Source organism: Lutra lutra, chromosome 1, assembly GCF_902655055.1.
Source record: "Lutra lutra chromosome 1, mLutLut1.2, whole genome shotgun sequence".
Classification (NCBI taxonomy): Eukaryota; Metazoa; Chordata; class Mammalia; order Carnivora; family Mustelidae; genus Lutra; species Lutra lutra.
In genome coordinates this window covers 139,985,134-140,129,312 of record NC_062278.1, presented here as the reverse complement: position 1 = coordinate 140,129,312, position 144,179 = coordinate 139,985,134, and the positions used below count along the sequence as shown (strand labels likewise).

The following is a 144,179-nucleotide window of genomic DNA, read 5'->3' as shown; positions in this document are numbered from 1 at the left end:
AAGAGTTGCAAAAAATAATACAGAGTATTTCATTTTGACTTTCCTAATCTTATTATCTTATATAACTGTATCATAATTATCAAAGCTAAGATCCCAATGTTACAATGCCAGTAACTAAACCATACAGCTTCTTTATATTTCACCCAGTTCCAGGATCTAATCTGGGACTGCACACCGCATTTAGCCTTCATGTCACCTTAAGTGTCTTCCAGTCATGAGAATTCCTCAATTTTTCTTTGTCTTTCATGACCTTGAGAATTTTGAAGATTATTGGGTGGTTATTCTATAGAATACCACTTGTAGGATTGTCTGTTTTCTTATGACTACATTAGAGTTATGCATTATTGGGAAGAGAACTAGAGATGATGTGCTTTTTTTTTTTTTTCAGTGTATTGAATCAAGGGTACATGAGGTCAAATGATGTCAAAATGTCTTATTTCTGGTGAAATTAATCTTTTTTCTTAGTAAAAGTGGTGTCTGCCAGAGTTTCTCACTGTAAAGTTACTGGTTTTCCCCTTATCATAAGAAGTATGTAGAGTAGATGCCTTGAGACTATGCAAATATCCTGTTCCCTTAAACTTTGTCCCCCAGTTTCAGCATCTATTAGCAGTTCATGCCTGCAGCTACTATTAAACTATTATGTTACAATGAGAACTTTCTATCTCCCCCATCACTTCTACCTTTATTTATTTGTTTGGTTGTTTTTATCAGTTGGACTCAAGGATATTTTATGGTTAGGATTATAATCCTATACCATAATTATTTATTTTGTTGTTAAAATTGTTCCAGTTTAAACATACTAGGTACTTTGTTTTTTGTTCTTTTAAATGTATTTTATGAATAGTTTAGATTTATGACAAAATTAAGAAAATAGAACATGAATTTCCCATATACCACTGGTTTCCCCTATTAGTAACATCCAAATTAGTATAGTATGTTTGTTACAACTAATGAATCAATACTGATACATTATTATTAGCTAAGACATATGTTTATTCAGATGTCTTTAATTTTTTTAAAGATTTTATTTATTTATTTGACAGAGATTACAAGTAGGCAGAGAGGCAGTCAGAGAGAGGAGGAAGCAGGCTCCTTGCTGAGAAGAGAGCCCGATGTGGGGCTCGATTCCAGGACCCTGGGATCATGACCTGAGCCGAAGGCAGAGGCTTTAACACACTGAGCCACCCAGGCACCCCAGATTTCTTTAATTTTTAATCTAATGGCCTTTTTCTGTTATAGGATCCCATTAAGGATACCATCTTACATTAATTTGTTGTGTCTTCTTAGGCTTCTCTTAGAAGATAGAAAATAGCCTGATAGTTTTTCAGGCTTTCCTTAGTTTTGATGGCCCAAGTAGTTTTTGAGGAATACTTGTCAGGCATTTTATAAGATGCCCTTCTTTGGAATTTGCCTGATGTGTTTTTCATAATTAAAGTGTAGTTATGAGATTTGGGGAGATGTAAAGTACCATTTCATCACATCATATCAAAAATACATATCATTAGCATGATTTATCACTGTTGATGTTAATCTTGATAACCTGGCTGAGGTAGTATTTGTCAGATTTCTCCACTGTAAATTCACTGTTTTTTGTTTTTGTTTTTGTTTGTTTAATCCCTTTCTGTCTTTCAGTTCCTGGAAGAAACTCATTATGCACACTACACATTTAAGGAGAAGAGAGTTAAGCTTCTTCTTGAGGGCAGAATAATTACGTAAGTTATTTGGAAGTCTGTGTGGGAGATTTCTCTGTTCTTCACCATTTATTTATTTGATCAAGTATTTGTGTCATTGTAGAATCATAGATATTTATTTTATATATTAGGTTATATTTCAATACTATCTTACTGTCCTCTAATTTGTATGACTTTGGCTATTGGGAGCTCAGAAAGAAGTGAAGCTAAAAGACGGCCTGTTGACATAATCCCTCTATGTTGTTTGTTTTTTATTTTAGAACTTCCTAACTTGTGACACTGTAACATGCTCTGTAATCACCTTATGTATTTCTTGCCCCAGTTCTAGAATCAGTCTTTTCCCCAAGGGGCAGTACTTGTTCCTTTTAGAAGGAATTATGATCTGAGTTGTATGCTCATTGATGTGCTCATTGCTACTGGGATTTTATTTAATTCATTTAATTAATTTTATTTACTCTTATTTGTTTTAGTTTTTATTTAAAAATTTAGTGATTCATGACTTCCATACAACACCCAGTGCTCATCACAAGTGCATTCCTTAATTCCCATCACCTATTTTACCCCCCACCCCCCACCCACTTCCCCTCTGGTAACCATCAGTTTATTCTTTACAGTTAAGTGTCCGTTTCTTGGTTTGTGTCTCTTTCTCTCTGCCTATGCTCACTTCTTTTGTTTCTTAAATTCCACATTTTGGTGAAGTCAAATGTATCTATCTTTCTCTGATGGACTTATTTTACTTAGCATAATACTCTGTGCCTCCATCCTTGTCTTGCAAATGGCAAGCTTTCATTCTTTTTTATAGATGAGTAATATTCTCTTGTATATGTATGATTTCTTCTTTATCCATTCATCAGTCGATGGACACTTGGGCTGTTTCCATAATATTACTATTGGAGATAGTGCTGCTATAAACATCAGGGTGCATGTATTCCTTTGATTAGTTTTTTCGTATTCTTTAGGTAAATGCCTAGTAGTAAAATTGCTGGATTATAGGGTCTCTCCATTTTTAACTTTTGAGGAAACTCCATACTGTTTTCCAGACTGGCTGCACCAGTTTGCATTCCCACCAAGATTGCAAAAGGCTTCCCTTTTCTCCATATGCTCAACAACACCTATTATTTCCTGTGTTGTTGACTTTAGCCAGTCAGACCTGTGTGAGGTGATAGCTCATTGCAGTTTCAATTTGTATTTCCCTGATGATCAGTGATGTTGAGCATACTTTCATCTGTCTGTTGGCTATCTGTAGGTCTTGCTTTCTGCCCATTTTTTAATTAGATAATTCATTTTTGGGGTGTTGAGTTTGATAAGTTCTTTATAGATTTTGGATACTAACCCTTTATCAGATATGTCCTTTGCAAATATCTTTTGCCATTCTGTAGGTTGCCTTTTCTTTTCTTGATTATTTCCTTTGCTTGGCAGAAGCTTTTTATTTTGATGAAGTCCCAGTGGTTGATATTTGCTTTTGTTTCCTTTGCCTCAGGAGACATACCTAAAAGAAGTTGCTATGGCCAATGTTGAAGAGGTTACTTCTTGTGTTCTTCTCTAGGATTTTGGTAGCTTCCTGTCTCACATTTAGGTCCTTCATTCATTTTGAATTTACTTTTGTGTGTGGTGTAAGAAAGTGGTCCAGCTTCATTCTTCTGCATGTTGCTGTCCTGTTTTCCCAACACCATTGTTAAAGAGACTATCTTTTGCCCATTCTTTCCCACTTTGTCAAAGATTAATTGAGCATATAACTGTGGGTTCATTTTTGGGTTTCTGTTCTATTCCATTGATCTACTTGTCTATTTTGTTGCCAGAACCATATAGTTGTGATCACTACAGCTTTGTAATATAAATTGAAGTCTGGAATTGTGATGCGTCCAGCTTTGCTTTTCTTTTTCAACATTTCTTTGGTTATTTGGGGTCTTTTGTAGGATTGTTTGTTGTTATTCTGCAAAAGATGCTATTGGTATAATTGATAGAAATTGCATAAATGTGTAGATTCCTTTGGGTAGGATAGATATTTAATGATATTTGTTCTTCCAGTCCATGAGCATGGAATGTTTTTCCATTTCTTTGTGTTATTTTCAATTTCTTTCACCAGTGTTTTATAGTTTTCAAAGTACAGGTCTTTCATCTTTCATATCTTTGTTTAGGTTTATTCCTAGGTATCTTATTGTTTTTGAGGTGTCGTAAAAAGAATCAATTCCTTGATTTCTCTGCTGATTCATTATTGGTGTATAAAAATGCAAAGGAAAAAAAAGCAAAAGATTTCTATATGTTGACTTTGTATCCTGCAACTTGACTGAATTCATGTATCAGTTCAAGCAAGTTTTTGGTGGAGTCTTTTGTGTTTTCTATATAGAGTATCATGTCATCTGCAAAAATTTTTACTTGTTGCCAATGTGGATGTTTTTTATTTCTTTTTGTTGCCTGAGTGCCTTGGCTAGGACTTTCAGTACTAAATTAAATAATAGTGGTGAGAGTGGACATCCTTGTCTTTTTCCTGATCACAGAGGAGAAGCTCTCACTTTTTGCCCATGGAGGATGAGATTGGCTGTGAGTTTCTGTATATGGCCTTTATGTTGTTGAGGTATATTCCCTCTATCCCTACTTTGTTGAGAGGTTTTATCAAGAATGGATGCTGTACTTTGTCAAATGCTTTTTCTATATCTATAGAGAGGATCATATGGTTCTTTTCTTTTATTAATATGAGGTATCATGGTGATTGATTTGCAAATACTGAACTAACTTTGCAACCAGGAATAAATCCTATTGGATTGTGGTGAATGATTCTTTAATGTAATGTTGGATTTGATTTGCATCCATGTTCATCAGGAATGTTGGCTTCCAGTTCTCTTTTTCACTGGAGTCTTTGTCTGGTTTTGGAATAAGGGTAATGCTGGTTTTGAAGAATGAGTGAAGTTTTCCTTCCATTTCTATTTTTTGGAATAGTTTGAGAAGAATAGGTATTATCTCTTTAACTGTTTATTAGAATTTGCCTGTGATGCCATTTGGCCCTGGATGTTTGTTTGTTAGGACATTTTTTTTTTTTTTTAGATTTTATTTATTTATTTGACAGAGAGAGATCTCAAGTAGGCAGAGAGGCAGGCAGAGAGAGAGGAGGAAGCAGGCTCCCTGCTGAGCAGAGAGCCCAATGCGGGGCTCGCTCCCAGGACCCTGGGATCATGACCCGAGAGCCAAAGGCAGAGGCTTTACCCACTGAGCCACCTAGGCGCCCCTGTTAGGACATTTTTGATTCCTGATTCAATTTCTTTGCTGATCAAGTTTTCTATTTCTTCCTGTTTCAGTTTTGGCAGTTCATATATTTCTAGGAATTATCCATTTCTTCCAGATTGTCCAGTTTTTTGGCATACATTTTTTCATAATATTCTCTTAAAATTGTTTGTATTTTTGTGGTGATGGTTGCTTTCTTTTCTCTCGTTTGTGATTTTATTTATTTGGATCTTTTCTCTTTTCTTTTTGATAACTCTGGCTGGGAGGTTATCGATTTTATTCTTTCAAAGAACCAGCTCTTTGTTCATTGATCGTCCTATTGTGTTTTTTTGGTTTGTTTCTATGTCACTCATTTGTGCTCTAATCTTTATTATTTCCTTTCTTCTGCTGACTTTGGGATTCATTTGTTGTTCATTTATTTTCTTGCTTCTTTAGAGGTAAGGTTAGGTTGTATATTTGAGATTTTTTTTGCTTTTGAGGTAGGCTTGTATTGCTATATACTTCCCTCTTATGCCCATTTTTGCTGCATCCCAAAGGTTTTGGACCACGTTTTCATTTTCACTTATTTCCATGTATTTTTAAATTTCTTCCTTAATTTCCTGGTTGACCCATTCATTCTTTAGTAGGATGCTCTTTAGCCTCCATGTATTTGTGGGCTTTCCAATTTTGTGTGTGTGTGTGTGTGTGTGTGTGTGTGTGTGTGTTTCACTTCAAGTTTCATATTGTTGTGGTTGGAAAATATGCATAGTTTTTCTCAATCTTTTTGTACTTGTTGAGACCTGATTTGTGACCTAGTATGTGATCTATTCTGGAGAATGGCCCATGTACACTTGAAAAGAATGTTTATTCTGCTGCTTTAGGATGGAATGTTCTGAATATGTCTGTTAAGTCTATCTGGTCCTATGTGTGATGCAAAGCCATTGTTTCCTTGTTGACTTTCTGCCTTGATGATTTGTCCACTGCTATAAGTAGGATGTTAAAGTCCCCTGCTATTATTGCATTATTATCTATGAGTTCCTTTATGTTTGCTATTAAATGTTTTATATTTTTGGGTGCCCCTGAGTTGGGGACATAAATATTTATAATTAGATGATCTTGTTGGATAGACTCCTTTATTATGATGTAGTGCCTTTCTTCAACTCGTAATACAGTCTTTGGTTTAAAATCTAGTTTGTCTGATATACTTATAGCTACTCCAGCTTTCTTTTGATGTCCCCTAGCATGATAAATGGTTCTTTGTTCCCTCACTTTCAATCTGTAGTGTCTTTGTCTAAAATGAGTCTCTTATAGGTGCCTATAGAAGGGTCTTATTTTATATCCATTTTGACACCCTATGTCCCTTGACTGGAACATTTTGTCGATTTACATTCAGAATAATTACTGATAAATATGAATTTAACACCACTTTATTACTTGTTTTGTCATTATTTCTGGAGATTTTCTCTGTTCCTTTCTAGTCTTTGTCACTTTTGGTCTTTCTTCCTCAAAGAGTCGCCTTTAATATTTCTTGCAGAGCTGGTTTAGTGGTCATGAACTCCTTTGGGTTTTGTTTGTCTGGGCAACGCTATATGTCTCCTTCGAATCTGAACGACAGCCTTATTGGATAGAGTATCCTTGGCTGCTTTTTTTTCCCATTAGCATGTTGAATAGACCATGCCACTTGCTTTTGGCCTGCCAACTCTCTGTGGGGAGATCTGCTGCTAACCTTATCTGTCTTCCCTTGTAAGTTAGGAAACTTCTTTTGTCTTGCTGCTTTTAGGAATTTTTCTTTATCACTGTATTTTGCAAATTTAACAATATATGCCTTGGTGTTGGCCTGCTTTTGTTGATTTTGATGGGAGTCCTTTATGCCTCTTAGATTTGCAAGTCTTTTTCCTTCCCCATATTAGGGACATTTTCAGCTGTAATTTCCTCAAGTAAACCTTCTGCCCCCTTTTCTTTCTTCTTCTGGTTACCTGTGATTTGAATGTTATTTTGTTTGAAGGAGTCACTGAGTTGCCTGTGTCTACTTTTGTGATCCAAGATTTTTTTTCTCTCTTTTGATCAGCTTCATTATTTTCCATAATGCTGTCTTCTGTATTACATACAAGTTCCTCTGCTTTTTCCATCTTTGTGGTCATTGCATCCAGTCAGTTTTGAATCTCGGTTGTCGCATTTTTCATTTAGGCCTAATTGATTTTAAGCTCTTTTGTCTCTGCAGTAAAGGCCTCCCAGGTATCTTCTATGCTTTTCTAAAGCCCATCTAGTATCCTTATGATAGTTGCTTTAAATTCTGGATCAGGCACGTTACTTATATCTGTTTCAGTTAGATCCCTGGCTATTACTTTTCTTGTTCTTTCTTTTAGGATGAATTCCTCCATCTTGGCATTTTGTCTAGGCCTCTGTCATGTTCTCTCTGTGTTATGAAAGCCTGTTGGGTTTCCTGTTCCTAAAAGTAATGGTTTTATGAAGAAGAGGTCATAAAATGTCCAGGGCCTGGCACTTCAGGAAGTGTCTTTGGTGAATATGTGAACTCTGCTGCTGTGTTATGGCCGCTCTATCCCTCAGGTCAGTTCCTCTGCAGTTTCTCCTTGCCTGCAGTGGGGAGTGTTTGGACTTTGTCCAGAGTGAGGCGAGTTTTTACTAGGTATGTTTTGATATTTTTGTTAAAAGAGACCTGCCGCTCTTTCCACTAGAGCTGAAGCTTTTTGGAACCCTGAAGTCGGGAGACATGGTAAGGCAGGGGTTAGTGCTGATCTTCTGGGACAGAGGTCTGATGAGCTGACTCAGACATACTTACACAAGGAAATGCAGTTGCAGCAGAGTGCAGGGGGGCAGTGCTTGGCATAAGAAATTTAGGCACCCAGTACTGGCACTGTTCTGTTTAATTTTGTTAGTTTATGTTGAGGGTTAGGGGAGGGAAATGGTGCCAGCCAGATCCTTTATCCCTGGAGAGGGGAGTCTATGCTTGCTGCTATCAGAGAAGTCCTCCCAGAAAAGTGAATAATTTCCTCTCCTGCATCATAGGTGTTTTTCAGATCACTGTTTTCACCGTGTCTAGGTTGCTTGCCTGCCTGGACCAGGGCAATGTATTTTGGGTTCTATCCCAGCCAAGCTGGCTGCTTTCAAACTCCAAACTTTAGGGACCTGGTGTGGCGGGGACCTGCTCTGGTCTTCTGGGGGAGGGTCTTGCCATGCTGGGCTTGATGCAGGTTTAACCCAGAAGGGTGGTAATACCAGAGCACAAGAGTGTGGGGTTTGGAACAAAGTTCACTAAAGAGCCAGTGTCCAGCCAATGTCCCTCAGCATATGTCTCCACACCTATGCTGAGAGGCAGGGAGGGAAAAGGTGCTTGCCAACTCCTTTGTTATATAGTTATATAGAGGCAATGCCACCTCTCTCAGATGTGCTCCAAGAAGGGGAAATTGTCTCTCCCAGTGTGCGTCTCAGGTGATCTAAAGATCATACCCTCTGCCCCACAGTTACCTGCCTGTCTTCTCTATAGAAGTGCTGTAGTGTCCTCAAGGCTGTATACCAGCCATGCCACATACTTCTAAAACTCTAGTTTTTGAGCCTCTCTGGTTCCAAAAACTTATGAAAATTAGCCCCTCTCATTTTCCCATTTAATACTTTGGGGAAGCGTTTTCCTTGTGGATGATCTGTGTGCTCCCCCCCCCCCTCTCTCTCTCATCTATCTCCACAACAAGGGCTCCTTCCCCTCTGCAGCACTTGGCAATCTATTTCTCCCCCAAACCACATCTCTGCACCTCCCACCTTCCATGATGTGGCCTCTCTCCCACTTGTTGTGCAGTTTTTTATATCAGTCCTCAGATTGATTTCTTGGGGATTCAGAATGATTTTATATTTATCTAGATGTGTTTGAGGGACAAGGCAAGAATGGGATCCTCCTATAACTCTGGTATTTTAGTTCCTCATTTCACCATTGGCCCCTCTTTTGAGTGCTAGATATCTATTGGATAGTGCTTGTATGTTTCACATTTACTTCATACTTAATATATCCAAATTTTAACTCCAATTTCTCTCTAAACCTGCCACACCTTGATGCATATCCTCTCACAGTTAAAGGCAAAGCTCTTCAGCCAGGTGTCTCATACAATTCTTAGAGTCATATCTCTTTTTAATCTTTGCACTCAATAATTCATACAGCTACTGTGTTTACCACATCCATCACCTCCAATTCCCAATGGTTCATCACCTCTTGCCTTGGCCATGAATGATTTTAAAAAGTTTCCTAATTTACTTCAATGTTACTATCTCCTCACTACTATTAACCTTATGCTTATTTTAAGACACAACTGCTATGCATATAACTCATATAAAAATTGCCACACTTCACAAACACCATTTACACAGCAGACATTATAAATTTTTACATTTATTATGGTAAATTTCCAGCAAATGACAAAATGCTTTGTTCTAACAAAATCAGTATATTAAAAACAATTTTTTAATGTTTGAGAGAAAAGTGACTTGAGAAAGGAATGTCTTTACTAATCTACTCATAGTTCCATATGGAATGATTAGCCCTGAATAAAGTTAGCTTTCTAGAACACTGATTGAGTTGTGCCATTTCTCCAGTTAGTCCTTCAATTCCTCTTGTAAGACAGACTCTAAACTTATTAGCAAGTGGTACAAAGTCCCAGATACTGGTCTAAATTTGCCCAAGTATATTTTTCATGTTTACCTTGTAGTTCAGCCCCAAGGTGAGAATTTGTTGTCATACCTCTATTTTACCTACTTGAATTTTCTTCATCTCCTCCCCTCACTTCTCTGTTTATCAAAGTGTCAATCAGACAATGAAAGCAAAAATAAACAAGTGGGGCTACACCAAACTAAAAGGCTTCTGCACAGCAAAAGAAATCATCAACAAAATGAAAAGACATCCTACTGAATGGGAGAAATTACTTGCAACTTATATATTAGAGGTTCATATCAAACTATATAAATGACTTATACAACTTAATAGCAGAAAGGCAATATGATTATAAATTGGACAGAGGATTTGAATAGACTTTTACTTTTCCAAAAAATAAATAGAGATGACCAACAGGTACAGGAAAAGATGCTTAATATCACTAATCATCAGAGTAATGCAAGTCAAAACCACAGTGACATATCACCTCACCTGTTAGAACGGCGAATATCAAAAAGACAAGAAATAACAAGCACTGGGAAAGGATGTGGGAAAAAGGGGACCCTGAGCACTGTTAACTATGTAAACAGGTATAGCCACTATGAAATTGCCACTATGGAGATTTCGCAAAAAATTTTAAAAAAGAAGTTAATACGATCCACAAATTATACTTCTGAGTACTTATCTAATGAAAACAAACACACTAACTTGAAAAGATATATTTACTCCCATGTTCATTATAGCATTATTTACTATAGCCAAGACATAGAAACAACTTGAGTGACAAATAAGTGGGTAAATGAATATATATGTACATTTGCACACACACACAACTGGAATATTATTTTCCAAAAGAATGAAATTTTTCCATTTACACAAACATGGATGGAGCTTAGCAGATTATGCTAAATCAATTAAACCATAAAAAGAAAGCAAAACACCATATGATGTCACTTACATGTGAAAACCAAAAAACGAAAGGATGAAAGAACAAAAGGAAAAAATCAGAAAATAAACTCATAGACACAGAAAACTGATGGATGGTTGCCAGAGGCAGACAGTGTGAGGAGAGTGGGTAAGACAGTCAAAAGTTATAAAATAATCCTGAGGAGGTAATATACAGTAGGGTGACTATAGTTAATAATACTGCATCATACATTTGAAAGTAAAAGAGTAGATCTTATAGGTTTTCATCACAAGGAAAAAAAATTGTGACTACATTTGGGAATGGATATTAACTAGACTTACTGTAGTGATAATCTCATAATTTTTACAAATATCAAATCATTACATCATGTACTTAAAACTAATATGTTATACATTAATTATACCACAATAAGAAAAGTTAAAAAAATTTAAACCAAAATTCATCTTTCTGATTAGATATTACCTGGTGGCATTGATTTAATTTCTTCACTTAAGCATTTATATATAATATTATAACAAGTATATACAACTATTCAGAACTTACTTATGTGGTAGGTTGGACTGAATACATAGGTTGAATCACATGAAATTGCCATTAAAATAAGTCAGCTATTGGCACTTCCATATAGCCCAATGTATTATTTTTCTATTTTAAATGAAACCATCTTTTATAGATTATTTAATCATTAAACCAGGGATCTGTTATTGTATAATTTGTGAATCCTAGAATGGTTTTGACACTTTAAATGGTAGTAAGACAATAAGAAAGAACATGTGGTAGAGACTATATATTGCCCAGAAATCCTAAATTATTTATAGCTGGGCCATCTGCAGAAAACTTGCAGACTCTTATACTAAACCATTACCATTTGGGGGAGATCTTTGTGTTACCACCATAGCACAGTGCTTGGGACTCCCCATGTGCTCAATTAATGCTTTTCAAACTTAAGAAAGAGACTGATATTTATGAATTTTGGAACACTGAAAAAATTTAAATTAAAAAAAGAGACAGGAATTTCATAAGAAAAAACATAAGATGAAAATGTTCAAATTTTTTTTGTTTTCTCAATGAAACCTGTTTGAAAAAGAGGAATTACAAATATTACTAATTAGAGCACACTTTGCAGCACACCCAAACCCAAGAATCTTTGACCGAAAGTATTATAGTCAAATGATCTAAAGCAAGGGTTTTCTTATGCTGCCAGCAATAAGGCCACTGGGTCAGAGTTATCTGTCTGCAATCCAAATAAATCCTGAGAGCAATTAGAGGTAGTGGTGGGAGAGAATGTGTGTGACATAATGCTGCTATAAGCTTTAAATTTGTTGACATTGGAAGTCCTAAAAAAAATTCTCTTCCTGAACTGCATCATTGCAAACTGCTTAAAAGCTTGGTCCAAGAGCCCAGGCACTTCATCACTGGCCACATTCCCACTGAAGAAATGACCTAGAGAAGATGCTCATAAATCAAAAAATGCAAAATTGTACTTGGCAACCACAACGCATGGAAGAAAAATTCTGCTTGGAACAACAGCCTTTTCCTCTAGTTTGTACACTCTTTTCTCTTTTTTTCCTCTCGCTTTTTACCATTATGTTTGAGACAAGACATCTTTTTCAGAATCTTTTTGAAAATGGGGTCTTCTGAAACGCTTTGGTAAGTTAAATTCATCCCTTCACAGTTAATCTTAAAAGGTATTGTTGTTGGTTTTTCCACCAAGACATTTAAAAAAAGTGCTTTGGAAATGTAGAATTATTGAAACACTCATTTCCTGTTTTAGTTCTGTGTCATATCACAGCTGTGTTCAATTATGGCTTTTTGAAAAGCAGCAGACAGAAAACAATGCCTTTTCCCCTCTATTCTTTGTAATTCTTCGAAATAAATAAATAAACAAATACAGAAACCCAACACTTTCCATTGGAGCCCTTCCTCTAATCCTTTTAGAATTATAGGCAGATTAAAGTATCATTTCTAAGCAATAGGAAAAAATAGCACATTTCTAACTAAACAACATAGTGTAGGGAACCCCGTTATTTCCAGGTATGTCCCAGAATTGCTAGGATTTTATTGAACATAACTGCTGAACTAAGTCATTTTAAAATCACCATGAAAAGCTTTTTCACATTGCAAATACTAGTGTTTTAAGGACTAGGTATACAAGGTACAATCTTCCTCAAGAAAGTAAACAGTATGAGAAGTTCTGAATAACTATACCTCTGTCTAGATTTAAGAGTTTATCCAAAATACTGGACAATCTAGATCTCTTACCTATTGTTTGGCCTTTATTCTTGACGCGTAAAACTCAATCACTGGACCATAGCACAAGAGCAAACCTTTAAGCATGACATATAAAACTTTGCACAGTTGGGTTCATTATGTTTCAAGCACAATGAGTGCATTTTAGGACTGATCTTCCTTGGGTTCTGAACAGAATTTGATAGGATTAACTACTCCTTATAACTTAGAATATCCAGTTTTTTTGCATCCTAATACAGACAGTATTTCTCTCGAGCCCTTTCTTTTAAAAATCTCTTTTGTATAATTTTTTTCTTTTTCTTTCAATCTCTGAAATACTGGTGATTGTGGAAAGACCTAGGCCCTCTCTGAGGCTGCTTCTATCATCACTACATCTTCCCTGGGTCATATATTAATCTTCCTACGGCTTCAGTTACCTTAGTGGTTAAGTGTGCTGATACTGGGCCAAGTTGTTTGGATTCAGTCCTGGCTCTGTCCCTTACTAACCTCTCCTTGCCTTTGCTTCTTATCTATAAAATGGGAATAATATTAGCATCTACACTAAAGGGTTATTTTGAGAATTAAGGATTTAAGAGTAAAGCATTTAAAATAGTAACTGCAACATAGTAAGTCCTAAATGGGCACTTTGTATCCTTCTCATTATTGTGTTTACGTTGGTGACTCTCTAATTTATTCCTTCCTCTTAAAACTCTCTCCTGAATCCTAAAACTCATGTCCAACTGCTTACTTGACATTTCCTCTCAGAGGTCTCACAAACTCTAAAAACTAACCACTTCTAAAACTGAATCCCTGTTCTCCTCTATCAGTCCCAGTTTGCTCCTTTCTTTGAGATCAATAGCACACATTAACTACCACCAACCCAGTGCTTAAGATGAGGAATTGTGCATCCAACCTGCCAACTTTTTATTTCTCTATACATCAAATCTATCACCAAATCCTGTTAACTCTAGGTCTTCTTAGCATTTAAAATCTTTTACTTCTTCTGAATACCACTTGTTACAGTCCTGTATCGAACCACCACAACTCAGTATATCCCTATCTTTTCAATGATGTTGCCTGTGACTCTTTCAAGTATTATCCGATTTCCATTCTATAATTTATACTCAGCCACAGTCAACAATCTAAATGATGTCAATGTCCATTTATGTCCAATGGCTTCTCATTGCCTTCAGAATGAAATTAAGTGTCCATATCATGGATAGCTATATCTTTCAGGGTATTCCTTGTTGACATCTCTAACCTAATTCTCTATAACTATCCCTTCACTGTAGTCTACACTCAGCTTAGGCTGAAATTTATCCAGTTCTCTATCCTATCCCTGGCTTTTGGACTTTTGTATGATTTCTTCTCTGCCCCAAACACTGTATTATGTACCAGTTTGGCTAAGTTAAGATGTAACTTTTCCAGGCAGCCTTCTTAACATACCAGGTCCCAATTAGATATTATCTCTCTAGGTATCTCATAAAACCTGTTTTATGATTTTGTAGTTTTTCTTCTTGAAATATTACTACTGTGAAGCCAGGACCTTAATTACCTCTCTATTCATAGTAGTTAACACACTGCTTGGCATGTAGTAAGCATTCAAAAATTTTATGATGAATAAAGGAATAAATATGTGAATACATGTATTGTTTATCATACACCTTATGTTTCATGTATGTCAAAACTTGGTTCTATCCACACCTATATTAAGACCTCTTATGATTTTTTTCCTAGTATATGTAAATATAAATAAATTCTAACCTTCTAAAACAAGTAACATCTTTTTCATACTTTATTTGATACAAATGCAGAGTGTTAACATTCTTTAATATAACAGATTTATTATGGAAAATTTATTTGGAATAATGGCAAGGATTCCAAATCCTAAAAGTCCTGGTCCCTTGGGTGTTCATCCAAAATCTTCCCTGATTGTGGGCAACCATATCATCTGACATTAATCTGAACTTTTTTTTTTTTAAGATTTTATTTTTTAAAGATTTTATTTATTTATTTGACAAAGAGAGATCACAAGTAGGCAGAGAGGCAGGCAGAGAGAGAGGAGGGGAAACAGGCTCCCCTCTGAGCAGAGAGCCCGATGTGGGGCTCGATCCCAACACCCTGGGATCATGACCTGAGCCGAAGGCAGAGGTTTAACCCACTGAGCCACCCAGGCTCCCCTAATCTGAACTTCTTGTGAGATTTTTGGTTCTTTCTGATCCTGGGTTTCTGGCCCAATTACCCTGTGATATCTAGATTTTTGTTGATTCTAATACCAATAAAACAAGTACCTTATATTAAAGGGAAAAATGAATCAAATACATGAAACGAACATATGGGAAAGGTATTAGATGTCCAAGGAGTGCCAATGCTTATAAAATGTGTAAGAGCTGGGAGAGATTTTTAAATATAAAGTCCAACCCATTTATTCTATAGATGAAGAGAGCTACTACTTGGCCAGATATGTTAAATGGCCACAAACTACTAAGCTACTTATTAGCAGAACTAGGTTTGAATTTGTTCAGTCCTGCCTGAGCACTTTCTGCTCACTTACATAACTTCAGAGAACTTTAACATAAAGTTTTAGGGGAATATAACTTTATTTTCACCAAGGATAATCACAGATTACTAAAAAAGATTCACAGGTAACAATGGCCGTGAGTGTGTGGAAGAAAATATCATTGTAATCCTTCATACCTCCTGTCTACTTTTTTAAAGAACTTTTCAGACTTGATGTCAATATGTACTGTCTTGGCTCAGGTGGGATTGAAGTAGACAGCTTAATGGATTAGGCTAGAGAAAGGAACAAAAAAGTGGCAAGGGTAAGGAAAAGTAACAAGCAATAATGAAAATCAATAGTATTTTGGAGAAATTATAAGATACTTTATATAAAATATATTGTTTCGTTTTAACTAGTTGTCTTTACAGCCCTGATTCCCTATACTTCTAAGGGCTAGAAAAGGGGACACATTTGGTTACTAAAGGTCAAAAGAAACACATTCCTATTATTGTTTTCCTCATCTCATAAGATTCTCTGAGGATTATGGTTGTAAATCGAGGTATAGAATTTTTACATAGATTCCTGTCTATACCACATATGTCTTTTAGTTGACCTCTTATTTTCAGATCTCTCTCTTATCCAGTACATATTCTATCCTGCCACCAGACATTTCCCCCCCCCCCCCCAACCAAAGGACTGCTCATAATGGTAGACTTTCATGGTTCAATAAATCACATCTCTCCATTGTTAACAGTTGCTGTTTAAAACCACTGCATTTTTTTCCTTTTTTTTTTCCATTTTATTTTATTTTATTTCTTTTCAGTATTCCAGCATTCATTGTTTATGCACCACACCCAGGGCTCCATGCAATACATGCCCTCCATAATACCCACCACCAGGCTTACCCACCCCCCTACCCCCTTCCCCTCCAAAACCCTCAGTTTGTTTCTCAGAGTCCACATTCTCTCACGGTTTGTCTCCCCCTCCAATTTCCCCCCAACTCACTTCTCCTCTCCATCACCCAGTGTCCTCTGAGTTACTCCTAATGCTCCACAAGTAAGTGAAACCGTATGATCATTGACTCTCTATGCTTGACTTATTTCACTCAGCATAGTCTCTTCTAGTCCCATCCATGTTGATACAAAAGTTGGGTATTCATCCTTTCTGATGGAGGCATAATACTCCATTGTATATATGGACCATATCTTCTGTATCCATTACTCCGCTGAAGGGCATCTTGGTTCTTTACACAGTTTGGTGACTGTGGCCATTGCTGCTATGAACATTGGGGTACAAATGGCTCTTCTTTTCACTACATCTGTGTCTTTGGGGTAAATATCCAGTAGTGCAATTGCAGGGTCTAGGGAAGCTCTATTTTTAATTTCTCAAGGAATCTCCATACTATTTTCTGTAATATGGCAGGATACAAAATCAATGCACAGAAATTAGTTGCTTTCTTATACACTAACAATAAAAATATAAAAAGGGAAATTAGAGAATCGATTCCATTTACTATAGCACCAAGAACCATAAGATACCTGGGAATAAACCTAACTAAAGAGGTAAAGGATCTGTATTTGAGGAACTACAGAACACTTATGAAAGAAATTGAAGAAGACACAAAAAGATGGAAAACCATTCCATGTTCATGGGTCAGAAGATTAAACATTGTTAAAATGTCTATACTGCCTAAAGCAATCTATACTTTCAATACCATCCCGATCAAAATTCCACTGGCATTTTTCAAAGAGCTGGAACAAACAATCCTAAAACTTGTATGGAACCAGAAGAGACCCTGAATTGTTAAGGCAATGTTGAAAAAGAAAAAACTGGGGGCATCCTGTTGCCCGATTTCAAGCTTTACGACAAAGCTGTGATCACCAAGACAGCATGATACTGGCACAAAAACAGACATATAAACCATTGGAACAGAGTAGAGAGCCCAGATATGGACCTTCAACTCTATGGTCAAATAATCTTTGACAAAGCAGGAAAAAATATCCAATGGAAAAAAAGACATTCAATAAATGGTGCTGAGAAAATTAGACAGCTACATGTAGAATAATGAAACTCAACCATTCTCTTATACCATACACAAAGATAAACTTGAAATGGATAAAAGACCTCAACGCGAGGCAGGAATCTATCAAAATCTATCTAGAGGAGGGGTGCCTGGGTGGCTTAGTGGGTTAAGCCTCTGCCTTCAGCTCAGGTCATGGTCTCAGGGTCCTGGGATCGAGCCCTACATTGGGCTCTCTGCTCAGCGGGGAGCCTGCTCCATGCCCCTGCCTGCCTCTATGCCTACTTGTGATCTCTGTCTGTCAGATAAATTAATTAAACCTTTTAAAGAAAGCTATTTAAAAAAAAAATCCTAGAGGAGAACATAGGCAGTAATCTCTTTGACATCAGCCACAGCAACTTCTTTCAAGATATATTTCCAAAGGCAAAGGAAATAAAAGTGAAAATGAATTTTTGGGACATCATCAAGATCAAAAGCTTCTGCATAGCAAAGGAAACAGTCAACAAAACAAAGAGGCAACCCACAGAATGGGGTAAGATATTCTCAAATGACACTACAGACAAAGGCCTGATATCCAAGATCTATAAAGAACTCCTCAAACTCAACACACACAAAACAGATAATCACGTAAAAAAAATGGGCAGAAGACATGAACAGACACTTCTCCAAAGAAGACATACAAATGGCTAACAGACACATGAAAAAATATTCATCATCATTAGCCATAAGGGAGATTCAAATCAAAACCACATTGAGATACCACCTTACACCAGTTAGAATGGCCAAACTTAACAAGACAGTAAACAAGTGTTAGAGGATGTGGAGAAAGGGGAACACTCTTACACTGTTGGTGGGAATGCAAGTTGGTACAGCCACTTTGGGAAACCATTGCATTTTAATGCTGTTGTTATCCAGTAATATATAACAAACATTGGTTGTATAATTTCTCAGCATAAACTGCCCTGAAAAAAGCTCTCTATTGCTTATAATCCTTAACAAACATTGGTTGTATCATTTCCCAACATCAGTTGCTCTGAGAAAGCTCTCTATTGCTTATAATCCTTTACCTGACCTACATTTATTCTCTGGCCCCATAATACTGTTCTAGTCTCCATTTCTCTCAAAATTTCATTCCCCCACTCCTTCTTCCCTATTTTTCATCAGTCCATTTAAACTCTCATACTATTTTCTCCAGTCATATCAGTGCCCCCTGAACATGTTTCACACTGTTCATCAATTCTAACTGAAAAGCATTGCCTCCTGGGCTCAGCACTTCAAGAAAATAATCTGAGTCCTCAAAGAATAGCTTTAATTTAATGAGGTTTTATAAAAAGTAACTAATCTTTGAGAGCTTAAAATCCTCATCTCTTGACATTCTAACACCATTTCCATCTATCTTAACAGAATCATAATTAAACAGCTCATGATAGTAATGAATAAACTTTGAATGCAAAATCTTTTTTCCCCTTTGAAGGAATTTTCCAATTCAGTTCCCCAATTCAGCACATGTCATTCTTGTAAGTAGAATCCTTGGGGAGCCAGTTTATAATCAGAAAGTGGTCTAGATAGTATGAGATTAGAACAGGGTGTTAGGATATTGGTGAGTCTAATTTCCCCATGTCAACTCAGTCAGATTTCATCCTTCTCCATAAAGAGAAGTCAGAGGTGAAACTGTGGTCTTTAATACCTCTCCTTGAGCAGAGTTTTCAGGGACTCTGCCAATATCCTCTCTGAATTCTCATGTCCTTCACTTCCATAGGTGCCCAACACGTTCTTTCTTTATCAATATTTTACCTTTACTTTTATTTTAGTGTGACTCACCCAGTGATAATCTCAAGGTGATTTTATGGATGAATATATGCTCTATAATATATATATAATATATATAATGCACTTATTTTCAAGATCAAAGAGGACCATTTTGTTTTCCTATGTTTCAGTATATCTATGAAAATTACTTTGCCCCATATACTGACCTCATCACTTTAGGATATATTTATCAAACTCTATTATAGTTATTTCTCTATATGTTTTCAGAGTAATATGACCTTATTTTTGGTAAAAATATATTTTTATACTAAAGATACACATATCTGTTAGAGTAAATTAGTCAGTGATGAGACTTCCTTAGAAAGTCTAAGATTCTATTGCCATAGAATCATAGTCTATTGCCATAAAATCTAAAATTCCATCATGGGGCACCTGGGAGGCTCAGTTGGTTAAGTGTCTACCTTCAGCTCAGGTCATGATCCCAGAGTCCTAGGATGGAGCCCCATGGTGGGCTCCCTGATCAGTGGGAAGCCTGCTTTTCCCTCTCCCCACTGCTTGTGCTCTCTCACTCACCATCTCTCTCTCTCTCTCTCTCAAAGTCTTTAAAATAAAATTTCCATCATTATACTTCTTGGTGATTAAATTTAGACAGATTATACTGTTATTTAAAGGCAAAAACTCATATTTACTGAAAAGCCTAAGTCTCAGATATTTTACATCAGTTTTGCCTTTTGTATCCAAAGTAGAAGTAGATAAAAAGAGAATAAGACAGAAAGAGAATATGCATACCCTAGGAAACTTTATATCAGAAAGAATAAATAGTACATGTTTTGTAGCTAGTAAGTGTTATAACAGATTTTAAAACCAGGTTTTTGTACAAAGTTCCACTATTTTGAGGTCTTAAGAGAAATGGAGGGAAGAAACATATATTTAAGGAGCATGATGCCAAAATATGACTGGATTTGTGTTTTATATAAGGGTTTTGGAGTTTACAAAGAATGAAGAATCTAAAAAAGAGCCTTAAGCAAACTGAAGAACAAACCTGTCTGTAACTGATGTTATTCAGATCTAATAGAAACTAGAGGGGCTATAAACTAGTCAACCTATCATTTCATAAAGAGCTTTATGAGGAAAGAGGGCAGTGAGTGAGGTTTTAAGAGAGAAATATTTTTTGAGCTTTTTACTTCTCCTAAAATGGAGTGACTTTCCACTAATGTTCTGAGAAATTTCCTATAGTTGTTTATTTTCAGGGATGATACTTTACCCATCATTTTATTTAAAAAAAAATCAAGATGATCAAATGAACAAATCCACTAAACACCTAAAGAAGAATTTCCTCAACTTGATTAAGAACATCTGTTTTAAAAAAATCCTAGAGCTAACATTATACTTAAGGCTGAGAACAAAATTATTTTCCCTTAAAATTGGGATCAAGGTAGTAAGCATACCTCTACTATTCAGCACCATGAAGTTTTAGCTAGTGCAATAAGACAAAGTAGAAAGTAAACAGATTGGGGAAAAAGAAAGAAAACTTGTTTTTCTTCACAGTATATATGATTGTCTATATAGAAAAGCACAAAGAATCAACAAATGTGTTCCTGGAACCAATAAGCAGTTATAGCAAGATTGTAGGATGTGAGATTAATATGCAAAAGTCAACTTCTTTTCTATATGCCAGCAACTAATAATTGGAATGTGAAATTAGAAACACATTACTATTCACAGTAGCATTAAAAATAAAGTAGGTGTAAACCTGAAAATATATGTACCAGATCATCCTGGAAAAAGCTGCAAAACTCTGATGAAAGAAATCAAATATTATCTAAATAAGTAGAAACCCAGTGTACATTGATTGGAGGGCTTAATAATTTTAAGATGTCAGTTTTTCCCACCTTGATCTGTAAATGTAATATAATCCTATTCAAAATCTCAGAAAGCTTTTTTTTGTAGATGTCAACAAAGTGATTCTAAAGTATATATGGAAATTAAAGACTCAGAATAATCAATGTAATACTAAGAAGAATAAACTTGGAGAGCTAATACTAATTGACTTCAAGAATCTTATGACAAAGAGTAATCAAGACAATGTACTGTTGATAAAAATATAGATACATAGTTCTATGGAGCAAAATAGCCCAGACAAATATAGTTAACTGGTCTTTCAAAAAGGAGCAAAGTCAATTCAGTAGAGACAGTATAGTCTTTTTCAGCAAGTGGTGCTAGAATAATTGTATCTCCATTTGCAAAATATGAATTAAGACAGAGACCTTATGTCTTTCACAAAAATTAACTCAAAATGAATTATAAACATAAATAGAAAATTAAAAAGAATAAAATTCTAGGAGGAAAAAATGAGAGAAAATCTCCATGACTTTATGTTTGACAATGAGTTTTTAGATACAATACCTAATGCACAATACATGACAGAAAAATTAAGTTGGGCTTCATTAAAATTAAAAACTTATATCCTAAGAAAGATACAACTAAAAGAATAAAAAGACAAACCACAGACTTGGGAGAAAACATTTATATGATACATATCTGATAAAAAGCCTTGTGGCCAAAACCTACAAAGAAATCTTAAGATGAAATAATTAAACAGAATCCTGTTTAAAAATGGGCAAAAGATCTGAACAGAAAATCAACACGTGGAAAAAATTCATGTGGAAAGATGTTCTTATAATTTGTCATTAGGAAACTGCAAATTGAAACAACCACCAGACTCTTCTGCACACCTACTAGAAAAGTTAAAATTTAAAACAAATAAAAAAACCCGACAATACCAAATATTGGTGAGAATGTAGTATAGCAGAAATACCCATTTCTTGCTAGTAATAATGCAAAATGTGATGGAGATTGCTACTTTGGAAGACAATTTGGCAGTTTCTTACAGGGTTAACATAGTCTTACTCAGGAATGCATCTATCCAACTCCAGGTATTTACTCAAATAATTGTAGACTGTACATCAACACAAAAATCTGCATGTGAATGTTTATGTCAGTTTTACTAATAATCACCAAAACGAAGCAACCCAAATGTCTTTCAGCAGGTTAATGATAATAAACTGTAGTGTATCTATACTAAGGATTATTATTCAGTGATAAAAAGAAATGACCTGTCGAGAAATAAAAAGATACAAAACTTAAATAGATATTGTTTAAAAAAAAGCCTGATTAAAAAAAAAAGCTACATTTTCTATGATTTCAATTAATGACATTCTGGGAAAGGCAAAATTATAAAGTTGGTATAAAGATCACCAATTTCCAGGAGTTGGGGAAAGAGATGAAGAATGAAATGTGTGAATCACAGGAAAATTTTCAGGCTGTGGAACTATTCTGTATGAAAATGTGATGATGGATATAGGACATTTTGCATTTGTTAAAGCTCAGAGAACTCTATAGCTTAATAGTAAGCCTTAATGTATTCAAATTTAAAAAAAAATATGTAGGTGTTCAGGGGATCCAGAAAGGAATAAAGACTGTGGCAAAGAAACTGCATTAGAAATATATATCAGAATCTTACTGAAGGATGTTGACAAACGATGCTGGCCTAAGTACTTTGGGAAATTAGCAAAGTCTATAAAATTAAAATCAATAAGTAACATACATAAGCAGTATACTCTTGTTGATATAGTTGTTTCCATGGATATTAATTAACAACTCTAGTATATTCTCAATTAAATAGGTAAGGTAAGTGAAGGAGGGATGGAAGGAGCAAGATTTCTCCCTACACGAGTGTGTGATTACAGATAAGTAAATGGTGAAGGCTAAAATGACTTATGCAGTAATGGATGAGTGTTCAAGACATCAGTATGAATTCCTGTTTAGCTTAAAGTAAATACAGATGGCTACACATAGAAATATTTATAGATGTGTGAATATATACAGTTTACTACACAGATACATGTTTCTGCTCCATTCATTCCTAAAAGCAATGAAAACCTCTCAGCAAAGTAAGTTTAAAAGGAACATACCTCAACATATATGAAAAACCTACAGCTAATATTATCCTCAATGGGAAAAACCTGACAACTTTTCCTTTACAATTGGAACAAGACAAGGATGTCTACTCTCACCACTATTATTTAATATAGTACTGAAAGTCCTAGCCAAGGCAATCAGACAACAAATAGAAATAAAAGGCAATCAGACAACAAATAGAAATAAAAGGCATCCATGTTGGCAAGGAAGAAGTAAAACTTTTTGCAGATGACATAATACTCTATATAGAAAACATGAAAGACTCCACCAAAAACTTGCTTTAACTGATACATGAATTCAGTCAAGTTGCATGATACAAAGTCAATGGACAGAAATCTGTTGCATTTATATACACCAATAATGAAGAAGCAGAAAGAGAAATTAAGAAAACAATCCCATTTATGACTTCACCAAAAACAATAAGATACCTAGGAGTAAACCTAAGCAAAGACATGAAAGATGAAAGACCTGTACTTTGAAAACTATAAAACAATGGTGAAAGAAATTCAAAATAACGCAAAAAAAAAAAAAAAAACAACATTCCACACTCATGGACTGGAAGAACAAATATTAAATATCTATACTACCCAAAGGAAGCTACACATTTATGCAATTTCTATCAATATACCAACAGCATTTTTCACAGAACTATAACAATCCTATAATTTGTATGGAACAAAAAAAGACCCAAATAACCAAAGCAATGTTGAAAAAGAAAAGCAAAGCTGGATGCATCACAATTCCCGACTTCAATTTATATAACAAAGTTGTAGTGATCAATATGGTTCTGACAACAAAATAGACAAGTAGATCAATGGAATAGAACAGAAATCCAGAAATGAACCCACAGTTATATGCTCAATTAATCTTCAACAAAGTGGGAAAGAATGGAAAAAAGACAGTTTCTTCAACAATGGTGTTGGGAAAACTGGTCAGCAACATGCAGAAGAATGAAACTGGACTACTTTCTTACACCACACACAAAAGTAATGGATGAAAAATGGATGAAGAACCTAAATGTAAGACAGGAAAGCATCAATATCCTAGAGAAGAACACAAGAAGTAACCTCTTCGATATTGGCCATAGCAAATTCTTTCTAGATATGTCTCCGGTGGCAAAGGAAACAAAAGCAAAAATCAATCGTTGTGACTTCATCAAAATAAAAAGCTTCTGCCAAGCAAAGGAAATAATCAAGGAAAGAAAAGAAAAAGCAACCTACAGAATGGCAAAAGATATCTGCAAAGGACATATCTGATAAAGAATTAGCATCCAAAATCTATAAAGAACTTATCAAACTCAACACCCCAAAAATGAATTATCCAATTAAAAAATGGGCAGAAAAGAAAAATAGACAATTTTCCAGAGAAGACCTAGAGATAGCCAACAGACAGATGAAAGTATGCTCAACATCACTGATCATCAGGGAAATACAAATCAAAAATACAAATCAAAACTGCAATGAGCTATCACCTCACACATGTCTGATTGGCTTGACTTCAGAGATGAAAAGTAAAGATTAGAAGACAGTGAATATCAAATACTCTTGTCACTATCATTTCCAAAATTCTGACTGTATAGTAAAGGAGGAAAAAATAAGAGTCCTTGTGAAAGGAAAGGTTGGGTGTGTGTATATATGTGTGTGTGTTTGTAAGGACTAGAGGGAAACGATAAATATGGAATATGCAGTAAGCAATTACATGCATGTATAACGTATGAACAGTGAGTGAGAAGGAAAAAAGAAAGTGAACTTTCCTTAAAATTAACTTCAAAGATCAAAAGAAGAATGTGAAGGTATGTAACAGTCAGTTGTTAAATGGGCAGCCTGGACAAGAAGTATTATGAATACGTGTGTAGAATTTGCTTCAGCCTCTGCATCTGAGCATCTCTTGCTTCCTTCCCAGAAAGATTACATTTTCCATACAATTTGGAATATTTGGAAGGGGTTGAACTGATGACTTTCTGCAGTTTGACCTTTGTGAGCTACTTTCATAAGAAAGGAAAAAATACCTGTGCTTTTCAATTAGCTTACCTTGGGTCTGAGAATTAAAGCCAAACCTGGAAATAAAATCAGTCATCCTAAATGTAGAAGCTCTTTTCCACACATGAATTCTGGAACTCAGACAGTTTATTGAAAATTTAATGTCTTTAAAAAATTTGTTGTTGGTTTTCCTCTCCTCTCCTCCCTCCCCCTGAAGTCCCCATTAACGTAGCAGTCCTCAGGATCAATTGGTATGTTTAGATTTTCCAAGGCAGTGGATTTGTTCTGGGGACAGGTGTGTAAGCACATTTCTTCCTATGATTAAATAGAACCAGTATACCTTCTGACACCCAAGAACACAAGCCTTTTTTTTTTTTTTTCTGAGATGGATCGATTAGAATAATCTTCTGTATTGAGTGTCACTCCTAGGCAACTCCTCAGTTGTGCACAGACAACAGTCTCCCTCTGAATGTCAAAGTGGATTACTTATATTATTCCTTGTAAATAGAGCTGACTCATTTAGAGTTCACTTGGGCTCTGATAGACAGAATGATCCATCCAGGAGAACACAGCAGAGACCAGATAGCATATATCATCACAGACCTATTAAGTGTACCTTTAGAATTCAATGGTATAATCTCCAAATGTTACTAGACGAGTGAAATGTTCTTTGCTCTTTCTTGTTGGTAAAAAGCTTGGCAGGAATATAGAAAGGTCAAGGTATCCAGGGTGGATGTTCCTAAGATTTAATTAGGCATGTCGGGTGAGAGAAGTTCAATTGTTTTATTTTGGTGAAGTGATATGAAGGGTTGGAACTACATCTTGAAATTTCTAAAATCTATCTACCTGATTGAAGTTTGGAGCTGAGATTCACCGTTGTTTAGATTATCTAGTCTCAAGGTCATGTATAAGAGAACTAGGAAATTCACCAATGCATAATGATAAAGTGATCTCAAAAAAACCATTAAATATATAAAGTGAGTAGTGTAATGAATTAAATTGTAACATGCTCAAGATGCTTGAGGGAGCAAAGATGATGGAGTTGTAGATTTCAATCAATACAGAGTTTTTGTCTTAGAAATTCTTAAAACTTCAAATTTTTCAGAAAGGTAAATATCTTGTAGCTTTCTTATTCCCAACAAGTTGGAAGTATTTGATATTTTGAGAAAGTATCTGCATGTCTGTCTGTCTAGAAGGAATTGAAGTTGCTACCTTTAGTCTGCAAAAGTTTTTCATGCTCTTGAGAGTAAGTTGGTGAAATCTGAATTTGGATAACTTCTCTGCTCTTATTTTTTCTTTAAGCTATTGAAAATACTTCTATCTCTAGAACTAGATTAATAATTTTTTTTAATTGTGGGTTCAGATACCCCAAATATACTAAAACTTTTTTAACCACCTTCTTCTGGTAACCACAAATCTGATCTCATTTTCTATCAGTTGTGTGTGTGTGTATGTGTGTGTGTGTGTGTTTGACTCCATGTTTAAGTGAGGGAATACTGAATTTGTCTTTCTCAGTCTGAATTATTTAATTTAGCATAATGCCTTCAGTGTCTGTGTCCTCCCAAGTGGTAGGATTTCCTTGATTTTTATGGCTGAATGATATTCCTGTATGTGTGTGTGTGTGCACATGTGTGTGTGTAATGCATATAAATATAACTTCTTTATTCATTCATCCATTAATGGACACTTAGGTTGTTTCTATGTCTTGGATATTGTAAATAATGTTGCTGTGAATGTGGGAGTATAGATATCTTTTTGAGTTAGCAATTCCATTTCCTTTGTGTATACTTACAGAAGTGAAATTGCTGGATCATATACAAGTTCTATTTTTCATATTTTGAGGAACATCCATACTGTTTTCTATGGGGACTGTAACAATTTACATTCCCACCAAAAACGCACTAAAGTTCCTTTTTTCCCACATCTTTGACAACACTTGTTTCTTGTCTTCTGGATTTTATCCATTCTAACAAATGTGAGAAGATATCCCATTGTGGATTTGATTTGTATTTCTCTGATGATGAGTGACATTGAGCATCTTTTCTTGTATCTGTTGGCCATCTATATGTTTCATTTGGAAAATGTATTGAGGTCCTCTGCCCATTTGTAATCAGATTATTTGGGATTTTGTTTGTTTCCTTCATGTTGAGTTGTAGAAGTTCTTTATGTATTTTGGGAACTAATCCCTCAGGGGATATATCATTTGTAAATATCTTCTCCCATTCATCAGTTTGATGGGTTCCTTGGTTATGCAAAAGCTATTTATTTTGATGTAGTTCCAATAGTTTATTTTTGTTTTTGTTTCCCTTGTCTTAGGAGACCTATCTAGAAAAATATTGCTATGGCTGAGAATACAGTACTTGGGTTCTTTTCCAGGACTTGTATGGTTTCAGGTTTCACATTTAGGCATTTAATTCATTTTGAGTTTATTTTTATATATGGTGTGAGATAGCGGTCCATTTTCATTCTTTTATATGTAGTTGCCCAGGTTTCCTAGCACCATTTACTGAAAAAACTGTCTTTTCCCTGTTGTATATTCTTACCTCCTTTGTCATAGAGTAATTGACCGTGTAAGTGTGTATTTATTTCTGGGGTCTCTCTTCTGCCCCATTGATCTGTTTGTTTTGGTACCAGTACCATACTGTTTTGATTACAATAGCTTTGTAATATAACTTGAAGCCTGGAATTGTAATACCTCCAGTTTTGTTTTGTTTTGTTTTTAAGATTTTATTCACTTGACAGAGAGAGTGAGAGAGCATAAGCATGGGGAGCAGCAGAGGGAGAAGGAGAAGCAGGCTCTCTGTTAAGTAGGGAACCTGGCACAGGGCTTGTTCCCAGGACCTTGCAATCAAGACCTGGGCTAAAAGCAGATGCTTAACAACTGAGCACCCAGGTGCCCCAGTGTTTTGTTTTTCTTTCTCAGGATTGCTTTGGCTATGCACGGTCTTCTGTGGTTCCATACAAATATTAGGATTATTTGCTCTAGTTTTGCAAAAAATGCTTTGGTATTTTGATGGGGATTCCATTGAAACTATAGATTGTTTTGGATAATACAGAAATTTGACAATATTTTTTTCTTCAATCCATGAGCATGGAATATCTTTGTTTATTGTGTCATCTTTAATTTCTTTCACCAGTGTGTTATAGTTTTTAGAATATTGGTCTCTGGTTAAATTTATTCTGGGTACTTTTGTTTTTCTTTTTGGTACAACTCTAAATGGTGTTTTTTTCTTAATATATCTTTCTGCAACTTCATTATTAGTATACAGAACACTGCGAATTTCTGGGTATTAATATTGTATCCTGCAATTTTACTGAACTTACTTATTACTTCTAGAAGTTTTTCTGGTGGAATTTTTAGGATTTTCTATGTACAGTGTCATCTATAAATATTGGCCATTTAATTTCTTCTTTACCAGTATGAATGTCTCTTATTTTCTTCTCTGATTGCTGTGGCTAGAACCTTTAATATTATGTTGAATAAAAGTGGTGAGAGTGGAAATCATTGTTTTCTTCCTGACCTTAGTGGGAATGCTCTCAGTTTTTCCCCATAGAGGATGATGTTAGCTGTAGGTTTTTCATATGCAGCAGAGTTTTTATCATGAATGGATGTTGTTGAATCTTGTCAATGCCTTTTTTTTGTATCTATTGAAATTTTTATACTTTGTTTTTTTGATGTGGTGTATGATATTGGTTGATTTGTAAAATACTGAATGGTTGATTTGTGAAATACTGAACCATCCTTGTATCCTGGGTGTAAATCCCAACTGATCTTGCTGAGTGACCTTTTTAATTTATTATTGTATATGGTTTGCTAATATTTCACTGAGATTTTTGCATTTTTTTATCAGGGATATTGGCCCGTAGCTTGTGTGTGTGTGTGTGTGTGTGTTTATCTGTCTTTTTCTGGTTTTGGTATTCAGGGTAATTCTGGCCTTGTAGAATATATTTGGAAGCTTCTTTTCCTCTTCTATTTTTTTGGAATAGTTTGGGGAGAAGGCATTAATTCTTTAAGTTTCTGGTAGAATTTACTTTTGAATCCATCTGGCTATGGACTTTTATTTTTGGTAGTTTTTGATTACCAATTCAATTTCATTACTTGTAATTTGTTTGTCCAAATTTTCTATTTCTTCCTGGCTTAATTTTGGGATTGTATGTTTCTAGGAATTTATCCATTTCTTGTAGGTTGTCCAGTTTGTTGGCATATAATTTATCATAGTTTTTTCTTATAATCCTTTGTATTTCTGTAGTGTCAGTTGTTACTTCTCTCTCATTTCTGATTTTATTCATTTGTGTCATTTCTCCTCTTTTCTTGATGAGTTTGGCTAAGCGCTTGTCCATTTTGTTATCTTTTCAAAGAACCAGCTCTTGGTCTTACTGGATATAGATATCTATATCTATCTATATATATATGTCCACCTCATTTATTTCTGTTCCAATCTTTATTATTTCCTTTCTTATATTCCCTTTGGGCTTTGTTCTTTTTCTAATTTACTTTGAGTGTATGGTTGGACTATTTTTTTTTTTTTAGATAGTCCTGTGTTGTCATATACTTGCCTTTTAGAACTGTTTTCACTATTTCTCAGAAATTTTGGACCATTTTGTTTTCATTTTCATTTGTCTCCATGTGTTTTTTCAGTTTCTCCTTTGATTGCTTTATTGACCCATTGGCTTAGTATCATGCTGTTAAGTCTTCATGTTTGTGTTTTTCCGAGTTTTTTTTTTTTTCTTGTGATTTATGTTTACTTTCATACTACTCTGGTTGGAAATTATGCTTGGTATGATTCCAGTCTTCTTAAATTTATTGAGGCTTGTCTTATAGCTTAATATGTGATCTATTCTGGAGAATGTTCTGTGTATACTTGAAAAGAATGTATATTCTGTTGTGTGAGGATGGAATGTTCTGTATATCTGTTATGTTTCTCTGGTCCAATGTGTCATTTAAAGACATCGTTTACTTACTGATTTTCTTTCTGGAAGATGTATTCATTGATGTAAGTGGAGTGTTAGTCCCCTACTATTATTGCATTACCATCAGTTTGTCTCCTAATATTTGCTTTATGTATTTAGGTGCTCCAGTGTTGGGTGCATAGATAATTATAATTGTTATGATCTTTTTGTTGGACTGATCCTTTTATCTTTATGTAAGTCTTTCTCTGCCTCTCGTTAAAATCTTTATTTTAAAACCTTACTTTGTCTGATCAAAGTATTGCTACTCTGGTTTTTTTTCTTCTTTTTGTTTTTTTTTGTTTTGTTTCCATTTGCATGATGAATGTTTTTCCACTTTTACTTTCAGTCTCTATGAGTTTTTAGGTATGAGGTCTGTCTCTTGTTAGGCAGTATATAGATGGGTCTTGCTTTTTTGGGAGAGGGAGTGCTTTTTTATCCATTCTACCACTCTATGTATTTTGATTGGGACATTTAAGTAATTTATATTTGAAGTAATTATTAATATATACATAATTATTGCCATTTTAAAAATTTGTTTTCTTGTTTGTAGTTCTTCTTTGTTCCTTCTTTCTTTGTGATTTATGAATGTCTAATTTTTTGTTTTATTTTGTTTTCTTTCTCTTTTTTTGTGTGTATTCTATGTTTTGGGTTTGTGGTTACCATGAGGCTTATATGTAAAACCTGAAATAAATAGTAGTCAATGTTAATTTGATGGTCATTTAATTTCAAACATATTCTAGAAAAAGAAGGAAAGAAAAGGAAAAAAAGAAAGAAAAAGAAAAAAAATGTCTTCTTTTTATTATTTTTCTTATGTCCAGCTTTGGCAATTTCTTTTCCACTTAAAGAAAGATCTTTAACATTTTTATAAGGCTGGTTTAGTGGTGATAAACTCCTTTATCTTTTGACTGGGAAACTCTTTACCTATCCTTCAAATCTGAATGATAACCTCCATACTTCAAGGATAGTGTATTTTTAGTTGTAGGTTTTTCCTTTCAGTACTTTGAATATATCATGCCATTTTCTTCTGGCCTGCAAACTTTCAGTTGCAAAATCAGCTGATAGTCTTGTAGGTTTTCCCTTGTAGGTAAGTAACTTTTTGTTTCTTGCTGCTGTTAAGATTCTCTTTTATCTTTAACATTTGACATTTTAGTTATTATGTGCCATGATGTGGATCTCCCTGGGTTCATCTTATTTGGAACTCTTTTAGGATTCCTAGACTTGGATGTCTGTTTCCCCCCCAAGTTAGGGAAGTTTGCAGTCACTATTTCTTCAAATAAATTCTACACATTTTTCTCTTCTTCATCTTGGATTCCTATAATGTGAATGTTTTTTTCTTTGAGGTTGTCCCAAAGATCTTTTAGTTTATCTTCATTTTTAATTTTTTTCTCTTTTTATCATTCAGTTTGTCTGCTTTCCATTGCTCAGTCTTCCAGATTACTGATATATTCCTCTGCATCCTCTAATCCACTGTTGATTTCTTCTAGTATGTTTTTTATTTTAGTTATTCTTCAACTCTGATTAGTTCTTTTTAATATTTTATACATCTTATTGAAGGTCTCACTGAGTTTCCTCCATTCTTTTCTCTAGCTGAGTGAGTGTCTTTATGATCATTACTTTAAATTCTTTGTTAGGCATATTGCTTATCTCTGTTTTATTTAGTTGGGGTTTTTTAAATGTTTTTCTTGTTCTTTCTTTTGGAGTACATCTTCTGTCTCCCCATTTTGCTCAACTTTCTGTTTGTTCTTATGGATTAGGAAAAATGACTACTTCTACTAAAGTCAAAGAAGTGATCTTGTGTATCGTGTCCCCTATGCAGATTATATGTACTTGGTGACTTGCTGGTTGAGTGGGGCTCTGACTACATATACTAGTTACTCTTTTAAACCATGGATTTTTACAGAAAGAATAAAGAGAATAATAATAAAAAAAGAAATAAAAGAAAACATTTTTAAAAAGAAAAAAAGATTAAAAAACAGAATTAAAAAAGAGAACAAGAAAGAAAAGAACAAATCCAAAAAGGAAAAAAAATAAAAACAAGACAAAAATTTAAAAGCAAAAAAAAATTATTATGTCAAAAAACTCTACAAAACCACATCTTGTTTCCTATGCCCCAGTACCACAAGGCAGCTGGTGTGGGCTTGGAGAGCCTGGGCTTGCTGAGGCCACAAGCTCACCATGAGCCAGACTCTGCTCCAGTTTGTGCTTTTATGGTGGAGGAGGAGAGAATGTTCCCATACTTTCCTGGCCCTTTTAAACCATAGTTGTTTTTCTGTGCCCCAGCACAACCAGGATTGGTATGTGCTTGAAGACCATGAGCTTGTTGAGGTTTAAAGCTTTCTGTGATAATCTGACCTACCAATTTTGTCTTGGAGATCTATAATTATGGTATCTGAACCCATCCCTTGTGGTGGCCAGACCCTGCTCCAGTCTGGGCTTTAGGGGGCAGAGAAAGTGTTCCCACAGTCCCTCAACCCTTTTAAACTATGGCTTCTTTGTGACCTGGCATGACTAAGGTTGGTGTAGGCTGCTGGATGCTGGGGTATCTGGTCTCAAGTTCACTAAGATGATTGGACCCACCCATTATGGTGTCCAGACCCTGCTCTGGTCTAGGTTTTTAAGGTGAGGTGGGAACATAAACTGACATTCTCTAGTCCCTCTGACCTGGAGAGCTTTCCCACAGATCCACCATTGCTTAGAAGAGCTCTAGGGTTGTCTCTTTAATATGCTAGTTGCTCTTTTTAAAATGTTTTATTATTTTATTTTAATTTAATTTAATTCCAGTATAATAGTTAAATATAGTATTACATTAATTTCAGGTATAAAATATAGTGATTCAGCAATTCCATACATCAACCAGTGCTCATCATAACAAGTGTACTCCTTAATCCCCATCACCCGCTTTACCCATCTCCCCACAGATCTCCCCTTTGCTAATGGTTCTCTATAGTTAAGAGTTTCTTTCTTGCCTTTTCTCTCTTTTTCTTTTAGCTTGTTTATTTTCTTTCTTAAATTCTGCATATGAGTGAAATATGGTATTTGTCATTGTCTAACTGACTTATTTTGCTTAGTATAATACTCTTTAGCTCCCTCCAGGTCTTGCAATGGCAAGATTTCATCCTTTCTTATGGCTGAATAATATTCCACTGTATGTATATATATATATATATATATATATATATATATATATATATATATATATATATATAACTTTTTCCCTCCATTCATCTATTGATGGACCTTTGGGATGCTTCAATAATAAGCATTGTAAATAATGCTGCAAAAAACATAGGGGTACATGTATCTCTTCAAATTAGTATTTTGTATTTAGGGGGCTAAATCCCTAGTAGTGCAATTGCTGGATCATACACAGTCATGCCCTTTTTAACTTTTTGAGGAAACTCCACTCTGTTTTGCATTATGACTACACCAGTTTGCATTTCCACCAATACTAGGAAAGGGTTCCTTTTTCTCCATATCCTTGCCAACACTTGTTGCTTCTTGTGTTTTTAATTTTACCCATTCTGACAAGTGTGAGGTAATATCTCATTGCAGCTTTGATTTCCATTTCCCTGATGGTGAGTGATTTTGAGCATCTTTTCATGTGTCTATCGGCCATCTGTAGGTCTTCTTTGGAGAAAATGTCTGTTCATATCTTCTCATTTTTTTAATTTTAAGGATTATTCATTTTTGGGGTATTGAGTTGTATCAATTCTTTGTATATTTTATTTTTTCAATATTTATTTATTTTGGAGAGAAGAAGCAAGCATGTATAGAGGGGAGGGGCAGAGGGAGAGAGAGAATCTCAAGCAGATTGCTCACTGAGCATAGAGATTAACACGTAGCTAGATCTCATGACCTAAGATCATGAACTGAGCTGAAATCAAGAGCCAGTTACTTAACTGACTGAGCCACCCAGGGGCCCCTCTTTATATGTTTTGGATATTAACCTTTTATTGGATATGTCATTTGCCAGTGTTTTCTCTCCAACAGTAGGTTGTCTTTCAGTTTTGTTAATTGTTTCCTTCACTGTGCAGAAGCTTTTTATTTTGATAGGGTTCCAATAGTTTATTTTTGTTTTTATGTTAGGAGACTAGAAACATGTTGCTGTGGTCAGTGTCAGAGAAATCACTGCCTGTGCTCTCTTCTAGGATGTTTATGGGTTTCAAGTCTCACATTTAGGTTTTTAATTCATTTTGACTTAATTTTTATGTATGGTGTAAGAAAGTGGTCTAGTTCCATCCTCTTACATATACTTGTCCAGTTTTCCCAACACCATTTGTTAAGAGACTATCTTTTTCACAGTGGATATTCTTTTCTGCTTTGTCAAAGATTAATTGACCATATAATTGTGGGATTATTTCTGGATAATCTATTCCACTGATCTGTATGTCTATTTCTGTGTCAGCACTGTACTGTTTTGATTACTACAGCTTTGTAATATAATATGGAGTCTGGAACTATGATACCTCCTTTGCTTTACCTACCTTTGCTTTATCAAAATTGCTTTGACTATTCAGGGTCTTTTTAAGATTTTAGGATTGTTTGTTCTGCTATGAAAAATGCTGTTGGTATTTTGATAGAGAGTGCATTAAATGTGTAGATTGTTTTGGGTAGTATAGACCTTGTTAACTTTATTTGTTCTTCCATTCATGAGCATAAAGTGTTTTTCCATTTCTTTGAGTTGTTTTCAATTTATTTCAGCAATGTTTTACAATTTTCAGAATACAGATCTTTTACCTTTTGGGTTAGTTTTATTCCTAGATTTCCTATTTTTTTATTATATATATATTTTTTAAATTTCTTTTCAGCCTAACAGTATTCATTATTTTTGCACCTCATTTTAGGTGCAATTATAAATGAGATTATAATCTTAATTTCTCTTTCTGCTGCTTTATTATAAGTGTATAGGAATGCTACAGGGTCCTGCACATTTACTTTGTATCCTACAACTTTACTGAATTGATTTATCAGTTCTAGCAGTTTTTTGGTGGTGTCTTTACTTTTTTCTACATATAGTATATCATGACATTTGCCAACAGTGAAAGTTTTACTTTTTCCTTACCAATTTGGATGTCTTTCATTTCTTTTTGGTGTCTGATTGTTGTGGCTAGGACTTCCACTACTATGGTGAATAAAATTGGACTTTTTGTTACTGTTGTTCTTGACCTTAGACAGAGAGCTCTGTTTTTCCACACTGAGTAAGATGTTCACTCTGGGTTTTTCATATATGGCCTTTATTAAGTTAAGGTATGTTCCCTCTAAATCTAACTTTTTGGGGGCTTTTATCATGAATGGTTGTACTTTGTGAAATGCCTTTTTTTTTTTACATCTATTGCTATGATCATATGGTTTTTATCCTTTCTATTATTTATGTGATGTATCACTTTGAATTGTGAATACTGATCCAAACTTGCGTCCCAGGAATGATTCCCACTTGATCATGGTGGATAAATTTTTTAGTGGAATGTTGGATTCTGTTTGCTAGTATTTTGTTGAGAATTTTTGCATCTATGTTCTCAGAGATATTGGCCTATAGTTGTGTGTGTGTGTGTGTGTGTGTGTGTGTGTGTGTGTGTGATCATCAGGTCTTTGGTATCAGGGTGATATTGACTTATTAGCTTCATAGAATGAATTTAGAAGTTTTTTTTTTTTTAATAGTTTGAGTGAACAGTTATTAATTCTTCTTTAAATGTTTGGTAGGATTCTCCTATGAAGCTTTCTGATCCTGAACTTTTGTTTGTTGGGAGTTTTTTGATTGCTGATTCAAGCTCCTTCCTGGTAATTAATCTGTTCAAATTTCCTCATAATTCTTGCTGCTTCAGTTTTTGTATTGTATAGGTTTCTTGGAACTTATACATCTCTTCTAGGTTGTCTAATCTTTTGGCATATAGTTTTTTGTAATATTTTCTCATAATTGTATTTCTTTGCTGTTTGCTGTTTCTCCTCTTTCATTTGTAATTTTGTTTATCTGAGTCATTTCTCTCTTCCTTTCTCTAATGAGTCTGGCTAGAGATTTATCAATTTTGTTGCCTTTTTTTTTTTTTTTTTTTTAAGAACTACCTCCTGGTTTCATTGATCTGGTTTGTTTGTTTAGTTTCTGTTTTGTTTATTTCTGCTCTAATCTTTATTATTTCCTTCTTTCTACTGGTTTGATGTTTTGCTTCTCTTCTTCTAGCTACTTTAGGTGTAAGGTTTTATTGTTTATTTGAGATTTTCTTTGCTTCTTGAGGTAGGCCTATATTGCTTCCTCTTGGAACCAATATTCCTGTATCCCACAGGTTTTGCACCATTGTGTTTTCATTTTTTTTTCTCTTTCCCTCCCCAGATCTGGGAAGTGTTCAGTTATTATTTCTCCAAATACATTTTTTGCCCCCTTTTCTCTCTTCTCCTTTTGGGATCCCTATAATGCAAATGTTATTATACTTAATGATGTTACTGAGTTCTCGAAGTCTACTCTCATTGTGTAGTATTTGTGTGTTTCTTGTTTGCTCAGCCTTATTTCTTTCCATTACTCTATCCTCCAGTTTACTGATATGTTCTTCTGCTTCCTGTAGGCTACTTTTTATATTATCTATTATGTTTTTAATTTCTTTTATTGAGTTCTTCATCTGATATGTTATTTTTTATCTCTTTGTCAATAGTTTCATTGTTGTCTTCCACCCTTTTCAGAAGTCTAGTGAGTATATTTTTGATCATTATTTTAATTCTCTATCAGGCCCATTATTTATTTCTGTTTTGCTTAGGTCTCCTGCTGTGGTTTTATCCTGTTCTTTCACTTTGTACTTACTTCTCTGTCTCCTCATGTTGTCTCCTTCTCTGTTTCTGTGTTTCAGGGAAGTCACCTACATCTGCTGCTCTTGAAAGTATGGGCTTTGTGAAGAAGAGTTTCTGTAGTGCCCTGCAGTGCAATGTCTCCATTCACCAGCACCTGGCACTTCATGGGAGTTTCCTCTGTGTGTATTGCTTGCATCCTGCTATTGAGTCTGAGTCACTTTTCCTTTCAGTCCAGAGATCTGCACTGACTCTCTACCTGTTATGGGCTGTGTTTTCTCTCTGTGATGTTAGTGAGACCTAGGCCAAACTGATCTGAGGAGGCATAACTGCAGAAAGGCTCAGCGATGGGGTGGCAGTATTAGCTAATTTGCACTGAGCCACTAGTTCTAGGCTAGATCCCCTGAAACACAGTGGCAGCCAGGGGCATGATGCCCAGGAGCAGGCACTGTCTGTACACAAGATGGCTGGGCAGGATGTGCACAGCACTAGTAAAATTTGTTCTGAGCCATTAATCCTAGGCTAGATCCCTGAAAGTGCAGTGGTTGCCAGGGGCATGGGCATGGAGGGATTGCCTGGGTGGGTGGTGGTGGTGGTGTGGCATTAAAATTTGCACTTAGTCCAGAGACAACATGCTTAGACTGGATCAGTCCTCAGGAGAACTTATGGGCAGGGCACACTGCTAGCAGATTAGGTAGCAACTGCCACCTCCTGCAGGTGGATCTGTGTTTATGCTGGGAGGTGGGGGAGGAAAATGGCACCTGCCAACTCCTTTGTTCCAGAAGTCCCCCAACAGGATCTGGAATCAGATATAAACAGATATAAACAGATCTCTCTCCCCTTTGCCCCAAGTATTGCACAAATGTGCAAACTATGACTTCTAAGGTGCCCCTCCAAGGGCTATTCTTTTTTTCAGGGGCGAGACCCAGGTATCACTGGCCCTCCTGGCCCACCCAGTGCTGAGTCAGCTGATATTTAAAGCTCTGGGCTCCAAGTTTCACTGTTTATGCAAATTTACAGAATCCATCCCCTCTACTTTTCAAGGCTAGAAGTTATGGGGACTTGTTTTCTCTGTGTGGGCTCCCTGGTATTTTCCCCTCTCAGTACCTGCAGCTCCCTCCCTTCCTCCTGTAGTCAGCTCCCAACCACTGTTTCTGCCCTTCCTAATTTCTTCTTGGCTTCTTCTCTACATTTAGTTGTGGAGTTTATTCTGCCATTCTTCAGATTGCTCTCTGGTTTATTTACTCACATGTCAGTGCTATGTAGTTGTAAACATGGGATGAGGTGAGCTTAGGGTCCTCCTGTTTCTGCCACCTTCCAAAGCCTCTTGCTGGTTGCTCATTTAAACCATGGCTGTTTTTCTGTGCCTAAGGACCAGGGGATCTGTTCCTGATTCCACAGCACTATCCCTACACATTCCCATTTTCAGTGTTGGGGATGGGTGTTCCTTTTGTTACCATGTCTTTGTTTCTCTTGCTCTTCTCTTGCCATTTTCTCTCTTTGGTTGTTCGGTGGCTGTTCAGCCAGCCCTCAGTTCTTTTTCAGGGGCAATTGTTGTATTAATAGTTGTAATTTGTTGTGTTCTGTGGAGGAGGTGAGTTCACAGTCTTCCTACATTTCTATCTTGAACCAGAACTGAGAACAAGTTTCTTTTACATGTAGATATCCAATTTTCCCAGGGCCATTTCTTGAAAAGATTGTCTTTTCTCCATTAAGTATTTTTGACTCCCTTCTCAAAGATTAATTGACTGTATTCTTGGGTTTATTTACCAGTTCTCAGTTCTGCTCCATTGGCATTATTTTTCTATTTTTTATGGTAGTACCATACTGATTTAATTACTAAAGCTTTATGGTATAGCTTGAAATCAGGAACTGTGATGCCTCCAGCTTTGTTCTCAGGATTTTTCTCAGCTTTTTTCTCAGGATTTCTTTGGCAATTCAGTGTCTTTTGTGGTTCCATATAAACTTTAGAAGTGTTTTTTCTATTTCTGTGAAAAATATCATTGATATCTTAATAAGGATTGCACTGAATCTGTAGATGGCTATTGGTAGTATGGACATTTTAAGAATATTAATTCTTGGGGCACCTGGGTGACACAGCTGGTTAAGTCTCCAACTCTTGGTTTTGTATCAAGTCGTGATCTCAGAGTTGTGAGATCCAGCCCTGTGTCAGACTCCACACTCAGTGCCCAGTCTGCTTAAGACTCTTTCTTCCTTTGCCCTTCCCCCTGCTTTCACTCTTTCTCAAATAAATAAATAAATCTTTAAGGAAAAAAAAAGAATATTAATTCTTCTAATCCATGAACATAGAATACCTTTCCATTTATTTGTATTGCCTGGATTTCTTTCATCAATGGCTTGTACTTTTCAGAGTAGACATCTTTCAACCTCCGTGGGGATTCCTAAGTATTTTACTGTTTTTGATGCCATTGTAAATGAGATCAATTACCTTATTTCTTTTTCAGAAAATTGTATATAGAAACACTACTGATTTCTGTATTTTTTTATCCTGCAACTTTACTGAATTCTCACAGTTTTTTGCTTCAGTCTTTTGAATGTTCTTTATATAAAATCATGTCATCTGCAATAGAGTTTTACTTCTATTTCACCTCTGATGCCCCTTCCTTCTTTCCTTCCTTCCTCCGTTCCTCACTCCCTCCCACCTCGCTCTTTTCTTTCCTTTTCCTTCCTTCCTTTTCCTTCTTTCTCCCTTTCTTTCTTTTCCTTCCTTCCTTCCTGCCTTCCTTTCTTTTGCCTGATTACTACAGCTAGATCTTCAAGTAATATGTTAAATAGGAGCAGTGAGCATCCTTTGTTAGTGGGCATCCTTCTTTTGTTTCTATATTAGAGGAATAACTTTCAGCCTTTTATCATTAAGTATGGTGATAGCTGTGGAATTGTCATAGATTACCTTTATTATGTGAAATATGTTTCTTCTATGCCTTATTTAAGTGGTTTTTATTATGAACAGATGTGGAATTTTGTCAAATAAATTTTCTGTGTCTATGGAGATGTATCACATTGGTTTATTTGCATATGTTGAACCATTCTTGCATCCCATGGATAAATTCCACTTGATAATATTAAATGATCCTTTGAATCATTCTGAATATGCTGAATGTTAAATATGCTTTACTAATATTTTGTTGAAAATTTTTGTATCTCCATTCATTGAGGAGATAGTAGCCTATAGTTTCTAGTAACATCCTCATCATGCTTTGATATTAAGATAATGCTAGCCTAATAAAGTGAGATTGGGATGGTTCTCTCCTTTTGGATTTTAATTTTTATTTTTTTAAAAAATTATTTGACAGAGAGAGCACAATCAGGGGAAGTAGCAGACAGAGGTAAATGGAGAAGCAGACTCCCTGTAGAGCAGGGGGACCCCCATGTGGGACTTGATTCCAGGACGCTGCTGGGATCATGACCCAAGCCAAAGGTCATAAGAACCTTTATAATAATAATATAAAAATTATAATAACCTTTATAATAATAATAACCAAATAAAAACTTAATCAACTGAGCCATCCAGCTGTGCCTCCCCCACTTTTGGATTTTTAAAAAAGAGTTTGAGAATGATTGGTGTTAATTCTTTAAATATATGGCAGAATTCACCAGTAAAGCCATCTGATGTTGGGTTTTTCTTCACTGGACATTTTTCGTATTACTGATTCAATTTACTTATGTGTAATTGGTCTATTCAGATTTTCAATTTCTTCCTGATTCATCTTACAGTTTGTATATATATTTTTTTAAAGATTTTATTTATTTATTTATTTGACAGACAGAGATCACAAGCAGGCACAGAGGCAGGCAGAGAGAGAGAAGAGGAAGCAGGCTGCCTGCTGAGCAGAGAGCCCGATGTGGGGCTCAATCCCAGGACCCTAGGATCATGACCTGAGCCGAAGGCAGAGGCTTAACCCACTGAGCCACCCAGGCGCCCCTAGTTTGTATATTTCTGAGAATTTGTCCATTTCTTTTTCATTATCCAGTTTGTTGTAATTGTTTATAGTAGCCTCTTACGATCCTTTGTACTTCTGTAATATTTTTAATGTTGTCCTTTTCATTTATAATTTCATTGATTTCAGTCTTCTTTTTTTCTCTGGTTGGTACAGCTTGTCAGTTTTTTCTCTTCAGTAAACCAACTCTTGGTTTGGTTAATCTTACCTATTGTTTTTCTGTTCTCTATTTCAGTAATTTCTGTTTTATGCTTATCATTTCCTTCCTTCTGCTAATGTGGGGTTCAGTTTTTTCTTTTTCTAGTTCCTTAGTTTATAGAGTTGTGCTACTTGGGATCTTTCTTGCTTCTGAATGTAGGTGTATTGCTATGAACTTCCCTCTTAGAACTGTTCTTGTTGCATCCCATGAGTTTCAGTATATTATGTTTATTTTCCTTCGTCTCAAGAAACATGTTTGCCTTTAAATTGTTCTTGATTAATTTGCTATCCAGGGCAGTGTTGTTTAATGGCCATGTAGTTATGAATTTTCCAGTGTTTCTCTTGTTATTGATTTCTGATTGCATCTACTATAGTCAGAGATTTTTACGTGATATGATTTTAGTCTTTTTATATTTGCTAAGACTTTTTCATAGCCTAATACATGGCTTATTCTTTAAAAAGTTTCATGTGCATTTAAGAAGATTATGTATTCTACCATTGTCAGATAGAATGTTGTGTGTTTATCTATTGTGTCCATCTGGTCTATAGCGTTGAAATCTACTCTTTCCTTATTGTGTCTCTATTCAGGTGGGCTATCCATTATTGAGAGTGGTATAGTAAAGTCAGTAACTCTTACTGTATTGCTGCTTTTTTCACCAGTTCTGTTAGTTTTACTTTATATATTTAGGTTCTCTGATGTTGGCCACATATGTATTTACAACTGTTATATACCCATGACTCCCATTTTGTTATATAATGATCTTGTCTATTTTTATAATTTTTAGCTTACAGTCCATTTTGTCTGATAGAAGTGTAAGTACTCCTGCTTTTTGTTGTTGCTACCATTTGCTTGAAATGTCTTTCCATTTCTTCACCCTGTGTGTATTGTTAAGGCTAACTTTGTTTCGTGTTGGCAGCATATCCCTGGATCTTATTTTTTTTGTTTTTAATTTATTTATGTAATCCATTCATCCATTGTATATCTTTGGATTAAATAATTTAATCCATTCATGTTTAGAGTAATTAGTGATAAATAAGAACTTATATTGCCACTATGTTAATTGATTTCTGGTTGTTTTGTAGATCCATTGTTCCTTATTTCTTGTCTTTTCTTTATGTTTTGATGTTCTATCAGTAGGCTTTGACTTCATCATGTTCTTTTGTGTAATGCTTAGGTTTTTCCCTTGTGCCATGAAGCTTACATAAAATATCTTACAATTATAACACCTTATCTTAAAATAATAAGAACTTCAATTGAATATCTAAATTTTATACTTACAATTCTCCTCCCTCTCACATTTCAAGTCTTTGTTGTTACAACTTATATATTTTATATTGTTTAACTGATGACATATTATTTTAATTATGGTTATTTTTACTACATTTATTTTAACCTTATGGTTGAAAGCAAATTACGTACCACCTCTACCATATTACAGAATTTAATTTTAACTATATATTTACCATTACCAATGAGTTTTATGCTTACCTTTTTATGCTTTTATGGTGTTAATTACCCTCTCCTTTTATTTCCACTCGAAGAATTCCCTTTAGCATTTCTTGGAAGGCATGTCTAGTGGTAATGAACTCCTTCAGCTTTTGATTTCTCAGGAAGTCTCTATCCCTCCTTCATTTCTGAAGGACAGTTTCACCAAGTATAGAATTCTTAGTTGGCAGTTTGATTTGTTTGTTTCTTCCCCCTCCAGTATTTTGAATATGGTGACCCATTCTCTTTTGGCCTGAAAGTTCTGGTGAGAAATCTGTCAGCAGTCTTACAGGGTTTCTCTTACATGTAATTTTTTTCTCTTGCTGCTTTTAAAATTCATTGTCTTTGACTTTTGACAATATGTATATCTCACTGCTGCCTTATACACATTTGCCCTATTTAGGGTCCTTTGGCTTTCATGGATGTGAATGTCTATTTCTCTTCCCAGATTTGGGAACTTTTCAGATATTATTATTTCAATACTCTTTCTGTCCCTTTCTCTTTTCCTTCTGGAACTTCCATCATGTAAATATAGTTTATTTTCATGTGTCACACAAGTTCATAGGCTTTACTTTTTTTAATCTTCTGACTAGATAATTTCAAATGTCTTGTGCTCCATGTTGTTGATTCTCCCTTCTGCATTATCTAGTTTTCTTTTGAAACTCTACTGAATGTTTTAGTTCACTTACTTATTTTATAAATTAGGAATCTTTTCATGGTTTGTATTTATTAAATTTTCATTTTGTTTATGAATTGTTTTCTTAATTTCATTTAATTGTCAGTTTTTATGTTCTTCTAGTTCACTAAGCTTTCTAAGAGGGTTATTCTAAACCCTTTGTCTGACAGTTTATAGATCTCTACTTCCTTAGGGTCAGTTAATATAGCTTTATCAGTTTTCCTTGGAGGTAGTATATTTACCTGATTTTTCATTATCCTTGACTCTTTACATTGGTATCTGTGCAGTTGAATAATTAGGCTCCTCTTTCAAACTTTACAATTTTACTTTGGTAGAACAGATCTTTATCATTCAGGTTAGTTAGGTTTCTGGGTGTGTCTGCTGTTAATATCCTTGGGAAGATGGGCTTGTTGTTAGAGTCTGTTTTGGGTGAGGCAATTGTTCTAATTCTGGGTCAGGTCAGGTCTGGGTGGTGTGCTACTGGCTGAGAAACGTTAGAGAGGAATGCTGGCTTGGTTTCTTATCCAAGTGAAGCTGTAGAATGGACTATACAGTTGCCTGGTCAGGGTTACTAGATGGTTGGGTATGGGTATAATATTTATTAGTAGATGGATATTTGAGTCAGCTTTCTTGCCCTGACTGAGCATCAGGGCAGCACCCAGGGTGGTTATTTGTGAACCCAACTCAGTCAAAAATGTGCAAGTGATTCCCTGATCAGATGAGGCCACCATTTTTGCTATGCAGATGGGGAAAGCCATGGGCTGTGCTCTCCATTTAAGTTCCACTCTAAGATTGTTGGATGAACAGTGCAGGTTTCTATGTGCTGTGATTCGGCTCCTTTCTCAGACAGGGTGAAGGCGGTATTCAGCAATGGGAGGGGGAAAAAGGGGAAAAGCTCTTTGTCTTAACTCCAGCCAAACTGCACCCCAAGTTCCCTGGCTAAACAGGGACATTCATTGGCTTTGCACAGCAGACCATCAGCTCTGCTTGCCCATCTTGGCTCACACTGTTCACTTAAAATAGCTTCCAGGTGCTCTCACCAGCATTTTTGGACCAGTGGGGCCTAGGAGTCACAGTGGATGTGGCTATGTTTCAGCTTACTTGCCTGGTAACCAGCCTTTTTACTACATCTTATTCCTATTTTATCAATAGCTCTTCAAATCCTGAGGGTATCTGTAGATGTTTACAAAAAAGCTTATGGTTTACCTGCTTTGACAATATCAGGTTTTTTTTTTTTTAAGATTTTATTTATTTATTTGAGAGAGAGACAGTGAGAGACAGCATGAGCAAGGAGAAGGTCAGAGGAGAAGCAGACTCCCCATGGAGCTGGGAGCCCAATGTGGGACTCGATCCCGGGACCCCGGGATCATGACCTGAGCCGAAGGCAGTCGTCCAACCAACTGAGCCACCCAGGCATCCTGACAATATCAGGTTTTTTAGAAAGCACCTCTTCTCTCTAGGGCCTCCCACAGGCTGCTTCAAGCCCCTTTCTTCCTTGGTCTGAGTTAAAACTATTTGCTCAATTGCATTCCTATAAGAAGTGCAAAGGAAGGAGAAAGGAAACAAAAACTCTCTTTAGCTTGCATGAAATTGGATCTGGAACAAGGTTTGGTAAGGGCAGAATTTGAAAATAATCCATTAAGCTTAGCACCAAAGCTTATATTTGGGTATCTTTTCTATCATGTGAAATGTTCAGAATTGGTTATCTTACTGAGATAAAAAGGACAAATCTGAATAAGGTATTTTATAGTGAGCAATAAACATGTAAGATCCCAACTCAAAAACTCTATTACCCACTTGCTAGAAAGACAGTAAAACGAGGAAGAAGAAAAAATAATGTATCAAAAATTGTGATTTTTTAGGCCTGCTGGATTTATTGATGGATTTTTAAGGGACAGTAATACATATAAACACAAAACTTTATTTTTAGAAAGTGGCTTCAGTGATTGCAGGAGCTGTTCTCTGAGGAGAGTTTTCAGAATATTATCATTAAAAAAATCAAAATGTGAGCAAGAGTTTTAAATACAAAGCTGTAGTCTTGGCAATAAACATTGATATTCCCCAATTGACTTAATATAAATTATTTATTGAAATTCTTATGCCTCCCCTTCAGCAGAACCTTGTCAGAGAAGAATAGATCCCTGTAGTACTCTATCCTTAGCTTTCCATCAGAAACATTTTAAATTACTCATATAATGATGCTTATGCATCTACTTGTAGGAACAGTTGGAGCCTCAAAATGCCCCATAGTGAATAAATACCATGTGAGCAACTCTTTCTGACTCATTGCCTTCAATGGACATTTGCCCTGGAAGGCAGGGAGTTAAGACTTGGGACAAGAGGTATGTTTCTATCTGTTGTAGAGTTGAGCTTGGTTTATTGTTGATGCTCATTCTCTCTTTTGCTCTCCCTCAACTTAAAGTTGTATGTTAAAGGCTGACATTTGAAAAACAACTGATTTTCTCACTGTGTCTTTATCATTGATGTTTTAAGCAAACTGCAGAGTTCATTGCAATTTTTTAATACTTACCAGTATCAACTAGATGGTGCTACTACTTAGTATGACACAGAGGAATTTATACATTGATAGGTTAGAGAAAGCAAATTAATGAAAACAAAGATATACACTGTGAGGTGATTGATTTTTACCTTCTAAATATATTTATATTTTAAACTACAAAAAAAAATTGCAAAACCTAACTTTAAAATATACATATTTATTATAAATCCAAAAAGAACAATAATTTCCAAATATGATAAAGTGACACTTCTATGAATTCAGTAAATCTTACTTTAGTTGCAAGTAAATTTTTTCTTTTTCCAAGTTCTAGTTCCATTTATCAACTTACTCTCAGGTTTTAAATTGTCAATCTCAGCTTTAGTGCCTGTAACAATGTTTTTTTGCTAGTACATCATACTTGTTCTTGCACATTTACTTGGTCAGAGTGCAATAATGTCACTTAACCTCATGTATGTCCTTCTAAAATGTCTCAATACATCCTGAAATAACTATCTTTGAGGCTATTCTGCCTTTTATAGTGGAAGCAGATGGTGGGATTATGGCTGTTCCAGAGATTTCTCGTTGCTTCTTGTGAACTTCCTCTTAAGTCAAAGACTCAGCAACTTTTCCAAGAGTCAAGTTAACTATAAAACAGATGTCTTTATACTCAGCGTTCTACATTATGAGCAGAGGTTTCTTATTTGAGGAAGTGAGAGCCAAATGGACTAAGTATCCTGTAATCCACCCCTACGCCTCTTTTCTCTCTCTCCTTTGAATTTCCATTGATGCTATAAATAATGAATCTAAAACAAAAAGATGCTAGAAGCAAATAGGTATTATTTACTTCATATTTACTAGAGATTTCAAACGTAAGGATAACAATATATTTGAGGTGTTAAATGCTTTGGTATATTATGTATATAACTGCATACATGGAGTTTGAGAAACAATTTCAGTAGAGTAGAAAGAAATTGGATAGACTTTTGAGACAATTAACAAATGTTAAAATACCAGTTCTAGTGTTAAGTAATTTCTAAACCTTGGAAGATATTTTCTTCCTCATATCAAAAAAAATTTTTAGTTAAAAAAAGATTAAAAATAAGTCAAGCAGAGAGAGTCAATTATCATATGGTTTCACTTATTTGTGGAGCATAACAAATAGCATGGCGGACATGGGGAGTTAGGAGAAGGCAGTTGGAGGAAATTGGAAGGGGAGGTGAACAATGAGAGACTATGGACTCTGAAAAACAATCTGAAGGGTTTGAAGAGGTGGGGGTGTGGGAGGCTGGGGGAACCAGGTGGTGGGTATTAGAGAGGGCACCGACTGCATGGAGCACTGGGTGTGGTACAAAAAACAATGAATACCGTTATGCTGAAAATTTTAAAAAAAATGATTAAAAAAATAAATAAAATTAGCTAAAAAAAAAAACCTGTTCCACAGAGTTGTTGGAAACATCGTACGAAAGTAACATGAACTGTGCCTGGAACATAATAAATTCTTAGTGAACATTATTCAATTAAAGCTTCAAAAATATATTGCTAAAACATTTTCTGAAAAAATGTCTTCAAATGATTAAACCTACTTTAAAATACTTTTTTATGTGTTAATATTGTATCAGTTGGTCTTCTTTCCCTTGGACCTTCAATTTGCTCTTGACAACAGCAGACAGATGGGAGGAGTTAAAAGTTTGGATTGAGAGTTGGATACATTTTTTTAAAAATGCCATTTTTAAAAAAAGTGCTACTGCATCATTTCATGTATTTTTAAAAATTCTGTGTATTGGGGCGCCTGGGTGGCTCAGTGGGTTAAAGCCTCTGCCTTCAGCTCAGGTCATGGTCCCAGTGTCCTGGGATCGAGCCCCACATCGGGCTCTCTGCTCAGCAGGGAACCTGCCTCCTCCTCTCTCTCTCTGCCTACTTGTGATCTCTATCTGTCAAATAAATAAATAAAATCTTTAAAAAAAATTCTATGTATTATTGTATCTACTTCTCATACCTATTTTGGGAGTGTGTATGATTAGTCCTTTATAGATAAGAAACAGAAGCTCTAAGACAACTCAGTTTTAAGAAAAGCTCTGCTCTTTTTCAAGATCTGGTATGCCATTTTTAAATTTATGATAATAAGAATTGATTTGGATTCTTTTTCTCTCTTAAGATTAGTTTAAGAAATATATTAGAGTGATCACCTAATAACCTACAAGAGCTGGCTGATTGTATTCAGGTGAAATGGAGACTATTGATAAATGTTCTCTAACCCAGGACCTCTCTTTTTTTGAGACCTAAGTATGTAATTGACTTGCTGTGATGATTCTGGGCAGATAGTAATGCTAGATATTTATGTCTGGATAATTTGTCTTTGCACCAGTAAGTTTCAGAGGAATTTCATATCTTCTTGACAATATAAGTATATAAGGTTAAATATTTCCTAAAAGATATATCACATATCACATTTTTTAAATTATTCTCTGTGACATATACTGGCTTTGATACACATTTAACTATTTAGACAAGAAGCTAATGTGTATATAAGTTAATTCCCTCACTTTATTGAAAGTGGAATTAAATTGAGGCATGCCAGGTAAAACATGCTAAAATGACATGCCCAGTACCACTCATCATCTCTGTAATTGTTAGTCTAAATATCAAAAATATCAGTTAACTTTTATGACTCCATAGGATGGGTTCTTCAGTTTTCAGGATGGGAGGAGTCACTAAATCCTCCCTAATCACTTCCATGATGCTGTCCCTTTCACTGAAGCTGAGTGGTTAGCTCTTAGATTGATCTACCTGCTGCTTTGTGAGATGCCACCAGAAGGGCTGATCACAGGATGAAGTAGGAATCCATCCACTCTGAAATACAAAAAAAAAAAAAAAAAGAATTACCTTTAAAGATTCTCAAGTCGTAATGCAGAGAAATGGGCGGGGGGGGGGGGAGAGAAGAAGGTTTATTTTTAAATTGACTAGCCGTAACTAGCAGTTGTCAAGGTGTAGGGAGTAAATGATGTAATATGTTCTAGGGAACAATATTTAAAATTTGTCTATAGATATTTCAGGGTCACATGTCCTTTGATGCTTATCTGCATTTGAAAAAAACATGGATTGCCATAATATCTCTTTGCCCAGTGCTTTTTATTGGACCGTGGTTTCTTAATTATAATAATTGACAGGTAAGCAAATTTATATAACTGAGGTATAATACTTTTTAAAGGGACAGAAAGCCATTGCAGGGAATACTATTTAAAAAAAAGGAATAGGGGTGCCTGGGTGGCTCAGTGGGTTAAAGCCTCTGCCTTCAGCTCAGGTCATGATCCCGGGGTCCTGGGATCGAGCCCCACATCGGACTCTGCTCCGCAGGGAGCCTGCTTCCTCCTGTCTCTCTGCCTGCCTCTCTGCCTACTTGTGATCTCTGTCAAATAAATAAATAAAATCTTAAAAAAAAAGGAATAATTATTCTGGCTAAGACACAGCTACAATGTTGGTCATAGAGCTGGGGGAGATCATAAGAAATCAGGCTTGATTCTTACCTTGCCTACTGTCTCTGAGCACTTGAACAAGTCATTGAACCCTCTAGACAAGGGCTATCTAGTTAAAAATTCCAGCCACAAATTCAAGCTTTATATGCAGTTTTCTCTGCAGAATAAAAAATATACTTCTAAAAATTTAAGACTTTAATGAGTATATAGCAAAGCACCTACTGTGATAAATGCTCAATATATATTTTTACAGATTTAGAATGAAAATATGTAAGCTTAAAGGCCAAGATAGTAGAGATGTTCTTATAGTGGGGCAAATCTGTAACTTACAGAACATAGCATTTTGCCAGTTCATAAAAACTGACATCTATCATTGGTTGTCCTTTTCTTCTGGTGGCAGCCCCCAGATATTTTCTTTAGGACTTTCCCTGAATAAGGAGTGCTATGTGATCCAAATCAGCCTGATTACCTACACCTGGAGATTGAATTTAGGGCAGAAATTTCCAGGAAGGAACATAGTTGGAGGGATCTCATTCCAATAGAACATTCCAGAAAAGACTTCCATTTACTCTTACTGCCCATTTCCCTGGACCATCACTGGTTGCTGTCCTTTCTGAGGCCTGGTTACTCAATTTTTCCTTCGATTCTACAAGATTCCCTAGCTTCTACATAAATTCCCCTCTTTGATTACTATAGTCAGTTTCTGCCAAACACTCTGATTGGGTTAGGTACAAAAACTGGACTTCTAATCCCCACAAACCTTTCTGATTTGAATACATCCCCTGTCCTAATATCTATGTTGAAACTTTGGACAGATTGTTTCAAGCTAACTGGGAGATAAACAGTCACTCACATTTTGCCTGGTATGTACTGGTAGGTTTTCTGATCTATTGGGCTGCAGCATCCAATCAGGTAGCCACATGGTGGCTACCATGCAACATGTTCTTTACATTTAAATTGAAATTAAGATTTAGTTTATTTGCAATAGCCAACTTTCAAGTGCTCAAGAGCCACATATGACTAATGGCTACTCTATTGGACAGCATAGAATTTGAGTATTTCCACCATCTCAGCAAATTCTATGAGACAACATTGGTCTAAGGCCTTTCAGAACACTTGTTCAAAAATTCACCAAAGGTTAAGACACTTCTTTTTGAAGGTTGTTGAATAAAGACAAAATGAAGTTTGCTATGAAAAAGAATTATTTGAAGAATGGAGATTAAATGTGTCTTGCAGAAGAATAAAACTCAGTTAAAAAATTATGGCAATGATGGGGCGCCTGGGTGGCTCAGTGGGTTAAGCCGCTGCCTTCGGCTCAGGTCATGATCTCGGAGTCCTGGGATCGAGTCCCGCATCGGGCTCTCTGCTCGGTGGGGAGCCTGCTTCCTCCTGTCTCTCTGCCTGCCTCTCTGCCTGCTTGTGGTCTCTGTCAAATAAATAAATAAAATCTTTTAAAAAATTATGGCAATGATAATTACAGTGCTTTAAGAGTGCATATGGAAATTAATAGACATTCAATATCTTAATTTTTCCTTTGATGATTAGGAGATCCTCTTCCACAGTACTCCTCCTTTGGGACAATGAGGAATTACATTATAGAGTGAATTTAAAAACTTTGTAGTAATTCTCACTCATTTTAGGATGAAGAGGGATATCCCGAGTACATAGTTCACATCCTAGGTCACACAGCTTAATTACCTGCAGAAACAACATGAGAACAACCCCCATCTCTTGAAGTTTTAATCTGAACAGTTGTGATCTGTTGGACAAGGTATATTCAAGATATCTACCTCAAAAATCATTTTGTATTATCTAAACCAAAGATATTCAAATCACAGCTTTCCGTGCCTTCTATGAAATGGGATTTTGTGTAACTGCTATTTCACATGTATCTGTATTTCTTTAAAGGCCAGAAAAAGGGAAGTCAAACTCCTATAGTCTATAACTAAGACTGACCCTGAATTGTCTTAAATCTTATCCCTTGAAATTTGTAATTCCTTATCCACTTTCCCAATTCCCAAGCACCTAGGGAAATTATATCATCTTTTACAGGTGCATTTTGTTTAGGTAAGAATCCAGAGGTAAAATAATGTGTTGCATATGATGGAAAAATAAGTATATTTGTAGAATTTTTTATAATATATATTGTAAGCAGGAACCAGAGAGAGCACTTCCTATTTTGTGAGGAAGTGCAAAATTGTCAAGCATACAAACCTGCACTTAATTAGGTCTGTTTTGAAGAGTCATATTCATACATATGTAAGTGAATATATATTTTTGTCCTTGGGGCCTCGATCTGCCAGGTCCTGAGTTCCGGGACTGACTCAGGACAGTCTTAAGTTTTACATTTCCATGGTTTAGTATTGGCTTGGCCAAAGTCTCCCTGCCTGCCTGCCAAGACTCCCTGTCTGTTACACATTTGATGGCTTCCTTCTGGGGCTTGCTAACTTTTGCTGTCTGACAAATGAATTAACAACAGGATATCATCAGAGTGGCTCCTAGATAATTAATGTCCATTGGATATTTCAGTGAGTTTATGCATTGAAAGACATTTGCTTTTAAATGTATACTCCTATCCTCAGATTTGCTTGGAACTTTTTTTCAACTACTCTTTAAAACCTTTTTGGAAAAATACTCATATTTCCTCTCCCAGGCTAAAAATCAAATTTCATGTACTTTACTTACCTTCATTCATGATTCCTTGTCTCCTTTCCCAGTGTTCTCATTGATTCTAAACTGGGTCATTACTAGCCTTTAAAACTTGCTGCCCTACTCAATTTTATACTTTTTTTCCCCCTTCTTTCTCCTGAGTAAGTTAAACCAGCGCTTCTGTATTAGAGATGGTCAGCAGTGCCACAGACAGGAAGTCATTCCTTCCAGGAGACTAAAGATCTAAATTTTTAAGAGAAAATTGTTGGGGTCAATTTCATGTTAAAACATGTTAACCCCCTAGGGCCTGCCTGGACCTACTTAGCCATAGTGACTCCATGTTGCCTAGGTAGACATGTTGTTGTTTAATAAATGCCTCTACAGTTATTGATATCGGTTCCAGGTAACTATTACTAAAACACACACCTAAAACAAGGCCATTTTGTTTATATCAGTTCCAGGTAACTATTACTAAAACACATACCTAAAACAAGGCCATTTTGTTGTTTAATAAACGCCTCAACAGTTACTAGTATCGGTTCCAGGTAACCGTTACTAAAACACACAGGTAGGAGACATCCAATCAGCCAAAGCCACATATGTAGATGTCTGCAATTGTGCCCTATAAAAATTAGCCTGTAAGACCAAGGGGCGCCACTCTCTTCAGAGGCAGCCCTGGCCAGTCAGTCTGACTTCTAATGCTTGGCATAGAATAAAGCTTTACATAACTTTCACTTTGTCTCAGCCTCATTTCCCTAGCCGGTCAGTCTAACTTCTAATGCTTGGCATAGAATAAGGCTTTGCGTAACTTTGTCTCAGTCTCATTCCTTTGATAACGGACCCAACAAAAATCACAATACAGGGACAATTTGCTTTCTGAGGAATGGTATAACAAAACTGAACACGAATTTTTTTTTTATCATGATCTGATTCTGTGGGGGGACTTGGGGTTTTATTTTTGTTGATGTTCTATTTTTGTTGATGTTCCTGTTTTTGCTGATGGCACAAGTTTTTTTTTTCTTTTCATTTTTTTAAAATTTAAATTCAAGTTTCTTGACATATAGTGTCTCAGGAATAGAATTTAGTGATTCATCGGTTGCATAATACCCACTGCTCATCAAAACAAGTGCCCTCCTTAATCTCCATCACTCAGTTATCTTACCCCCTGTCCACCTCCCCTCCAGTAACCCTCAGATTGTTCCCTATAGTTAAGGGTCTCTTTTGGTTTGCCTCTATGTTTTTATCTTTTTTTCCCTGCCCTTCACCTATATTCATCTGCTTCTTAAATTCCACATGAGTGAAACCATATGGCACTTTTCTCTCTCTGACTTATTTTGCTTATAATACACTCAGTTCCATACATGTCATTGCAAATGGTAAGATTTCAATTTTTGACAGCTGAGAAATAGTCCATTGTGCATATATATATATATATATATATATATATGCACGTATATACCACTTCTATATTCATCAGTCCATGGACATTTGGGTTCTTTCCATATTTTGGTTATTGTGGACATTGCTGCTATAAATATTGGAATGCATGTGCCCCTTTGAATCACTATTTTTGTATCCTTTGAATAAATACCTAGTAGTGCAATTGCTGGGTCACAGAGTGGTTCTATTTTTAACTTTTTGAGGAAACACCATACCATTTCCAGAGAGGCTACACCAGTTTTAGTCTATGTGTAAGAGGGTTCCCCCGTTCTCTGCCTCCCCTAACATCTGTTGTTTCCTGAGTTGTTAATTTTAGCCATTCTAACAGGTGTGATGTGGTATCTCATTGTGGTCTTGATTTGTATTTCCCTGATAAAAAGTGATGCTGGGCATTTTTTCATGTGTCTGTTAGCCATTTGTATGTCTTCCTTGGTGAAATGTCTGTTCATGTTTTCTGCCCGTTTCTTGACTGGATTTTCTGGTTTTGAGGTGTTGAGTTTGATAAGTTCTTTATAGATTTTGGATACTAATCCTTTATCAGCTATGTAATTTGCAAATATCTTCTCCCATTCTTTTAGTTGCCTTTAGTTTTGTTAATTGTTTCCTTTGCTGTGCAAAAGCTTTTTGTCCTAATGAAGTCCCAGCAGTTCATTTTTGCTTTTGTTTCTCTTGTGTCTGGAGACGTGTCTAGCAAGAAGTTGCTGCAGCCAAGGTCAGAGAGGTTGCTGCCTGTGTTCTCCTCTAGGATTTTGAGGGGTTTCTCTCTCACATTTAGGTCTTTAATCCATTTTGAATTTATTTTTGTGTATGGTGTAAGAAAGCCATCCAGTTGCATCCTTCTGTATGTGACTGCCCAATTTTCCCAACACCATTTGTTGAAGAGACTTTTTTCCATTGGACATTATTTCCTGCTTTGTCAAAGATTAGTTGACCACAGAGTTGAGGGTGCATTTGTGGGTTCTCTCTTCTGTTCCATTGATCTATGTGTCTGTTTTGAGCCAGCATTATATTGTCTTCATGACTACAGCTTGGTAATACAGCTTGAAGTCCGGAATTGTGATGCCTCCAGCTTTGGTTTTCTTTTCCAACATTCCTTTGGCTACTTGGGGTCTTTCTGATTCCGTACAATTGTCAGAATTGTTTATTCCAGCTCCGTGAAATTTTGATAGGGATTGCAATAAGTGAATAGATTACTTTGGGTAGTATAGACATTTCAACAATATTTGTTCTTCTGATGCCTGAGCATGGAATGTTTTTCCATTTCTTTGTGTCTTCCTCAGTTTCTTTCATAAATGTTCTATAGTTTTCAGAGTACAGATCCTTTACCTCTTTAGTTAGGTTTATTCCTTGGTATCTAATGGTTTGTGTATAATTAGAATCAATTCCTTGATTTCTTTCTGTTGCTTCACTGTTCATGTATAAAAATGCAAAGGCTTCTGTGCATTGATTTTATATCCTGCAATGTTGCTGAATTCATGTGTCAGTTTTAGCATTTTTTTTTTGGTGGAGTCTTTTGTATTTTCTACATAGATTCTGATTCTATTTACCACCTTTTCAGAACAGAAGCCAAGTAAGGTAACCCTTAAATTCAATGTAACCAAAATTGTCCTCTTTAGTTCACCTGTAAATGTTTTCCAAACAAATGTAGATATTCCTATCATTGGGGCCCCAGACCTGGGTTTTGAGATGTCTCTTAATAATTCTCTTTAGAATATATTATTTGGTTTTGGGTACATTAATCCATTTCCTAAAAATGTGGCTTTTTATGCAAGTCCTTAAAATATACTGTATATAGCAGGATATACAAGTTCAGAATATTGATTCAGGTTACTTGGCCTCTAAGTCTCACTGTTACCTTTCTACTTTAATTTTTTCATCTGTAAATAAGAATAATAATAGTATATCCATTATAGGAGGTCATAAGTATTGAAAATGAAAATATAAAGGGAGAGCTTAGAAACATTAAATATTGTTATTAAACTTAATGATAGTTTACTATTATAAAAAAGAAGTCTATATTTAATAGCCTTGTCGAAGAATTGATGCAAGTCTTTTTTTGTCTTCTTAGTTTCAAAGAGGCTAATAGGAAGCCTAGAGCACTAGAAGACCATTTACAACTAGTGTTTTCTTCTTTAAAGACAAAGTGCATCAGATGATATCTGTGTCCTAGAAGTTTAAACTCATGACTGGATGTTAATCTATTCTTACTATTCCTTAGGATACTACCTAAGCAGCCAAATCAAAAACCCAGATAAGAGTGGTTTAAAAAGATAGAGAGAGAGGGATGCCTGGGTGGCTCAGTGGGTTAAGGCCTCTGCCTTCAGCTCAGGTCATGATCCCAGGGTCCTGGGATCAAGCCCCACACTGGGCTCTCTGCTCAGCAGGGAGCCTGCTTCCTCCTCTCTCTCTCTCTGCCTGCCTCTCTGCCTACTTGTGATCTCTGTCAAGTAAGTAAATAAAATCTTTAAAAAAAAAGAGAGAAATATGTTATTATACTTGAAAAATTTTCTCCCTTTTGTCCTGACCTCAATGGGATGTCTTCTCATCTCCATCTTTTTCAACTTAATGGAGGATCCATTGAATCCTAATGAAACAAAAAAAGTTTGGATGATATCTTCAGCTGGATTCCTGAGAAATGAAACCTGAAGCAAGTGTTCAAGTAAAAATGATTCAATAGTGTTATCAAGGAAAACCAGTAAAAGACTAGCAAAGTGGGACAGGATATTAAAGATGGCAAGCAATGTTAATGGAGGGTAATATTACCTCTGTTGCCCCAGGAGAGGACACAGCAGTGGACATCACATCTTTAATGTTCTAATCAAGTCACAATGGAGCTGGAGTATTTATACTTCTGTACTCATTGGTCATTGCTTTTGATTAAATGAAGGAATTTACATTTACAGGCACTTGTGGCTTTCCTAGTTTGAGGGAAAATCATTCCAGTGGTCCAAGGACAGCATTCCCAAAAGAGTTACAGGTGTCTGCAGGGACAGGAAGCAGTCCTGGATTTGGGGTGCACGAAAGAGGTAAAGAGATGGCAGTGAATATTCACAGAGCATTACTACATGGAGGCATGATTCACTGAGAAGGCCAATGTGGTCTACCAAATTCAGTGAGGTTTTAATTTGCATTTTTCTTATAATTAATGAGTTTTAGGATTTGAACATCTTTTCACATGTTTAGCAGTACTTTTTATTTCCTTTTCTATCAAATGTCTGATAAGATCCTTAGCCAATTTCAATTATTCATAATTTTATTCTTCTAGATTTTCAGAAACCATTTATTAAGGAGATTGGTTACTTTGCTATGGTGTGAATTACAGATATTTACCTTTTTCAAACAGTGGCTTCTTAAAAAATGGACTATATTGTTGTTTTACTGGTAGGCATTACTTCTGGTTGGTTTTTTTTTTTGCATTTTTGAGGTATTTTGTGTGGTACTATGGTAGTACCCTTTTTACTAAGAATTATTGCAATAATTAGATTTTTTTAAACTTTAGAGTTTTCTATGGTATTGGTTGTGCTTTTAAATTGATCAATAGTAATGTCTTTTTGGTTAGTACTCTTCACTGATGTTAGTGTGATGGTCTTTGCGCATTTTAAAACAGCATCTCTGTGTCAAACCCCTTTTAATTATTAGTTATTTATTGGAGTCTCCTAGAGTATGAGGAGATGGCAGGGAGGGTGTCAGAAACAACATAACTGAAAATCTTTTTTCTAGTTTGCTGCCAAAGATTTAGACTGCCTCCCACCAATATGGCTTTTCTTTGTGATTCCTTGAGTCCATGTTGATAAATGAAAAAATGACATTTATATTTCAAAGCAATCTCTCACTAAAAGGAAAACTTTGTCCTCCCTGGAACTTTCTAAGATCTATTGTTGCTTGGTCCTTTTGCCACTACTGTGCTTTATCTCTTCATCTATTATTTTGAATAATTCACTGATTTCTCAGCTGCCATTTTTAGCATATTTTTTTTTTCACTGAAATTAAGTTTATAGGGATTTTTCTTTTATTCCCCTTTTTGTATGTGTTCAGTTTAGGTTTGGTGCTTATTGCCATAAACATTTATAATAGAGATCTTAGTCTTATGGGAAATAAATTTATAAAGAATTCATATAATAAACAGCAACCACACTTCTGCAGAATGAAATAGGGATGACAAAGATCATTCTGAAAGAGCATGAAATAAGAAACTAGTAGAAAGTTTAAGGGGTTTGGAATTCTACAGGCTTGGATTTATATGGATGCTCATTTATTTACTAGCTGTTTTATCAGAGGCAAACTAATACAGCATTCTAAACTTGCTTCCCTCCTTGGTAAAATAGTAATGTTTTCTTCAGTGTATTTTTAGGAGGATTAACTACAATATATTCTTAAGTCATCTAGCCATAGATTTCCCTTAATGTGTATTGGTTCTTAATGCAGGCAGAGAACTAGACAGAAAAATGGCTGGAAATAGATAGCTTCAAATTACCTAATCTAGGGATGCCTGGGTGGCTCAGTCAGTTTAGCATCTGCCTTCAGCTCACGTCACGATCCCAGAGACCAGGAATCGAGTTTCCCATCAGGCTCCTTGCTCAGTGAGGAGCCTGCTTCTCCCTCTGCCTGCTGCTTTCCCGATCCTGCTTCTCTGACAAATAAGTTTAAAAAGTATATATAATTTTTTAACTTATTTGTGTGTGTGTGTGTGTGTATATACACACACATACATATATGTATATTTAATTGACAGATTACAAGTAGGCAGAGAGGAAGGCAGAGGGAGAGGGGGAAGCAGGCTCTTTGCTGAGCAGAGACCCAAAGTGGGGCTCGATCCCAAGACCCTGAGGTCGTCACCTGAGCCAAAGGCAGAGGCTTAACCCACTGAGCCACCCAGGTACCCCAATAAGCAAAATACTATTTAAAAAATACCTAATATGGGGCGCCTGGGTGGCTCAGTGGGTTAAAGCCTTTGCCTTCAGCTCAGGTCGTGGTCTTAGAGTCCTGGGATCCATCGAGTCCCGCATCGGGCTCTCTGCTTAGCAGGGAGCCTGCTTCCTTCCCTCTCTCTCTGCCTGCCTCTCTCCTACTTGTGATCTCTCTGTCTGTCATATAAATGGGTAACGTCTTTAGAAAAAAAAATACCTAATATGTAGAAAAATTAATATACTGGCTGTTAAAATTTGTGAAGAGACTTCTATCTGACTAGTTGGAAAATACTTATTGATATTTCAAAATGCTGAAACTTTCTTTTACTTAAAATCAAAATCTGTTATAGTGGGTGATGGTTCATTTTATATATCATCTTGGCTAGGATGGGTGCCTTCTTGTTGGATCACATATCAGACTAGATTTTGCTCTGAAGGTATTTTTTACATGTGATTAAAAATCAGTAGACTTTATGGAGGATAATCTGTTTTACTCACTTTCAACAGACTGCATCCAATCAGACCTAAGAGCAAAGCCTGAGGTCCTCAAAGAAAGAGGAATTCTGAGTTTCTAGCTTTCAGGCTCAAGATTGTAATAGTGTGGGAAAGGAAAAATAATTTTCCCTTTACCCTACTGAGTTCTTTCCTGAGACTTCCCTGTAATAAAAACAAACAAAAACAATTAAAAGGAGAAAAACAGAATTTTAATAACATGCACCCCTCCTGTATACCTGGGAGATACCCAAGAAAACTGAGTTACTCCCCAAAATGCCCAGTCCCATCATAGCTAAAGCAAAAAGATATTAGGGTGGGGGGAGATATTTGGGAGGTTATCCCGTAAAACACAATAAATAAGAATACGGTTGTTATGAAGATGTAAATCCCCCTTCTTCATTGGTAAGGATTTCTAGAGATTTCTTGATACAGAGAAACGCCCTGAGAAATGGAAATTTCCCTTAGAAATCTAAATATCTCTTACAAAAGGTGGTTTCTAGGTGGTTTTCAGAGCATTTCCTTTGTCTGCTATATCAGCTCAAAATGATCCTTATTACACATTACACAGAGGCACATTTTAGGGTGATATATTTGGCCCATCAGTCCCGCCTGTTAAACTTTAAGTAAGAAGGTTCACAATCCACACACTGAGTTGATAGACTTCTTCCTACCTCACTGAACCAGTCTCTTGGTCCTGAGGCCAGTCCAGTTAAAGAGCAGTGTCCTTGCATGTGAGCTGTCAGAGTTAGGCCTTTATGATGTGAGCAGTCTTGCATTTAGTATGAGGCATTGCAATAGAAACAAAAGAAAACCAGGTACATTGGTATAGAAGACTATAAACCCTGAGTCCTCCAGGTGCCTGGCTCAAAGCCTCTTTTGCTGTTTGCATGTCTCAGATGATATCATCATGTGTGCAGGTAAATCTGAGAGTGGCCCACATAGCAACATGCATTAGATTGTGTATATAAGGACTATTGTGGTTTTTTTCTCTGATGTTTACATCAAGCTGTTCCCCTTCAGTGTGCAGAACATAATGAAAAAAATGAGTAAGAACAGAAACTAGACAAATCAAAAAGGTGGGAGAAAATTGTAAACTTCAGTTTGGAAATTCATTGTTAGATTTTGAAGGAACTACAAGATTTTAGGATCCAGTCCATAAGTGGAAAATAAAACCTCAAAAACAATAGCACTAGAATATAATTACTTACAAAGGTGCAACATAATTTTTCTTTCTACAGTCACCAGATTTCTACTAAAAATAATCACAGTAAAACTAATTTGTTTGCAAATTAAGTCTAGTTTGAATAAATTTGGTCTGAATAATTTACGTAAGTGAAACAAGAATAGCTATTTGACTGTATTAGCTCTTTTAAATCTGCTTTGCTGGAACTTTTCGTAAGAAATCTCATTGAACCTTTTTTTAAAAGTATGGTTAACATACAATGTTGCATTAATTTCGGGGGTACAGCATATTGGTTCAATGAGTCTATATGTTATGTTCATCATAAGCATAGCTACCATTTGTTACCATACATAGAGTATTATTTATTACATTCCCTATGCTGTACTTTTTATCTTCATGGTGTATTTATCTTTCACTCATCCCCCTTTCCTCTGGCAACCACCAGTTTGTTCTGTTTACTTAAGAACTTCCTGGTTTGTTTTGTTTTTTAGATTCCACATATAAGTGAAATCATGGTATTCATGTTTCTCTCACTTATTTCATTTAGCATATTACCTGCTAGATCGATCCATGCTGTGATCAATGGATCAATGATCAATGGCAAGATCTCATTCTTCTATGACTGAATAATATTCTAGTGTGTGTGTATGTATGAGAGCATGCACGAGTGTGTGTATACCACACCTTTATCCATTTATCTATAAAGGGACACTTGGGTGGCTTCCATCTCTTGGCTGTTGTAAATAATGCTGCAATAAACAAAGAGTGCATATATCTTATTGAATTAGTGTTTTTGTTTTCTTTGGGTAAGCACCCAGTAGTAAAATTATTGGATCATAAGGCATTTGTCCTTTTAACTTTTGGAGGAAACTCCATACTGTTTTCACAGTGGTTGCACCAATTCACATTGCCACCACTAGAGCACAAGGGATCCTGTTTATTTACATCCTCACCAAAACTTATTTGTCTTTCTGATACTACCCATTCTCACTTGTGTGATTTGATAACCTCATTATGGTTTTGAATTGCATTTCCTGATGATTAATGATATTGAGTGTCTTTTACGTATCTGTATATCTTCTTTAAAAAAAAAAGTCTTTTCAAATCTCATTTTTTAAGCAATTTTTTTGGTGTTGTATTCTTTTTTTTTTATGATTTTTATTTATTTCACAGAGAGAGACCACAAGTAGGCAGAGAGACAAGCAGAGAGAGAAAGAGAGGGGGGGGGAGGAGGAAGCAGGCTCCCTGCCCAGCAGAGAGCCCGATGCGGGAATCGATCCCAGGACCCTGAGATCATGACCTGAGCTGAAGGCAGAGGCTTAACCCACTGAGCCACCCAGGCAGCCCTGTATTCTTTTTGTTTTGGATATTTTTTGTTTTGGATATTAATCTCTTATCAGATATATCATTGGCAAATATTTTCTTCCATTCCACAGTTTGCCTTTTCGTTTTGTTGATGATTTCCTTTGCTGTACAATGTGTTTTATTTTGGTGTAGTCCCAGTAGGTTATTTTTTATTCTGTTTCCCTTATCTGAAGACATATTTATAAGTCTAAAGGATTAGTACCTGTTTTCTTTTAAGGATTTCATGGTTTAAGGTCTCATGTTTAGGTATTTAGTCCATTTTGAATTTACTCTTGTGTTTTTAAGAAATTGGTTCTGTTTCATTCTTTTGTGTGTAGTTGTTCAGTTTTCCTACTACCATTTATTGAAAAGGCTGTCTCTCCCCCATTTTTTATACTTGCCCCCTTTGTCATAGATTGACCATATAGGCATGGGTTTGTTCAATGTTCTCTATTCTGTTCCATTGATCTATACGTCTATTATTGTGCCAGTACCATACAGTTTTGATTAGTTTAGCTTCATAGTGTATCTTGAAATCTGGGATTGTAGTACCTTCAGCTTTGTTCTTCCATCCCAAGATGGTCTTGGCTATTCAAGGTTTTTTGGTGGTTCTATACAAATTCTTTCTACTTCTATGAAAAATGGTGTTGGTATTTTGATAGAGAGTGCATTGAATCTGTAGATTGCTTTGAGTGATATGGACATTTTAACAATAATCTTCCAATCCACAAACATAGTATACCTTTCCACTTGTTTGTGTCTTCAGTTTTTCATCAGTGTCTTAAAGTTTTCAAAGTATAAGTCACCTCTATGGTTAAATTTATTCCCCAGCAATTTTATTTCTTTTGGTACAATTATAAGTGGGTTCATTTTCTCTTTCTGCTACTTCATTATTGTATATAGTGTATAGAAACAATAAATTTCTATTAATATTGTATCTTGAAACTTCAACTCATTCATCAGTTCTAATAGTCTTCTGGTAGAGTTGTTAGGGTTTTTTGTATGTATACTCAGTATCATATCATCTGTTAATAGTGACAGTTTTACTTCTTCCTTATTGATTTGGATGCTTTTTATTTCTTGTTTGATTATTATAGCTAGGACTTCCAGTACTATGTTTAAATAAAAGTTATGAGCATGAGCTCTTTGTCTTTTTTCTGACCTTAGAGGTAAAGCTTTTAGTTTTTCACCATTGATTATGATGTTCACTGTGGATTTTTCATATAAGGTCTTTATTATATGAAGGTGTTTTTTTCTTTAAACCCACTTTGTTGAGAGTTTTTATTGTGAACAGATGTTGTATTTCTTAAATGCTTTTACTTTGTACCTATTGAGATGACCATATGGTTTTTATCCTTCCCCTTGTTAATATAATGTATCACAATAATTGATTTGCAAATATTGAACCACATTTGTATCCCTAGAATAAATCTCACTTAATCATGGTGAATAATTTTTTTAATGAACTGTTGTATTTGGTTTGTACATATTTTGTCGAGGACTTTTGATCTTGGCCCGTAGGTTTTTATTTTAGTTTTTGTTTTGGTATTACTGGTCTTATTGAATGATTTTGGAAGTTTTACCTCATCTTTTAGTTTTTGAAATAGTTTGAGGAAAATCTAAATGGGATAATTTACCCTTGAAGCCATCTGATTTGCGACTTTTGTGTGTTGGGAGTTTTTTGATTACCAATTCAGTTTCATTACTAGTAATTGGTATGTCAAATTTTCTATTTCTTCCTTATTCAGTTTTGGAAAATTGTATGATTTTGGGAATTTATCCATTTCCCTAGGTTTTTCAGTTTGGTGGTATATAATAGGTGTTCATTGTTATTCATTCTCCTTCATTAATGATTTATTTGAATCCTCTGTTTTTCATGATGAGTCTAGCTGAAGTTCAATTTTGTCTTTTAAAAAAAAAAAACTTTTTATTTCTGTCCTTTTACTAGCTTTTGACTTTGCTCTTTTTACAGATTCCTTAGTTGTAATTTAGGTTGAAATTTTTCTTGTTTCTTGACAAGGATGTCCACTTTCTCTACTTTTATTCAACATAGTACTGGCAGGGCTAGCCACAGCAGTCAGACAGAAAAAAAAAATAAATAAATGGCATCCAGATTGGTAAGGAGGAAGTAAAATTGTCACTATTTATAGGTGATACAATACCATATATGGAAAACCCCAAAGACTCCACCAAAAATCTACTGGAACAGATAATTGAAGGGGTGTCAGGATGACTCAATCAGTTGAACATCCAACTCTTAGTTTTGGCCCAGGTCTTGATCTCAGGGTCATGAGATTGAGCCCTGCATCAGGCTCCACACTCAGCAGGGAGTCTCCTTAAGATTCTCTCCCTCTCTCTCTGCTCTTTCCTCTGCTCATGCTCACCTGTGAACTCTCTCTCTGAAACTAAGTAAATCTTTTTTAAAAATCTGATAAATGAATTCAGTGATGTCACAGGATACTAAATCAATACACAGAATTCCATTGCATTTCTATGCACTAATAATGGAGCAGCAGAAAGTAATCCTATTTACAATTGCACCAAAAATAATAAAATACCTAGGAATAAGCATAATGAAGGAGGTGAAAGACCTATACTCTGAAAACTATAAAACACGGATGAAAAGATATTTCATGCTCATGGACTGGAAGAAAAAAAAGTGTTAAAATGTCCATTCTACCCAAAGCAATCTGCAAATGTAATGCAATCCCTATTAAAATACCAATAGCATTTTTCACAGAAATAGAACAAATAATCCTAAAATTTGTATAGAACCACAAATGACCCTAAGTATCTTTTTGAAAAAGAACAAAACTGGAATATCACAATCCCAGATTTTAAGATAGACTACAAATCTGTAATCATCAAAACAGTATAATACTGGCACAAAAATAAACATATAGATCAATAGAACAGAATACAAACTCCAGAAATAAACCCATGGTTATATAGTCTGCACCATGTTCATCCCAACATTATATACAATATCCAACACCTGGAAACATCTTAAGTGTTTATTGATGGATGGATGAAGAAGTTGTATACATATACAGTGAAATGTTATTTAGCCATTAAAAAAAATAAAAACAAGAAAATTATACGATTTGTGGTAACATGGATGGACCCTGAAGGTTTATGCTATGTAAAATAAGTTAGAGAAAGACACATAAAATATGATTGCACTTAAATGCAGAATTTTAAAACAAAACCAAACCCCATAACCTCATAGACAGAGATCACATTTTTGGTTACCAGAGGCAGGAAGTGAGGAAAGGAGGAATTAGAAGAAGGTGGTCAAAAGTTATAAGGTTCCCGTTATAAATAATTACTAGTCATGTAATATACAACATGTTAAGTACAGTTATTACTGCTATATAATACATAGAAAACTTGGTAAGAGTAGTTTCTAAGAGCACTCATCATAAGGAAATTTTGTTTCTTTTTATTTTAGCTATATGAATGTTGGATGTTAACTAAACTTTTTGTGGTGACAGTTTCAAAATACACGCAAGTGAGACAATTATACTGTGCATCTTAAACACACAGTAATGTATGGCAATTATTTCTCAATAAAACCCGGAAAAGAATGTAACCATAACAAATCTTTACCAATGTCACTATACCCAAGGAACTAAATAGCTCACACAAATACTTTCTCCTGCTTGTCTACATCTGGAAAGGAAGTGACAAGTTTAAGATTTTACCTTGTGTTCTCATCAGGGCACTGTGCAGACAGATCCTGAAGAGCTGACTTTGGTAATAATTCTTATCTTTTGCCAGCTTCTGCCAGTTTTCCAGGTTCCTGTATCTTAGCAGGCTCCATCATGGGTCACCAAATTGTAGGTGAGGAACAATAATTTTCTCTTTATCCACATTCTTGGCTGAGACTCCCTATAATAAAAGACATATAAATAGAAAAATAAACAGAAGTATAGTAACATGTATTCTCCTATACATGGGAAATACCCAGGAAAACTGAGTGACTCCCTGAGTTGGTCCATACCACTACCTTAAATACCATTTTAGCTAAAGACAAAAGAAGATGTGTATGGGGAGTCTAGTTATGGCAAAGCACATGAAATGTGGGTAGGATTGTCATGCAGATTTAAGTCCCTGTCTTTTTCACTGGTAAGAGTTTCTAGAGATTTGTAACTCCCTTTTATCTTAGAGGCAGGAAAACACCTTTACAAATGAAGATTTCCCTCATAAATGTAAATACATTACAAAAGGGAAACTTCAGCTTTCAGAGCTTCTGCATCAGCTGTTTCTTTTTTTTTTTAAGATTTTATTTATTTATTTGACAGAGAGAGATCACAAGTAACTAGAGATGGAGGCAGAGAGGGGCAGGGGGGAAGCAGGCTCCCCGACAAGCAGAGAGCCCAGTGCGGGGCTTGATCTCATGACCCTAGCCAAAGGTGGAGGCTTAACTCACTGAGCCACCCAGGGGCCCTGTGCATCAGCTGTTTCTTAAAAATAACCAGCTCAAATATGCCAAAAAGGCACTTGTGGGTGTTATATTCACTCCCCTTCAATATCAACTCTTACCAAAATATGTAATTATATATGGTATAAAAAATACATAATTACAAATTATATAATTAGATATATAATATGTATCATGTATTTAATATAGAATATATTTATAATATATAATTATATAAATTACATATTACATGTCATATTATATATATTTCATATGCTATATGTTACATGTATGTTATATATTATATATATTTACAATATAATATATACTCCCTATTTTATCTATTAATAAAATAATATTGTCAATATTAGCTTATGTGTGATGAAATAGGAATTATGGTATCATTGAAAACTGGAATGACCTTTTCTTTAAAATATAATGCCTGGTAGCTTTCTTCTTAAGCAATTTTGATGTAGGAAAGAACATTAGGGTTCGAGGCTAGTGGCCAAGGAAGAATTCTTGGGATGTCTTTAGTGCAAAAAGGTGGTTTTATTAAAGCATGAGGACAGGCACCATGGACAGAAAGAGTTGAACTGGATCATGAGGAATGGACCATTATCTACTTCCAAGTTGGGAGGGGGTTTGCGTTAGCATAAGTCTCAAAGACATTTGAAAGCAAGGTTTCCAGGACTTTGAGGGGAGTAACTATTGTTGGGAAAAGGTCATTTATTACTGTCTAATAAAATCTGAGTCATGAGACCCTTCCAATGTATATCGATGGGTCATATGCTTGGGGGTGATTGCTGAAATCTATTTTGGGGGTTAGAGATAAAGGAAGTTTCCAAAGGAATTTTTATATGTTAAAATAGACTCACAGGATCCCAAATCTTTGGGCTAAGATTGCCTTTTTTGCCTTTAGCCAACTATTAGCATCTAGGCAGTTGAGTCCCTAACGGAATGTCAAGGACTTGTCAATGGGCTATATACCTATGGAAATTAAATGATTTTTCTCCTGACTTTGTTTTCCACAATAATTTGACAATGTATTACAAGTGTTATATCTTCCAATCCTGTGGTAAAACTTCGAGACTCTCTTCTAAGAAGGTCATTCAAAATATAGAAAAATAGGGGCGCCTGGGTGGCTCAGTGGGTTAAGCCGCTGCCTTCGGCTCAGGTCATGATCTCAGAGTCCTGGGATCGAGCCCCGCATCGGGCTCTCTGCTCAGCAGGGAGCCTGCTTCCTCCTCTCTCTGCCTGCCTCTCTGCCTGCTTGTGATCTCTCTCTGTCAGATAAATAAATAAAATCTTTAAAAAATATATATATATATAGAAAAATATCAGTATACGAAATAGTAATTTCAGTGTTATATTATTTTCAAATTTTCACTATTATAAATGTTAAATTATGGAGGAACAATTATGATATCACCATCTATTGGGACATAATGTAGAAATTAAAATTATGACTATGAAGATACATAATTGAAGAATATAAAATTTTTAGACTAAAAATAAAAAGGTAAACTTTTATATAAAAATTTAATAGTGGCAGAACATTCAAATGAGCTTGGATATTTTTATTTTTGTCATTTTCTGAATTTTCTGTTCAATGATTGAATTATAAATTTGAATTTTAAAAATTCAAACAATTTAAGCACATTTTTAACAGTTCCTCTTTAATGTCCAGCTTTTTAAATATTTCTATATTTTAATAAAATTATGGAAAAATTACTTTTAGTAAAAACACACTTCTATAATTTGTCTACTTTTTAGTACCTAGGTCATTATCAAGCTACTGAAAAAGAAACAAAAACTTATTTTAACTGTAGATAAAACAAAAAAAAAGTAGAGAATTTCAAATGATTAAAATATTCATTTAAAAAGTTAATGAAAAATATACTGTATGATAAACTATATAGATAGCCAAGGTACTTTTCTTCATGCATATAACCTTGAATTTATTCCAATCTATTTTCTAGAAAGTTTGCAATGTAAGCATATACTAATCAAACTCACTTGGGGTGATGCTTTTCCCTAAGTGGGCAACACAGTCAATTAATGCAAAAAAGAGATAAAATCAGGACCAAGGTCAGAAATACATGAATCTCCAAAGTGCAACTTAGGTTTAGGCAGCTGAGGAATTAATTATACCTGAATATGAGAAGAAGATGAAGGTCAATCACTATTTCAGTTATTTAACCTCAGAGAATTATCTCCATCTCAGATCATTCTGGAAACTCATTAATAGACCTAAAGGATTAATCTCTTCTCTGAAACTTTGGTTGGAAATAATGGACTAACAAGCAGAAGCTGTGACATGGCAAACCCTAATTAAAGGAATTGTTTCTATGATGGGAACTAGAGAACTGATTTTGAAACTGCTTGATCTTATTAACCAAAGGAGGTGATAAAGTGTTGTTTTTTTGTTTGTTTGTTTTCTCTCCTGCCTGGGGAACTAGCCAATAATATTCTGGAAAGCTTTCAAAGTCTCTAAGAGGAGTGGATGCTAACCTCAAAATACAGCTTTCCTTTTGTGAAAATGATGAGCTTAAAAAGAAATGAAATGTATAGTGCTTATTAAGGTTACTATATTAAACTGAAACCTCAGTATGATTTTATTTATAAATATAAAATTTGGTTAAGTATAGGTTCCCTTTTTTTTTTTTAGGATTTTATTTATTTGAGAGAGAGAGTGAGCAGGAGCAGGAGAGAGAGAGATGGAGCAGGGGAAGGGGCAGAAGAAGACTCCCCACTGAGCAGGGAGCCCAGAAGGGGCTTGGTCCTCGAGCTCGATCCTGGGGCTCTGGGATCATGACCTGAGCCAAACGTAGATGCCTAACCAACTGAACCACCCAGGTGCCCCAGGTATGTGTTTCTTAACAATCCCTATTCAAGAAGTAGAACCAGTGATCCATAAACTCTAGGATTATACTCCCTTCTTTATACAGAAATAAAACCAAAGTACAAAAAATAATGTGTAATTATTCCAGACAAAATACTAAATATCTACATAATGTAGAACCAGAACCAGTTGTAGCTCTCTCGGTATTTAACCTTGTGCACTGACACCTCACTACCCCCCACTATACATATTACCATATTGTTAAGAAACCTACCTGGTTATAGTAACATCTCACTAAAAGAATATTCTATAGAACACATGCCAAGTATATAATCACTAGAAGTCTTTCCAGTGTTTTCAGTGTTATTAATAATAGATATATATTTGCTACAAAAATATAAATGGCCCAGTTAGGTACATATCTATTTCTGGTTCAACTGGCAATGACCAAGGGGACAGTCAGTAGTGGTGACATGGGGGCACCTGGGTGGCTCTGATGGTTAAGCATCTACCTTTGGCTCAGGTCATGATCCCAGGGTCCGCGGATAGAGCCCGGTATCTGGCTCCCTGCTCTGCAGAGAGCTGCTTTCCCCTTTCCCTCTGCCTGTCAGTCCCCCTGCTTGCTATCTCTCTGTCAAATAAATAAATAGAATCTTTAAAAAAAAATAGTGGAGACAGTTTCTGGGCACCAGAGGGTCATTTCTAAAATAGAGTCTCTCTAACAGTGACATTCATGCTGAGAGTTGCTGACTTCAGTCTTAGAAGATAAGAAATATGTGGATAGGGAAACAATAAAAAAAGGAAGGCACTATGAAATGAGAGGGGGACACACTTCATGAAGAGTGTGGGGAAGCAAAAGGAAGACATTAATATGTAATCAAAACTAAAACTTAATGTGTGTTTGGAAAAGTAGGAAGGAAAACATTGTGAAATTTATTGAATATTATCACAATTTACATTTATTCATTGGTTGGGAGAATTTTATGTAGACTAGACTGCTCAAGGCAAAAGCTAGCACTAAATCTATTAATTATGGGTCATGCTCACTCAAGATCTGTGTTTTTCTCTCTTTTTTTTTTTATAAATGTAAAAGGCCACTTGGTAAGTTCTGTTCAATTAGCTATGATTAGAAATATGTCGCTTCCAAGTTGACTATGAGTAGACTGTAACTCTCTAAATTTCTCTTTGTCTAGGTGACCTCTTGGTCTCATGTTCAGATGACTGAATTTGAATTTTTCACCATTTGTGAAAACACTGTACTGTGGAGGTCACCCTAACAGATTTGGTATATGTGATTTAAAAAAGGATATATTATGCTTCGAGATTTAGGGGTTTACTACTATAGCATAAACCATTTCAGTTGTTCTCAAACTTATACCTGCATCAAAATCACCTGGAGGACTCATTAAAACATGGATTGCTAAATGCCATCCCCAGAGGTTTTTCTTCAATGCATCGAGATGATAATCCTGCCATTTAAAACACACTTTGAGAATCGCTGGCCTAGGCAAACTAGAAAAATCAAGTACAAAATACAGTTCATTTTTTAATTAGACTGGTAATAGTAGGAAAAAATTAAAGGGTGAATATAAGAAATGTTAAAAAGAAATTATACATCTTATACAAAATTTATATTTTGTGTCTAACTGCAGAAAAGCAAAATTTCTGTATGACAGATATTTTGAACACAGGTGACATTTTTTTTTTCTTTCCACTTTCGGAAAGTCATTTTCCTGTCTCCAGTATTCTGTCCTGCATTTAGCCTATCTAGCTGCTGATATTAATCATCTTTCTAAATTACAGTGATATTATCATGTCTGATTTTTCCCATGTTTGTTCATGATTTTATTGTTTCCCATCAGGAATAAACAGATCCATCTTGTTTGCCATACTCTTCTAACTGGTTTTCTTGCTGCCTTACCTTTAATACCTTGTATCTACCAAGTGAAACATGAAAGAATAGTCACCTCGGCAGAAGATTTGAGACCCCTGGGACCCCACTGCTTTCTACCAGAAACAGAGGTGGCTGCTGCCTATGCTTGAAACAGGGCAGAGCCACAAGACTAGTTTCTGCCAAGTAGACACTGATTTCTCAACCTGTGAGGGTAAGTCCTCTTAGTGTAGTGACTCTTGACACTAGAATATTCACTGGTTTTCCATCATTAATTATAATTATAGCTGTCTACATTGCTGACACTTTGGATTAGAAGGTTGGAGGTGGTGAGCTATGATGAGGGTTAATGGCTAAGTCAGCAGAAGTCTTTCCAGAAGCAATCTTAACACTGGGATGAATGCAATAACTGTTTTTGAGCAGAGCAACTCCAGCTATGAGAAAGGTCTTATCTTGGTAAATGACAGTATCTCTCTAAGGAAGTATCCTCTTGCACTCTGATCATGATGTACCCTTCCATGTCTGTGGAACCACAAGCCACAAGCCTTATCTCTAGCGCCCAGCTCTTTAGATCATTTGTGGAAGACAGATACTTTCCCGTAGAAGGATGAGCATACTTCTGCAATCAAACACAGACACAGATTAGACCACAAATAAAAGAGTCAAGGAGCTTCTCCTTTCCTATAGAGTTCTCATAAGCTATCCTTATCAACATAAACCTAATGGAAGTTTGGGGTTGGTAAACACATAGAAATCTGGGGAGAGTGGCCTACTCTGAGAATATACTTTGCCTATGCACTTCTTCCATCTGGCTATTCCTGAGTTGTATCTCTTTATAATAAATCAGTGATAATACCTTCTAAATAAGAAAAATTGTGTAGGAGTGATATCACCAAGATAGTGACAGAAGTCATTCCTGATTTTCTCCCCCCCCCCAAACAAGAAGAAAAACTAACAAATATTCATGGACAAGACAGCACTGAAAGAATTTTAGAACATGCAGGGGAAGCTGAATCAACCACCGCCCCAAACCAGAGACCAAAAATGCCTGCATTAGAAGGGTAGGAGAAGCAGCTACACATTGACTGCATTGTCCCTACCCTGCCCAGGTCATTGCAGCACTACATGAAGAGGTCTCCTATGGGACTCCAGTTCCTCCAGGGGAAAAAGGGAGCCTGGGGTGCTTCTAATCCTCCAATGTTGTGGGTTGCTTTGTGGGAAGCTCTAATATTGCAGGAAAATCTGAAGGGCTCACACACTGGGAATGCGATGGAGAACTGGGAAGGGCCTTGCAATAGCCAGCATATAGATATTAACAGATCAAACTCATACCTGCAATGTATAATTAGTAACACCAACTAGTGGTTTTGCTCATTTACAGAACCAAGTTGGTGGTTCTAAATGACCAGGAAATTTGTTGGGATATAGATCTGCTCAATTCAGGTCCTCAAATGAGAAGTTTTGCTGGTCCTAGACCCTGGTTTGCCTATGCTCAGGGAGCTAAGTCATAGCTCCTCCCACTGGGGACTAGCTTCTGGCTCCATCTGGCTAGAAGGGCTGGAAAATAAGTAGAGGTGTTTTCTTTCTTCTCTAAGACAAAATAGACTTTAAAAATAGTAAAGAGACAGAGAAGGTCATTATATCATGTAAAAGTTGTCAGTACATTTAAAAAATGGTAAATATTTACATGCCTGACATCAGAGCACCTAAATACATAAAGCAAAAGCTAACAGAGCTAAAAGAAGAAATAAGAAAGCAATATAATAATATTTGAGAACTTCAATACCCCACTCTCAACAATGGTTAAATCATCCAGGCAGAGAATCACTAAGAAAAGAGGTGATTTAAAAAAAATACTATAGACCAACTGGACCTAACAGACACATACAGAACATTCTATCTAACAACATCAAGATACATATTCCTCCCAAATTCACATGGAACATTTTTTTAGGATAGATTATATGTAAGTCTCAAAATAAGTCTTAGCAAACTCAAGTATATTAAAATCATACCAAGTATATTCTCTGGCCATAATGACATAAAACTAGAAACAAGGAAAAACTGGATTATTCAAGAATATATAGAAATTAAACAACACTCCAGAACAATAGATGGAAACGGAAAATAAGTTTCTTGAGACAAAAAAGAATGGAACCATACATCCTTGAAATTATGGAATGTAGCAAGAGCAGTTTTCAGAGGGAAGTTCATAGCAATAAACTCCTACATATGAGGAAGCAAGGAAAATCCCAAACAACATAACTTTATGCTTTAAACAACACACCTCTATCATATCAGAGAACAAATCCCAAAGTTAGCAGAAGGCAAAACCAAAACAAAACAAAACCATAAAGAAAGATTAAAGCAGAAATTCATGAAAGAAAAACAATAGAAAAGATTGACCAAACTAAGAGTTGGTTCTTTGAAAAGACCAAAAAAAAAAAAAAAAAAAAAAAAAAAAAGACAAACATTTACTTAGACTAACCAAGGATAAAAGAGAACAAAATCAAAAGTATAAATGAAAAAGAGACATTACAACTGGTATCACAGAAATACAAAGAATTATGAGGCGAATATGAACAAATATATACTAAACTGGACAACCTAGAAGAAATGGAAAAATTTTTTTAAATGTATAAACTACCAAGACTGAGTCAAGAAGAATTAGAAAATCTGAATAGACCAATTATAAGTAAGGATATTTATTCAGTAATAACTCCTGGTGAAGAAAAGCCCAAGGTCAGGAGGCTTCGCTGGTGAATTTTACCAATCATATAAAAATAACTTATGCCATCTTTCTCAAATTCTTCCAATGGTCAAAGAACCTATGTTTATGAAATGAACATTATTCTGATACCAAAGCCAGATAAGGACACTACTGGAAAAGAAGACTATACAATATCCCTGATGAATATATGTGCAAATATTCTCAACTAAATATTAGCAAGCCAAATTCAGCAGCACACTAAAAGACAGTTCACCATGATCAAGTGGTATTTATCCCTGGAATGTAAGGATGGTCCAATACACACAAATCAATGTGATACATCACACTGATAGAATGAAAGAAAACTGTATGATCATCTCAGTAGATGCAGAAAAACCATTTGACAAAATTCAACATTAATTCACGATAAAAGCACAAATTAGGCATAGATGGAAACATATCTCATATCTTAACATAATAAAGGCCATATATGACAAGCATACAGCTAACATCATACTCAATGGTGATATGTTGAAATCTTTTCTTCTAAGATCAGAAAAAAGACAAGAACACCCGCTCTCACTGCTCCTTTTTTTTTTAAATGTTTTATTTATTTGACAGAGAGAGAGAGAGATCACAAGTAGGCAGAGAAGCAGGCAGAGAGAGGGTGAAGCAGGCTCCCTGCTGAACAGAGAGCCTGACGCGGGACTCGATCCCAGGACTCTGAGACCATGACCTGAGCTGAAGGCAGAGGCTTAACCCACTGAGCCACCCAGGCGCCCCTCACTACTCGTTTTTAATAGTATACTGGAAGTCCTAGCTAGAGCAAACAAACAGTAAAAATATATAAAATCAGTAATGGAATGGAATAAGTGAAATTGTCTCTATTTGCAGATGACATAATTTTATATATAGAAAATCCTCTGTCAAATAAATAAAATCTTTAAAAAAAGGGTGGGGGGCACCTGGGTGGCTCAGTGGGTTAAAGCCTCTGCCTTTGGCTCAGGTCATGATCCCAGGGTCCTGGGATCGAGCCCCACATCAGGCTCTCTGCTCCTTGGGAAGCCTTCTTTCTCCTCTCTCTCTCTGCCTGCCTCTCTGCCTACTTGTGATCTCTGTGAAATAAATAAATAAAATCTTAAAAAAATATCCTGAAACTCAGCCAAAAAACTGTTAGGACTAATAAAATAAGGTTAGAGAATGCAAAATTAACAGGCAAAAATTGGTAGCATTTCTATACACTAATAACAAATTTTCTGAAATGGAAATAAAACAATCATTTACAATAGCATAAAAAACAATAAAATACTTACAAATAAATATAACTGAGGAGGTTAAAAATCTGTACTCTGAAAAACCCTAAGACACTGATGAATGAAATTAAAGGAGATGACATAAATGCAAAGATATCTCATGTTCATTCATTGGAACCATTAATATTGTTAAAATGTCCATAATACAAAAAACCATCTACAGATCCCTATTGAAATTCCAATGGCATTTTTACAGAAATAGAGAAAGATAGTCCTAAAATGTACATGGAACTACAAAAGATCCTGAATAGCCAAAGGAAAAAAAAAATCCTGAGAAAGAACAAAAAAGGAGGCATCACACTAATTTCAAGCAATGAAATAAACCATAGTAATTAAAAGAGTATGACACTGGCATAAAAACAAATAGACCAAATGGAACAGAATTGAGAGCCTAGAAATAAGCACAAGCATTTACAAAGAACTAATATTTGACAAGTGACCCAAAATGTTCATAGAAAAAACACAATCTCTTTAGCAAATGGTGCTAGGAAATTTGGATATTCACAAGAAAAAGAATGAAAATTGATCCCTATCTTACACCACTCCCAGAAATTAACTTGAAATGGTTTGGAGACTTAAATGTAAGACCAGAAACAATGAAACTCACAGAAGAAAGCATAGGAAAAAAGCTCTTTGAAATGTGTCTTGGTATGATTTTTAGAAATCACACAGGCACAAACAATGACATAAAAATTAACAAGAGTAAAAAAAAAATTAACAAGAGTACATCAAACTGAAAATTATCTGCACAGCAAAAGAAACCATCAACAAAGAAAAAAAAACAACCAAAGTAATGGAAAAAATTGTTTGCAAACCATCTATCTGATAAAAGAATGATATCCAAAATATATGAAGAACTGATACAACTCAATAGCAAAAAATTCCAAATAATCCAACTTAAAAAATGGGTGAAGGATCTGAACATTTTTCCAAAGAAGATATATGAATGGCCAAGAAGTACATGAGAAAATGCTCAAAACCATTAGTCATTAGGAAAATGCAAATTAAAAACACAATCAGATATTACCGCTCACATATTAGAATGGCCATCATGAAAAAGATAAAGAGATAACTAATGTTGGTGTAGATGTGGACAAGCGGGAACTCTTATGCACTGTTGATGGGATTTTAAGCTGGTACAGCCACTATGGAACACAGTGTGGAGATTTCTCAAGAGAGAACTACCATAGGATCCAGTAATTCTACTTCTAGGAATATTTCCAAAGGAAAGAAAAACATGATGCTGAAAGGATATCTGTACCCCCATGTTCATAGCAGCATTATTTATAATAGCCCAAAACATGGAAACACTCTTTGCTCATTGATGGGTGAATGGATACAGAAGTTGTGGTGTATGTGTATTTGCACATGTATGTATTTGAGTATGTATATATATGTGTATATGTGTGTGTGTGTGTGTGTGTATATAGAGATATAGATAGATCAGATTTGTGGATACCAGAGGTAAGAGGAATAGGGAGGGGAATTGGAAGAAGGTGGTTAAAATGTACAAACTTCCTGTTACAAGAAAAAAATAGGTACTAGGCATATAATGTACATGATAATTATAATTAACACTGCTGCAGGACATACAGGAAAGTTGTTAATATTGTACTTATAGGAGAGGATGGATATTAACTCTATTGTAATCATTGTACAATGTATGTAAATCAAACCTTTATGATGTACACCTTAAACTTATACAGTGATGTATGCCAATTATTTTTCAATAAAAATGAAAAAAGATTGAACTTCTGGTCCAAGATGAAAATGTAGGAAAATTCTGAATTCATCATCAGCACAGACACACCAAATCTGTACCTAATTATAGAACAATTACTCCTGAAGAAGAACTGAGGGCTGACTGAACAGCTTCTGCACAATTAAAGATAGAGAAACCACATAAAGAATGGTAAGACAGATGAAGATATGGTAACAAAGGGAACCCCCAACACCCTGATGCTGCAAACTGTAGTGGGGAAAGGTAGTACTGAGAGACTATGAGATTTGTCTGCCTCCGGCATGAAAAAAAACCTGTGGCTTAAAGGGGCAATTAGAATTCAAAGAAATCAGCCCTAGAACTCTGCCAATTGGGTTGGAAGCTGATGGAACTCTTACTGGGTTGCAGTGGCTGCTGAGCATCATTATTTATGTTCTGTCTCCACCTTGATACTGCAGATAGGAGCAGGGTCTGTGTGCCATAGTTGGGCCCCTATTCCACACCAGTCTGAAAGGCCCTGGGCACAGAAAAAAAGCCATAGTATAAAATAGCAGGGACACCTAGGTGGCCCAGTGGGTTAAGTGTCTGCCTTTGGCTCAGGTCATGATACCAGGGTCCTGGGATCGAGTCCCAGATTGCTCACTGGGAAGCCTGTTTCTCCCTCTGCTTGTGATTTCTGTAATTCTCTCTCTCAAACCAATAAAATCTTAAAATAAAATAATAAAATACAATAAAATAGCAACAAGAATGTAAAGGATCCAGTGTGAGAACTCCATCAAATAAGTGGAGAATGCTGGATCCTCTCTCGGTAGGAGGACCTGGCAAACACCACTGCTTATGTTCCTTCTCCACCCTACTGGTTGCAGATGGGAGCAGGTCTGAATGCCCTGGCTGGCCTACCACCTTAATGAACCCTGGGCCCCTGCCCCCACCCCCAGCTACAGCCATCCTTATAAGGTAGTCCCAGTATGGCACACACTTGGACAGCCTCATCAGTGCTCACCACAGCTCCAGTGGTCTCAGAAATATAACACAGGTGCAGAGCACCTAGAACACTTCCGATACCCACCACTTCACTCTGGATTAATTGCCAGGGCATCACTTGTGCAGAGCACTCTAAGACCTTCTGGCTCATGCCTGATGTGACTCTAGGCACCCACCAGGGTGGTCCCCTGCTGTGGAACACTTGAGACCATTGTATGCACCTAGGCTCAGCTTCTAGCCATCCTGTTGGAGTTCCCCCTGTGTAGAGTACTCCAGGACCACCCTTCTGGACCCTGCTTCAGTTGTTCTTTGAGGATGCTCCTGCACTGTGCACACTGGGACACCCTGACTTATATCCATTTCAGCTTTAGCTATCCTGCCAGTGTGCCCTCTATGCAAAACACCTCTGAACGCCCTTGGCTAGCACACTGCTTTGGCACCAGCTTCCCTGGTACCCACATACTGAATGTCCTGGGACCCCAAGCCCATACACTACCTAGGTTCCAGTCACCAATGTGCCCTCTGCTCTAAGCACCCAGCGACATTCCAGCCTGCATCCACCTCAGGGTAGGCTGTCCTACCAGAACATCTTCATGGAAAACTCCAGGACCAACTGGCTTGCATCCACTTCAATTCTGGTTGTCCTGCTAGGATTCACTTTGTGCAGAGAGAACAGGACACCCCAGTTTGCACCCACCTCAGCTTTAGCTGTCCAAGCAGGACACACCCTGCATGGAGACCCTTGGGACAAACCAAGTCTGAACACAGGCTTGTTTAGCTCTGGCTATCCCAACAAGTTACCACAGAGTGCCCCAAGACCTCTGCCTACCACATGCACATCTCCAGCCAGCCAGCCAAAGTCACCAGGTACACATAGACTACATGAGAAATGACCATATACAAGATCATCCCTTCAAGTTTATGAGAAGTAGTTGTTCTGCCTAATTTATAGGGGGGGGGAAAAAACCACATAGAAAGTCAAGCAAAATGATGAAAAACAGGAATACACTCCAAACAGTAGAGCAAGACAATACCACAGAAAAAGCTACATGAAATGGAGATAATCAGTCAATCTGATAGAGAGGTCAACGTGATGGTCATAAAGATGCTCATCAGACCAGAGAACAAAGTAGATGAGCTTAGCAAGAACTTAAAAAAAGGAGAGAAAATATTTAAAAAGAACCAATCACAGTTGAAGAATAAAATAACTGAAATGAAAACTACACTGAGGGAATCAACATCATATGAGAGACTACAGAAGATGGATTAGTGATCTGGAAAATAAGGTAATGAACAGTGCCCAAGCTGAGAGCAAAAAGCAAAAAGTAAAATAAAGAGGATAGGTTAAGGGATCTCTTGGGAAACATCAAACAAGCAAACATTTATACCATACGTGTCTCAAGAGAAGAGAGAGAGAGAGTGGGGCAGAAAGCTTATTTGAAGAAATAATAGCTAAAAAATTCCTTAATCTGGGGAAGGAAACAGGTATCCAGGTTCAGGAAGCAGAGAGAATTCCAAAGATGATGAACCCAGGGATGTCTATTCCAAGACCCATAATAATTAGAATGGCAAACATAAAGAGAATTTTAAAAGCCTTATTCAGAGATAAGGAATTAGTCATGTATAAGAGAAACTGCATAAGGCTATTAGCTATTTTTCAGCAAAAACTGCAGGCCAGAAGAGAGTGGCATGATATATATATTCAAAATGCTGAAAGGAAAAAAAAAAAAAAAAAAAAAAAAAAAACCTACACCTAATAATATTCTACCTGGCAAGGGTATCAGTAAGAATTGAAGGAGAGAGAAAAAATTTTTCAGACAAACTAAAATTAAAGGAGTTTATTACCACTAAGCTGGCCTTACAAGAAATGTTTGAGGTATTTCTTTAAGAAGAAAATAAGGACTGGGCGCCTGGGTGGCTCAGCGGGTTAAGCCGCTGCCTTCGGCTCAGGTCATGATCTCAGGGTCCTGGGATCGAGTTCCGCATCGGGCTCTCTGCTCAGCAGGGAGCCTGCTTCCCTCTTTCTCTCTGCCTGCCTCTCTACTTGTGATCTCTGTCAAATAAATAAATAAAATCTTTAAAAAAAAAAAGAAGAAAATAAGGACATACTTAGAAAAAACTCACGAGTAAAAGAAAGTAAACAGTAAAAATAGTAAAGCAATCACTTTGATTGAAAGTGAGTATGAAAGTCTTTTATATCTATAATTAGTTAAGTTAGGGGACTCACAAAAGAAAAAGATGTAAAATGTAACATATACATAAAATATGGAGGGGAGTAAAAATGAGTTCTTTCAGAATATGTTTAAACTTAAGCCACCATCAACTTAATATAGTCTGCTATATACTTAGAATGTTATATATGAATATCATGGTAACCAAAGACACAAAAAGCTATAGTAGATACATAAGAAAAATAAAGATAAAGAAAGTCAAACATAACATTACAAAAAGTCATCAATCACAAGGGATGAGTACAAGAGGAAAAGAAAGGAATAGGGAAGAATAAAATAGGAATATATGCCTACTTACCAATAATTACTTTTAATGTAAGTGGTCTAAATGTTCTAATCAAAAGACAGAGTAGTTGAATGGATTAAAACAAAATCAAAAACAAAAAACAAAAAAAACCTCATCTATATGCTGTCTACAAGAGACTCACTTTATTTTTTTTAAAGATATTTATTCATTCATTTGACAGAGAGAGCACAAGAAGGGGATCAGCAGAGGGAGAGGGAGAATCAGGTTCCCCTGCCAAGGAGGGAGCCCAATATAGGACTCAATCCCAGGACTCTTTGAGATCATGACCTGGGCTGAAAGCAGACACTTAACTGACTGAGCCACCCAGGTGTCCCAGAGACTCACTTTAGACTAAAGATACATATATACTGAAATGAAAAATGGAAAAAGATATTTCATTCAAATGAAATTGAAAAAAAAGAAGCCAGTATATCAAAACTTATACCAATATATAAGGACTTTTACAAGGAAGACTGTAACAAGAGACAAGAGCTTTACATAATGATAAAAGCTTCATTATGTTAATGATAAAAGAGAATATAACAATTGTAAATATCTATGCACTCAACACTGGAACACCTAATTTCATAAAGCAACTATTAGACATAAAGAAAGAAACTGATAGTAATAAAATAGCAATAGGGGACTTTTTAACACTACATTTGTATCAACGAATAGATCGTTCTGGCAGAAAATTGAAAACAGTGTCTTTGAATAATACACCAGGCCAATAAATTTAGTAGATTTATACAGAATATTCCATCCAAAAACAACACAATGCACATTCTTTGCATTGTGTACATGGAGGATTTTCCAAGACAGATCACATGTTAGGCCACAAAACAAGCTTCAATACATTTGAGATACAAATTATATCAAGCATCTTTTCTGCCCAAAACAGTATAAACCTAGAAATAAATTGTAAGAAAGAAACTAAAAAAAAAAAAAAAAAAACAGAAACATGTGGAGGTTAACCAACATGTTTCTAAAAAACAAATAGGTCAATAAAGATATCAAAGAGAAAATTATAAGGAAGAAAATGAAAATGAAACACAAGGGATCAAATCTGTGGTGCACCAAAAGCAATTCTAAGAGAGAAATTTATAGTCATATGGGCTTAACTCAAGAAATAAGAATCCCAAATAGATAATCTCACCTTAAACCTAAAGAACTAGAAAAAGAACAACAAAAAGCCCAAAGCCAATAGAAGGAAGGGAATAATAAAAGATCAGAGTGGAAATAAATGAAATAGACTAAAAAAAAGAAAAAGGAAAAAAGAAAAAAAGAAAAGAGATCAATGAAACCATGAGCTTGTTCTTTCAAAACGTAGACAAAATTGATAAACTTATCCAGACTCATCAAAGAAAAGAGAAAAGCCAAATGAATAAAATCAGAAATGAAAGAGAAGTAACAACCAGTACTGCAGAAATACAAAAAACTGTGAGATTACTATGAAAAATTATATGCCAACAGATTGGACAATCTAGAAGAAATGTGTAAATTCCTAGGAAAACACCATCTTCCAAAACTGAACCTAGAAGAAATAGAAAATATCAACAGACTAATTACTAGCAATGAGTTTGAATCAGGATCAAAAAACTTCCAACAAATAAAAGCTTAGGACCAGACAGATTCACAGGTGAATTCCAGCAAACGTTTAAAAAAGAGTTAATACCTATTCTCCGCAAACTGTTCCAAAAAATAGAAGAGGAAGCTTCTAAATTAATTTCATGAGGCCAGCATTTCACTGAAACCAAACCCAGACAAAATCATTTCAAAAAAAAAAAGAAAACTATAAGCCAAAATCATTGATGGCCATATATATAAAAATCCTCAAAAAATAATATTAGTGAAGCACATTTAATAACACATTAAAAAGAATAATTTACCACAATCAAGAGAATCAAGAGGAAGTTACTCTGGGGATGGCTCAGTATTCATACATCAATCAATGCAATACCCCACATTAATAAAATGAAGGATAAAAACCAAATGATCATATTAATAGATGTAGAAAGAAATGTGACAAAATTCAATATCTATGTATGATAAAAATTCTCAACAAAATGGATTTAGAGGGAACACACCCAAACACAATAAAAGCCATATACATAAAAACCACACCAACATCAACGTTAATTGTGAAAAACTAAAAACTTTTCTCTAGGATCAGAAAAAAGACAGGAATGTCTACTTGTATCACTTTTATTCAACATAGTAATGGCCACAGCAATCATATAAGAAAAAGAAATGAAAGGCACACAAACTGGTAAGGAAAATGTTAAATTGTCAGTATTTGCAAATGACATTTTACTCTACATAGAAAACCCTAAAGATTTCACCAAAAACACGATAGAAGGAATTAATAAATCCAGTAGTTTCAAGATACAAAATTCATATGCAGAAATTTGTTGGGTTTCTATATGCTAATAATGAAGTAGAAGAAAGACAAGTAAATAATTCCATTTACAATTGTACCAAAAATGATAAAATACCTAGGTATAAACTTTAAAAAAGGGTGTGAAAGATCTGTTCTCTTAAAACTATAAAACATTGATGAAAGAAATTGAAGACAACACAAAAAAAATAGAGCCATAAAGCTCACAGATTGGGAAGATCATATCATTACAAATGTCCACACTAACCAAAGCAATCTACAGAGTCAATGAAATCTCTACCAATATATTAATAGCATGTTTCACAGAACCAGGACAAGTAATCTTAAAATTTGTATGGAACCACAAAAGATCCTGAATAACCAAGTCAATCTTGAGAAAGAACAATAAACATGGAGGTATCACAATCTCAGATTTCAAGGTATATTATAAAGCTGTAGTAATCAAAACAGTATGGAACTTGCACAAAACAGACATAGATCAATGGAACAGAGTAGAGAGCCCAGAAATAAACCCATGCTTTTAGGGTCAATTAATCTACTACAAAGAAGGCAAGACTACACAGTGGAGAAAAGATAGTCTCTTCATTAAACAGTGCTGGGGAAAACTGGACAGCTACATGCTAAAGAATGAGACTGGACCACTTTCCCACACCATACACAAAAATAAACTCGAAATGGATTAACAATCTAAACAGGAGACTTAATACTGCAAAACTCCCAGATGAAAACATAGACAGTATCCTCTTGGATAGCAGCGTTTTTCTAGATATGTCCTCTCAGACAAGGAAACAAAAACAAAAAAAGTATTGGAAATACACAAAAATAAAAAAGCTTTTGCACAGCATAGAAACATCAATGAAATGAAAAGGCGGTCTACTGAATGGGAAAAGATATTTGCAAATAATGTATCCTATAAGGAGTTAACATCCAAAATTATTGTAAAGAACTTACACAAGTCAACACTAAACAAAAACAACAATCCAATTTAAAAGTGGGCAAAGGACCTTAATAGACTTTTTCCAAAGATTGCATACAGATGGCCAACAGACACATGAAAAGATGGTGAACATGACTAATTGGGGAAATGTTAATCAAAACTTCAATGAGGTATCACCTTATACCTGTAACGGATAGAAAAAGACAAAAAATAATAAGTTAGAGAGGAAGTGAAGAAAAAGAAATACTAAAGCACTGTTGGGAGAAATGTAAATTGGTGAAACTACTTGGAAAACAGTATAGAGGTTCCTCAAAAAGTTGAAAATAGAATAACTATAGAGTCCAATAATTCTCCACTGGGTCTTTACCTAAAGAAAACAAAAACACTAATTCACAAAATGATCTATGTATCCCTGTGTTTGTCATAGCTTATTCATAATAGCCATTATGTGCATGTAACTTGAATGTCCATTGATGAATGGATAAAGAAGATTTGGGGAGCAGTGTGTGTACACAAGGGAATATTACTCAGCCGAAAAAATTTAGTGAGATCTTGCCATTTGCAACAACATGGAAGGACCTAAAAGATACCACGTTGAGATAAGTAAGACAGAGAAAGACAAATACCATAAGATTTTACTTATTTTTTTTTAAAGATTTTATTTATTTATTTGACAGAGAGAGATCACAAGTAGACAGAGAGGCAGGCAGAGAGAGAGAGAGAGAGGGAAGCAGGCTCCCTGCTGAGCAGAGAGCCCGATGCGGGACTCGATCCCAGGACCCTGAGATCATGACCTGAGCCGAAGGCAGCGGCTTAACCCACTGAGCCACCCAGGCGCCCAAGATTTTACTTATTTATGGAATTTAAAAAATAAAACAACTGAACAAAAAACCAAAGCAGAAACAGACCCATAAATACAGAGAATCAACTGGTGGTTGCCAGCGGGAATAGGATGGGGAGATAGGCAAAATGGGTAAATGGGAATGGAGGTATAGGCTTCTAGTTGTGGAATGAACAAGTTATGGGGCTTAAAGGTACAGCATAGGGAATACAGTCCATAGTAAGTATTGCAAAGGCATTGAATGGTGACAGATGATAGCTACACTTGCGGTGATCATAGCATCATATAGAGTTGTCAAATCATGGTGTTGGACACCTAAAACTAATTTTTTTCAAAACTGTAAAAAATGTTTAAAAATTATCCAAATGACATCTCCACCTCTGCATGTAAGAGTCTACTAACTGTAGTGTTTCTAGGGGAAAATGTCCTCTTCTATTATCTAGGATGGAGTTCTTTCAAGCCCTTTGTGTTTGTTGTGAAAGGAAAGATCGTTCCTTCCTGTTCAGCAGTTTTTAAGAGTTTCTGTTATAACCAAAGCAGCAATTAATGGCTGTTTCAAGAGGTGTGTGGCTGATCACTGGTACTCTTAAGAAAATAAACGGAGGACTAACTTGCTCATTTACTCCAGAACCTTCCACATATTCACATAGCAACAAAGAGAATTTTTTTTTTGAAGCATCCTGTTTTAGCTCTAGCCTTGAGTAGGTGACCCCCTCCAGTTAAAGTCTTATTACCTCAGATTATGGATATAAAACTTTGGTGATCATTAGAAATACTTGGGAAATTTTCTTGAAACTCTAGGTTATTCTTACCTACCCTGAGAATTTCTTATTCACAAAATCTAAAGTGGAGGTTGAGAACACACACATTTAAGAAAAATGCCCCCCCAAAAGAATGTTTTCCAAATGAAACTGGTTATTAGCTAGATTTTAATAGCACTGATGTAAAAGAAGCAAGAAGGAAGCAATAGGACAAATAATTCTAGATACCTAACTCTGTAAGGCTCTTGGCATTGAAAACAGTCTCTTCTACTCAAAGCATCCATCAGCAGACCTTTTCTTCTGCTGCCACCAAATATCTAGATTGTCAAAATTTGGTAAGAGAAATGCATGCCTAATTTGTCCTTGACTGTCTTGCAAAGAAGATGACCACACAACCCCAGCTCTGAATAGCAGGCCATGTGATCATTTTATTCAACCAGTACATGACTAAGACATAAATATTTCTGTGGGGAAGAGGAATGAAAGAAAAAAAAATTGGCAGAAAACTATAAAATTTATTCTCTTTGAGCTGTGCAGTTCCCTGCCTGGGATATTTCACCCTGTGTTTTCATCAGCCAGCTAAAATTATTTTGATATTCCCTTTTTGGTGATGAAAACCCATAAAGAAAGGAAAAATTTTTTTTCTCTTTTCTCATAGTTTCCTTTGTCTGAATTTTGTTCTATCAGGCAAGGGTAGATGGTACTGACCATATAAAGATTTAGTCTTCCCAACCTTCCTGATAGCTGCATGTAATTTATGTACTCTTAATCTCTAAAAATATAACATTTATGGGTTCTACTGTGTGATAAGTTCCTCTGGGATGTTCAGGACACATATGTGCACACTCTACAGTTGGGCTTTAAACCAGATGTAAGAAAGAATGTACTATTCACTTGGGGGTACTGGGAGCAGATTGGGCTTCAAGTCAAACATATAATCAGGAATAATTTTCTTTAGATGACCCTTCTCTACTGTTCCACATATCCTGGGTTCTACCGTGTAGGACTAGACCCACCAATCCTACAATTCCTTTGTAGTTAGCAGCATCTTGGCAGAAGATATTTAACAGAAATTCATAAATCACACCTATGGACTTCAATTCCTATTGTAAGAGACTAATGCTTGATTCTGTGCCACTGTGGTTGTTGCACTCAGGGAGGAAACTCGGTGTTAGGCGCTGTTAGTTGCTAGTAAGTTTGAGCTTGAGCTCATATGGCATATTCCAAGGCTCAGAGAAGGCATCCATTTAATATTCACTGAATGAAGTAACATGTTTGTATTTAAACTGAAATCCTCTGGAAACTGCTTTATTCCTGGAGAGTAATGAGTTATTCTTGAGGTTTTCATTTGGCTCTAAATCAACTATGATTTCTTATACTGCATGAGGTGGCTTCAAGAACTAGAACTGGAGTCAAAACAGTAAATTTTCAGTAAAGTGAAAACAGGAGATAGCTATATTTTTCTCCATCTGCTACAGCCTCCATAAGAGGAAACTATCCCTGGAATGGACCTAGGGGTGGGGGGAAAAAGGGAGAGAAAGAAAACCAGAATAAGTGCAAGAAGATTAGATTTTGGGCCACTTTCAGTACAACTTTGGAGAAATTTCCACCACTTCAATCTCAACAAAGTGCTGAGAACACCCATGAGAAAAATGTGTTCTTATGACCTTAAAAACAATTTCAAAGAAATTCTAGAGTAATTCTTCCAAAATTTACAGTTTTCTGGCACTCAGCTACTTAAGAATACATTTTTACTTCCCTGTTAACAGGTGCACATTACCTACCAAGAAATTACTAACAAAGTAGTATTCTTCAGAGATCACCTTTAGTCTACTAGGACAAATTTGAGGATATTCTACTTCTTGCCAGGAATTGCTCCCTCCCTTTCTGCACTTATTGATAGTTCATTAATTCTTTAGGACCTCAGCCTTATTCTCTAAATACATCCTCTGCAATGGCTCTGGCCCCTTATTATTATTGTTGTTGTTGCTACTGCTGTTGTTTTCCCCCCACCTCCTGGGTTTGTGTAATTCCGGTCTTCACCACTTAGGATGCTCTCATATTGTTTTACAACTGTTTTAAGTGCATTTTCAATTATCAAGTAAGTTGAGAAACTTTTTAAGAGCAAGATTCTGGTCTTAATGATCACAATAGAGAGCAAAGAAGCATAATAGATGCTTAATAAATATTTGTCACGTTGAATAGTATTGAATTCATCATTTCAACTCACAAACTGCATAGCTAACCATAATTATTGTAAAACCCATGGATTAGGGTCATTTAGGGAGCAGAACAGAGGACTACCCTTCCTTTACATGTCTCTGACTCTGCGTCTGTGTGATCAGATCTTTTCCTTAGATTCCAGGGGCTCCAGAGGATAGTCACAGACCTGGGGGCGGGGGAGGGAGAGAAGTTACCCAGTTTCAAGTCTGTAGAATGTGCAACTTAGGTGACTGCAGGACCAAGCTGATTTCCTCAAGTTTTTATTGGGAAAAGGGAACTTAAATATTTTGAGCATTCAGAAATCCCCTGAGAGGCCTTGTGGCTGAACAAGTAAAAATTTGTCCAATTATTCAATAAATGTGGCCAAATATTATGTTATTCAATAAATGTGGCCAAATATTATGTATTGGCCATTTTTTTTCTAGAAGATGTTATTTCTTTCAAGTGGACAACACCTATCATTTTGACTCTTATCTTTGACCATTATCCTCGGTAATTACTCACTCAAATGTTGGCCATTACAAGTTATCTGATCCATGAACAATTTCTTTTTATCAGAAAATGAGGAGTATTTGAGACCTGAGCATCTTTTGCAAAATACTAGCTCCTCTGCCAAGGATAAACCCCTCTCCTTTTCCTCAATAGGATTTGCCCCAGTTTATTGTTTTCTTGAAATGACTGGGAAACTTGATGACCTCCAAGGCTTTTCTGCAAAAGGGAGAGTGCTTTGCATCTTTTCCCCGTTCAGCATAATTAGAGCAAGCGAATTAAGAACATGGATCTGCGCTCCCTGCGGCTGCAGGCTGTGAATTGCTCAGGGCAGCTGCTCTGCTGCATTACCCCATCAGCTGCACCTCATTAAGGGATGCATTCACCTTTCTAGAAGAGTTCAGGGCTGTGTGGCTTTGCCTTAGAAGCCTAGCTTGCTGCACAGCATTATCTAACCCTTCCCTAGAACTGAGATGTCCCTCCCAGGAAGAACGTCTTCACTCAGAAAGCTGGCTGAATTTAGGACTCTCAAAGAGAACCTTCAGCGTGATTTTTACCTTTGCTAGCAGTGTGCATATGGAGGAGGTGGGCAGGGACTAAAGGGGATATTTTAATGTGAATGTTTTGGATGACAACAAATGGAGATGTTAATCAACACATTTGTTCCTGACTTCACTGCAGACTTGTGGCTGCCCAACAGACAGTTTAGCACCTGGTGAAGCACTGCATGGGTCAACTGCAGGTACTGTGCCCTAGTCCTTACAGAAAACTGGGTAGAAGTCAGAAGAGATGGAATACATACAACCACTTCTTTGGAGTGTATTTTGCAGCACACCCACCTGCCAATTTACTATCCTGGGTCACCTCTTTCATGTGTTTCAAAATTTTCTTCCAAAACTTTCTTTTGCCTGGTTTCAAGGTTCCCATCAATGTCCCTTTTCCCCCTCAGCAGGCACTCAGGGAAAGGGCTAAATAAAATTATCTTGAAATGTGCCACTATAATTTGGAGTTATAAGGATTAGAAGACCAAAGTAATTTTTTTTTTAAAGATTTTATATGTTTATTTGATAGGGAGCACAGGGAGCATACAAACAGGGGGAATGGCAGGCAGAGGGAGTGGGAGAAGCAGGCTTCCCATGGAGCAGAGAGCCCAACGCTGGGTCTAAACCCCAGACTCTGGAATCATGACTCTAGCTGAATGCAGATGCCTAACAGACTGAGCCACCCAGGTGCCCCAAAGACAAGGTAGTTCTATCAGTTTGTTTTATGCACTATTTTATCCTTTTCACTTTGATCTCAGAACCATAAGTAGTGCTCAGCATCTACCTTATGTATGCCAATACATTTTGGCAGAAATTTAGGTTCAAGTCAGTCTTTGTAGGAACAATTACATTTGTTGAAAGGAGGCCCAAAGCTATAATGCTTAGCTATTCCCACTTATAGTGGCTCCCCCTTATTTGTAGTTTTATTTTCTACAGTTAGGTAAAGTCAGCTGTGGTCTGGAAGCAGATGATCCTCCTTCTGGCTATTGTCAGAAGATTATTAGTGGCCTAACGCTGTACCACAATGCTTATGTCCTTCATCTCACTTCAGTTCATCATATAGGCATTTTATTGTCTCACATCATCACAAGAAGGATGAGTACAGTATATGAAGATATTTTGAGAGAGAAAGAGACCATCTTCACATAATTTCTATTATAGTATATTGTTATAATTGTTCTATTTTACTGTTAATCTCTTATTGTGTCTAATTTATAAATTAAACTATTATAGTTAGGCATGTATAGAAAAGAACTGCATAGGGCTTTTTACTATTTGCAATTTCAAGTATCCATTGGGAGTCTTGGAATGTATCTTCTGTGGATAAGGGGTGTTACTTTACATAGCAAGTTCTCAGTGTATGATAGTTATTGTTCTTTATTATTATTATTATTCAAGGAAACAAGTTAGAGTTCCAGTAGCATCAAAAGAACTGTGTGGCTTTGGGAAAATCACTGGGTTTTCTGGGCACCAATTTGCTTATCTGTTATATAAAATTATGGTGTTGGAGGATGGGTTGAACAAGAGAATTTTCAAGGCCCTTTCCAATTTTATGCTTGTATGAAGAGAGTGATATCTTAAAGAATGCTTATTTGTGTCTGTTAATAGTCTTAAATCAAGTTTTAAAAGATGGGATAAATATTAAAAGTAGAGCTCTCAAAGGGTTTTTTTCCCTTGCTAATTGTTTTAAGCATCCAAGCCACTAGAAGTGAATGTTGCTGAATTCATGAACATTTGCAAAGAATCATTGGTTTTTCAGGGCAATTGCATAAGCCCCATGCCTTCAGGGAGCAATTTCAACAACTCCCAAACCCAATGACCTGCTTTCTTATGCTGATATTGGTGTTCTCTCCTTTAAGAAAGGGACTCTTGAGCAAAATTTATACCAAGTATTTTTCCTTAGGACACAGATTTTCATTCATTATGCATCCACTTATTATTTCATTTACCAAATAATCACAGGACACCAACCAAATCTTGGGCTCTGTGAGAACTGCAAAAGTGAATGAAATCTCCCCATCATCAGTGATATTAAGGAAACCAAGAGCCACACATTGGGAGACACAGTTATCAAGAACGTTATAAATCCCCTACTGGTCTTTTATTCTATTGACTACTCAGAAAAGAAATGTGTATGGGGGGGATCTGATTGACTATGCCCTTTTACAATTCATGTGCTATGTCCAAGAAGACAGGATGAACTAAAATGCAATGAGCAACCAGAGTTGAAGCAATCTAAGTGAAAAGAACAAAAGCATTAAAGGATGCTAGGGAAGTCATCCATGTCTCCAACCATTTATCCATTCATTTATTTAAAAATATTAAACATCAATTCAGTGCCACATATTGTACAAGAGAGGAAGAAAACAAAACTTTACATTTTAAAGGGGGATAACGAGAACAAATATTTAAGATAGAGAGGGCTTTCTCTTATGATGGAGTGAGATGTGAGGGTACCAGGGTCATCTTCTTGGATAAAGAAACATAATTCTGAGATCTAGAGTATAAGCAGGAGTATTCACAAAAAGAGCAAAGTGAAGAGTGAAGCTGTAAGGCCCTGTTCAGCCAGAGCGGCCCCACCCCAGTTGAACTGACATTTTGTTGTTTATGCAGTAAAACTTAAATTGGCCTTGCCCCTCCTAGGGGAACTTACTTAAAAGCAAGTCGGGGAAACCAGTCCCAGGTAACGGCCCAAATACAAGGGTGGGTCAGGTCAGGTGGAGACATTCAATCAGTGGGGGTGCATACTGTCTCCTAGCTACCAAGGTGCTGGGCTGGTTTGCATAGCTACTACCAGGTGAATTGTAATTCAATTAGCCACCTGTGTGTGGCCAGGCCCAACCACATGGCATTTGCTCTACAAAAGTTAGTCTGGAAAGCAGGGAGGGGTTGTCTTCTCTGTAAGGGGCGGCCCTGACCGGTCTGTTTGACGGTCGGTTTGATTCTTGATTCTTGGCATGAAATAAAGCTTTGCTTGACCTTCGATTTACATCAGTCTCGCTCCTTTGACCATGGACCCATTATTGGGGGACCCAACAAAGCAAAGAAGAGGAGGGATATGTACCACCCAAAAGAAAGAACAAACCCCAAGATGAAGAAATAAGAGATAACAGTGAACAGAATTAATTCAGTTTTATCAAAGTGGTGACATCCCAAAAGGGAAGGAAATGGTATGGAATATGGCTAGAAATATAAGCAGAGAAGATCTTACATGTCCAATAGGAGTTTTAGGCAGGAAAGTGATGCAGTCATATTTGCATATTAAGACAATCACTTAAACCGCAGTGTGGGAAATATATTGAACACAGTGAGACTGACTAGGAGACTGATGAAGTAATCCAAATGAAAGATAACTTGAATTATGAAGACATCAGCTGGTTCTGAAAAGGGGCAACTTTGAGTAATCTTTGGTAAGCAGACTTGACTTGCTGATTAGATGTAGGAATGAAAGAGCTTTATAAATTTCTGCCTGGATTATGATGTGATGACATTTATTGGTTAAGATGTAGTAACTATGATAGAAAATAAACATAGTTATAGAGAGGAAAGAGGATGGCTTCTATTTTCAATGTTGTGAATTTTATATACATATGGTATATCCAAGTGACGTTCTCCAGTGGGTACTTTATTTGGTTTGGATCCAGAGTTCAGCAAAAATAAAGGAACTGATTAGAGAATCATCATTATAAAGAACATAACTGGTGGCAGGTGGATCCAGGAAGAGTAAATGAAATCATCCACTAGAAGTAGGTCTAGAAGAGTAAAGGGACCTAGTATAAAGACTTTGAATGATATTAATATTTATTATTAATATTAAGATAAAGAATAGCCTCATAAGGAGATTAAGAGTGTTCAGAGATGGAGAAAAATATTTTCTATACTGAATGTTGCTAGACTGTACAGATTGTCATTTACCCATTTTTTACTCAGCCTATTTCCATACTGCGTGCTCAGCTGTGACTTGCAGGGGAATGGACCACTCAAAACTACATTTCCCAGAATTCTTTATTAGTTGACATCCACTTCAGTTTAGGCAATGAGAGATGCCTACTGGAAAAATGGAAGTGGTAAGGAAGGGGGAAGCTGCTGAATTTTTCTGTCACTCTAATAGTAGGGATCATGTCTGCCAGGAACTATGGGCTCTCTCAGTGTCAAAGGTTCCCAAGCAGTAGTCTTAATAACAGCAGCATTCATTTCCATCAGTGTCAGCTGTGAGTTTGTTCCTGAATTATGGCAGAACACCTCCTGCTTTATTTATCTTACCCTAGGGATGGTAATTAAAGTTTACGGTAGTAACTTCCTGTACTAAGTTGCTTTCTGTTCTTGCTCTCTATGTTCTTCAAATACGCACGTTTCTAAACATGGCTTGCAAGACTCTGTATCAAATTTCCATGAATAATTTTCCAGCTTCAGTTTGGGCCATTCCATTTCCTATTTTAAAATTAATACTCTGAAGAGATTTGAGATTATTTTAATTCTTCCATCTTTGTAATAGATTCCTTGTATTAAATCTCCATTTGAAGCACCCAGTAAAGTTCTTGTGTTCCTGGTTGGACCTTAATTGTTTCAGAACTCCTGAAGAGAAAGGACTGGTATCATATGTGGCAACAAAGAAGTTAAGGACTTTGGCAAGAATCATTTCAGTGTAAAAGTGTGGCAGAAGTCAGCCTGCTCAAGTTGAAGATACTGAATGATGATTATATCCAGAAAGCAAGGACAGATAAGTTCTATAAGTCCAGCCATAAGTGAGGAGAGAGGGAACAGGTAGGAAGGGAACGGTTAGATTTGTGCTATTAAATATGGTAGCCAGTAGACACATATAGTGATTGAGCATTTGAATTGTAGTTAGTTTGAACTGAGATGTGCTAGAAGTAAAAAAAAAACTTACTGCATTTTAGATAGTATTAACAAAAGAAGGATTTCATTAATTTTTTTGTTGATTATATGTTGAAATAGGAATATGTTAGACATAGTTCAATAAAAATACTATTCAAATTAATCAATTTATTTTAAATTTCATTCAGTATAGTTACTAGAATATTTAAAATTATATATATGGCTTGGACAGTGCTGTTCTAGACTAAGAATGAAATAGCCAATGGTGTTATTAGCCCCCCTTTATGTGTTACAGTCTACAAGGTATGTGGTTTAAAGAGTTCGGCAGGGCCTAAAACATACAATATGCTCATGAAACAATGTTGCATCAAAACAAACTTTGGTTTGTTTGAAAAACAAAGATGGAAAAATGCTGATTGTTTCTAATCCCATAATTAGAAAAAACGTGTAATTTTCTGTGTTCAGAAGACACTTGAGAATAAATGGTATTTGTAGGAGACATAATCAGATTTGCACATGGCAATGCACAAGGTAGAATTGGGAAAGGAGTTACTGAAGCTAAGAAGATCAATTAGAGGACATTAGCAAGACTCCTGGAGAGACGTGAAGGAGGTCTAAATTAAAATTGTGTAGATGGGACAGACAGGGTAGTATAATGGATATTACGGAAATAGAATTGTCAAGATTTGGATAATAATTGAATGTAGAGGTTTACAGAGTAGCTGCACTACCTATCAACTTTGAAGTACACCAGGAAGTTAAATTGTGTACTCAGGTTTCAGATATGTTTGTTTGGAAAGAGGAAATGTCATCACTTTGGAAAATAAATTTACTTATATTGCTGGTTTGCCAAGGAAGAGAGACATCACCTCATGCCCTAATGAGGCAACCAAACCTCCTTATACAAAACTCTTGAAATGAACAAATAGCGATTCTGGTGGTGACAATGTCAGATATCCAATCAGGCTTTTAATCAAAACATCAGCTGGTTACTAATATGATATCATTCTCAAATGATGCTGAACAGCTACTTGCAGTGGAAACTACCTGGAGGTGGAGAGAGGAAGTAAGGGTTCAAGGCCTGGCTCTATCAAAACCAACTCTGAAAGTGACTTTACCTAATGGAGCTTTAATTCCTTCACCCATAAAATAAAGATAAAAACATCTGCCACCAGATACTTTAAAATTGCACAAGGCCATGTAAGTGAATATACTTTATAAATATGGAAGATTTACATAAATACACATATGGTACATTTTTTATGGCTTCTATTTCAAATTTACACACAGGGTTTTTTTTTTTTTTAGTCGAAGTGTGAACATTTCCACAAGTGAACTTTTAATGATTAAGCTCCTACAGTGTGGAGAAAAGAAACCCTGAGCTCAAGTATCTATTAATAGGGATTCCAGGAGTCATCCACCCCCATAGTAAATGTGTTGGTATATGTAAGCTTGTGCAGGGAGGGATTGGTGGGTGTGTGTTTCAGAGTGGAGACATAGAAAGAAAACTTCACAGCCTGAAAAAGCTATACTTGAATGTTTTGCAAAAACAGTTTCTACAATTAACCCTGCTGATCTGTTTGTAAACCCAAAATAGTATAAACACACACAGTTGCTCTCATTAATTTTTGATAAGCAATAAGACTCACAAATATTTTACTTCTAAGCATATGTTATCTGCAGTTGGCTACAGTGGCAGGCATATGCTTTGACATATGATATTCCATCTTGTACCAAATGCACATGACTCACATTGAAAACAATAGCTGAAGTACATGTGGGCATCTCATTGGCTGGGTGTTTGGCTCATTTATATTTGGGCTTCTTTGAATAAGATTTTAAGCCAGAAAAATACACAAGTACCTAAATCTGGGACACTTCAAATTTTATGAATGTATGTTGCCTATCCATTCTTAAAACAGTAATAGAAAATGGGCTCAAATTCTACACAGTGTAATTTGAGTTTGTAATTTTTTTTTCCCCTACAACATCCATTTGTCCTCAAATAACCTACAGCAATCTAACACACTGGGCTCTTTCCTGAAAATATAATTCTCAAAGTCATTCTTTTGTTTTAAGAAACCCAATCAAACTAGAATACCTTTTACATGCTTAGCAAAATATTTACTACAATATTTTCTAAAAGTGGCAAAAGATCCAAATAGTAGCCCAGTAGTTAGAGGGTCAATGTATTTACATAGAAAACAACCAGTTGCCATTACATACAAAGTTCTATATTATTCAGTGAAAACAAATAGGTTCTAACATTAATCTCTTTCAGACTTGAATCCTGGAACACTTAAAGGATATGCCAAGGAATGATATAAGGAAATAATGGCTGACCTGAATATAAAACACAGGTAAATTAAGACTGTCTAAAGAGAAAAGGAAGGCATTCCAGTTGTAGATAAAAACATGAAACAATGTGTGAAGGTTTGGATCAGTTTTTGTGCCAATTGCAAGGGCAAACTGGTAACAAGGTAGAAGCATTTGAGGGAATTTGTCTAAGTTAAATGTATCTGTAGACCAGAGCAGAGGAAGATTGCAGTGGAACAGGAGGACCCTAGGCCCTCATCATCCCATGAACACAATTAGGTAACTATCAAATCATCCTAAATACCCTAGAAATGTACTTGGATAAAGACTAGAAGAAAAACTTCCACAACTAAATGGAGAAAAGAAGGTAGGAAATGCTGGGATGTGGTTTAGGGGAGAAATGGATCATAGGTGTTACAGAGAGGAGGTAGTCATAGTTGCAGAGAAGGGTGAAAAAGAGAGAAGTACACACAAGGACAATATTTCCCCAAGGCCATTGGCCTGGAAAAAGAGAGGACTGAATATCTGAATTCTTTGAATCAGCAGGGCTTAAAGCCTAGAGTTTTAAAGGTCAGTGGACCTGGCTGGCATAGAGCCCAGAGAGCACTGTATTCCTACTGGAGAGAAGGTAGGCAAACAACCTAGGGGCAGAAAGCATGGAAACAGTGATCTGTTTCCCACCCTCCTACACTCTGGTGGAATTGCCTTTCTCAGTCACACTTGTTTCAGTCCCAGGGCAGCAAGACCTTCCTCAAGAAGATAAGCACAAACGCTTTCCCACACTATGTCTCCCAACAAAAGAGTTCTGCAGGGCCTCCGTTGCAGTAGAGATGGTAACAAGTCTTGTTTCACAAGCAGACCAGAGCATTCCTATTTAAAACTCACCATGTTCAGACCAGGGACCAAACACTGCCCATAGCAGGCAAAGAGGGCTTCTGTAGATGACTGGCCTGAAGGACAGAGCTGCCAGAACACAAAAGCAGAGTGCACACAGCACACAACAGAAATACTCCTTGCAGTGCCAGGCCCTAGGCAATACATGACCTTTTCTCAAGGCTATTACTTTCAGGAGCAGGAGACATAGCAGGCTTTTCTAACACAGATAAGAAGGCAGAGATGTAGAAAAATGTGAAGATGAAAGAATTTATCCCAAATGAAAGAAAAAGATAAGGACACACCAAGAGATCTAAGTGAAACAGATGTAAGTAACATGCCTGATGGAGAATTTAAAGCAATGACCACAAGGATACTCACTGGGCTTGAGAAAAGAATAGGAGATAGCAATGAGACTCTTACCACAAGATCAGAGTTAAAAAAGAATCAATCACAGATGAGTAGTTCAATAAAGAAGATTAGAATCACACCTGATGCAATGAACAGCAGGCTGGAAAAAGCAGAGAAATAATGACATAGAAAACGAAAGTACTGGAAAGCAATGAAGCTGAACAAAAGAGAGAAAGAATTATGCAACATGAGAACAGACATTGGGAACTCAGTGAATCCATCAAATGTAATAATATTCATATTATACGAGTCCCAGAAGAAGAAGAAGAGAGAAAAGGAGGTAGAGAATTTATTCAAAGAAATAATAGCTGAAAATTTTCTTAACCTAAGGAAGGAAACAGACATCCAGATGCAGGAGGAATAGGAAACTACTGTCAAAATCAACAAAAGCAGGCCAACACCAAAACAAATTGTAATTACTTTTGCAAATTATAGAGATAAAGAAAAAATCTTAAGAGCATCAAGACAAAAGAAATTCTTAACTTACAAGGGAAAACCCTCAAGCCTACCTGGAAATTTTCAACAGAAACTTGGCAAGCCAGAAGAGAGTGGCACAATATATTCAAAGTGTTGAATAGGAAAAATATGTAGCCAAAAATGCTATCCAGCAAGGTAATCATTCAGAATAGAAGGAGACTTTATCAGAAAAATAAAAACTAAAGGAATTCATGGCCAGTAAACCAGCCCTGCAAGAAATATTAAAGGGGTCTTTTTGAGTGCAAAGGAGAGCCCCAAAGTGACAAAGACAAGAAAGGATCAGAGATATCTCTAGAAGCAATGAAAAAACAAGTAATAAAATGGCAATAAATACATATCTATCAATGATTAGTTTGAGTGTAAAGGACTAATGCTTCAACCAAAAGACACAGGGTGTCAGAATTGATAAAAAAGAACAAGAACCATCTATATGTTTCCTACAAGAGACTCATTTTAGACCTAAAGACACCTGAAGATTGAAAATGAGATGGAGAAATATTTATCATGCAAATTAATGTTGAGCTGCAATACTTATATCAGACAAACTAGACTTTAAAACAAAGACTGTAACAAAGAAGGGCATTATATAATAATAAAGGGGACAATCCAACAAGATGATATAACAATTGTAATATTTATGCACACAACATGGGAGCACCCAAATACATAAAACAATAATAAACATAAAGGACCTAATCCATAATAATGCAATAATAGGAGGTGATTTTAACAACCATACTCACATCAAGGGACAGATCATCTAAATAGAAGATCAATAAGGAAACAATGGTTTTGAATAACACACTAGACCAGATGGACTTAACAGATACATTCCGAGCATTCCATCCTAAAATAGCACAATACGCATTCTTTTCAAGAGTACATGGAACATGATACAGAATATATCCTATATTAGGCCACCAAACAGACCTGAACAAATTCAAGATCAAAGCCACACCATGCACATTTTCTGACTACAATGCTATGAAACTAGAAGTTAATAATGAAAAAAATTTGGAAAGAACACAAATAAATCAAGGTTAAACAACATGCTACTAAACAATGAATGGGTCAGTCAGGAAATTAAAGAAGACATAAGAAAAATACATGGAAACGAATGAAAATGAAAATAAAACCGTACAAACCTTTGGGATGCAGCAAAAGTAGTCATAAAAGGGAAATAAATAGCAATACAGGCCTACCTCAAGTAGCAAGAAAAATCTCAAATACACAACCTAACCTTGTCCCTAAAAGAGGTAGAAAAAGTAAAATAAATTAAGCCTAAAGCCAGAAGGAAGGAAATTATAAAAATTAGAGCAGAAAAAATGACATAGGGGTGCCTGGGTGGCTCAGTCAGTTAAGCATCTACCTACTGCTCAGCTCATGATCTCAGGGTCCTGGGATTGAGCCTTGAGTTGGACTCCCTGCTCAGCAAGGAGTCTGCTTTCCCTCTCCTTTTGCCCCTCCCTCACTCATGTTCTCCCTCTCTCTCAAATAAAATCTTAAAAAAAAAAAAAGAATGACATAGAAACTAAAAACAAACAAACAAAAACAAAAACAAAAACACCCAGTAGAACAAATTGATGAAACCAGGAGATGATTCTTTGAAAAACTTAATAAAATTTATAAATGTCTAGCCAGACTTATCAAAAAGAAAAGATAAAGGACCCAAATAAATGAAATAACAAATGAGAGGAGAAATAACAACCAACACCACAGAAATACACACAATTATAAGAGAGTATCATGAAAAATTATATGCCCACAAAATAGACAAGCTGGAAGAAATGGATAAATTCCTAGAAATATATAAACTACCAAAACTGAAACAGGAAGAACTAGAAAACTTGAACAGATCAATGACCAGTGAAGAAATTTAATCACTAATAAAAAAACTCCCAACTAACCAAAGTCCAGGGCCAGACAGCTTCACAGGTAAATTCTATCAAACATTTAAAGAAGGGTTAATACCTATTATTCTCAATCTATTCCAAAAAATAGGAAAGGAAGGAAAACTTCCAAATTCATTTAATGAAGCCAGCATTACCCTCAGACGAATACCAGATAAAGACAACACATAAGAGAACTGCAGGCCAACATCCCTGATGAACATAGATATGCAAATCTTCAACCAAATACTAGCAAACTGAATCCAACAACAAATTTTAAAAAATCATTCACTGTGATCAAATGGGATTTATTCCTGGGTTGCCAGGTTGATTCAATATTTGCAAATCAAACAACATGATACATCATATTAGTAAAAGGATAAGAACTTTAGATCATTTCAATAGATACAGAAAAAGCATTTGACAGAGTCAAATGGTCTATGGTCAGGAACAGTGATGTCCACTCTCACTACTTGTATTTAATACAGTGCTGGAAGTACTAGCCACAGCAATCAGACAACAAAAAGAAATCAAAGGCATCCAAATCAGCAAAGAAAAAGTAAAACTTTTATTATTCTCAGATGATATGATACCACACATAGAAGACCCAAAAGACCACCAAAAAACTACTAGAAATGATACATAAATTCAGTAAAGCTGCAGAATAAAAAATATACAGAAAGCTGTTGTGTTTCTGTATACTAATAATGAAGTAGCAGAAAGAGAAATTAAGAATATAATCATATTTACAATTATACCAAAAGCAATACTTAGGAATAAATTTAACCAAAGAGAGGAAAGACCTTCATTGTGAAAACTGTAACATGGTGAAAAAAATTGAAGATGACACAAATAAGTAGAAAGGTATATCATGCTCAGACTGGAAGATTAGTGTTGTTAACGTTTTCCTACCACCCAAAACAGTCTACAGATTCAATGCAATCTCTTTCAATATACCAAAAGTATTTCTCACAGAAGTAGGACAAATAGTAATCAAATTTGTATAAAACCTAAAGGGCCCTGTATAGCCAAAGGAATTTTGAGAAAGAAGAACAAAGCTAAAGATATCACAATCCCAGATTTTAAACTATACAACAGAACTATAATAATCAAAACAATATGGTACTGGCACAAAAACAGACACTTAGATCAATCAAACAGGATAGAGAGCCCAGAAATAAAACCATGCTTACATGGCCAATTAATCTACAACAAAGGAAGCAAGAATATATAATAGGAAAGGACAATCTTTTCAATAATTAATACTGGGAAACCTAGAGATCTACATGCAAAAGACTGAAACTGGACCACTTTCTAATACTATACACAAAAATAATCTCAGAACAGATTAAAAACCTAAATATGGGACCAAAAACCATAAAACTCCTAGAAGAAAACATAGTCTTCCTAGAAGAAAACAGTAGTCTCTTTGGCATTGGCTGTAGCAACTTTTCTCTAGATATTTCTCCTTAGGCAAGGGAAATAATAAGAACTCTTGCGCATTCACAAAAAATAAAAAAATAAAAACATTTGTACAGTGAAGGCAACCATCAACAAAATCAAAAGGCAACCTACTGAATGGGAGAAGATATTTACAAATCCTATATCCCATAGGGGTTAATAAATAAAATATATAAAGAATTTATACAATACCAAATAATAATAATAATTTAATTTAAAATGGACAGAGGACCTGAATAGACATTCTTCTAAAGAAGACATAGAGCTGGCCAACAGACACATGAAAAGATGCTCAATGTCACTTAACATCATGGAAATGTCAATCAAAATCACAATGAGATACCACCTTACACCTGTCCAAATCACAAGAATCAAAATTAGTAACAAGCGTTGGCAAGAATGAGTGGGAAAGGGGAGCTTGGGTGGCTCAGTGAGTTAAGCAACTGCCTTCAGCTCAGGTCATGGTCCCAGGGTCCTGGGATCAAGTCTTGCATTGGGCTCCCTGCTCAGCAGGGAGCCTGCTTCTCCCTCTCTCTCTGCTCCCCTTGTTTCTACTCTCTTGCTCACTCTCTCTCTCTCTCAAATAAATAAAATCTTGAAAAGAAAAAAAGAATGAAGGGAAAAGGGAACTCTCAGGCACTGTTGGTGGGAATGTAAATTTGTGCAGCCACCGTGGAAAATAGTATGGATGTTCTTCAAAAATTAAAAAACTAAAAAAAAATAATAATAATAATAATAAAACTGAAATACCATATCATCCAGTAATTCCACTACTGAGCATTTAACCAAGGAAAACAAACAAACAAAAAAAACCATTAATTTAAAAAGATACATGCATTTCTACATTTCTTCCAGTGTTATTTACAATAGCCAAGATATGGGAATAGCCAGATGTCCATCAATAGATGGGGGAGTGACAATGGCAATGTCCAAATGCAGAATTCGAACAATGAAGTGTTTTGGGAAGAGACAGCATCATGGGAAATGCAAAAGCAGAACCAAGTTTTGAAGAATAAATCAAAGTTTCATGGGTATAAAAGAGGATACACAGATTAGATGGAGTATATTCCAGAGACAGTGGAGATGTTATTCCAATACACAGAATGTTAAATTGCATTCTGAATGCCAGGGAAAGTATAAAGGCATATATATGCAGAAGATTATAGACTACAAGGTCAGGGCTTTCTTTGGCAAATGGGTCAGGAGACAGACATGGATGGAATATTGAAAGATCCTGTCAATATTATTCAAGTGATAAAAATAGTCTTTGAAGGGTTCCAAGAAAATCAACAATAGGATCACCAAAGGGCAGAACACCATCATTGGATTTGAAATCAGTCTATCTGGGTTTGAACCCTGGCATGGACATTTACTAACTGTGAGAGACTGTGCGGGTTACTTGGCCTCTCTGTGCCTCATTTTCTTTGTCTGAAAAGTAGGCTAATATACACAGAGTGGTTAGCATCATTACATGAACTAATCTACATGAAACATTTAGAACAGTGCCTGGCATATAGAAAATATATTTTCTGGATTCTTCTAAAGTTATATTTAACCAGGCTATTGTAGCTGGAGCTTACTATGTACCTACCACAGTATCTCATTTAATATCTTAACAACTTAATGAGGTACCATTATAAGCCCCTTTGACAGATGAGGACACAGAGATATAGAGGACTATGTAATTTTCTCAAGGTCAACCATTTGTAATGGGGACCAAATTTAGCAAAGAGAATGAAATCAGAAAAATATAGGAACAAAGTCAATTTTCCATTTTAGATTCTACATTAAAAAGAAAGTGTATTTCTACTTAGAATATCAAAACATTTAAGATTTTATTCATTTATTTGACAGAGAAAGAGATCACAAGCAGGCAGAGCAGCAGGCAGAGAGAAAGGGGAAGCAGGCTCCCTGCTGAGCAGAGAGACTGATGCAAGGCTCTATTCCAGAACCCTGAGATCATGACCTGAGCTGAAGGCAGAGGCTTAACCGACTAAGCCACCCAAGCACCCCAAAACATTTCTATGCAATGATTGTGATTGTTGTTTTTGAGAACACCCTCTCTCAACCAATTATTTTAATTTTTGCCTAAGTATAAGGCCTACCAGTTGCTAAAATTAAATTCATTAAAAATCAGAAATCACCACTTGCTTAAGGAGACCAATTAGATTATGTCAGCAGTAATATAGCTGACAAGTTAACTTTGCAGGAAGCATCAAAGCTTGAGCTTGCCTTTTCTTTGTTAGCAGCCCTACAAAATACTTCTGTGATTTGACCTATAGCCTCTCCTATTCAACTCAGTACAGACAACTAACTTAATCCTCCTAGAATATTCAGCCTAGAGTAGATGAATCAGAAATTGCAACCTGAATACAGATTATTTCTTATTCTTCTCCTTGTTCAACTGTTATGTTGTGTCCTGCCATGGTACAGAGGACACTTTGGTGAAAGCAGAAATAAAGCTTCAGGAGACCTCACTAGTGGAAAAAAAAAAAATTATAGAAGAAGAAAGAAGAATTAAAAAAAAAAACAAAAAACACAGATCTGGGCCAACAACTAGCATCCATGGAGTAAACATTTCTCTTTCTCTTTGAGACATGTTTCGTGGGACAAATTGAAATGACATGGTCAAAAACCTTTCATGCTCACAACAGGGAGCCCTTGGCTATAGGGGGAATTCTTGCGAACTCCTTGGACAGACACTGTTTGGTTCTCTTTAAAGCTTGTTGCTTCTCAGTGAGATAATGCTCATTATCCACTGGAGAAGGAATCTGTGGGAAACTTCTCATTCTTTTCACTCAACCTCCAACTAACTGCTCATGAGCTCTTTTATTGATCGATACTGCACCCATATGAGTTAGCTGGAAGGCTGGTATTCATTCAAAACAGCTTGGAAACCATGGGAATCACACTGGCTAAAAATTCTTCACTTAAATGGGGAAAAAACAACAAACCTGTCTTTTTCATTCTCTCCCTTTCCTCTGGTTTTATTCTAACCAGATGGATTCAGTGACTGGAACACCAAAAACTATAAAGTAAAATTATGCCTGTCTTCATGATGGGAAGTTCATTGGCAATACATGGGGGAAGAGGCATTCCTCAGTTCTAATATTTGGGGTTCTAACTGGCCCCTGGGGGAAAAGTAGTATTGTCCTCACCAGCAGCTACCTCTTGAGCAACTGGAGGGCAAGACGCAGGATAAAATACCAAAGGGTTTTTTTTTTTTTTTTTTTTTTTGGCCACATTCCCTTTAAGAAGTTTGTTTTTTCTATAAATGACTCATATAGGCAAAAACAAACAAAAAACAAAAGCGGAAACAGTTCTCCTTTCCTAAAGTCAGGAAAATTGAATTACTTTAGGATTACTTAAGACTACTGTCATCCCGTCTAGGGCCACTCAAACCAGGAACCTGTATTTTTAATGTAATTGAATTCTTGGTTTTACTCTGTTTTACATTATGTCGTTCAAACCACGCCAAATGTTAAGATCAGTTTCTTAGAGGTTGGAGAAGAGCAGATGGAGGAGTCTGAAACCAAAAAGGCACAGAAGAGATGCCATAACTTAATTTGAATGCAATTCAGCATCCTGTTTTCAGCAGTGCTAAACATATTGGTTGTGTTTCCCACAATTAAGTTGAGTGTCAGCATCTTTGGAAAGATGAAATTATCTGTACTGATGCAAGACATACCAAAGCATTGACTAGATCCTTCATAGTCTAGACCCAGGATGGGAAAGGAACTGGCAGGGAGGAAAAAAAGGCAAGGGAGAGAAGATCTTATGTAACTATAATTGAGCTCAGATAACAGTCCAAATGGAAAATTGAAGAGGTCATTGGAAAGCAAAGCAGAAACCAACTATCTCTATCAAGTGAAGTTTAAATAAGGAGGCTGCACACCTGGCATTATCTTACACTGTGGGCCAATTTCACTGATTTAACACACTCTGTAAAGACAAAAATAAAACTTTTCAAAACCCTACTCTAGGGTTGGGAGATCACACCAGATATCTCATTGTCCCCGGGCGTGGAGTGACTTAACATGCAGATAGTCAGTGCAGACAAGAAGTTAACAGACACAGACATCTACATTAATTTTTCCACAAGATTATAATGAAAGCTCTGGCAAAGTACTAGATTAAGGCATTGTAACCAACCCCTACACTTAATGCTGGTAGATACATGTAGCGCAAGATACCGGTTTCAGAGCCAAAAGCATATCTTTATTTGCTTTTCTGATTAATCCTAATCTTACAGTCTATTGAGCAGAAATCAAAGGAAAAGTATTTATTTTGCCTAGGATACTGGTCAAGCATTGTCAGTTTTCATAACTGATTTTAAGAGACCTACTCTAAAAGCAAACTTTGAGAACTTAGTTGGAAATCCTTACAGAGAATTCCAGTAGGTGTAAGAGGAATGAGGAGGTGCTTCTGATGTACGGTGCATTATATTGGAAAGTGCATCCTTTGCAATAAAGCTGTCTGCTTAAGTCAGAGGGAGCTAAAAACATGAGGCCAGTCAGAAACCCCATCAAGCCTGGAAGTCACTGGAGTCAAGCACTCAGCCAGCTTATTCTCACAGCCTTATAAGTGACTTTGCTTCTGATGTCTGATGACCCCCAAAGGCTAGGTCTCCTGTGACCAGTCTATGTGTAGGACCACAGAATGCTAAAGACACTCCATAATAGAAACTAAAAGCAAGTCAACACAGGTTCATGGGGCATAGTAAATACTTTTCCTGTTGGTGGGAAGCCTTTAATAGTGGCTTGGAAAACAGTAGTTCCCATGTTGAGCATTCTGTGGTGCAGCTTTAGAAATGGGAAACTTTTTGGAAGCACAGGCTTAAAAACAAAGTTGAGGAGAGTTTCAGTCTAATATGGTGACACAGGAAGACCCTGAACTTACCTTATAATGACCATACCAACTCTATGCCTGTTTATAGAGCAATTCCTCCTGAAGAAGAACTGAGGGCTGACAAAACAGTTTCTGTGTAATAAAAGAGAAAAGCTACCCAAAGGATGGCCAAAGAGACAGAATGAAGGGAAACCTCCACCCCCAATGCTGTAAATTGCAGTGGAAAGGGATAGTACTAGGGGACTATGAGGAGAATAATCTGCCCAGGGGCACACAAAAACAGTTGTGGTTTAAAAGAACAACTATTATGTAAAAGATCCGTCCTTGGAGCTCCACCAAATAACAAAGGAGCTGCACGAATTCTCTCAGCATGGCACGTACTAGGACACCTCTGATCAGCCCTTATTATAGCTCTAGCTATCACACCAAGGTGACCCAGGTACAAAGCACTCCAGAATACTCCAGGCTATCACCGTTCTGGATCCAGACAACTTCATAGGGTATCTCCAGGACAGAGCACTCTGGGACTTCCAAGTTTACACCTCCTTCAGCTCCATCCACCTGCCAAGATGTCCCCTGCACAGAGCACCCTAGGCACCCCCAACCATGCCTACCAGGATTCCAACCATGCTTCCAGGTATTTCCCATATGGAACACTGTGAGGTCCCCGGCCCATAGCACACCTTGGCTCCAGCTGCCCCACCAGGGCACCCCCTATGTGAAATGTGCTGGCACACCTCAGCCCAGACCAGTCTTGGCTCAAATCACTCCTGCAAGGAAACTCCTCTGCTTAGCATGCCTGGACATCCCAGCTTGCACCCACTTCAGCTATATCTGTTCTACCAAGTTGCTCCTTGTGCCAGGCATACTGAGACACACTAGACAATGCCCTATCTTGGTTTTAGCCATCCCACCAGGATGCCCTTTATAGAGAGTACCCTGGGACACCCTAGCTGGCACCCCAGCATGCATCCACTTCAGCTTCAGCTCTCCTGCCAAGGTTTCCCTTGTGCAAAGAACCATAGTGATAGCCTATGCCCACTTCAGATCCAATCATCCCACTAGGGAAGCCTCAGCACAGAGTGTCCACATGGCTCCTCCAAATCAGCACGTATACCTAGTCTACACGTGAGTATTCCCTTAAGTTTAGGAGAAGTAGTTGTTCTGCCTATTTCATGGAAATAAGCACAGAAACTCAAGCAAAATGCAGAGATAGAAAATATGCTCCAAATAAAAGAACAAGACAAAGCCTTAAAAAAAAAAAGAATTAAATGAGATGTAGATATGCAATATACCTCATAAAGAGTTAAAGTAATTATCACAAAGATGCTTACCAGACTGGAGAGAAGAGTGGAAGAATTCTGTGAGAACTTCAACAAAGAGAAAATGTAAAAAGAACCAATCATAGTTGAGGAATAAAATGACTGAAATGAAAAATGAATGAATGAAAAATACACTAGGGGGGCTGCCTGGGTGGCTCAGAGGGTTAAGCCTCTGCCTTCGGCTCAGGTCCTGATCTCAGGGTTCTGGGATCGAGTCCCACATCAGGCTCTCTGCTAGGCAGGGGGCCTGCTTCTTCCTCTCTCTCTCTCTCTCTCTACTTGTGATCTCTCTGTCAAATAAATAAAATCTTCAAAAAAAAAAAAGAAAAATACATTAGAGGGAATCAGTAGTACCTTGGAGTATGCAGAAGAATGATTAGTGATGTGTAAGACAGACTAACGGAATAACCCAGATGAACAGAAAAAAAAAATTTTTTAAATGAGAATAGGTAAAGGGAACTGCTGGACAACATCAAACAAACAAAAATTTACATCAGATGGGTCCCAGAATAAAAGCAAAAGGAGCATACAACTTAAAGAAGTAACAGTTGAAAATAATCCATAAACTAGGGGAAGAGATATCTGGTTTTAAGAATCATAGTTTCAAATAAAATGAATCCAAGGATATCCATGTGAAAACACATAATAATTAAAACATGAAAGTTTAAAGATAAAGAATTTTAACAGAAGCAAAAGAGTAGGAAAAAGTGCACACAGGAAACCTTGTAAATTTTCAGCAAAAACTTTTCAGGACAAAATGGAGTGCTGTAATATATTCAAAGAGCTGAAAGAAAGATAGAAAAAACCCTATAATTAAGAATTCTCTACCTGGAGAGGTACCTGTTTAGTTGGTTAAGCATCTGACTCTTGATTTCAGCTCAGGTTGTGAATCAAGACTTGCATCAGGCTGCATGATCAGCAGGGAGTCTGCTGAGATTCTCTCTCTCTTTCTTTCCTACCCCTCCCTCCCCTAAAATAAATAAATCTTAAATAAAGAAAGAATATTCTACCTGGCAAGATTATAATTCAGATTTAAAGGAGAAATAAGAGTGCTCCAGACAAACAAGTGTTAAAGGAGCTCATCAACACTAAACCAGGCTTATAAGAAATCATTAAGTGGAAAAGAAAAGGTCATAATTAGAATAAAATTATGAATAAAAAGAAGTAAAATATGACAACATATATATATATATATATATATATATATATATATATATATATAAATGTGGAGGAAGTACTAAAAAAGTTCTTTCAGAATGTGTTTAATGTGTTTAATATAGACTGATATATTCTCAGAATACTATATATGACATCATGATAACCACAAATCCAAATCTACAACAGATACACAAGAAATAAAGAGAAAGAAAGCCAAAAGTAACACCATAGAACGTCAGCAATCACAAAGGAAGCAAATGAAGGATGAGAGAAGAACTACAAAACAACCAGACAGCAATAAAATGAGAATAAGCACATACTTATCTTTAATTGTAAATGGACAAAATATCCCAATCAAAAGACCATGGGTAGTAAAAGACTCATCTATACACTGCCTATTGAAAGACTATTTCAGACATGAAGACACATAGAGACTGAAAGTGAAGAGATGGAAAAATATATACCATGCAAACAGAAGTGAAGGAGGAGGAAGAGGAGGAAGGGGTGGAGAGGGAGGGGGAGAAGGAGAAAAAGGGAGGAGATGAAAGAGGGGGAGGAGAGAAGGGGAGGAGGAGGGAGAGGGAGGAGGAGGGAAAGGAGGGGAGGAGGGAGGAAGAGGGAAAAAAAGAAAGAATAAAAGAAGAAAGAAAGGAAAAAAGCCAGGTAGTAATACTTACATCAGAAAAAATACTTTAAAACAAAGACTGTAACAAGAGACAAAGAAAAGAAGCATTACATGATAAAAGGGTCAATCTGACAAGTGAATTTAATAATTATAAATATCTATGAACTTAATATTGGAGCATCTAAATACATAAAGCAAACATTAACTGGCATAAAAGGAGAAATGGACAATAATACAAAAATAGTATGTAACTTTATCATCCTGTTTACGTCAATGGATTCAAGCAGAAATTTAATAAGTCTTTGATTATTTAATTTAGAAATTTAATAAGTCTTTGATGACACATTAGATCAGATAGACTTAGTAGGTATTCACAGAACATTTTCCAAAATAGAATGCATATTCTTTTCAATGCGTATTAACACATGGCACATTCTCTATGATAGAGAATTTTTATTTTAGGGCACAAAACAATCTCAAATACATTTAAGAAGACTGAAATCATACCATGCATCTTTTCTGAAAATAACAGTATAAAACCAGAAATCAATCACAAGAAAAAAAGACTGGGGCAAAAACAAAAACAAAACAAATACCTGGAAGCTAAGCAACATGCTACTAAACTGGGAATGAGTCAATGAAGATGAAAGAGGTAATCAAAAAATACATGAAGACAATGAAAATCAAAACAAAACAGTTTAAAATATTTGGGACACAGTGAAAGTAGTTCTAAGAAGGAAATTCATAGTGATAAAAGCATACCTCAAAACAAAACAAAACAAAACAAAAAACCAGGAAAACTCAAATGATCTAACCTTACTCCCAAAATAACTAGAAAAAGAACAAAGCCCAACTTAAAAAAAAAAGGAAAAAAAGGAAATAATAAAAATTAGAAAAAACATGAGTAAAAGAGAAAAAAAAGACAAAAGATCTATGAAAACAAAAGTGGGGTTCTTTGAAACGATGAACCAAATTGATAAGCCTTTAGCCAACTCATCAATAAAAAAAAGACATAAAAAAATAAAATTATAAATTAAAGCAAAGGAGTAAAAACCAACAGCAGAGAAATACAAAGGATAATAAGAGAACGCTATAAAAAAATATGACAACAAATTGGTCAACCTAGAAGAAATTGATAAATTCCTAGAAACATATAATCTAAATCTAAATTTGAAATATAAAATTTTAACACACCAATTGCTTGTAATGAAAGTGAATGTGTAATTTAAAAAACTCCTAACAAGAAAAGTCAAGACCAGATAGATTCAGAGGTAAATTCTACCAAATAATTAAAAGAGTTAATACCTACTTTCTCCAAACTTTCCGGAAAAAAAGAAAAAAAGAGAGAGAGAGAGAGAGAAAGAAAATCTTCCAAATACATTTTGTGAGCCCAGCACTATCCTGATACCAAAACCAGAATAAAAAACAAAAAAACACAGGCAAATTCCCTAACATGATATAAAAATACTGAACAAAATATTAGCAAACCACATTCAACATTATAGCTAATGGATATTTAAAGGATTATCCATCACAAACAAGTGTGATTCCTTTTGTTGACACAAGGATGATTCAATATTCATACATCAATATGATACATCACATTAAAAAAAGGAAGGATAAAAGTTACATGATCATCACAATAGATGCCGGAAAAGCACGTGACAAAATTCAGCATCATACATGATAAAAACTCTCAACAAAGTGGATTCAGAGGGAACATTCCTCAATATAATAAAGATCATGCATCATAAAGCCACAGCTAAAACACCATACGCATGTATCATAAAGCCACAGCTAAAACATCACACACAATGTGAAAAAAAAATGAGTTTAAGATCATGAATACAAGGATGTCCACTCTGACCACCTTTATTCAACATAGTACTGGAAGTCCTAATCACAGCAATCAGAAAACAAAAAGAAATAAAAGACATCCAAGTTGGTAAGGAAGAAGTTAAACTGTCAGTCTTTGCAGATGTCAGGATACTATACATACAAAACCCTGAAGACTACACCAAAAAACTATTAGAAGAAATAAAAGAATTCAGTAAAGTTGTAGGATACAGAATTAATGCACAGAAATAGTTTTGAGTTTCTATACACGAACAGTGAAGTAGCAGGAAGAGAAATCAAGAAAATAATTCCATTTACAATTATATCAAAAAGAACAAAATACCTAGGTTAACTTTAAGTGAGGAGGTAAAAATCTTGTACTCTGAAAACAACACAACACTGATGAATGAATTGAAGAGGACAGAAATAATGAAAGATAATCCATATTCATGGATTGGAAGAAATAATGGTAAAATAGTCATAGTACCCAAAACAATCTACAGATGCAATGCAATTCCCTGCCAAAATACTAAAAGCATTTTTCACAGAACAAGAACAAACAATTCTAAAATTTGTATGGAACCACAAAGACTGACTAGCCAAATCAGTGTTCTGAAAGGAGAGCAAACTACAGGTATCACAGTCCCAGATTTCAAGATGTAATACAAAGCTGTAGTAATCAAACCAATATGGTACCGGCACAAGAAAAGACACATATCAGTAGAAGAGAATAGAAAGCCCAGGAATAACCCATGCTTACATGGTCAATTAGTCTGCAATAAAGAAGACAAGAATATACAATGGGGAAAAGACAGTCTTTTTTTTTTTGGAAATGGTGCTGGGAAAACTGGACTGGCACATGCAGAAGAATGAAACTGTACCATTTTCTTACACCATACACAAAAATAAATCCAAAATGGATGAAAGATCTAAATGTAAGACCCAAAACCATAAAACTCCTTAGAAGAAAACAGACAGTAATCTCTGACATTGACCTTAGCAACATATTTCTAGATGATTCTTCAGGCAAGAGAAACAAAAGTACAAATAAACTATAGAGCTACACACACACACACACACACACACACACACACACACACACACAGCTTCTGTGCAGTGAAAGAAACAATCAACAAAATTAAAAGACAACCTACTGACTAGGAGAAGTTATTTTCAAATGATGTATCTAATAAAGGCTTAGTATCCAAAATATATAAAGAACTTATACAACTCAACATGAAAAAGAATACTTCAACTAAAAAATAGAGGATCTAAACAGGTATCTTTTGAAAGAAGACATATAGACCAAAACCACAATGAGATCTTATTACAACTGTCAGCATGACTAGAACCAAAAAGACAAGACATGACAAGCATTTTTGAAGATCTAGAGGAAAAACAAACGAACCTTATGCACAGTTGGTAGGAATGTAAATTGGTTCAGCACTAGTATATAGTATGGAGACTCTTTTTTTTCTTATTTTTAGAGATTTTATTTATTTATTTGACAGAGATCACAATAGGCAGAGAGGCAGGCAGAGAGAGAGGAAGGGAGGCAGGCTCCCTGACAAGCAGAGAACCCAGTGTGGGGCTTGATCCCAGGACCCTGGGATCATGACCTGAGCCGAAGGCAGAGGCTTTAACCCACTGAGCCACTCAGGTGCCCCTGGAGACTCCTTTAAAAAATTAAAAATTGAAATACCATTTGATCCAGTAATTCCACTACTGGATACTTACCCAAAGAAAACAAAAACAATAATTTGAAAAGATATATACTCCTCTATGTTAAAAATTACAGCACTATTTATTTAGCCAAGATATGGAAGCAACACAAGGGTACATCAATAGAATACATAAAGATGTCATGTGTGTGTAGATGTGTGCAATGGAATATTATTTAACCATAAAAAATGATTGAGGTCTTACTTTATATGACAACATGGATGGACCTAGAGGGTATTATGCTAAGTGAAAAAATGAAGAGAAAGACAAATATCATATCATTTCACTCATATGTGGAATCTAAAACAAATGAATAAACAAAAAGCAGACACAGATTTATAAATATAGAAAATGATCCAATCATTTCTAGAGGAGAAGGGAATGGGGCTATGGGGAAAATGGATAAAAGGGAATCAGAAATACAGGCTTCTAGATGAATAGTTATGGGATGAAATGTACATCATGGAAAATACAGTCAGTGGTATTATAATAGTGTTGTATGCTGATAGATGGTAGCTACACTTGTGGTGGGCATAGCAGAAGATGCTGAATTGTTAAATCACCATGTTGTACACCTGAAACTAATTTAACATGTGTCAACTATGCTTCAATAAAAAATTTAAATATTAAAAATTGAAGAGACCATTGTCTAGAGGATATCAATCATGACAAATGGCTTCAGTCACAGAAGACTTAAAAGACTCAGCAACCATCTACACATACATCTTTGAGATCATAAGACACTTATTACAGATCATTCCTGAACATATTTACTCATTTATTTAAAAGATTTATTGGGCACTTATAATGAGGCTGGTTAAAGTAATGAAAACAAAATAACACCTTCTTTCCTAATGTTTGACTGAGAATGTTAACCTATTCCTTATATTTATATGTTAAAGAGGACCATGAATAAAATTTAGAATTTTCTATAAAAATTTGGGATTTGAATTATATCCTTTACAGACAATATCACCACTACTTCAGTTACTATGAGGAATATTCATTCGACCTCCCCAAATTAGTTATAATCTGGACAATTTCAACATAATGTTATTTTTCAATAAAAAACATTTCTTGAATTTCTCTCTCTCCTCCCTCTCTTCTGAATCTGAACATAATTTTTCACAAAATGTTTTAATGAGTACCTGCTATATGCCTGGTGAAAACAATTAAGATTATGTAAGATATAGAAGGGATCTAAACTCTATGCCAGAAGCAAAGACAGTCTATTTTCAAGGCCTTTCTTCTCCTTTATATTAAAACAAAACAAAACAAAACAAAAAACTCCACAGACTACAAAAGGCTTTAATACCTTATTTAATACATTTAATTCACCATTATTATTTACAAGGACTTAGTATGTACCAGTCTCCGTCTAAATTATTTGCGGAAATTACTTCCCTAAAGCCAAATAACAACACTTGAGTCGTTACTATTATATCCCAATTTTCAAACGGAAATAAAAAATCCAAGATCCAGAAAAAGATTAAAAGAGAACAAGACCTGAGGGCAGGGAAGCAAATCCACCCCTCTTTTCAGCTTATTGTACCTTCCAGGAAATTACTGATTTAAGATCAGATAAATCATGAAATTGATGCTTGCTCACTTGAGAACTTTTCAAACACTAAAGAGCTAAAGGAAACCTCATCTGGCTAAGAGCAAACTTCTATTAACACAAAGACAGGTTTTGAAGATGAAAACCACTACTTAACTATTGTGGTTGCCTGCCATTGGTTACCTGAGCTCACCCGGGACATATTATTTCAGTCACCCATTTAATGCCTACCATAGGATTACTTATTCATTAATACAGATAGCTCATATAATCAAATACATTTAAGCTATAATCTTTTTGAGGTCAGAGACTATTTCAGCTCCTGGCCACACAAAGAGTAGATGCTCATATCATTCATTCATGTCTACATATATTCAACAAAAACTCACCAAAACCTTGTCCAATCCTTTAATAAGTATTGAGTTCTTGTTTTGTACAAGGAAATATCCTATATGATAGGGATTTAGTGGTAAACAAGACAACATTCTCCCTCAAGAAGGAAATCTGAGGTAAGGGTTACAGCAAAGCCAAGGACCTGAGTTGGAAATAAGCTGTGTGTGGACAAAATGAAACAGTTGAATGTGGAAGCAGGCAAGTGAATTAGGAGTGGCTGCAGTAATTACAGAGAAACACTTGCTGGCTTTCAGTGTGGCAAGAGGGATGGTGACATTGGGGCACAGATTTCAGATCGAAAATCAATGTGATTGGCTGATAATGTGAGTGTAGCAGCTAGCCAGAAACTGTTGTCATTTGCTTATAAGAGCAGGCTACCTGTGGAGATGGAGAGGGCCAACAGTTCTCTTGCACTGCAATAAACATGAATGTCTATTAGAGTAGAAAGGTCATATGAGCTATTGGATATATTAGTCTGGTGCCCTAAAGTCAGGGGTTCACTGTGTTACATACTGAAGTCACAAACATAAGTAAGCACAGTTTCTGATTTCAAAGGCCTCACAATCTCATGTGTATTGTTGGACAGGATTTGGCAAATAGTAACAGAGCTCTTGCTTATTTCTTGACTAGTCAGCTCTCTTTATGAGGACAGGGGTGTTATTTCATCCATCTCTGAAATTCCATGCTTTAACACATAGTAGGTGATCACTGTATTTGTGTTAAATTGGACTGAACATAAGCAGGCCAAGTGGAGAACCACTGGACCAACACATCAATAAATGCAAGAACAGAAGATGCTATAAAAGATGGTTTTTGCTCTCCATGAGCATAAACTTTATATGAAGCAATGAAGTACATTCTTGAAAACAGAAATTTAAAAGCACATGTTGTAAGTGCCAAATTTCTGTAAATAGAAATACATAGAGTGTGTGAATAGAAACATCTGAAGGATGGGATGATCAAGGAAGCTGCAAGGGAGGCATATATCTAGGTCTGAGCCTTGGGGGATATGTATATCAGACGATGATAAGATTTATGATAGCAGGTGCCATATCACATACTTATAAAGACATCAATGTGGGATACTGTTTGAACAAAAAGATTTTGTCTTTTATAGCAGGGCTTTAAGTGTTGGTTAAATTCCTAGAACTTAGCATGTATGCAGACCCCTTAGGTGAAGGCTTTCTTCAGGGTTCATACTACCGGAATTTAGAGTCCACCAACTCTTCCTCTCAACTTTTATAGAAAAATCCTCAAATGATCCAATAGTATAGTTGACGTGTGCTAAAATGCCAGAATTCAAGAGGACTTGGAAAATCACCCTCACGCCCAAAGTGCTCTTCTGTCACTTTTATGACCTGCCTCATTGCAAGAAATGTCACCATTAAAGGATCATCCCTTTCAGCCCAGACAGCTCATTTGTCTTCCATTTAGAGTCCATATTCTAAAGCATTTGGCACTTATGCTTTAAGGGACATAGGTTGATGGTTTGAAACTATCCAACATAATATGGATAAGTAGGGTCCCAAAAGTTGAAAGAGATGTTGAAAGAGGTGGCAAAGTAACTTCCAAGCTCCACTGTGCTCTGGGATGATTTTCTAGTTCTTTCCTCTGAGTTTTATAAACACATTCTTTCACAATCAGAGAAGAAATCTCTTCAAAAAGTAGGACTATCCAAATAATGTCTACATTATATTTTAAGAATACATTTCTATCATTTCATTCATTTTTTAAGACATTTGGGAAAAGACTGAGAAACAAAGAATGGATTTCTTTCTGTACCAGAAAAAGCCTAAGTGTCCCCAGACCCTGGTTATCCATATCAGAATGCTGGATGTTCTTCCCTTTCTTAAGACTACTGATCCATTTTCCTCTCACTACATGCCTTTTGCTTCCACATCTCCTCCTGAGAGTCTTCAGCCATAATTTTTTATATTCACCAAGGGAACTTGCTGACTCTGCTCTTCACACCTGAAATGTCAAAACTAAAGCAGAGAGATTTTGAATATGAAACTGGAAGCTCTTGATGAATGGAGTGTGGGCCACCTCTTGTCCCCGAAAGCCATCCATTGCACATTCTCACAGCTACCACACAATTGATCAAATTCTAGTTCTGTTCTAATGTCAAAATATCTAGCTGGCTAATAGAGAGCTCACTCAAAAAGGATGAAAATTGGAGGATCTGGGAATCTTAAGTAGAGAACTCCCTCTAAGAAGAAAATTAGAATAAGTATTAATTTTTGCTGGTTGCTTTTCTTGGAGCTTGGCATATTCACACAATATTTTAGCTACAATAGATTATTTTATAATAGCCTACCACCTCATCCATGGGGAAAATGTTCCAGGACCCCCAGTGGATACCTGAAACCACAGACAGTAATAAATCCTATATATATATGTATATATATATATATATATATACTTTTTTTTTTACTATATTTGCAGGCCTATGATAAAGTTTAAGTTATAAATTAGGCATACTTGGAGATGAACTAATAATAAAACCATTATAACATACTATAATAAAGTTATTTAAATATGGTCTCTCTCAAAATATCTTTTTTTTCTTCAGAGTCTTTTATTCTTTTTTTTTTTTAATTTTTTCAGCATAACAGTATTCATTATATTTGCACCACACCCAGTGCTCCATGCAATACGTGCCCTCTACAATACCCACCACCTGGTGCCCCCAACCTCCCACCCCCCACCCCTTCAAAATTCTCAGATCGTTCTTCAGAGTCCATAGTCTCTCATGGTTCACCTCCCCTTCCAATTTCCCTCAACTCCCTTCTCCTCTCCATCTCCCCTTGTCCTCCATGCTATTTGTTATGCTCCACAAATAAGTGAAACCATATGATAATTGACTCTCTCTGCTTGACTTATTTCACTCAGCATAATCTCTTCCAGTCCCGTCCATGTTGCTACAAAACTTGGGTATTCATCCTTTCTTTTTTCTTTTTCTTTTTTTTTTTACAGCTTTATAAACATATAATTTTATCCCCAGGGGTACAGGTCTGCGAATCGCCAGGTTTACACACTTCACAGCACTCACCATAGCACATACCCTCCCCAATATCCATAACCCCACCCCCCCTCTCCCAACCCCCTCCCCCCATCAACCCTCAGTTTGTTTTGTGAGATTAAGAGTCACTTATGGTTTGTCTCCCTCCCAATCCCATCTTGTTTCATTTACTCTTCTCCTACCCCCTCAACCCCCCATGTTGCATCTCCTCTCCCTCATATCAGGGAGATCATATGATAGTTGTCTTTCTCCGATTGACTGATTTCGCTAAGCATGATACCCTCTAGTTCCATCCACGTCGTCGCAAATGGCAAGATTTCATTTCTTTTGATGGCTGCATAGTATTCCTTTTGTATATATACCATATCTTCTTTATCCATTCGTCTGTAGATGGACATCTAGGTTCTTTCCATAGTTTGGCTATTGTAGACATTGCTGCTATAAACATTCGGGTGCATGTGCCCCTTCGGATCACTACGTTTGTATCTTTAGGGTAAATACCCAGCAGTGCAATTGCAGGGTCATAGGGTAGTTCTATTTTCAACATTTGGAGGAACCTCCATGCTGTTTTCCAGAGTGGTTGCACCAGCTTGCATTCCCACCAACAGTGTAGGAGGGTTCCCCTTTCTCCGCATCCTCGCCAGCATCTGTCATTTCCTGACTTGTTAATTTTAGCCATTCTGACTGGTGTGAGGTGATATCTCATGGTGGTTTTGATTTGTATTTCCCTGATGCCGAATGATATAGAGCACTTTTTCATGTGTCTGTTGGCCATCTGGATGTCTTCTTTGCAGAAATGTCTGTTCATGTCCTCTGCCCATTTCTTGATTGGATTTTTTGTTCTTTGGGTGTAGAGTTTGCTAAGTTCTTTATAGATTTTGGACACTAGCCCTTTATCTGATATGTCATTTGCAAATATCTTCTCCCATTCTGTCAGTTGTCTTTTGGTTTTGTTCACTGTTTCCTTTGCTGTGCAAAAGCTTTTGATCTTGATAAAATCCCAAAAGTTCATTTTTGCCCTTGCTTCCCTTGCCTTTGGTGATGTTTCTAGGAAGATGTTGCTGCGACTGAGGTCGAACAGGTTGCTGCCTGTGTTCTCCTCGAGGATTTTGATGGATTCCTTTCTCACATTGAGATCCTTCATCCATTTTGAGTCTATTTTCGTGTGTGGTGTAAGGAAATGATCCAATTTCATTTTTCTGCATGTGGCTGTCCAATTTTCCCAACACCATTTATTGAAGAGGCTGTCTTTTTTCCATTGGACATTCTTTTCTGCTTTGTCGAAGATGAGTTGACCATAGAGTTGAGGGTCTATTTCTGGGCTCTCTATTCTGTTCCATTGATCTATGTGTCTGTTTTTGTGCCAGTACCATGCTGTCTTGATGATGACAGCTTTGTAATAGAGCTTGAAGTCCAGAATTGTGATGCCACCAACTTTGGCTTTCTTTTTCAATATTCCTTTGGCTATTCGAGGTCTTTCCTGGTTCCATATAAATTTTAGGATTATTTGTTCCATTTCTTTGAAAAAAATGGATGATACTTTGATAGGAATTGCATTAAATGTGTAGATTGCTTTAGGTAGCATAGACATTTTCACAATATTTATTCTTCCAATCCAGGAGCATGGAACATTTTTCCATTTCTTTGTGTCTTCCTCAATTTCTTTCATGAGTACTTTATAGTTTTCTGAGTATAGATTCTTAGTCCCTTTGGTTAGGTTTATTCTGAGGTATCTTATAGTTTTGGGTGCAATTGTAAATGGGATGGACTCCTTAATTTCTCTTTCTTCTGTCTTGTTGTTGGTGTAGAGAAATGCAACTGATTTCTGTGCATTGATTTTATATCCTGACACTTTTACTGAATTCCTGTACAAGTTCTAGCAGTTTTGGAGTGGAGTCTTTTGGGTTTTCCACATAGAGTATCATATCATCTGCAAAGAGTGATAGTTTGACTTCTTCTTTGCCGATTTGGATGCCTTTAATTTCCTTTTGTTGTCTGATTGCTGAGGCTAGGACTTGTAGTACTATGTTGAATAGGAGTGGTGATAACGGACATCCCTGCTGTGTTCCTGACCTTAGCGGAAAAGCTTTCAGTTTTTCTCCATTGAGAATGATATTTGCGGTGGGTTTGTCATAGATGGCTTTGATAATATTGAGGTATGTGCCCTCTATCCCTACACTTTGAAGAGTTTTGATCAGGAAGGGATGCTGTACTTTGTCAAATGCTTTTTCAGCATCTATGGAGAGTATATTATGATTCTTGTTCTTTCTTTTATTAATGTGTTGTATCACATTGATTGATTTGCGGATGTTGAACCAACCTTGCAGCCCTGGAATAAATCCCACTTGATCATGGTGAATAATCCTTTTAATGTACTGTTGAATCCTATTGGCTAGTATTTTGGCGAGAATTTTTGCATCTGTGTTCATCAAGGATATTGGTCTGTAGTTCTCTTTTTTGTTGGGATCCTTGTCTGGTTTTGGGATCAAGGTGATGCTGGCCTCATAAAATGAGTTTGGAAGTTTTCCTTCCATTTCTATTTTTTGGAACAGTTTCAGGAGAATAGGAATTAGTTCTTCTTTAAATGTTTGGTAGAATTCCCCCGGGAAGCCGTCTGGCCCCGGGCTTTTGTTTGTTTGGAGATTTTTGATGACTGTTTCAATCTCCTTACTGGTTATGGGTCTGTTCGGGCTTTCTATTTCTTCCTGGTTCAGTTGTGGTAGTTTATATGTCTCTAGGAATGCATCCATTTCTTCCAGATTGTCAAATTTGTTGGCGTAGAGTTGCTCATAGTATGTTCTTATAATTGTCTGTATTTCTTTGGTGTTCGTTGTGATCTCTCCTCTTTCATTCATGATTTTATTTATTTGGGTCCTTTCTCTTTTCTTTTTGATAAGTCTGGCCAGGGGTTTATCAATCTTATTAATTCTTTCAAAGAACCAGCTCCTAGTTTCGTTGATTTGTTCTATTGTTTTTTTGGTTTCTATTTCATTGATTTCTGCTCTAATCTTTATGATTTCCCTTCTCCTGCTGGGTTTAGGGTTTCTTTGTTGTTCTTTCTCCAGCTCCTTTAGGTGTAGGGTTAGGTTGTGTACCTGAGACCTTTCTTGTTTCTTGAGAAAGGCTTGTACCGCTATATATTTTCCTCTCAGGACTGCCTTTGTTGTGTCCCACAGATTCTGAACCGTTGTGTTTTCATTATCATTTGTTTCCATAAATTTTTTCAATTCTTCTTTAATTTCCTGGTTGACCCATTCATTCTTTAGAAGGATGCTGTTTAGTTTCCATGTATTTTGGTTCTTTCCAAATTTCCTCTTGTTATTGAGTTCTAGCTTTAGAGCATTGTGGTCTGAAAATATGCAGGGAATGATCCCAATCTTTTGATACCGGTTGAGACTTGATTTAGGACCAAGAATGTGATCTATTCTGGAGAACGTTCCATGTGCACTAGAGAAGAATGTGTATTCTGTTGCATTGGGATGAAATGTTCTGAATATATCTGTGATGTCCATCTGGCCCAGTGTGTCATTTAAGGCCTTGATTTCCTTGTTGATCTTTTGCTTGGATGATCTGTCCATTTCAGTGAGGGGAGTGTTAAAATCCCCTACTATTATTGTATTCTTGTCGATGTGTTTCTTTGATTTTGTTATTAATTGGTTTATGTAGTTGGCTGCTCCCACGTTAGGGGCATAGATATTTAAAATTGTTAGATCTTCTTGTTGGACAGTTCCTTTGAGTATGATAGAGTGTCCTTCCTCATCTCTTATTATAGTCTTTGGCTTAAAATCCAATTGATCTGATATAAGGATTGCCACTCCTGCTTTCTTCTGATGTCCATTAGCATGGTAAATTCTTTTCCACCCCCTCACTTTAAACCTGGAGGTGTCTTCGGGTTTAAGATGAGTTTCTTGTAGGCAACATATAGATGGGTTTTGTTTTTTTATCCATTCTGATACCCTGTGTCTTTTGATTGGGGCATTTAGCCCATTAACATTCAGGGTAACTATTGAGAGATATGAATTTAGTGCCATTGTATTGCCTGTAAGGTGACTGTTATTGTATATTGTCTCTGTTTCTTTCTGATCTACTACTTTTAGGGTCTCTCTTTGCTTAGAGGACCCCTTTCAATATTTCTGTAGAGCTGGTTTGGTATTTGCAAATTCTTTCAGTTTTTGTTTGTCCTGGAAGCTTTTAATCTCTCCTTCTATTTTCAATGATAGCCTAGCTGGATATAGTATTCTTGGCTGCATGTTTTTCTCATTTAGTACTCTGAATATATCATGCCAGCTCTTTCTGGCCTGCCAGGTCTCTGTGGATAAGTCTGCTGCCAATCTAATATTTTTACCATTGTACGTTACAGACTTCTTTTCCCGGGCTGCTTTCAGGATCTTTTGTCACTAAGACTTGTCAATTTTACTATTAGGTGACGGGGTGTGGACCTATTCTTATTGATTTTGAGGGGGGTTCTCTGAACCTCCTGGATTTTGATGCTTGTTCCCTTTGCCATATTGGGGAAATTCTCTCCAATAATTCTCTCCAATATACCTTCTGCTCCCCTCTCTGTTTCCTCTTTTTCTGGAATCCCAATTATTCTAATGCTGTTTCGTCTTATGGTGTCACTTATCTCTTGAATTCTCCCCTCGTGGTCCAGTAGCTGTTTGTCCCTCTTTTGCTCAGCTTCTTTATTCTCTGTCATTTGGTCTTCTATATCGCTAATTCTTTCTTCTGCCTCATTTATCCTAGCAGTGAGCCTCCATTTTTGAATGCACCTCATTAATAGCTTTTTTGATTTCAACTTGGTTAGATTTTAGTTCTTTTATTTCTCCAGAAAGGGCTTTTATATCTCCCGAGAGGGTTGCTTTAATATCTTCCATGCCTTTTTCAAGCCTGGCTAGAACCTTGAGAATCATCATTCTGAACTCTAGATCTGACATATTACCAATGTCTGTATTGATTAGGTCCCTAGCCTTTGGTACTGTCTCTTGTTCTTTTTTTTGTTGTGAATTTTTCCGCCTTGTCATTTTGTCCAGATAAGAGTTTATGAAGGAGCAAGTAAAATACTAAAAGGGTGGCAACAACCCCAGGAAAATATGCTTTAGCCAAATCAGAAGAGATCCCAAATTGTGAGGGGGGGTGAAAGGGGTAAAAAGGGGTTCAGAAAGAAAAAAAAAAAAGAAACTATTAAAAAAAAGAAAGCCGATAAAGAAAAAATATAAAAAGAGGAAAAATATATATATATATTAGATAAACTATTTAAAAAACGTTAAAAAAGAAAACGGTAAAAGTTAAAAAAATTTAGCAGAAGAAGAGAAAAAGAAAAAAAAATTGAAAAAGAAAAAAAAATTAAATTAAGTGCAAGGCTAAAAAATCAATGGGAGAAAGCCATGAGTTCCGTGCTTTGCTTTCTTCTCCTCTGGAATTCCGCCGCTCTCCTTGGTATTGAAACTGCACTCCTTGGTAGGTGAACTTGGTCCTGGCTGGGTTTCCCGTTGATCTTCTGGGGGAGGGGCCTGTTGTAGTGATTCTCAATCGTCTTTGCCCCAGGCGGAGTTGCACCGCCCTTACCCGGGGCCACGCTGAGTAATCCGCTCGGGTTTGCTGGGTTCGCTTTCGGGAGCTTTTGTTCCCTGAGCACTTTCCGTAGAGTTCCGGAGGACAGGAGTGAAGATGGCGGCCCCCCGGTCTCCGGCCAGGAGGAGCCGAGAGCCCGGGGCCCCACTCCTCAGTGCGCCCTCAGAGAACAGCGCCCAATGACTCCCGTCACCCTGGCCTCCGGCCGCGCTCCGAGCTGACCAAGCCTGCGACCGGTTCAAGGCAACCCCGAGCTGAGAGTCACTCCTCGGCTCTGTCTCTGTAGCCGGCTTCCCTGTTCTAATACAGGTAAGCTCTGCGACACTCAGACACCCCCGATCCTTCTGCGACCCTGCGGGACCTGAGACCGCGCTGACCCCGCCCGGGCTTCACCCCAGTTAAGCCTCTGGAGCGATGTCCCTCAGCGGAACAGACTTTTTAAAGTCCTGATTTTGTGCTCCGTTGCTCTGTCGCTCGCCGGGAGCCGGCCCCTCCCCCCCGCGGTCTATCTTCCTGTCGCTTTGGATTCACTTCTCCGCCAGTCCTACCTTGCAGAAAGTGGTTGCTTTTCTGTTTCTAGAGTTGCTGTTCTTCTTCTCTTCGATCTCCCGTTGGATTTGTGGGTGTTTGCAATCTTTAGATAAGCTATTTAGCTGATCTCCCGCTACCCGAAGTAGTCTCAGCCTGCTACTTCTCCGCCATCTTGACTCCTCCCTCTCTCAAAATATCTTATGGTACGCTATTCACGCTTCTTGTGATGATGTGAGATGATAAAATGCCTATATGATGAGATGAAATAGGATGAATGATGTAGGCATTGTGATGCAGCATTAGCTACTATTGACCTTCTGATGATATGTCAAAAGAAGGATCATCTGTTTCTAGACTGTGACTGATAGTGGGTTACTGAACCACAGAAAGAAAAAAAAAAACATGGATAAAAAAGTACCACTATATAGGAGTACCAACCACCTTTGGTACAATTGTTATAAATATCCCTTCCATTCTCTTCTGCAAAGATATCAAGCATTTATTATGTGAGTTCACCTTATTTGGGATTTTAGTATTAGCACCAAGGCGCCTTTTTTTTTTTTTTTTAAATGCAAGTGCTTGACTTAAGCTTTTGATTGTTCAGGCATCTACTTCAAAGTCAGGTATCTCAAACAGATTTCCAGCCACAGTGCTACATGAAGAGTCAGGCCACCCCACTCTCATCCCCTTACTCCCCCAAACCCTCCCTCCCTCAGCAAAGTTTCCTTTTCTCTTAGGGGTATCTGGTTGACTTTTATAAATGACCATTTCGCTGTTTGTTTTTCCCTTCCTACACTTTAATTCCTGCTCTTATGTTTTAAATTCACCAATAAAGAGTGAACCCATAAAACCCTATGATTTTACCCTTAACCCCAATAAAAACAGAACCTCAGGCCCTCTCTCTCCCATTTGTGTATGCTCTTTCTTTCTCTCCTTCATCACCACTATCCCCATTAACGTGTGTGGTCCCAGGTATACCATGTACCCTTGAGGACTTGTGAGTAATAAGTTTTCACTGCAGAAGTTTCCTGGTTATTGTGGAGGGTATTCTGCAATTATAATAGGAATCACAAGGACCAGTCCAGCCATAACATTGGTTCTGAAAGGGGAAATGTCTCTGGGCAGCTTTCCAGGCCTAGGCAAGTGCCCCCAGGCATTTCTACCCAGTAACATCACTATCAATAGGCTGAGATCAGTATGAAACAAATATAATCACCTTTTCCTCCTTACCACCCTGAAATTAATACTTTCTGAATAGTTATCAAAATGGTTTAGAGTGTCTGTTTATATGTTTGTGTTCTTCACTACACCAGAAACTCCATGAGGATGAGAAATAGGTTTTTCTTGCTTAGCACTTATACCTAGCAACAAATTTAATAACTAACAATCATTCAATGAGAGTATTTATTACTAGATGCATGAAATGAATGAATGCCTCCATGACCATAAAGATGAATAAGACCTCCCACCTGCTTTTTTAAAAAGTATTTTATTTATTTGACAGAGATCACAAGTAGGCAGAGAGGCACATGGGGTCGGGGTGGGGGAAGCAGTCTCCCTGCAGAGCAGAGAGCCCGATGCAGGGCTCGATCCCAAGACCCTGAGATCATGACCTGAGCTGAAGGCAGAGGCTTAACCCACTGAGCCACCCAGGTGCCCCACATTTTGGCTTTTTAAGAGGCTTCGTAAGGGACTGGTTTCTCTCCCACCTAATTTAGAGCACTGAAAAGAATTATGTTATAATTTGGATACCAGGTTGGGAACCTCTGAGAACAAATGCAAACACAACCACTTATTAGAGCACCAGAAAGACTAAAACATGGCAGACAGCTATCAGAGGTAAAGAAGAGATTACAGGATCTGTTAAAGAAATGGGTAAACTGCTATAACGGGACATTACTCACACAGGTCAAGAGCAGATACATTCCCAGACAAGGTTTGAAAGGTCCTAAGAATCCCCAGCTGACCTGATTGGTGGCCTTTCCCTGCACCTAATTCACACCCTAAAGGTTAAGAGAAATGGTTATTTATTCAAGTGTCCCAATGTCAACTTAAGATCACAAGGCTTACAAAGAAATAAAAGCATGGTCCAATCAAAGGAAAATACTAAATCTGTAGTAATCAATATAAAAAAAAAATCTATGAATTACCTACCAAAGAAGCAAAAGAACTATTTTAAAGCCACTCAATGAACTAAGGGAACACAGACAACCAGACAACTACACAAAGTCAGGAAAACTATGTATGAACAAAACGTATTTAAAAAAAAAAAAAAAAAAGGACAAACTATTGGGGGACCTGGTTGGCTCAGTTGGTTAAGAGTCTGACTCTTGGTTTTGACTCAGGTTGTGATCTCAGGGTTGTGAGAGCGAGCCTTACACCAGACCTTGCACTCAGTGAGGAGTCAGCTTGAGATTCTCTCTCACTCTCTCCCTCTGCCCCTCCCCCACATGTTTTCTCCCTCTCAAATACATTAAATATTTTTTAAAAAGTGGCAGAAAGTATAAAGGAGAACTAAGCAGAAATTTTGGAGCTAAAGAATATAACAATGGAATTGAAATGATCACTAAAGGGTTTTGATAACAGGTTGATCAAGCAGATAGAAGAATCAGCAAATTTGAAGACAAGTATTAAAATTATTTAGCTAGAGGATGAAAAAGAATAAAGAAAAATGAAAGCAGTCTAAGGGACTTCTGGTACATAATAAGCAGAACAATATACTTATTATGGGAATCCTGAAGAGCAAGAGAGATATAAAGGTCCAGAGAACCCATTTAAAGAAATGATGGCTGAAAACTTCCAAAAGAGGAAGAAAACAGAGAAATAAGCTCAAGAATCTCAATAAACTCCATAGAGACCCACACTGAGAAACATTTTAATCAAACTGTCAAAAGTCACAGGCAAAGACAAAATCTAGAGAGCAGCAAGAGAAAAGTGATTTCTCATGTACCAGCAAACCCCCATACAACTATCACTGGATTCTCAACAGAAAACTTGCAGGTCAGAAGAGAATGGAAAGATATATTCCAACTGCCAAAAGAAGAGGGAAAAAACAAAACAAAACAAAATAAAACAAACAAACCAAAAAAAAAAAAAAAAAAAAAAAACCCCTTCTAACCAGGAATACTATGTCAGGGAAAACTGTCCTTCAAAACTGCAAGAGAGGGGCGCCTGGGTGGCTCAGTTGGTTAAGCGACTGCCTTCGGCTCAGGTCATGATCCTGGAGTCCCGAGATCGAGTCCCGCATCGGGCTCCCTGCTCGGCAGGGAGTCTGCTTCTCCTGCTGACCTCTCTCTCTCTCTCTCATTCTCTCTCTCTCTCAAATAAATAAATAAAATCTTTAAAAAAAAATGCAAGAGAAATTAAGACTTTCCCAGATAAAAGCTGAGGGACTTCATTGCTACTACACTTGTTCTATAAAACAAAAACAAATACAAGGCAAATTTAAAGGAAAAGATACTAGATAGTAACATGAAAACATACAAAATATATTCTCTGATCAAGTTAATATATAGACAAATATAGAATCCTACAGCATTGCAATGTTGGTGTGTAAATCACTTGTAAGTCTAGTACAGAATTTCTAAGATAAAAAAACTACAAAATGTTAATACATAATATAAGAAATATAATTTGACATCAATAACATAAAGGGTGTAAAGATACAAAGAAGAGTTTGTGTACATAATTAAAGTTGTTAGTAGCTTAACGTAACTTGCTATAACGTTAAGATATTTTACATAAGCTCCATGGAAACCACAAAGCCCTATCAAAGATATACAAATGGGAAATAGAAATAAATCAAAGCATGCCACTACAAAAACAAACAAATAGATAAAGAGAGGAAGAAGAAAAAGAAAACAAAAAAAAATTAGAAAAACACAAAGAAAACTAGTAAGAAAAAAAAAGACAAAATGGTTACAAGATATAGAAAAAATTATTGTAACAAAAGGATAATAGCAAGTTCTTCCTTAACAGTAATTAATTCAAATTTAAGTGGATTAAACTCCTGAAAGAAAAGGCATAAGTTGGCTGAATGGATAAAGTAACAAGTCCCATCTACATGCTGTCTACAAGAGATTCTCTTTATATCTAGGTCAAAAACAGTCTGAAAATTAAAAAATATAAAAAGGTATTCCATGTAAATGGTAATCACATGAGAGAGTTTAGCCATATTTGTATCAGACAAAATGAACTTAAGCAAATAACTTGTCACAAGAGACACATAAGGAAAATATAATGATAAAAGAGCCAATTCACTGAGAAGATATAACAATTTTATAAATATATATTCACTTAACAACATTAGAACTCCCAAATATATGAAGTAAATTTTGACATAGTTGAAGAGAGAAATAAAGAGCAACACAATAATAGAATTCTATACCCCACTTTCAATACTGGAGACAATAAAACACAAGAGGAATTCAAAAAACAAAAACAGAGGAAATAAATAATAGGACAGATAAATTACACCTAACAGACATATATATAGAATACTTCATGTAATAAGAGCATAATAGACATTCTCAAGTGCACATGGAATATTCCCCAGGATAGACCACATGTAAGGCTACAAAAATAAAGTCTTAACAAATATGGTTGAAATAATAAGCTTACCTTCAATAACAAGGAGAAGGAAAATGGGAAAATACATGGATATAAAATAATCAATAGGCCAAAAGAGAAATTACAAAGGAAGTTAGAAAGTATCTTGAGACAAATGAAAAAACAAGAACATAATAGATCAAAATATATGAGATTCAGTGTAATCAGTATTAAGAGGAAAGTTTATAGTGATAAATATCTATATTAAAAAAGAGGAAAGATCTCAAACAATTTAACTTCTTGCCTCAGGGACCCAGAAAAAGAGCAAACTAAACCCAAAGTTAGCAAATGCAAGGAAATGAAGATTAGAGCAGAAATAAAATAGAGATTAGAAAAACAGATAAAAAACTAAATTTTTTAATATCAAAAATTAGCAAACTATTAGATAAGAACATAAGAGAAGAGACAAAATCAGAAATGAAAAAAGAGACATTACAACTGATGTTGCAGAAATAAAAAGGGTTATGAAACTACTATGAATAATTCTGTGTAAACAAATTGGATAACCTAGAAGAAATAAATAAATACCTGGAAACATACAACCTATCAAGAGTAAATCATGAAGATATTTACCTAAACATACTTATAATTAGTAAGGATGAATCAGTAATCAAAAGCCTCCCAACAAAGAAAAGCCCAGGACCAGATGGCGTCACTGGAAAATTCTACCGAACATTAAATGAATTAACAACAATCATCCTCAAACTCTTCCAAAAAATTAAAGAGTTGGGAACACTTCCAAACTCATTTTAGAAGACCAGTATTACCTTGATATTAAAGCCAGACAAAGGTAGTATAAGGAAAAAACTATAGACCATCACCTCTGACTGATACTGATGCAAAAATTCTCAACAAAATACTAGCTAACCAAAGTTAACAGCATACTGAAAGGATTATGTGCTAAGACCAAGTGAGATTTACTCCTGGAATGCAGGAATAGTTCAACATACAAAAATCAATCAATAAAATACATCACATTAACAGAATGAAGGACAAAACTGCATCATCATTTTAATTGATACAGGAAAAAAAAAACTTGACAAAACTGAACATCTTTTCATGATTAAAACAAAACAAAACAACTCACCCAATTAAGAATTGGAGGAAATTACTTCAACATGACAAAAATCCATATATGAAAAACTGACAGCTGATATCATACTCAATGATGAAAGACTAAAAACATTTATTTTAAGATCAGGAACAAGGTAAGGATGTCATTCTCACCACTTCTATTTTACACAATACTAGAAACTACTAGTCACAACAATTAGGAGAGCAAAATAAAATATACTCCGATAGAAAAAAAAATCAGTATGATTTTTGTTCACAGATGACATAATCTTTAGAAAATGTTGATGATTACAGATAGACACACACACACACACACACACACCTGTTAGGACTCAAATTTAGTGAAGTTGCAAGATACAAAAACAACACTCAAAAATCAGTTGCATTTCTATACACTAACAACAATCTGAAAAAATTGTTGCTATTTATGTAAAAAAATGAAGCTATTCACCATAGGATCAAAAAGAATAAAATACTCAGGAATAAACTTACCCCAAAAAAGTGAAAGATTTATACACTGAAAAGTACAAAGCATTGCTGAAAGAAATTAAAGGCGGCAAATAAATGGAAAGTCATTTCATGTTCATGGATTGGAAGACTTGATAATATTAAAATGTCCATATTATTCAAAGCAATCTATGGGTTCAATGCAGTTCCTATCAAAATTTCAATGACTTTTTTTTTTTTACAAAAATAGAAAAAACAAGGTGTTTTTTTTTTAATTCATAGGATCCAAATATCCAAATAAATCTTAAAAAGGCACAATAAATTTGGAGGTCTCACACTTTCTAATTTCAAAACATATTACAAAGCTATGTAACTAAAACAATGTGGTATTGGCATAAAGACAGACATATAGACCAACAGAATAGAATAGAGAGCCCATAAATAATAAAACCCTTGTACATATGGTCAAATGATTTTTGACAAGGGTGCCAAGATCACACAATGTGAAAAAGATAGCTTCACCAACAAATGGTATTAGGAAAACTGAATATTCACACACAATAAAGAAAGAAAGAAAAAAAAAGAGGGAGGGAGGGAGGAAAAAAGAAGGAAATGGAAGGAAAAAGAAGAAAAAAAAAAGAGAAAATAAGAGAAGAAAAAAATTGGACTCTTACCTTATACTACATTCAAAAAATTAAGTCAAAATGGATTAAAGACCTAAATCTAAGACCTAAAATTGTACAACTCCTAGAAGACAACATAGAGAAAAGTCTTCATGACACTGATCTTGGCTATTTTTTCAATGATTTTGCTTTATAGGCTACAGAAGTAAAATTGACAAATGAAACTACATGAAACTTAAAAACTTCTATACATCAAAGGAAACAACAGAGTGGAAACACAACCTAAAGAATGGGAAATATTATTTGTAAATCATCTATCTGTTAAGAGGTTAATATCCAAAATATATCTAGAAGTCCCGCAACTCAGTAATAACAAAAAATGTCCAATTTAAAAGATTTGAATAGACATTACTCCAAATAGGATATACAAATGGACAACAATGTATAAAAATATGCTTAGCATCAGTAACTATTAGAGAAATATAAAGCAAAACCACAATGGATTGGCACTACCAATATGTGCACGCACACACACCAACACCACCACCACAACCACCACAACCACCACAACCAAGTGTGGCAAGGAGGCAAGATTTAGGAGAAATTGATACCCCTACATTGTTAGTTAGACTGAAAAAATGCAGCTACTATGGAAAACAGTTTGAAGGTCACTCAAAAAAATTAAACACAGAATTACCATAAAATTCAGCAATCTTGCTTCTGAGTATATATCCAAATTAACTGAAAGCAAAATATTGAAGAAATATTTGCAAACCCATGTTTATTGCAGCATTATTTATAATAGCCAAGATATGGAAGCAACCTAAATGGCCAGAGCAATGGATAAGCATAAGCAGTATAAACATAAACTGGAATATTATTCAACCTCAATAAAGAAGTAAATCATGTCATATGCTCAGCATGGATAAACCTTGAGGAAATTATGCTAATGTCTGAAATGTCTGTAACAGAAAGATACTATATGATTACATCCACGTGAAGTACCTAAAATAGTCATTCACAGAAACAAAAAGTAGAATGGTGGTTGACAGGCCCTGACAGGGGTGGTGGGGTGGGTATTAAGTTTATCTCTCAGTGGGTGTAGAGTTTCAGTTTTGCATGGAGTTCTAGAGAACTGTTGCACAATAGTGTGAATGTAGATAACACTATTCAACTGAACACTAACAATGGTTAAGATGGTAAATTTTATGGTTTCCTACCACAATTAAAAATGATAAATAAATAAAAATTACCTGCTTTCAGATAGAGTAACCCCATTCCTCCCAGTCCTCCCTCTTAAACTAAAATTGCTCTATGTAACACAATAAGCATAAAAAGGCTCTAAAAGTTAGAAAGAAAATAGGTGGGCAGATTAGAATTGGCAGGCCTTGAGGAACAACATGATATTGAGCTCTGAGGTTTCCTTGCCACACAGTATCTTGAGCAGGGTACTACAGAAGGCTCCATCTCAAAACTGCTAACAGGCACGAGTGAAAAAAGCTCTAAGGAAAGCTTATTCCTTTTTACAAATGGAAAAATCTTACCACCACCCTATCCCTGAATTTCAGCAGACTAAGTTAAGATTTTATTCCCATTTCTCACTCTTACTTACCATGGAAGCAGTTGGCATGCTCTGATTCTCCAAGCTGGTGGTGCCAGGTAGCAGCTGATCTTCATCCCCTTCCAGAAAAAGGAGATGCTGATTGCCCTGGTTGGATAGTGGTGACAGGGATCTGATCTTTCATTCCAGGCTTAGCTAAAACAGGCAGTATTCTAGTTCCCCAACCAAGAGAGTGTCAGTGGGGTCCAGCAACTGGGTGTGCCTTTACCTTCATCCAGCCAACTTGAAGATTACCAAGGAATGGTGAGACAGTGCTGATCACAACTAGGTTTCATGATACATCTAGAATTTGTTGGGGCTCAGTGGCAAACTACTCTATCTAGACTCAACATATTTATGAAATTCAGGACGAGTAATCATTCTGCTTTCTCACTACCCCTTCTGTCAGCAAGGCCCAGTGAGCTGCACAACTTCCACACTCACTCAGCAGCAAGGAGACTTAAGAAGGCAATAGGAGGACAGGCTAGTCTGCATTCCTGTTCCCTGGTATTTAGGGGCCTGTGAGAACTGAGATACAGTTCCATCCAATATCATTGAGGCAGAACAAGATTAAATGAGGTGCCCCACTTTTGCTGGGAAGGCATCAGTGAAGACCATGAAAAAGATGAAGTTATATTCCACCCTTCTTCAATGAGCCAGAATAAGTAAATGTTGCACTTTTGCTGGAGTGATATCAACTAGAACCCACTGGAAAACTAAACATACATACCCAGCCAGCTCTTGCACATATAGAGAGGTGGGCTGCTCATTTAAAGAAAAAGTTAAATGGGCTCCAAAGTCTTATAATACCCAAAATATCTAGGATACATTAAAAAAATCACTTGTCATACCGAGAACCAGGAAAATCCTTATATTAATGAGAAAAGATAATCAATATATATCAACAGTAATGTTAATCAAATGTTAGAATTATCTGACAATGATTTTAAAGTAGTCATTATAAATTATTTCAATAATCAAATATGAATTACCTTAAGTAAAAAAATGAAAAAAAATTTAAAAATTTAAAAAAGAACCAAATGGTTTCAGAAGGTTGGAGTGGTGATATAGAAAGACCTTGCATTCACCTCCTCCATGGATAAACAAATCTAAAGCTATTTATAAAGGAATTCCTCCTGAAGAAGAACTGAGGACTGACTAAGCAGCTTATGCACAACAAAAAGCACAGAGAAAGGCAAGAGAGAACTTGGTAATGAAGGGAACTCGCTTTCCCATGCTGCAAACTGCAGTAGGGAGGAACAATACTGAGGGTTGGTGAGCAGATTTGTCTACCTTGGGTATGGGAAAAAAGTGTAGTGTAAAAGTGCAACTAGAATATAAAGGAACCAGTCCTAGAATTCCTGACAAATGCTGGAAACTACTTCCCAGGTGCTGGCCAGCACCACTGTTGACATTTCTCCTTCACCTTGATAACTTAGATAGGATCAGGATCTGGGTGCTTAGCTGGCCTGCCATCCTAATGAACACTGTGGAGGCTAAGAAAAACAAGGTTGTACCCACCTCGAGTCTAGCCCTGACATAAGTGCAGCCATCTTGATGTTCCAGATTATCAAAATATTTCTCGGGTTATAACCTACTCAGGTTGGCACTTTAAACAGTCCCTCTATCCTTTAATGATTGATTTAAATCCCTGGACTCAGCTGCCTCTGTCTTTCATAACTCCCCTACACATTCCCCAACTGACCAGTGTTGACCCGAGTAGGTAGGGACAACTCTATGCCCCTATTCAGCAGGAAGAAGTTACAGAAGATGAGACCTTCCACCTTCAATAACCTTAAAGATTTAAGGGTCAAAATTGCTCAGGGGGAAATGTGGAGGCCGAGAAAATTAAGGCCATCCCACCTCAAGTTTAGCTGATGTGGGAAACAGAGGCAGAAGAAAATCATTAAAATTCCTTACTTACTGACAAGCCCTTGAAACAGACAGAGTTGCTTTCCCCTGGGGACTCAACTGCCCTCACCTTGAGGTTTTGCTAAGGACAATCCTAGCCTGACTGACCCCCTACCCCAACAGGTCCGACCAGGATCCTGTAAGTCTACTTTAACAATTTCTTTATCTCTAAGCCTCCAAGATAGTGTCATAGTGTCGAGAATCATTCCCAAGCATATGGCCCACTGATATACATCTAAAGGGACTCATGAGAAAATTTTTATTATTGGTAATAAATAACCTTTCTCCCAACAATAGCTAGCCCCTCAAGGTCCTGGAGACCTTGCTTCCAAAAATCCTTGGAGACTTATATCATCCATAATCCCCTTTGTCCTCACCCACCGCTGAGTCCACCCCTACTCTGCCTTTAAAAACTCTGACTGTAATCTGGTTCAGGGTCCGAGTCCCTACTCCGCTGCGTTGGGTATACTTGAGTCCAAGCTTAAGCATGTCACCTCGGGGTCCAAGTCCCTACTCTGCTGTACCAGGTATACTTGGGCCCAAGCTTAAGCTTGTCAAATAAACCCTTGTGTGATTGCATCAGTGCTTGGCTCCCTGATGGTCTCTCGGACGCAAAAACTCGGGCATAACAAATACCAGGCCTCTAGCCTATACCAGCCATGGATGCCCTAGGGTGCATATGTATGCTTGCGCACATGCACACACACATACATGTGCACACACACAATTCTACAGTTTAAAAGAGGAACTAGAATATAAAAAAAACAGCCTTAGAGCTCTGCAAAATAGCAGGAAAACTTCTGAAATACTCCCTAGATTAGAGGGGCTGGCAAACACCATGATTTATGCTCCCCTTACCCCTTGAAAGCATAGATGGAAACAAGGTCTCCTTACCTGGACTGATACTGCCTCAGTTAGCCCACACCAACCTCAGCTGTTCCACAAAGGCTGCCCCAGTGCAGCACACACCTAGACAACCCTGGTCAGAACTCATTATAGTTACAACCATCTTGACAAGATAACAAAGGTACAAAGCATACCAGATTTGTCCAGGCCCATACCACTTTAGCTTTAGGTAACTTGCCAGGATACCCCTGGTGCAGAGCATCCCAGGAACTACTGGTCCACACCCACTTAGGCTCCAGACAACTTGCTAGGGTGCCCCTTTCATCGAGTGCCCTGAGACCACAGGCCAATGCCCATAAATCCGCTCCAGCCACATTGCCAGGGCACTCTCATGCAAAGCCCCTTTGAGTATCCCTGACCTGCAATGGCTTGGCTCCAGTTACCCTACCAGGGCATCCCCTATGCAGAAGACACCCTGCCCAAGGATATCCCAATATGCACCCGCTTCAGCTTCAGCTGTCCTGCCAGGGTACCCTCTTTGCAGAGAATACCAGAACCCCCTAGCTTACATCCACATTAGTTTCAGCTATCCTACCAAGGAGCCCTCTCCACGAAAACACCTGGGACTGCCTCCACTTCAGCTTTGGCCATCCCAACAGGGCAGCCCCAGAATACAGTGCTCCAGGGCCCCCAGCCCATGACAGTCACAATTACAGCCATTGAGCCAAAGTCATCAGGCACACATAGTCTACACAGAGAATGATCATACACAAGACTATTCCTCCAAGATGAGGAGTAGCTGTTCTCTCTAAATCATAGAAACAAACACAAAAGTCAACCAAAATGAGGAGACAGAGGAATATGCACCAAATGAAATGACAAGATAAAATCTCTAAAAGAACTAAATGAAATGGAGGAGATAAACAATCTACCTGATAAAGAGTACTTTTTAAAGTAATGGTCATAAGGATTCACACCAGACTGGGGTGAAGAATGGATGACTCAATGAGAACTTCAACAATAAGACAGAAAATATAAAAGATAACCACTCTTGGTTGACGATTTACTAAAATTAAAAATACAGTAGAAGGAATCAATAGAATAGAGCATGCAAAAGAAGGAACCAGTGATCTAGAAGACAGGGTAATGAAAAGTACCCAAGATGAGCAGCAAAAAGAAAAATTAAAATTAGGAACTCTTGGACAACATTAAATGAGCAAACACTCACAGCATAGGTATCCCAGAAGGAGAAGAGAGAGAAAGGGGAAGAAAACGCATTTGAACAAGTAATAGATGAAAAATTCCCTAACCTGGAGGAGGAAATAGACATCCTGGTTCAGGAGTCGCATAGAGTCCCAAACAAGATGAACTCAAGGAGGTCCATACCAAGACATATAATAATTAAAATGTAAAAGACTAAAAAAAAAAAAGAATTTTAAAAGCATCAAGGGAGAAGTAACCAGTTACATACAAGGGGAAGCCCCTCAGGTCATCAGCTGGTATTTCAGAAGAAACTAAGCATATCAGAAAGAAGTGGCAGGATATATTCAAAGTGCTTAGTTGGGGGGGGGTGTGCTATGACCAAAAATATTCTACCTAGCAAGGTTATCATTCAGAACTCAAAGAGAGAAAAAGAGTTTCCTAGACAAACATTAGAAGTTAAAAATTATGAAAGAAAAAAATCCCATTAGTAAAAGCAAATGCACAGTAAATGTGGTAAAGTAATCACATACAAAGTTAATAAGATGATTAAAAGACAAAAGTAATATAATTGATTATATCTAAGAGTTAAGAGGTATCAAAAAATTTTAAAGTTAAATATGACAACATATACATAAAACATACATAGGGGAGAGTAAAAATGAATATTTTTAGTGAGTTAGGTTTTTGTTTGTTTTTTTTTGTTTGTTTGTTTTGGAAGAAAGGAGAGAAAGGAAAGGGAAGAAAGACATTCTTAAGCGGGCTCCATGCCCAGGGCAGAGTCCAACTCAGGGCTCAATTACAACACTGAGATCATGACCTGAGCTGAAATCAAGAGTCATATGCTTCATTTACTCTTCTCCTACCCCCTCAACCCCCCATGTTGCATCTCCTCTCCCTCATATCAGGGAGATCATATGATAGTTGTCTTTCTCCGATTGACTTATTTCACTAAGCATGATACCCTCTAGTTCCATCCACGTCGTCGCAAATGGCAAGATTTCATTTCTTTTGATGGCTGCATAGTATTCCATTGTGTATATATACCATCTTCTTTATCCATTCATCTGTTGATGGACATCTAGGTTCTTTCCATAGTTTGGCTATTGTAGACATTGCTGCTATAAACATTCAGGTGCACGTGCCCCTTTGGATCACTACGTTTGTATCTTTAGGGTAAATACCCAGCAGTGCAATTGCAGGGTCATAGGGTAGTTCTATTTTCAACATTTGGAGGAACCTCCATGCTGTTTTCCAGAGTGGTTGCACCAGCTTGCATTCCCACCAACAGTGTAGGAGGGTTCCCCTTTCTCCGCATCCTCGCCAGCATCTGTCATTTCCTGACTTGTTAATTTTAGCCATTCTGACTGGTGTGAGGTGATATCTCATTGTGGTTTTGATTTGTATTTCCCTGATGCCGAGTGATATGGAGCACTTTTTCATGTGTCTGTTGGCCATCTGGATGTCTTCTTTGCAGAAATGTTTGTTCATGTCCTCTGCCCATTTCTTGATTGGATGGGATTGGGAGGGAGACAAACCATAAGTGACTCTTAATCTCACAAAACAAACTGAGGGTTGATGGGGGAAGGGGGTTGGGAGGGGGGTGGGATTATGGACATTGGGGAGAGTATGTGCTATGGTGAGTGCTGTGAAGTGTGTAAACCTGGTGATTCACAGGCCTGTACCCCTGGGGATAAAAATATATGTTTATAAAAAATAAAATTTAAAAAAAAAGAGTCATATGCTTAACTGACTGAGCCACCCAGGTGTGCCTAGATTGAGTTTTAACTTGAGTGACTATCAACTTAATATAGACTGTTATATACTTAGAATGTTATATATACACCTCATGGTAATCACAAACCAAAAACCTGTAATACACACACACACACACACACACGTAAAAAATTAAAAAGCCAAGCATAACATTAAAGCCATTAACAACAAGGGAAGAGAGCAAAAGGAGAAGAAAGGAAAAGAGAAGAGCTACAAAAGTAACCCCAAAACAACAAAATGGCCGTCAGTACATATCTCTTAATAATTACTTTAAATGTAAATGGACTAAATGCTCCAATCAAAAGACATAGGATAGTGCAATGGAAAAAAAAAAAAAACATCAAGGTCCACTTATATGCTGCCTACAAAAGACCCACGTCAGACCTAAAGATCCACAGAGACTGAAAGTGAAAGGATGGAAGAAGATATTTCATGCAAATGGAAGCAAAAAATTGCTGGAGTAGCAATACTTGTATCAGACAAAATAGACTTTCAAACAAAAACTGTAGGAAGAGACAAAGAAGCACACTACATAATGATAAAGGGATCAGCCAAATAAGATATAACAAATATAAATATCTCTGCACTCAACAGAGAAGCATGTAATACATACAGCAAATATAAAGAGAAAAAAAGGACTGACAGTAATACCATAATAGGATACTTTAACATCCCACTTACATCAATGGATAGATCATTCAGGCACATAATCAATAAGCAAACACTATCTTTGAATGACACATTAGACCAGATAGACTAAACAGATATATACAGAATATTTCATCCAAAACAAAATATACATGCTTTTCAGTGCATATGAACATTTGTGAAACATTCTCCAAGATATATGACACATGAGGCCACAAAACACTTCTCAGTATGTTTAAGAAAACTGATATTATATCAAGAATCTTTTCCAAGCATAATTGTATAAAACTAGAAATCAATCAGAATTTAAAATCTGGAAAGCACATAAATATGTGGAGGATAAATGACTGCTAAACAACCAATGTGTCAATAAAGAAATTAAAAAGGAAGTTATGGGGCGCCTGGGTGGCTCAGTGGGTTAAGCCACTGCCTTCAGCTCAGGTCATGATCTCAGGGTCCTGGGATTGAGTCCCGCATCAGGCTCTCTGCTCAGCGGGGAGCCTGCTTCCCTCTCTGTCTCTCTCTGCCTGCCTCTCCATCTACTTGTGATCTCTCTCTGTCAAATAAGTAAATAAATAGAATCTTTAAAAAAAAAATTAAAAAGCAAGTTAAATACATGGAAACAATGAAAACAAAACGCAATGGTCCAAAATCTTTGGCATGTAGTGAAAACAACTCTAAGAGGAAAATTTGTCAATAGTGGTTTACCTTGAAAAACAAGAAAAATCTCAAATAATCTAACCTTATGCTAAAATAAACTAGAATAAAAATAAAGCCTAGGGGCGCCTGGGTGGCTCAGTGGGTTAAGCCGCTGCCTTCGGCTCAGGTCATGATCCCAGGTCCTGGGTTCGAGCCCCGCATCGGGCTCTCTGCTCAGCAGGGAGCCTGCTTCCTCCTCTCTCTCTGCCTGCCTCTCTGCCTACTTGTGATTTCTCTCTGTCAAATAAATAAATAAAATCTTTAAAAAAAAATAAAGCCTAAAGTTAATAGAAGAAAGAATATATTAAAGATCAAAGGAGAAATAAAATAGAGGCTAAAACCACTGAAAAGATCAATGACCAAAAACTGTTTTTTTAAAAAGACAAACAGTATTGCTAGACCTTTATTCAGCCTCATCAAGAAAAAAATAAGAGGACCCAACTAAATAAAATCAGAAATGAAAGAGAAGTAGTAACAACCATCATCACAGAAATACAGAGGATTATAAGAACAGCTATAAAAAATTGTATGCCAGCAAACTGGACAATTTAAATAAATGGATAAATTCCTAGAAACATTCAATCTTCCAAAACCGAATCAAGAAGAAATAGAAAATCTGAACAGACCAATTATAGTAAGGAAATTGAAACAATAAAAAATTTTTTAAAAATTAAAACAAACAAACCAGCAAGCAAAAGTCCAGGACAGATGACTCACAGGTAAATTCTACCAAACATTCAAAGAAGAATTATACAAGGTTGGCTGGATGGCTGTCAGTTAAGTGACTGCCTTTGGCTCAGGTCATGATCTCAGAGCCCTGGGATTGAGCCCCATGGCAGGCTCCCTGCTCACCAGGGAGTTTGCTTCTCCCTCTCCTTCTGCCCCTCCACCCTGCTCATCCTCTCTCTCTAATAAATAAAATCTTTAAACAAGACATAAAGAAGAGTTATACCTTTTTCCTTCAAACTGTTCCAAAATATAGAAGAGGGAAGAAAGCTTCCAAATACATTCTATAAAGCCAACACTATCCTGGTTCCAAAACCAAAGAAACTGTGGAGAGAAGAAATGGAAAACTACAGACTAGAATGCTTGATTGCTTGATGAACATACATGTAAATATCCTCAACAAAATATTAGCAAACCACATTCAACAACACATTAAAAGGATCAAGTGGGATTTATTCTGGGGGATGTAAGGTTTGTTCAATATCTGCAAATTAATCATGTGATACCTCACTTTTTGATAAAATGCGGGTAAAAATTATATAATTCTCTCAATAGGTGCAGGAAGAATATTTGACAAGGTTCAATATTGCTCATGATAAAAACTCTCAACAAAGTGGGCTTAGAGGGAAAATACCTCAATGTAATAGAGGCCACATATGAAGAACCTGCAGCTAACATCATATTTAATGATGAAAAATGGAGAGCTTTTCCTCTAAGATCAGGAACAAGACAAGGGTGTCCATTCACAACACTTTAAAAAATATATTTAAATTTGATTTAGTGTACATGTACTGTATTAGTAGTTTCAGGGGTAGAATTCAGTGATATATCCATCACATACAACACACAGTGTTCATTATGTCAAGTGCCATCCTTAATGCCCATCACCTAGTTACTCCATCCCCCAACCAAGCTTCCCTTCAGCAACCTCCAATTTGTTTCCTAGAGTTAAGGTCTCTTATGGTTTGCCCCCCTCTCTGTTTTCATTTTATTTTTCCTTCCCTTCCCTTATGTTCATCTATTTTCTTAAATTACTCATATGATATTTGTCTTTGACTTATTTCACTTACATAATAACTTGTAGTTCCATCCACATCATTGCAAATGGTAAGATGTCATTGTTTTTGATGGCTGAGTAATATTCCATGCTTTCTGTATGTATGTGTGTATGTATATATGTATGTACATATGCACATACAGTATCTTCTTTATCCATTTGTTCATGGATATCTGAGCTCTTTCCATATTTGGCTATTGTAGACATTGCTGCTATAACACTGGGGTGCATTTGCCCCTTTGGATCACTACGTTTATTTCTTTTGGATAAATACCTAGTAGTGCAATTTCTGAGTCATAGGGTAGCTCAATTTTTAACTTTTTGAGAAACTTCCATGTTGTTTTCCAGAGTGTCTGCACCAATTTGCATTCCCATCAACAGTGTGAGAGGGTTCCCCTTACTCCACATCCTCACCAACATCTCTTATTTCCTAAGTTAATTTTAACCATTCTGATTGGTGTGAGGTGCTATCTCATTGTGGTTTTGATTTATACTTTCCTGATGATGAGTAATGTGGGCCATTTTTTTTTCATGTGTCTGTTAGCCACATGTATGCCTTTTTTGTAGAAACATCTGTTCATGTCTTCTGCCCATTTGTTGACCAGATTTTTTGTGGTTTTTTTTTGGGTGTTGAGTTTGGTAAGTTCTTTATAGAGTTCAGATATTAGCCCTTTATCTGGTACGTCACTTGTAAATATCTTCTACTCCAGAGGTTGCCTTTTAGTTTTGTTGACTATTTCCTTTGCTATGCAAAAGCTTTTTATTTTGATGAAGTCCTGATAGTTCATCTTTGCTTTTGTTTCTCTTGCCTTTGGAGATGTGCCTAGCAAAAAGTTGCTGCAGCCAAGGTCAAAGACATTGCTGCCTGTGTTGTCCTCTAGGATTTTGATGGATTCCTGTCTCACACTTAGGTTTTTCATCCATTTTGAGTTTATTTTTGTGTATAGTGTAAGAAAGTGGTCCAGTTTCATTCTCCTACACATAGCTGTCCAATACCATTTGTTGAAGACCCTAACTTTTTCTCTTTGGGTATTCTTTCCTGCTTTGTCAAAGATTAGTTGACTGTAGAGTTGTGGGTACAATTCTGGGTTCTCTATTCTTTTCCATTGATCTCTTGATGACTACAGATTTATAATACAGCTTAAAGTCTGGAATTATGCTTCCAGCTTTGGTTTTCTTTTCTAACATTCCTTTGGTTATTTGGGGTCTTTTCATGTTCCATGCAAATTTTAGGATTTTTTTTTTTTTTTTGAGCTCTGTGAAAAATGTTGATGGTATTTTGATAGGGATTGCACTGAATGTGTAGATTGTTTTGGGTAGCATAGACAGTTTAACATTTGTTCTTCCAATCCATGAGTATCGAATGTTTTTCCATTTATTTGTGCTTTCTTCAATTTCTTTCATAAGTGTTCTACAGTTTTCATAGTACAGGTCTTTTACCTGTTTGGTTATGTTTATTCCTAGGTATTTTAGGGCTTTTGTGCAATTGTCAATGAGATTGATTCCTTGATTTCTCTTTCTGCTGCTTCATTGTTAATGTCTAGGAATTCAACTGACCAAGTGGGATATATTCCTAGGCTACAGGGGTGGTTCAACATTTGTAAACCAATCAGTGTGATACACAACACTAATAAAAGAATGGACAAGAACTATATGATCCTCTCAATAGATTCAGAAAAAGCATTTGACAAAATATATCATCCTTTCTTGATAAAAACTCTGTCATGTATGGATAGAGGATAGATATTGAAGGAAGGGGTAAGATAGATATTGAACATACTTCAGTATCATGAAAGCCATATGTGAAAGACCCACAGCGAATATCATCCTCAATAGAGAAAAATGGAAAACTTTTCCCCTAGCGTCATGAACATGACAGGGATGTCCACTCTCACCACCATTACTCAATGTAGTACTGGAAATCCTAGCCTCAGCAATCGGATGACAAAAAGAAAAGAAATAATGTCCACATTCTCATAGAAGTCAAATTTTCACTCTTCACAGATGAAGAGATACTCTATGTAGAAAACCCTAAAGATCACCAAAAAATTGCTAGAACTTAATCATGAATTCAGCAAAGTTTCAGGATATAAACCAACACACAAGAAGTCACTCTCAACACTTTTAATCAACAGAGTACTAAAGTCCTAACCACAGAAAACAGACAAAAAAGAGAGAGAGAATGAAATGCATCCACATTGGTAAGGAAAAAGTAAAACTGTCACTATTTGAAAATGGCATGATCCTAGATATAGAAAACCCTAATAAGTCCACCAAAAAGTTGTTAGAATAAATGCATTCTGTTAAACTGCAGAATATAAATTAAAACACAGAAATTTGCTTCAATACATTAATAACAAAGCAGCAGAGAGAAATATTAAGAAATCAATTACATTTACTATTCCAAAAAAAGAATAAGATACCTAGGAATAAACTTAAACAAGAAGGTAAAATACCTATATTCTAAAAACATTGAAGAAAGAAATTGAAGATAACACACACATGGAAATATATACCTAGCTCATGAACTGCAAAAATTGATATTGTTAAAGTGTCCATACTACCCAAAGCAATCTACGAATTCAATGCAATCCCTATTAAAATACAAATAGCATTTTTAAAAAAGATTTTATTTATTTATTTGACAGAGAGAGATCACAACTAGGCAGAGAGGCAGGCAGAGAGGGAGAGAGGAGGAAGCAGGCTCACCGCTGAGCAGAGAGCCTGATGTGGGGCTCGATCCCAGGACCCTGAGATCATGACCTGAGCTGAAGGCCGAGGCTTTAACCCACTGAGCCACCCAGGCACCGCTACAAATAGCATTTTTAATAAACTAGAACACGTAATCCTAACATTTGTATGAAATTACAGAAAGACAGAATAGCCAAAGCAATCTTGAGAAAGTAGAACAAAGTTGCAAGTATCACTGTCCCAGATATCAAGACATGCTACAAAGCTATAATAACCAAAACAAAATGATATTGGCACAAAAATAGACATATAAATCAATGGAACAAAATTGAGAGCCCAGAAAACTCATATTTCTATGATTGATTAATCTAGAACAAAGGAGAAAAAATATATACAATGGGGAAAAGACAGTGTTTTCAATAAATGGTGCTGGGAAACCTGGACAGCTATATGCAAGAGAATAAAATTAGGCCGTTTTCTTACATTATACAGAAAAAATAAATTCCAAATGGATAAAAGACCTAAATGTGAGACATGAAACCATGGAACTCCTAGAAGAAAATATAAGCAGTAATCTCTTTGACACTGGCCTTGGCAATATTTTCTAGATAGTTCTACTCAATCAAGGGAAACAGAAGCAAAAACTATTGGGACTATATCAAAGTAAGTGCTTTATCACAATGAAGGAAACATTCACAAAATGAAAAGCTAACCTACAGAGTAGGAGAAAATATTTGCAAATGACATATCCAACAAGAATTTAATATCCAAAATATTTACAGAACTTATACAACTCAATACCAAAAAAAAAAATCTAATTAAAAAATGGACAGAGAACCTGAATAGACATTTTTCCAAAGAAGGCATACAGATGGCCAAAAGACATACTGAAAGATGCTCAATATCACTAATCATGAGAGAAATGCTAATCAAGCCACAGTAAGATGTCAGATGGCTAGAATCAAAAGACAAGGAAATAAGTTTTGTCATGTTATAGAAAATAGGAACACTTGGTGCACTGTTGGTGGGAATATAAGTTGGTATAGCTACTGTAGAAAACAGAATGGAGATATTTCAAAAAGCTAAAAATAGAAATGCCATATGATCCAGTAGTTCTCTCACTCAGCATTTACATGAAGAAAACAAGAACACCATTTTGAAAAGATATATCCACCCTATGTTTACTGCTGCATTACTGACAACTACCAAGACACGGAAACAAGTGTTTACTGATAGATGAATAGATTAAAAAGTGGCATGTACACACACACACACACACACACACACACACACGACACACAAGAATATTATTCAAGCATAAAAAAATGAGATGTTGACATTTGTGACAACATAGATGGACACAGAGGGTCTTATGATAAGTGAAACAAGTCAGACCAGAGACAAATACCGTATGATTTCACTTACATGTGGAATCTAAAAAACAAAGCCAAATGGTATTGACCCAGAGAACAAACTGGTGGTTGGCAGAGAGGAGGGAGTTGGGGGAATGGTCAAAAATGATTGAAGGGGAGTAGGACATACAGGCTTCTAGTTCTGAAATAAATCCCAGGGATGAAAGGTACAGCATAGAGAATTTAGTCAATGATGTTGTAATAGCATGGCATGGTGACAGACGGTAGCTACATTTGTGGTGAGCATAGCATAACGTATCTAGTTGTTGAATCACTATGTTTTATGCCTGAAATTCATGCAACATTAATATCAATTATATGTCCATAACAAAAAAAAATTATGGGCCTAAAACATATAATCGCCAAAATAAAAACTCATCAGATGAACACGATAAAGGATAGAATCAGTGAAATTGAGAACGGATGGTAGAACTAACCCA

General features: G+C 36.3%; 1 long non-coding RNA gene across 1 annotated transcript; it reads right to left on the bottom strand.

The window, feature by feature from the left end:
* Positions 1–47,450: 47,450 nt before the first annotated feature.
* On the bottom strand, positions 47,451–124,396 carry LOC125104944 (uncharacterized). The gene is made up of 4 exons (XR_007128768.1): positions 124,326–124,396; positions 64,686–64,872; positions 58,458–58,616; positions 47,451–48,340 (listed from the first exon to the last, which is right to left on the bottom strand). It is a non-coding gene; the product is annotated as an uncharacterized LOC125104944 (long non-coding RNA).
* Positions 124,397–144,179: the final 19,783 nt, after the last annotated feature.